Below are 144,179 nucleotides of genomic sequence, written 5' to 3' on the forward strand. Positions count from 1 at the left end.
TTACATTTCACTGAATTTTAAGATAGCTTCAAATGGCTTTTTTGGCTGAATTACACTAACTTGTGTGCACTGATACCATAGCTAGTGCTATTTTATGGAGGGATGACACCAGAATGCTATTTTGAAATCTCCTTCTAGAAAATAGACATTATAATGGAATTTTGGAAATGTATTATTTCATATCAATTGTAATGCTATATTATTAAACACATTTTACAATCAACTAAATGAATAAAATCAAATAATAATATGTTGTATGTTTGCATTGTATCACTTCCCTATATAAAAATGAAAATACATTTTCACAGAAGCTTTTAAACGATTCACCTTGGTGTGGCAGGAGTCCGGCTTGTTTCACTGTTGTTATCATTGGGGGAATCTCAAGAGAGAGAAGCGGCAGATTTAGTATTAATTACTTTGTGATATCACAAACATATGGTAATTTCATTATGGAATTATTCTCATGACCCACATCATGAAGTGTGGGCCAACATTCATTTCAACAGAGATTGGGGTTATGCTGAGCCTATGATCAAGATGAGGAGTTTCTTATCATAATACTTCCTTGTTTGATTTCAGGAGAACATAAATGTGCTGGGAAATAAATTACAAGCAAGTAAACTCTGAACCAAAATGCTAATATTTTGTTAGGTTTCAAAAAATAAACTCTTCCCTCTATTAAATTAAAATAATAAATTCTAAACTCATATTTGCATTATAGTTAGGGTTTCTGGGCAATGTGAAATGTTTCAGAATTATAATAAGAATATTTATATTTACTACTTAACAAATAATATTAATCATATTGTACTTTGGTTGTTAATTTTCTAATCTTCATCTAGAATTTTTTAGGTCCAGGAACTTTTTGTCTGACAGTGTTGGCCACAAAGTAAGTGAGAGATAAATGTTTATTTCTTCAATTTTTTCCCAGCAAATTCTTTGGAGGCTCATATTGATCAGCAAATATGCTTCTGATGAATTGCATTTAAATTTTAATAAAGAAACTATATGAATCACTATTTCAATCATTAGGCATTGGAATAAATTTTTCTCTGACTACTCCTGGGAAAGAGAGGCAAAGATAAAGGAATTGGAACCAAGACAGAAGGAAATAAAGAGGCTTTAATATATCATATTCAATTTGCACCCACATCATATGCTTCATCATTACCCAAGTAAAATCAACCATAGCACATGTAAAACCTTCACATTTTATATCGTCTCCCATTGATTTTCTCTAATGTGATCTAGATATTAATTGAAATGAATTTTATGGGATTGAAAATATGGGAAAGCCAAAGGGAAGGACTGTGTGATAGTTTCAACTCTTTGACCACAATTAGAGAGAAAAAAAAGGAGAATTCATATTTTAAGAAATATTCTGTAAATTGTCATAAATAATTATTTCCTCCTTTATAAAAGTTTTAATTTTATAATATGGTATGCAAAAATTCAAATTCTTACGTGTCAGAACTAAATTTATATCATCCTTCAGTAAATGATGCAATATTTTCAGATCTCTTTTATCATAGATTTCTCCTAACATGTTATGCACCTTGGCTTAAGTCCTGGTCCTTTTGTGCCTCTAGTAGATATGGAAATGGAGAGGGATCAATCAGAGGCTCCTTTGTAGCACATATTGTCTAGGAGCAGATCCAGTGCCTGAGAAAAAGTGCATATTACCTGGGACCCTGCTTCTCTAAATGTCAGCTGTTGAAAGCCCTGTAGTAACTGCCACCACAGGTTTTCCTACAGACCTTTTCTCCCCTTGCATATATCTAACATCTCCACAGTCTCTCCTTCTATCCTATTTTTGATTCATACATATGGACATTTCTAAATTTCCTTGAACGTCTTTCCCCTGGTAAATACAGGGTCATATATCCAGAGAAACATAGTAAACAAGGAAGAATATAAGAAATTATAAATTTTAATCATCTAAAACAAAAGTAATTAAAATATAATTAGAACATAAGTTGAATTTGATGCTATCTCTGTCATTTCTTAGGATCCATCAATTTTACCTGTTAGTCTCACTCATCTTAAAGATCATACCTCTTTGAAAGTCTCACATACCCATTTTATTCCTAGTGAGAGCTCCAGGGAAAGTCAAATTAATTCATGTTTCTGTGAACATTCCAGGCTGTCATTAGTTCAAGTGTCTTTTTTTTATGCACCGAGGGGAACCATAATATCGTGTTTGTTAACAGTGGAAAGAATACAATAGTTCCAAACAAGACATCTAGTTTTGCCAAAGTGGATAATTACTAATTCCAATGTTTCCTCATTGTCTAGCTGTTTGATTTTTTTGTTCCACAAGAACATTTCTTAACTTTTATATTCTTACCTTGTTTCTCTAGTAAAATGTCAAAAATAGATATAGATAAAGAAATGTCATAATTATACCTTATGAAATGAGCAAATTTTGACCTACATAAATCTCTTAGAATATAATGAGGAATTACTAAATTTGTGTCAGAATTTTGTTATATACCAGTTGCTCTGGGTATGTTGTTTGTTCAGTAGAAAGTGAGCACCTAAGGGACAAGAACCAGACTCCATTGTCCTACTTTTTAAGTATATAATTAATTAATCCTGGTGACAGGCCTCTCCTGGGGGAGTCTGTCTGCAGCACTTACTAATCATTCTCATACAAACTTCTGCTGCTTAATTTACTCAAGTCAATGTCAAGAGAGATGGGCAAAGAGGGTTTTAATCTCTTTTTAACTGTCATGTAACACAACAGAATAAGCTCTATTGTCTGTTTTATAAGAGTGTGATAAAATATACATCGTATGGAAGAATATTCTTCTTTTCTCTCAGGGTAAATTTTCTTGAATTACACACACACACACACACACACGTAACCAACCATTAACCAATATGTATGAACTAGCCTGCCCTCTGAAATTGTATTTATCAAATATACCAATGGTTGTCTTCATAATTTGGAAGATTCTCAGTAGTGTCAGTTAGATAAGGATTCATAACTCCACAAAGTCTTATCCATTATATTTGGAGATGAAACCAGCTGTCATGTATGACTGATATAACATAATTTTTTAAAGTTTTAACTATATGTGTACAGTGACTAATATAGAGAGGTCTTCACTTTTGTCAACCAAGTTGCTAAGGAGTTCAGCAGCTTTAAGTCTGTCAAAAGCACACTACTTCTTCCATAAAAGCTTGTCTTTATCTGTCTCAGTAAGTTGATGCATTTTAGGGAGTCCCCCAAATAAAATGGTAGGTAGTAAGAACTATGTTTATACACATTGGGCTGTGGAGGCAGATGACCCATTTTAAAATGATATTTCAACACATAATAGTGATGTGGTGGTGTGAAAGTTGCTTATTCAAAATCTGACTTAGTTTCTGTGTCTGTTAATGGAAAATTTCAAAAAGACTGTTTTAATTGCGTTATAAATAGAGTTAGCTTTTATTAAAGAACCACTGTCACAGTAACATCAGTGGAAAATACCTGAGTTAACGTAGAAAATTTAATTCTTAAAGGATAGTTTTATATATATATATACATATATATGCACACCCATATTTATATATATATACTCACCACATATTTATATATATATACATGCACACACATATTTCTTGAGGAAGAGTGTCCCTGAGCTAACATCTGTGCCAATCTTCCTCTATTTTGTATGTGAGATGCTGCCACAGCATGGCTTGATGAGCAGCGTGTAGATCTGCGCCCAGGATACAAACCCACGAACCCCAGGCCATCAAGGTGGAGTGTGTAAACTTAACCACCATGCCACCCAGCCAGCCCTGAGGATAGTTATATTTTTACCTTTAATTTGATATATATAATCATTATCCAACTATTATGAAAATCTCTTTGCTGATATATGATTCTGCTTTTCCTAAAATTTCTCCTCTTCTTTCTGTTTTTCATCATCATTATTTTCAAAGGTGGCATACATTAACAAAATACTTTCAGTTTAAAAATTACTTTTGAATGCAAGATTTATTAATATAACGCATATTCACTATGCACATTTTTTATAATAGTTTTCTTAGTAGATGCCATGAATAAAGTGAGGATGAAGTACATGAGGCTTGTGCTCTGACAATAACACTGCACATATTAAATAAAACTAAGGGTTCAATACTGAATTAGAAGCTATAGATTAAACATGGAAAATAATTTACTATCTACTATTTCAATAAATTGTAGTCTTAATTACATAATAGAATATAGATAGTGAAAAATTTTTAATTCTTATTAATTAACTACTATTTATTTATTTTTCATCTCTTCACTAAGGCTGCAAATAAGGTGAGAAGAGAAAAATATGGTACAGACATAAGAGGAACAGCTTTGTTTTTCACATTGCTACATAAGCTTGTTAGCTAATGTTACTTTTAATCTTTTCCAGATTTTTAACCATTTTTTAGAAGATATTCAATTCAGGCCTGTAATCATATTTCAAGAGTTACATCTTACTATGTTATCAGCAATGCACCTGAAATTTGCTTCAGTACAATTTGAAATTTCAAGAACAAGTGTATTATTACCAGTTATTATTCTTTAGTCTTAAGAAATAGCAGAGCTGGGTTTGAGTTTTCTGCCTTCTTTATTTTCTGTTTCTATGTGGAGACGCAATTAAAATGGATGCGTTGGTATATAGTGGATATTTTTCTGTCATAAACACAAAGGAGATATTTTAAACACAACTGTGTCTCAATTAAACTTGCTCTTATATTGTTCACTATGATAAATTAAACACTTGAAAAATGAACTTATGGGGCCTGCCCCGTGGCCGAGTGGTTAAGTTCGTCTGCTGTGCTCTGGCAGCCCAGGATTTTGCTGGTTCGTATCCTGGGTGAGGACTTGGCACTGTTGGTCAGGCCATGCTGAGGCGGTGTCCCACATAGCACAACCAGAGGCGCTCACAACTAGAATCCACAACTATGTATTGGGGGGCTTTGGGGAAAAGAAGAAGAAAAAAATCAAAAACAAGATTGGCAACAGATGTTAGCTCAGGTGCCAACCTTTGAAAACAAAAGGGACTTATAAATTTATACTTAAATTCATGTATCAAGAATTATTGCATGGAATGTCTTAAATTTAGGAATCATTCCAGAACTACCTAAAGTTTTCAAAACACATAGAAGAGGATCATTAAATGTCATTAAAAAGATGCTGTAGCCAGTGGCTAGGGGTTTAGTTTTGAATTCAGCCTTGCCACTTATGACTTACGCCACACTACTCCAATTCTTGATTTTCTAATTTGGAAAATGGGTCACAAATAACTCCTAACGTTTTTGAGTGTTGTTTGAGTGTAATAAATGTAGGTAAGGTATAAAGCACTTAGCACCTGGCACATAGTAAGCACTCAATAAATAAGAACACCAAATACTAATGGCTATTTTATTGCGATAATAATTATGTGTTTGTAATGTTTTCTATTCAACTAATTCAAACTACCTTGAATAAAGTTGATAAAAAGTTGTTCTTTGAAAAACTGATCCCAATTACCCAGGACCTTTGATCTGTATATTCTTGCCATAATCTCTAGCACATCATATATTTATCCAAAATTTACTATTTCCTATAAGTGAATACATACCCATCTCTTGATAAATTTTGAGGTGTCCTCATTTCAGTTTTGATAAGATGAATTGTTTTTGTGATCTAGGATTTAATTAAAATATAATACTAAATGTTAAATACTGAAATCAATATATATTGGAAAAATCAGAGTATTACATATTATGTTTTTAATTTTTAAATTATGGTAAATAGCTCAGTTATGTTTTCCAAGTATTGGTATTGTCAGCAATTTCCACCATGGTAAGTCAGATGTAAATTGTAAGTGATTTTGCTTAATTATACAAATTAAATTAAAAATAAACAATTTTTGCATTGTTGACTCTATAATTTCTTGCTTTGATGTGTCTCTTCTACTCGAAGTATATATTTGTGATAGATAAAATTCATGAATAAGAGATTTAAAAAAAATACATATATTGATTAAAAAATAATTAGCATGTTAGAAATCAAGCCAAAGCACAAAACAGTGAATGCAGGTGGTTTGGGAACAGAAATAGTCAACTGGATTCTTCCATAGTTAAAAGTGCCACAAAATGTCCTTTATCAAGCTGAAAACTAATGAGATGGAAAGATATGGACACAAGCACTAGACAGAGAAGAAACAGCACAAAGGGAGACAGCAAGAAAAAGAAAAAGAAAAAGGAAAAAAAAATCATCATAGTCAAATTGGGACAACAACCAAATTTCCAAAGCAGATGAATAAATCTAATTCTAAAAACAAAATCCCAAAAACCCTCTAACTATAAATATATGTTAACTTCTAGTGAAACTGATTTTATAAAAAACTCTGACAGAGACTTTATAACAGCATGTTTAGGAGGCTAAATGTAACTGGGAATGGGGGGTTAGCTCCCATTGCCCCTCCCTCCGTCCCAATCCCCTGGGGACAGGAAAACCAAAAAACAAAATATCTGACCACATCTCCTTAATAGACGAAGAAGTTTCTATTAAATGTTTTCAGCAGGATTCACTTTTTCAATCTAGGTTGTTTATAGTCTACAAATCTAGAATTGACAGTCTGAGGAAGCAGCTTAAAACACTGGTTCTACTTACGTGATTTTCAGAATATAAATTGGAGTTGCTTTATAACTGAAATAACTTCCTTTCTTTGTGTCAAGGATGTACCACATGCATCATATATCTTGACCAGATGTATTGTAATGTAACAGGAAAGACCTGAGATACCCCATAATTACCTGTATCCTTTAAATTATTAATAAAGTTGGATCCTATTTAAGATTTTTGACTTTTGTATGTGTGGTTTGGTAATCACACAGTTATCTCAGTGATTAATAAAAGAATATCTTCCTTTACAATTAGCAATATACTATAAAACAAAGATAAATAGACATGAAAAAAGAAGAGGTATATTTTTCAAATTAAAAAATTAGCAAGTTTGGAATGAAAAGTAGAGCCCCGGAAACTAAATCTCCATGATGAGATAAACTTTTCCCTGACTATAGTTGAAAAGAGAATATGTGAGTTGAAGGATGATTCTCAGGTATTCTCATAGACCACAAGACGAAGAGAAAAAGAATTTATAATAAATGCATAAATTTGATATAAGGCATGTAGGATCGATTTTGAAGCAGTAATATATATCTAAAAGAAAGTATAGAAGGAAGCAATTGAGAGACTGGACTAGATTCAACTTACAATTTGCAGAATTGGAAAACAGACTAAGGTTGTGCCAGTCATCATCAATAATACATGCAGAAGACAGTTTAACATCTTCACTGTGCTGAAGGAAAATGTGTCTGCCCAGTATTTTATTTCTAATTAATAAATACTTTATAAAGAGATTGAAGTAAGAGAAATATAGTCTAATGTCCTAATGACAACATTAAAGTTTTTAGCTCTAAAAGACCTTGGGAAGACATCTTGATCGTATTCCAAATGGGAATTCTTTAGGGACCATAAAAATTCTCAGGAGAAATTGATTTATTTTTTATTTTATTCAAGGAAAGTAACTGAAGAGCTAGACATATAATAACAATGATAACAATAATAACCATAACCAAATAATAAATTATGATTTACACTGTATAGTTCACATACTTAAAATATATTAATTACTCTAAACTGAATTCCATCAATATACACGCTCATTGAAATAGACAAGATGCAGAAGGAATTATTGTTTGATTTTTCATCCATTTTAAGGGATAAAGTATATTTTGACATAGATATATTACAGAAAATATCATTTACTTATTATCGTATAGTTAGTAGATATGCCCTAAGATCTGCATTTTGTCAGCATATCTACAAATAAATATTTTAACAGAAAAAAAAAATCTACAGCAATGAAAAATGACCACAGTATCAAAAAATTAAGAATGTGATCGTGTAAGAGTTCTATTATATTGCAGAGGAGTCTGAAAGATTAGGGAAGATTTCACAGATCATCTTTTCTAACTGCATCTGGAAGTTGAGTTTGGTGTTTGCAAACATGTCAAAATGAATCAACGCTGCCTAGATCAACACGTTCTTGGCATAGCAATCTACATGCAAAAAGATGTAGATAAGTGTGAAAGGGTAGGGCTCACTTATGAGTGGCTACACTAAAATAATTTAATTAATCTTAGACTAAGTCTCATATTTAAAATTACTGGCTGTAAAATTTTGGAGAAATTGACATTTTAGTTCTGAAAATAAGTAATTAAATCAAGTGAATTTGACAAGATGAAGTGATGATTTTACTGATTGTAGATAGGCTGAAAAATTGTCTATACTCATTGATTTCTACAAATTTTGTAATGGTTGTATATTTATGTCTATAAAAATAAGTGTAGCGTATAATTATTTAATCATTAAGAATGAATACAGACGTAAATACATAACATATATAAATTGCCTATTTGGCAAAGATTTTCAGATTTTAAGAAAAAAGTAAAGGGGGTATTTCTAGCCAAAAATAAGGTCACATTAAAAAGAACTGTAAAACTATAATCGTTTGGAAATACTAGATCAGTTTTGAAACTCACAAATGTAAAGCTTGGGCAAAGTTCATAATTGTGTAGGATAACATATACCTGAAATTATATAAATCCTAAAATTAACTTATCTTGAGTCATAAAAGATGTTCAGGGAGTCGAGTTTTTTCTCTATGCATAGAAGCAGATTGACACAGATGTTGATCATAATTCTGAGCCTGAATCTGCGGGTTGAATACAATTCATTCTTAAATGTTCGCCTTCATGATGTAAACACTACCGTAATGTACAAATGAGCAGGGAGTTTAATTCAAAGTCACACTCAATCTTTAACAAATTATCAGAGAGAATCCTGTATACGTACATTGGAGGAGAATATGAGGATATCAGTGGCGAATCATCACAGAGTGGATATTCATATTACGGGGAAAATGTTCAGGATGTTACGTTTTATAAAATCATTGGGAGTACAGGGATTTACATTGCAAAAGACTTGGTAAGAAGAGGATGATTTTGAACTCCACACGTAAATGGCAGACTAAACCACTATGACTTTATAAACACAAGTTACACATAAATAGTGGAGGAGAGAGCCCGAGACTCATAGTCTAGAAACTCAGTGAGGAAAGGGAAAACTGATGAAAATCTTTTGAGACTAAACAAACTTATTTATAGAGTGATGTGTTAATTATTTTTGGAATAGTAATTCATGAGTGTAAATTCATATTGACATTTAAGTGGACAAGTGACCACTTAAAATGACCTTGACTTTCAAAAATATTGAGTTTGGCTGTATTTTCCAAGGACAGATTTTTTAGCAAAATCACATCATACTCTTACATAAATAAATTCCTCACGTCTTATTTTAGTTCCACAACCAAAAAGAGTCACTGGTGCTTCAATTAGGTGCCCAGGAAAATTTTAAATATTTTGAAGTGTAAAAGCTGTGACATTTAGATTATATAATTCAGATTATAAATGCTGTGTATGTAGTATTTGTCTATATTGAAAAATAGAATAATCAAAGTTCTCCCTGTTATGTGGGGGGAAAATAAGACAAAACCAAAAAACAAAGAAACAAAATCTTTTGTCTCCAGTTCCTTCGTGTTTATAGTTTTCACCTACAGTTCAGAATATTGCTAACTATATGTGCTAGATACATAGACAGATATAAACTCCATGAATCATATCTCAACAGAAAAGATAGAATTTATTCTTTTTTTTTTCAATTTTTTTTTTCTGCTTCATCTCCCCAAACCACCCCCGTACACAGTTGTATATCTTAGTTGCAGGTCCTTCTAGTTGTGGGATGTGGGACGCTGCCTCAACGTGGCCTGATGAGCAGTGCCATGTCGGCGCTCAGGATCCAAACCCTGGGCCGCTGCAGCCGAGCGCGTGAACTTAACCACTCAGCCATGGAGCCGGCCTCGAATTTATTCTTTAATATTTCTTTTTAATGTTTACATATTAATATATATTAACATTTGTGTGTGTTCAAAATTTTCTTAATTTGAATGAAATGTTCTCAGAGTAAAAGTACTAAATAACAGGAGATTAGGAAAACATTTAAAAAAGTTTCATAATCATAGTTATTGCCCTGGAAAAAAGTAACACAATTTGGTAATGGAGAATTAGGACAGGGTTTCTTGTTAGCTAAGATGCTTAGAGAAGACGTCTTTGTAGGAATAAAATTCAAGCTGAGTCCTGAAAGATGAGAAGCAATCAACTGTGCAGGAGCAGCAGGTAGAGAAAGAGAAATTAGACACAAAGAAGAAAAGCAGTGGCCCCTAGACAGAAAATAGCCCCGAGGGTGAAAGGTACTAAAGGAATGTAAGCTACTAGATGCTGGTAAATGACAGAAAGTAGCATGAGGAGAGTTTTAGAAAGGCAGCCTGCAGGTTAAAATTAAATTAAAAGTGTGCCTTGTTTGGTGTGTTCACTGTTTCCAATAATTTCAATTTGAATATCTTTAGTATGACGGTATCAGTGTTTTTTTCCTACAGTTTTTCACTATCCTACCTTAGCTAATCTATTTAAACGTTACTCATTTCTCTATGAACATTATAGGCCTTGTCCCTCAGACTGTAAAGAGCTGGGTAGGTTGTGGTAAAACCAAGATGGGCTGGTGAGAGAGAGGGAAGGAAGAAAGAAAGAAAGAAGGATAGAAAGAAAAGAAGGAAAGAAAGGAAGAAGGAAAATTTTATTGAATGGGCAATGAGAAACCATTGAAAGAGCTTGATTTATTTACATGAACGCCAATATACAATATATATTAAGAGATTACTGTGGCTGCTATAAGGAAAAAGACTTCAGGGAAGCAAAAGTAGAAGCAGGAATGGTTATGACAGACATTCCTAGCTCTCATCTGTATCTTCATTCTTTTCCCTTTCTTGAATATAATTTTGAACAACTCCACATAAAACAGGTCACAGACAAGAGAAGAATGGGCAAGATAGCTTCATGTTTCTAGAGAGCAAAATTTGAGTCCTCGAATTAACTTTTCTCATTGCCGGAGCAAGTAGTTCTTAATGTCTGTTCAGAGGCATTTACTTGTTGCTCTAGAAGAGTAACTGCTGTGGGTCTCCGTATTTCCTTTCCCAACAATGGTTATTGCCATTATTCTTCCATCACTATATATGGAATGTAGTAAGCATTGGAATGGGGAGCATAACTTGAGTTTTCAGTTCTTGGTCACTGGACCACAGGGAACCACAGTCCAAGGAGTTCTACTATCAATGCCAACTGAGAAGAGACCCCTCACTATGTCTTAGCACTGGCCAAACTGGATTAGCTCTGAAACAGAAGTCGTATATCCAGAAGTTGGGGGGCAGTGCCATGTGGATGAACTTTATTCCCTGAGAAGTAGGAAGCAGAAAGAGGCCTACAGACAAATTGATTGACCTCTTCCCTTTACCCACCCACAAGGGACTTCTTGAGACTTGTTATTTCAAGTCTTCCTTGGTGACATTTTGCATGACTAAATAATCATCTGTGTCATTGTGATGCTGCAACATGTGCTCCTTTTTTGCTGTTTTTCTGCCCTCTTCCTCTAACTTCTCCTTTCCTGAGATGCCCTCTCTCCACTCCTATACACACAGGTGTTTGCTCAGTTTTCTTTTATAGGGAAGGTAGGCTAAGGCAATCCTGGGCAAAGCAGGATTCAGCATCAAACATTTACGTCAATAAAATACAACTATTATATTTGAGTACTTAAAATTTTAGTCCCTTATATTTGTTAAAACGTTTTTTTTTCTTTTGTGGAAATATGTAACCATGCCTTTTGAATCAATTTTATAGATATATGTAGACAAAAATATGATGTTATACACATATATACTTCTACAAGTTATAATCACTTGAATATGTCTACATTCAAAATTGTCTGATTTATGAAAGTCAATGATATGATAAAGAGATCTTATAAAGCATAGGCTATTACTTTTTAGTTATACTCTATAAATCAGTTTAAGCAGTGAAATTTTAAATTGCCCTTTGAGTACTGTAAAATTGCCTAATATAATTTGGCAACCATGTTAGTTCATTGCCCAATTAACTGGATAAAGCATTTTTTGCCCAGAAATCCCCAGTCAAAATTCAAGGTAACATGGAGTTTGAGGTTTGATAATTGTATAAATATGTGTGACTAACTCTGAATTTCTAATTTAGAGTTTATCTATTTATATAATTTGTTGACTCTAGAGTACCAATTTCTCTTCCTATATTCTATGTCAGTAAGAAGTTGAGAATTCTAATTTTTTTGTATATGAAGCCAAAATTCTGGAAACAGAAATACTAAAAAATGTCCAGGGTATTAATTACTTTCCCATGTTTAAAGCTTAAGAATTGGAGGATAAAGCTTATTTTTAAGATTCTATTTATGAGTATTTATATTTTGTCCATTACAATTAGAGCTTCTAAACAGGTTTGTCCCATCAATATTAATGTGCTATTTAAGAGTGTATAGATATATACTCGAAATTGTAATTTTTGAAATTTATTGTAACAATCTTCCATTGCCTGCTCTTTTTCCTGTTCCTTTTTAATTTTCATTTTATTCTTTTTTTTTTTAAATCTTCCTTGCTTTATGTAACTTTTTATTTTTTATTTATTTATTTATTTATTTTAAAGAGTGGCACCTAGGCTAACAACTGTGGCCAATCTTTTTTTGTGTGTGTTCTTTATCTCCCCAAATCCCCCCTGGTACGTAGTTGTATATCTTAGTTGCAGGTCCTTCTAGTTGTGGCATATGGGACGCCGCCTCAACGTGGCCTGACGAGCAGTGCCATGTCCGCGCCCAGGATCCGAACCCTGGGCCATGGCAGCAGAATGCGAACTTAACCACTCGGCCATGGGGCCGGCCCCTATTTTATTCTTATTAACTTAGGACCCTTTACCCAAGAACTTCAGCATACTTTTCAACTTAGCTTTCAGTTCCAAAACAGCCTTCGGTTTTCCTCAGCTTGGCTAAGCTTTACACACGTTTTCTCCTGACTCTAGGCCCCTGACCTCTCTTTCTGTAGGAGCATTCACTCTAGGAAACTTGTAATTGTTAATTCTTTCTCTGCCCCTTTGAGATGTAAATCTTTTCGCAGCCCCTGACAGGTTTTGCAACCCAGGAATGTTATTCTCAAGGACCTGGGAGAGACTCCTTTGAAATGTAGTCACTGAAGTAGATAAGGCCTCCATCTCCCAGTCTCAATTGGAGAGGTCGGAGCCTTACTTCAGTAAGTGACAATTAGCAAACACACATGGCCTAATTTAGTACTTGTCCATTAGTTCATCCCAGCTTTTAAAAACCTTCTTATACAATGGAATATTATTCAGCCATAAAAAAGAAGGAAAATCCTGTTCTTTGTGACACCATGGAGAAATCTGAAGAACATCATGCTAAGTGAAGACAAGTACTGCATGATCTCATTTATATGTGAAATCTGAAAAAAAAACAAACTCACAGAAGCAGAGAATAGAATAGTGGTTTACAGCAGCTGGGGCTCCAGGAAATGCAGAGGGTGTACAGTTTTAGTTATAAGATGAATAAATTCTGGAGATCTCATGTACGGTGTGATGACTATTGTTGATAATGCTGTACTGTATGCTTGAAATTTTCTGAGAGTAGATCTTAATTTTTCTCACCAAAAAAAAGTAACTATGTTAAGTGATAAATGCATTAACTAGCCTGAGTGTGGTAATCATTTCACAATGTTTACATATATCAAATCATCACATTGTGCACATTAAATATATACAATTTTTGTCAATTATACCTCAGTAAAGCTGAAAGAAAATCCTCCCAACTTTTGCTTCACCAGAGTTGATTTCAGTTTCTCTCCTTTATTGCAATAGTTTTAATAGTTTTGGATAAAGTCTCCTTTGTCTATTTAACTTGTTTGCCTATTAAATTCCAGTGTCATTTGTTTGGCAGTACTTTTATTAAGCTCATTTCAGATATTCATTCTTCACAGGCATATGTTATGAAGAGGCATTTCTGATTTCAGCATCATGCTATGGGACCAGGTGGTATGGCCCACCACTACAAAAAAGTAATTAAACATATAGGCTCTTATTCAGGATTAATTGCATGGTTCTCAGGAAAAAAATCTGTGATTGCTTTGTTAACAAAGAGAATAAAAACCCCTATCAAAATAACTCTTCAAACACACTCACGTATATACATGTGCATATATATGTGGTTTAAAAATAAATGTTACCTTATAATTAATATTTGAAGAGACACTCTTAAGTTTCTGTTATAATGTATTTCATGAAAATTCCTGATATAATTGTCTTCCAAAATCTTGATGATGTTAACATTTGTTATCTCATATTCTTAAGATTTTAGTAAACTATAAAGTAATCTCAAATATCTCAATCTCAAATTTACCTCCTCTTTTTAATGGTAATAAGCTCTCACTTCCACGCATGAAAGTTTTAGAATTTTTTGTATATTTTTCATCTGGCTGTTGAAAGTCAAATTTGAAATACAAATAATATTGATATAAAATGATCTCTATAAGGACCTACAACCTAAAGCTAGCTTGGGCACCTAAGTCACTTTGTGCGTTCTAATTCTGATATATGAACAAACATTTTATTCGTTTTTGATATAGAGTAAATTTTAATGTGATGAAAGAGACTCATAACTATAGCCACAAACTTGACCCCTGCTTTCAATCTTTGCCTTTTCAATCTGTTCACCCGTCAGAAGTTGGTGTTCCTCCTTCTCCCAATCTGTTCAATAATCTCGCACCAAATACCCAAAAGAATGGGCACAAAATTACTGTGAAACATATGGTGCCAGAGATCACAGTGTTAATGGGTTTGGGGATTATTTTTCTTTCTCATCACTCACTCTGCAGGCAGGGAAAAATCATACACATGAATATAAAATAATGAAAATTCAAAAATAGTAACAAACAAAACTCCTTCCACCACCACATTACATAACGTAAAGCTTCATGTGTAACCAAGCTAAGAAAAATGTGATGGTATCACAAAAAGGAATTTGGTTTTAGCTGCATGGACTTAGGAAATAAAATTATATTAAAGGCTTTATTTTCCTTATCTATGTTCAAGGCTAAAGAAGACATTGAGATTAAATCATTTGTTAAATATAAACATTAAATCTCCGGTTAGAAGACTTTTAGGAAATTGCACAGTGAGAGCGGGAAGACCAGGACATGTCTATAGGAAGACCCGAAAAGCCCTGAAAAATATGAAGCCCGTAATCTGAAACCATCTTATTTCAAAAAGGCCCTTTTGTGTACAGAAAAAATAAATGTCTCTTTTAATTACTCAAAGATTTTGCCAATGCTCAATCCCAGTTTTATTTCTTGGAGCCAGAATGATGCTTGAATTTCAGAGAGAAAACACATTGCAAACTTCATAAGTTAGAGAACATAATCTTATTTTTTTATGTATAGTTTTTAGTTTTTTTGGTTTTTGTGTAAGTAAATGATTATTTACTTAGGTAGATGAATTTAATTTGAATCAATGAAAGCTAGTAGATGGTATTTTACAAGGTTACAGAACCATAGGTATTGAAGGACATCATGCAGTCACAGTAGCTACCATTTTTTCCCCCAGAATGTTTAAGGATTTGGATGGCACCAATTTCATGAAATATAATTCAATATTCTTAATTACTAATAAAAAATAATGAACATTGGAATGTTATTTATTTGAAACAATATAAATATTAATTTTAATATTCACTATTTTACACATGTGTACCTAAAAATTCTAAAAATAGAAAGGTTGTTTTGAGAGCAATTACTTGGGACAAATCTGCTAAAATCTGTTAATCTACTCATCTGCCAAAATGCAATCGCTCCCCAGCTGGCAGCTCTGTCTCAAAATTTTTTGTGTCCTCCATGGCATTGTTTCTTCTACATTTGAATAAATGATCTCCTGCAGTATCTTGTAGAATGTTACATTGTGAAATATTGTATGTATATAAAACTTCCTCAGATGCTTAATGGACTTAACATTTTCAAAGCAGGGTTGGATCCTCTTGATTTTATATTTATAAGCCTCAGAAATGTTTTTGAAGCACCTTTCTTCCCAAATTGAAGATTTGATGCAATTCTTCAATGATTTCTCCAGTTCACTTATTTATAGATGAATGAAAAATAGGATTATAATAGATGATGTTTCCATCATATCATTTACTAAAGAACCTTCAGTTATTCAATACCCTAAAACTTCCACGTTAGAGAGTACAACAGAAATAGGCAGCTATTTATAATATAAAGGACAATGGATTGGAAGTTCTGGATTGAGAGTACGGCTTTGCCATTTACAATCTATATAAACATGGATACTGTTTAGTCTCTCTCTTACTGTTTCTTCATCTCATATTTCTTTCATTAAACTGGGCTATTAATTATCTTGCTCTTTTTTTGTAAATTAGATGATATAACCCACATGAAAGTTCTTCAAATGGTTCATACTAATTCAAAATAGATATATAGGTATACTACTGAAATCATATAAATTTTGGTGAAATAAGCTATTGGAAGACATTAGCGTGATAATAGGAGAAAAAAGCAATAAATTGCATGTGGATAAAATAAAGAATATATGATGAGTGCCAACTATGCTGACACCACTATAAACATGAATGTTCCACAAAAGATAGGAAGAAAAATAGCATTTATTTTCTCCATTTAGCAGACATTTATTTGTAAAAACATTTCACACCTTGAGGTATGCAGATATTTAAGTTAAAAATAGAATCTTTGCAGGACAGGCCACTGATGTAGTGGTTAAGTTCACACACTCTGCTTCAGCAGCCTGGGGTTCCTGGGTTTGGATCCCGGGTGTGGACCTACATGCTACTCATCGAGCCACGCTGTGGTGGCATCCCACGTACAAAATAGAAGAAGATTGCCATTGATATTAGCTCAGTGACAATCTTCCTCAAGGAAAAATAGGAAGATTGGCAATAGATGTTAACGCAGGGCTAATCTTCCTCACCAAATAAAGAAAACACCCCAGAGCTTGGCCCTAACAAAACTCATGGACAAAATAGGAGAGAAGCAACTAAAGCAGTAGTGATAACTATTATTGATAAACTTGTTGATAGAATCATAAGGAAAATGCTAAGGAAAAAATACAATGTATTATTAACATGTACTGGTAGAATTCAGTATCATGTAAAAATCTTTTCCAGTCACATAAATTTCTGTTAAAAATGTTTATAGTGAAAAAATTTTAACTCTCCCACAGGAAATGTTGACTTTTAGAGTATTTTCGTATGTGTATTAAGCATTCATATTTTCCGTGACATGAATTCTTCTCATATAGTCTTCCAAATTTTGTATTGGGTTATGTTTTTCCTAATTTGTTCTTTACTTTGAACATTAAATTTTTTTTTGGTTTTACCTATTAAAATACTTCTGCTAGTTTGTAACATTTAATTTTTTATTTTTCATTTCATTTTATGTTTTCATTTTTATCTTTGTTTTTAAGCTAAATGCTTTGATTCAAATCTTGGCTGTCACACCAAATTAGCCCTGTAACGTTGAGCAAATAACAGCCTTTATCCCTCAGTTTCTGTATATGTTGGGTGGGAATATATAATAATATCTATCTGTGAAGATTATTGTGAGGATTAAATTATTTAATTTCTCCTGTTATTAACCTCCTGTATTATAGTGGTACATTTATTATAATTAGTGAGTTAATATTGGTACACTTTTACTAAGGAAAATCTATACTTATTCAGCTTTCTTTAGTTTTTATCTAAGGTCCTTTTGGCTGTTACAGTCCTGTTCTCTTTCTCTCTTTTTAATTTTTAGTACACTTTACTTTTTAGAGCAGTTTTAGGTTCACAGCACATTTGAGCAGAAGGTACAGAGTCCCATAGACCCCCAGGATCCACAAACACACACAGCAACCCCCTCCTTCCATCAATAATCCTCACCAGTGGTACGTTTGCAATAGATGAACCTACATTGACACATCATCGTCACCCAAAGTCTGCAGTTTACATTACTGTCCACTCTTGATGTTGTACATGCTAGGGGTTTGGACAAATGTGTAATGACATGTATCCATCATGACTGTTTTATGTCTGTGTTATACTCTGTATTATACAGAGTATTTTCACTGCCCTCAAAATCCTCTAAGCTTCACCTATTTATCTCTGCCTCCCCTACTCCCAACCCCTGGCAACTGCTGATCTCTTTACTGTCTCCATAGTTTTATCTTTTCCAGAATGTCATATAGTCAGAATCACAAGGTATGTAGCCTTTTTAGATTGGCTTCTTTCACTCAGTAATATGCACTGAAGGTTCCTTCTTGTCTTTTCATGGCTTTATAAGCTCATTTCTTTTTTGCACTGAATAATATTCCATTATCTGGATGTACTACATTTTATTTATCCATTCACCTACTGAAGGACATGTTGGTTGCTTCCAAGTTTGGCAATTATGAATAAAACTGCTATAAACATCCCTGTGCAAGTTTTTCTGTGGATATAAATTTTCAATTCCTTTGGTTAAATACCAACAAGCACAATTAATGATCGTATTGTAAGAGTATATTTAGTTTTGTAAGAAACTGCCAAACCGTCTTGCAAAGTAGCTGTAGTATTTTGCATTCCCACCAACAATGAATGAGACTTTCTATTGCTCTGCATCCTCTTCAGAATTTAGTGTTGTTGCTGTCTGGCTTTGGGCCATTCTAACAGGTGTTTAGTGGTCTCTGTTTTAATTTGCAGTTCCTTCATGACATATAATGTTGAACGTCTTCTCATACACTACATGCCATCTGTACGTATTCTTTGTTGAGGTGTCTGTTCAGGTATTTTCCTCATTTTTTAATCAGGTTGTTCTTTTTCTTCTTGTTGAGTTTTAAGAGTTCTTTGTATGTTTTGGATAACAATCCTTTACTAGGTATGTCTTTTTTCAAATATACTCTCTCAGTCTTGTGTTTGTCTTCTGATTTTCTTGGTGATTCTCTTTTAATACATCGCTATATTATTTGTCCTAATGTCTTTATCAGAATTTTTGCACATTGAAGTATAATTTATCTTCTCTGTGTTATTCTTTTATACTTTGTTATATACATTACATTAAAATGAGTTGAGTTTTTTGTCTCTTTTTCTATTTCCTCAAAAATTTTGTCTATGACTGGGATTATTGCCCCATGGATTTTTGATAGAATATACAGATAAATCAGTTGAGAGTGATGAATTCTTCATAGGGAGATTTAAAACTAGAAATTCAATTTCTTTAATTATTATAATACTTTCATATTTTCCACTTATTCATGAGAGCATTTGGGAATCTATCTGTTTTTAGTAATTCACACATTTCACACTTTGTGTTAATTTCACAAAGTTTTGAACAATAAGCTTTTCATTATTGTCATTTTCATCTTGTCTTTGGTTAGGTCTGTGTTTAATAGTGTTTACTTTCTCACAGTTATTATTTCATCAGTTCTGCTAATATTTTAAGCTTTTCAATAAACCAATTTTTGGTATTCTTTATCCTTTTCATTGTGTTTTTGTTTTATATTTCTTTAATCTCTTCTCTTGCCTGCATTAATTTCTTCTTTATACTTTCTTAAGATTTAGTTGGCCTATTTTTGCAAATTCTTGAGTTAATATAACTTTCTGGTTTCTACCTTATTTCTCCAAACCCTTAAAACTACAAAATTTCCTCTAACTATGTTTTAGCTATTTCCTACAAATTTTGACTTGTAATAATATTGTTACCAACTGCTCTAATTATTTTCTAGTTTCCATTTTCATTTTTTTCTCTGACTCATTGGTTATATTGAAGTATGTGTTTTATTTTATAAAAGTTGTGGTTTTTCTCTTTCTGTTTTATAAAAATGAATTGTGTTATTTAATTGAGAGAAAATTATCTCTAAGATGCTAAACGCCATTTTGTATTTGTGCTTGAGTACTCTTTGCATTGTTGCTTGTTATTTAAGCTTAACATATATATTTTATATGTATAGAATTTAAGCTTATATATCAGCTCTACAAATATAAACAAATATAAGCTTACTTGCTGCATCTAAAAAAATCTTTTTTCCTTAAAAATTATTTTTTCTGTTTCGTCAATAAATTACTGAGAGAACTGTCTGAATATTTCCTAGTACAAGATGGATTTGTCAATTTCTCTTTATAGTTTTATAAATGTTGTTTTATAATATAATTAAATTTATGTTATAAATTACATAATTTTAGGATTATTGTATCTCTGTCTCTATTAATAGTTTTCTTTTCTCCAAAGTCTATTTGGTAATATTAAAGTTTCCTTTTGGTTGTTGTTATTTCCCTCCAACCTTTACTGTAAACTTTTTGCATGTTTTGTATCTCTTATAGTTTATACCTATATTTCATGTAATCCAAATTTACAGTTTCAGTTATTTCACTGGAAGGATAGTAAATCTGTCTGCGATTATTGATATATTTGGAATTATTTCTACTATCTTAATTTATACTATATTTTGCCTCTATGTTTGTGTGTATTTGTGATATACATTTCTTTTGCTTTTCTTGCATTTTTTTTTAATCATAAGGCTTATTTTCTTTTGCTTGTTTTTTTCTCTCATTAAATTTATGCTCTCTCTGCCACATTGGAATTTTTGCTTTTGCCTAAAGATTGGCACCTGAGCTAACATCTCTTGCCAATCTTCCTTTTGTTCTTTTTCTTCTTCTTCTTCTCCCCAAAGCTTCCCCCCAGTGCATAGTTGTATATTTTAGTTGTAGGTCCTTCTGGCTGTGCTATGTGGGACGCTGCCTCAGCATGGTCTGACCAACATTGCCACGCCCATGCCCAGGATCTGAACTGGCAAAACCCAGGCAGCCAAAGTGGAATGCACAAACTTAACCACTCGGCCGCAAGACTGGCCCCTGGAAGTTGTATATTTTGTTATTGCTTTAATATTTTTAAAATTTTTCTTTACTGCGTTTTGTAGACATGCTAATAATCAAGTTTCTCTCAATAAAAAGTTGATCATTATTGTTAGCTTATTTCTGAACAGTACAGGACTTTAGAATGTATTAACTTCCTCTCTCCACCCATATGCATGCTATTATTATCCTATATTTTAGTTTTAAATCCAAAATTGAAAGATCTATTGAACGCAACAGTGAGCAAATATGTACTTTATTATCAATCTTCCCTGGAAACTGAATTTCTCAAGTGAATATACTTTGTTTTGTTTCTCTCTGCATCCCAGCAACTAGCACATTGCTTCTAGTTATAATAGATGATTGACAAATATTTTTGAAGAAATGCGTAACATATATGGTGGATAATATAATTATGATTTGGTTGTTTTAATTCTCTTCCATTCTTGCTACATCAGGATGTAAACAGAGTTGACCTAGAATTATTTGTAAGCATATATATATATATATAATATTTATAAGCATAATGTTTCACAGTATTAAAATAGAAATGTACCAGCTAAATTTTTAATGTTCAAGAACCTTAGGCCAAAAAGGTGTCATGGTCAGAATTATTCTAGCCAATAAAACCTGCGTGAGCAAATATCTTCTCTTTCTTCATTTCTCACAGGTGACCAGGTCAAACATCTCATAACAGCTTTTCTTAATGCATCTGCCTCTTAACTCTAATGAAATTGCCTCTAATAAATGTTTAATCTTTATTTACAGTTTCTTTTTCAATTCTGGCACACTTTCTAGGCAGGCATTAGGATTAGTGATGGAGCAACGTTTTTATCATTTTCAAATCACAAATATAGTGGGCATGCTACATAATTATTTACAATTATTTACAATTATTACCACTGTAAACCATCATAGTAGATAAAATATGATATTTATTGTAGGAAAATATAAGTTTATAAAGGAGAAAAGTTTGGCAATTTTCATAATCAAGAAATAAATATAATATAGCTGAACGTATAACAAGTTGAAATTAGTTGTCAAAGAAAATGAGGTAGACTCTTGAAAGCAGATGGAGTAGGAAGAAAATGGGTCAGGTTAAGAGCGCCCATTGAGTTTTAGAGTTGAGGGAAACAGAAGTGGAGAAAAAGGTAGGACTTCACTTAGAAAAGTAACTAATTAAATCAAGAAGAAAATAAACACAGTAAAAAACTTTAATATTACAAATTTATTTATAACTTGAATATTTTCAGACAATGTTATGAAATGGGAGATACATTTGCTCACTTAAAGAAAAAACAATAATTACCTAAAGCTGTTGTTTTAAGCAATGATATTCATTTCAAAGGCAGTGGGTATATACATTTTTAACAGGTGTATTACCCTCCCATACTAGCCAAACTACTTACCTACCTACACAGACACACATACAGACTCTTTTATTCTGTTAGTCTCTATCCTTAAATGATCTACTTAAAGGAGGAAATCAAGAAGTGGCAGTTGAAAATATCAATAAAAGGTTATTAATTCTAATTTAAACACTAATTTTATTAACTGTTAACCATCTTTTCTCTCTCTCTCCTTGATTTAGCAATATCCTTCAATATTCAGTGGTCTTTCTCTGTTGAGAAGGATCTGACATGGGTATGAAAGTTGTTCTCAGATAACAGAAATAATTTTCTCACCAAGTCATATTCCCAGGCTCAGCACTACTTTCTGCTGAAGGAAGGAGTTCCCTTTCATCTAATTTGCACAAAGGTGCCCATATGTGCTAGCAGCAGCTTTGTTTGCTAATGAATGAATTTTGTAAAAAATGATTTTATTTATGGAATAAAAATATCAGTGTGAGCTTAGAGCTCTGGTTTACAATCTTCACATATCTTTATCGTTTAGTGGTTAATTTCACTAGTGACATTCAAATGCAACTAGTGGCAGACATTGTTCTAGGCACAGTAGATACAGTAATGAACAAACAGGTTAAAAGTTCCAGTCTTTCTGGTGTTTACGTTATCATCTGGAGGAAAAATAAAGCACAGTTTTATAGTGTACATCAGTGCCAAACACTCTTATTTCATGTATATTAAATAATTTAGTCTCACTGCAATCTTATGAGACTCGCACTCTACTGTCCCCATTTCGCAGACAGGTAGCGGAGGCTTAGTGAGATCAAGTAACTTAGCAAGAATTGTACAGATAGTAAGTGCCAATGCCAGGATCTAAATCCACGCATTCTGGTTTGAAAGTCTACATTCTAAGGGGCCTGGCCCCGTGGCCGAGTGGTTAAGTTCATGTGCTCCACTGCAGGCAGCCCAGTGTTTCGTTGGTTCGAGTCCTGGGGGCGGACATGGCACTGCTCATCAAACCACGCTGAGGTGGCATACCGCATGCCACAACTGGAAGGAACCACAACGAAGAAAATACAACTATGTACTGGGGGTGCTTTGGGGAGAAAAAAGGAAAAAAAAAATCTAAAAGTCTACATTCTAAATCCATATTCTATACTCCCTGTATAGTAGCATGTTATCTTTGAGATGTCCATTATTTTTAAATATAACAGGTCTGAAAAATGAAGCATTCAAATCACATAATCATATCAATTTATGCAGCGAAAGAATTCAAAAAAGCCCAACACCCATTTGTGATAAAATTTTTCAGTAAACCAGGAACAAAGGGGAAATTTCTCAACTTGATAAAGATTATCTACAAAATATCTGTAGGTAACATCATATGTAATAGTATGAAACTCATTAAGATCAGGCAAAAAGGCAAGGATGTCCCTTCTCACCCCTGTTTTTCAACATCTTACTGGAAGTCCTGGTTAACGCAAATAGACATGAGAAAGAAATAAAAATTATACAAGTCACAGAATGGGTGAAAATATTTGAAAAACATGTATCTGATGAAGGAATCATCCAAAATATACAAAAACAAAACAAAACAAAACAAACCAACCTGAAAACTCAGCAATAAGAAAACAAACAACCTAGTTAGAAAATGGGCTAAAGAGCTTAACAGACACTTCACCAAAAAAGATATTCAGATGACACATCTACATATCCACACATGAAAAGATGCTCCACACGACTTATTATCAGGGAAGTGCAAATGAAAACAGCAATGAGATACCTTTGTTCACTCGTTAGAATGGCCAAAATCAAGAACACTGACGACACCAAATGGGGGAGAGGATGTGGAGCAACAGGACTTCTCATTCACTGCTGGTGGGAGTGCAAAATGGTAGAGCCACTTGGAAAGAGTTTGGCAGTTTCTTAGCAAACTAAACATATTCTTACTATATAATTCAGGAACAGTGCTTATTAATATTTACCCAAAATAGTTGGAAATATATATGCACAGGAAAACCTGCACATGAATGTTTATAGCAGCTTTGTTCATAACTGCCCAAACTTGAAAGCAACCAAGATGTCCCTCAGTAGGTGAATAGATAAATGAACAGTGCTACATTCAGACAATGGAATATTATTCAGCGCTAAAAAGAAATGAGCTATCAAACCGTGAAAAGACATGGGGGAAACTTAAATGCATATTACTGGGTGAAAGAAGCCAATCTGAAAAGACTACATACCATGCGATTCCAACTACATAACATTCTGGAAAAGGCAAAACTGGAGACAGTAAAAAGATTCTTTCAGTGGTTGCCAGGAGTTAGGGGGAGGGAGAGATAAATAGGCAGAGCTCAGAGGGGTCAGTGAAAGTATTCCATATAATACAGTAAGAACGGATATGTGTCATTACACATTTGCCAAAACTCATAGAATGTACAACACCAAAAGTAAACACTAAGGTAAACTTTGGAATTTGGGTGATACGATGTGTCAACGTAGGTTCATCAATTGTAACAAATGTACCGCTCTGGTGGTGGATGTTGTTAATGGGAAGGCTATGCACATGTGGAGGCAGGGGTGGGAAATCTCTGTACTTTCTGCTCAGTTTTGCTGTGAAATTAAAATTGCTCTACAATTCAAAGTCTATTTAAAAAAGAGAGAGAGAGAAGTGTTCTTCTTTGCTTATCGTGAGGAGAAGAACTGGGGATCTGCTTGTTATTTTGTTGCTGCTATGGTTGTTGCTGTTGTTTTTAATTCTCCAAATTCCCTTTTTCTTTTGTATCTGAAAAGAGAAAGAAAAAAACAGTGAAAAGAAACCAGAAGCATGGGTTTCTCATTGAGTAGCCACATTAAAATTTTAGATTGTTAACGATTAAAGAAAGTTTGCATTTCTAAGAATTTGAAATAAATGACAAAAAGAGACTGTTACAAATGACGGAAGAAAATAATGGTAGCAAGGTAATTTGTGGGGAATAGCAACATGGCTGACTTTTTTATTCACAATGCAAGATGATTCTACAGGTATAGAAATTCTCTCTTTCATGTAGTGCTGAAAGTGTCAACCTTATTTTGAAAGGCTTAATTTTATTAAAACATTTTATATTAACTTGTCTTATGAAGCACATTTTATAGATCAATCCATTCCAGTGAACACTGAAAGTGAACATAAACACTACACTAATTCCCGTCTATTATAATTCTGTTGCTTAAATTTGCCATACAAAAATTATTATTTTTTAATTCAGGTTTTTACTTTGCTTATACTCATTGAAACATACAGCCACTCTCAAAAATAGTCATCTTCAGGAAATGTCATTGAGCATTTATAGAGTTTCTGTTACTGTGTCTACTGCTTTAGAGGTAAAACAATGGTTTCTACTTCAGGGACATTAAGTCTAAATGAGTTGTGTACAACAGAATCACCAGAAAGGGGTTTCTTGTTTGTTTTCAATTGTTTGTCATAAGAATACTGATAATGTTAAAAAGAGCCTAGAGCAGTCTGTGATAAATTATGTCTTACAAGAGATAATGGGAAATATTAATTCTCAAGGCAAGAAGGTAGAATTTTGTGGAGGAGGTGGGAACTGAAAATAGGCTGAAAGATGGGAGAAGAGAAAGAATCTGACATTTCTTGCTCACTGATTGTGGGGCAGACACTTTGTTCTCTTAGTCTCTTTGGCTACTCATAACAATACTATTCGGTTGATTATTATTATTTTCCATTTTAGAGATATTTACCTTCATGCTAAGTAAAATAAATTGACTTGCCAAGGGGACCCAGTTCATAAAGAAGAGAGTCAGAGTTCAAATGTAGGCTATTTGTAGCTAACATATTCATATTTTTTCCCCATAGATATAATAGTTTATGAATATATGGGAAATGAGAGAGACAAAAAAAGTTCAAGCAGAAGTGAAATAATTAGCAAACCAATCTACTCAGTAATTGCTCTGAGATCACTGAAGGCAGGTATTGAATCTCAATATTTGAGGGAATTGATTGCCTCTGGGGCACCACCTCTTGTCCTCTCAGTCTTAACCCTTACTATAGCCACTGCAGCAGAGACAAATTCAAACAGGCATTGGCCATTTTAATGCAAGTGTAACCTGAGAGCTTGGAATTCTGTCCAAGATTCAGAAGTTGAGATGGAGGGCCTGAGACCTGAGGGAACCCTAGGCTTAAGCATAGCAGAATTGCCTAGAAATTCATGCCCTTGAGTGCAACATTCAATCAGGACAGATTAGGACTCTTGGATAAATTCTTCACCTTTTCTTCACTCAGGCACACAGTCCATAGAAATTTTTTCGAAGGTTTTGAGGGATTGAGGAAACAGCCCAAAAGATATGGCCGACTCCATAATACATCTGACCTTTAGTCCCATATCCTGGGATTATAATCTCAAATAAACTATTCAGGGAGAAGGCTTTTTCTTGGGCTCTCCTTTCAAGGAGAACACAGTAGCATAGAATAAAAAATCAGCCCATGTCCTAGAGAGCTGTTCCAACTCTCTGTTCCAAGCTGTCAATGCTTATATCCCATCTATACTATACTCTCTGTGACCATCTAGAGAATGTCTCAACATCCACAAGGAACAAATTATTTTTCTCAATGTTTTTGATTTCATCATCAACATATTAAATTGAAGTCCATCTCCCCTTAGAGTCCATCAACCAGTTCCACTTACCTCTTTGTGGGCATGTGGTATAATTATAATATTTGTATTATGTGATAGAGATATCTGCAAATGCTTGCTCTATTATATTTCATCATCCATCATTTCAACGAACATATATTGAGAATATTCTATTTGGTAGACAAAATAAAAGATTCTAATGATACCCATGTGAACATATAGAATTTCTCTTCAGGGAACTAACAATATGAGGGATGGGTAATATAAAGTGAGGCAATATTGAAGAGTCACTATGATAGAACACAGTGGAAGTCCTGAGAGAATATTCTAAAAAATGCGAACATCTTCATGAAGTCAAGAAAAACAGGGCAAGATGAATGCCAGGAAGAAAGGAGAGAAGGAAGAAAGGAAGGAAGGAAGAGAGCAGGAAAGGAAGGAAAACAAAGAGAAATAAAGGTTGGGAGGATAAAACAAAAGTGTAGAAATAAAAGGCCAAGAGCATTAGAGAGAAAAAATAAGAGGAAGAGAAAGGAGAAAAGAAGTAGAATTATAATGGAGAATTAAAAAATGTGTAGATTAGGGCCAGCCCAGTGGTGTAGTGGTTAAGTTCCCTCACTCTGCTTCAGTGGCCAGGAATTTGCAGGTTCAGATCCTGGGTGCAGACACACCCACCACTCATGAAGCCATGCTATGGTGGTGTCTCCCACATACGAAATAGAGGAGGATTGGCACAGATGTTAGCTGTGACAATCTTCCTCAGCAAAAAAAAAAACAAAAAAAACCCCCCAAAAAAACGCTTACTTGCTTCTGTAGAATATCATTTAAGTCTTAAACGTGATAGCCTCATTAGTGACAGTTGTAGTTCAAATTACTATTAGTTTTAGAGAAGAGGAGAGTTCTATAATACAAATCTTGAGGAAGAGAACCGACAAAAGCTTTCTACTTTCAAAAACATTTGACATAAAATCCATGGAAGACATAGTGTACAAATAAAGATTCGCTTTGGTTATTTTTGATGATTTTTGCTAAAGTGTCTTAATTTTTTACTTATTATCACTTTTTAATAGCATATGCATGCCTATGGAGAGAATCTCTCTCAAAGGATAAACAAGAAAGGGGATGCACAAGAAATAACTGTCTATGAGGAAGACAACCCGAAGACTAAGGACAAGAATAGGAGGAAAAAAACCCTTTCACAATGTTAATTTTAAAAACTCTTTGATATTTACTAATGAAAATAATGACAAGATAATTTTGTTGAATAGAATTTATTTTTCACTGTTTTGATATAGATAGCAGCTCTTTCTTTTTAGACACTTGTTTTTTGAATGAGCTTATTTACTTTGAAACCGTTTTCCCATCACTGTGTCAAGTCCTTGACATGTCAGTGACAACAAATAACTTGAGCTACTCTCCAGTGTCAGAACAGCAAGGAGCGTCTTAGCACTCAAGGGTAAATTAAAGCAGAACGCGTGTTTCAGTGCCATGTTGTCTTTCTCATGCCCTTTCTGCAAGCAGTTCTTTAAATCACTAAGAAGAACACAAAACTTTATAAACTGTAAGGAGTGGTTCTACAGCCGTCTCCGTCTCACAATCTTGATTGGAACTACTGCTAAGTATTGCTAACATACATTTATAAATCATGAAATTCTTAGATACGCTTTGCTCCTTCTCCATAGAAGCTAATGAATCTCTCTACAAAAATAATCCATTAATTTGTGATATTATTTATTTTTAAAAACCTCTGGTTTTATCAAGACCTCTTGAAAATTACCCTGCCTGATAAATTTTCATTCATTCAGTTGAAGCCTAAAGCCAACTGTCCTGTAGTCCAGACTCCACATTTTGCAAACCCTTTGGATGTGCAGAAAAGCAAGGAACACAGAGCCCTTCACAAGTCTCTCAGCCCCACGGGGGAGGGTGGGAAGGGTCTTCCCCAGAGCTGTTTCCTGTGCTGAGGTACCTTCCCAAGAGAGCCTGAACTCAACTTGTGTTTTCGTGTCAGAGTAAACACTTCTTTTTCAATCTCCAGTATCTCAGTCACTTTCATAATAAATGAATAGGTAGCCTATATCTATACAATAAGGGCATATACAAATCTGTTGCTCAGCTAATAGTTCTTAAAATAAATTTGAAAAGCAATCCACATTGAATGGCACTAAAACAGTACAGGCAAATTTATAAAGCCTAATCATAACCATAGACTAATAATTAACTTATTAATAGAGTAAGCCTATGTAATATATAAATAGTCATTTTAGTGGAAGACAGTCAAATTATTTAGTGATGTGTGGATAAAAGCAATGATTATATAAATGTTCTTTTAAACGTTATGTTTGCATATTCAATTATAATAATATTATTTTTAAGTGCAAATAATTAACTGCATTTTTTATTCATGGTATACACATAGGTATTACTTATTTTTACAAACACCAGGATTTAATATTTTGGTTTAATACTCTTTATTCCTATAAATTGGATTTTTAGTAGTAAATTGCAAATCCATAACGCTACATGATGAAGGAGGGTGGGGTATTACCGTAACTGCTTCTGTGTAACAAATACTGGAAAACTTAGCAACTTAACCATTTTTTCTTGCTCACAATGTTGTAGGTCAGCAATTTGGAAAGAGCTCAGCTGTTAGTTCTTGCTTGAGATCTTCCATGAAGTTATGATCAAATCTTAGTGGAAGCTGCAGTGATGTGAAGGCTCAGCTGGGTAAAATCCACACAATGGCTCACTCACTTGGCTGACAGTTGGCGCTGACCATCAGCCATGAGCTGATCTGGGGCCCTTAGCAGGTGTGCCTACATGATGTCTCACCATGTGGTTTGGGCCTGCCTTACAGTATGATGGCTTCTCCTATAGGTCAGCTTAGGGCTCCAGCAAGTTTTCCAGTGAAGAAAGCGAAAACTCCTTTGCCTTTTGTTACCAAGCCTTTGAACTTTCATACCGTAATTTCTACAGTTCTCTAAGGGTCTCAGAATCACAAGTCCGCCCAGACTCAAGAAAAGGAGGTCTAGACCCCACCTCTCAAAGAGAAGAATCAAAGGCTTTGTGCCTATTTCTTTTTAACCGTCACATGAAGGAATGAAAAACATTACATCAGGGGTATCTGAAAACTCAATAATTTGCAGAATTTGAGCTTATGTACTCACTTTTAAATATAGAGTGAAGTCTATACATCAGTCTTTAGAAAGGAACAGCATTTAGCAGTGGCAGTGATCTCACTGTGACTTTGTCATATATGCCCTAAATATAGGTGGACAAAAAAATCAGGCAGTTTAAATTGAAGTGTATGTGATATATGGAAACATCAACATATTTGGGTATGAAATGATCTAACTTACCATCATTATAATAAAATAGCCAAAGTGGTGTGGTGGCTAAGCAGGTTTACTAAAATCGGAGAGCAAACTTTTCCTTGAAACTTCAACTTGCAAAGAAAGAATGTGGAAGATAATCACAACTTAGAAAAGATGAACTGATGTAGGATAAAACAGCCATCTAAGAATAAGAAAGAAGAAAATCCCAAATTGAGCCAGCCCACTTCTTTGGAGAGAGAAGATAAGAGAAACATCATTGTTACCTTTGGGGAAATCTCAAGAAAAACTTTGTAGAAAGGCATAAGTAATTCTCCATTTGTTGTTTCACACTGAGGAAAGACTATAAAATATAAATATCTATTTGTTTAAGCTTTTTAGTGGTTTCCCTCAAAGTTCAAATCCTTATAGGAGACATAGTGAAATACAAGATTTATAGAAATTAGGAAGCCCTTAGATGTAATACTAATATGCTTCCTACTGGTCTATGATCACAACTATATGCTATCAATCTGAGGGTTTTAGGACCATAACTATTATAGTCAGTATACAAAACTCAATATCAATAAACTAGGACAATATTTTATTCACGATATTGCTAAATATGCCTCTGTATAATGATATTCCTTGAGCTATATTATAGTATTAGGCAAATGCAGATGTTTCTTTCTGAAGAATAATCTCATCATTTATTTTCTCCCACTTAAAATATCCCCTCCTTGAGAAAATGTTTATTCATACTCCTTAAAAAGCCTTAGAAGGATCTTTATGCTTTTACCTCATCCAGCATAACATTGTAATTTAAAGGAAATTTTACGATTTTGTTTGTTTCTGATTTCTGACTAAGTTCCATCTGCTGCTTTCCTTTGTCGTTCCCTGAATAACTCCTATTTGATGCTGAGGTCAGAAATTACCCTCTATATCATTCTTAAACTTTTTGTTTTTACTCTTTAAAGTAGGGGGAAGCATCAACTTCAACAACTTCAAATTGTTCCCATGACAACTTGTACAAGTGCCCATGGTAACAGCACGATTGTCTAAACTATACACCAGTTTAGTTAAAATTGGAAAATAGGAAAACTCCAAACTAATATCAGAGCTCTGACACAATGCAACTAGTCGTTTCCAATTTTTCACTTGTTTACTTTTTACTATCTTCATAATGTCATAGGTTAGAAAAGTTCTTCTGGTAATGTCATGGTCAATATTCTAATTCCTTGATGCTGCTCTCATCCAGGTAAATAGTATGTCTATAAAGTCTTTCCCTTTATATTGATGTATACCCGGCATGCATATTTCCACATTCTCCAAACTCTGTTTCCTTTTCAGCATAAATTGCATTGCATATTGTCATATAAATAAGTGTATGTCACCTCCTCTAGTGGAGGAAATAATATCTCCTATTCATCAGGGTATATCTTATTCACCAGAGTACATCTCAAAATGACTAGTCTCATGCCTTGCACTTAGCATTCAGTGAATATTTGTTGAACTGAATCAAATCAAATTAAATAAGGGTCAGTCATCAGGATTCATAATATCACTCTTTCATCCAGAGAAAGTTAAGTTATAGAGTCATAAATTCATCCAGCTTGTCCTCAAAATAGAATAAAGACAAGAAAATGATGTAATTTTCGAGATAATATTTTTAAGGAAATGCAGATTTTTTTGTCTTGGTCTGGTTGTTTTATGGTCAGGTAGTTTTCTTTACCCAGAAGTGTGTATAGAGTTTTTAATTTCACTCTATTTTTGATTGCCTCTCTCTTCTACTGCTTGGCAACTTTTACATTATACAGTCATTTGTCACGCAATCAGATCTCCAGTTGCCATTACTGGTTAGCACACAGCTCAGAGCAGCAGAATGATAGACTTACAGAAGGGTCAACTACGTGCAAGGCTTTCAAGAAGACTTTGTGAAACCAGGTACTCTGTCTGGAAGAATGATCATCCAAGAAAGGCAATGGTCTAGAGCAGTTGTGAATATTATTCTCCATATACAGTTTATTCCTCAGAATATAAATTCTACTCATTACTGGGACTCTTCATTGTCTGTGACTTTAAATTCTATCTTTAAATATGCTGAAGCTATCACAAATTAATATTTTATAATAATTTGCTACTGCTTCAATTTCAATAAATGTATGAGGCAGTATAGTAAAAGAAGTTCATTTTGTTCACATAACTTGTGATGACTCATCCACTGGCTAGTCTGATATCATCAGAGGTTTTCTTCAATATTTTTTGGTAAATAAGCTATATTATTCATTTCTTTATTATCCTGTTTTTATAGGCTAAGATAGAAAAATAATAGTTTGAATTGTTAAAATTCCTTCAAATAAGTGTTTGCATATTGAAATCCAGTTTGGTAGTTTAATCAATTATATCATTTATTCTTTGTCACTTCATTTGCACTATATGAATATTGTTTACATATTATATGAGTCAATATCACATATTTAAATTGCCATATGGTATGCATATAGATCACTAGAAGAACATCATTAATTTTATAAAAAACTCAATTTTGACATTTTGCTTAAGCTTTTTAAACTACTTTACCAAATATACTGCAAATTTCCTTTTAAAAAATTTTTAGCAATTATGAATTCTGGTGAATAACTATTTGTATACAGTTATGAATGCCACTTAGCTATTTGGTTATGATAGTTGGTGTAAAATACACAAAATTTAGCAAATGGTAAGGGAAATTAAAATTCATATTGGACATATATTTTTGAGATTTTATTCTGTTTCTTTAAATTTATTTTTAAACTTATGGATAATAAAAAATTTAAGGATAAAATGAAATGCGAAGCTGATTATACTAGTTTAGAAAACTGTGGAATTGAATAGACAGGAGGAACTAAAGAACTGCAGCACCAAGTTTCAAATTTGACTCTTAACAAGAGACTGGAAATTGATGACATGGTAGGAGTTGAGAAAGGTGGTACCAATATGATAAGGAGAATGCCAAATTTGATGCCCTTCTTGAATAACTATTTCTCAAAAGTAATACTTCCCAGTGGGACTTTGTGGCAATATTTGGACAACCAGAAGAAATCTAACAGATTCACTTAGGTGACCTGGAATTAATCTATTTACCAGTTGCCAACAGCAGGATAGTATCTAGTGTTGTGGGGTTTTAATGGAGGTCAAGAATATAGTTGCAGTGTAGGGGAGAGGCTATGTAGAAGTCTATGAAATTGGCTTCTAGGAGTCAAGTGATTGATTCATAGTGTTCATAGTGTATATTGTATAGGAATTTCTCTTCAAAGATCTGATTATCCATCCTTGCATGATAGTCTGGCAGTCATGAGCAATAAAAAACTGAATTATCTGGAAAGTGATATTGGCCTTCCAAATCTAAGATATGTTCTTCATGATACAGTTTTATAAGTTGTACTTACAGAAATATTCCTTAAGGCGCTGAGTACTAGTGTCTAAATTTATCTTTGTGTGTGTGTGTGTGTGTGTGTGAGGAAAATAGGCCCTGAGCTAACATCTGTACCAATCTTCCTCTATTTTATGTGGGATGCTGCCACAGTGTGGCTTGATGAGTGGTGCTAGATCTGCACCTGGGATCCAAACCTGTGAACCCTAGGCCACCAAAGAGGAGTGCACAAACTTAACCACTAGGCCACTGGGCTGGCCCAAGTGTCTAAATTTATATGAAGCAAGGCAGGAGGTTAAATGGGGACATGTTATATGCACAGAAAAGAGATGAATCAGTTCAATAGAAGCAGAAAAAGCATTTGGTAAAATTCAACACTTTTTCATAATAAAAATTTTCAATAAAGTAAGTACAGAAGGAATTTACCTCGACATAATAAAGGCAATATGTGAAAAGCTCTCAGCAAACTTTGTACTTAATGGTGAAAAACTGAAAGCTTTTCCTCCATGATCAGGAACAAGCCAAGACTGCTCACTCTCGCCACTTCTAACCAACGTATTACTGGAAGTCCTAGCCAGAGCACTTTGGCAAAAGAAAGAAATAAAAGGCATCCAAATCAGAAAAGAAGAAGTAAAAGTTGTCCCTTTTTGCAAATGACATAATCTTATATGGAAAAACCTAAAGAATCGACATGCACACAAAATGTTAGAACTGATAAACATTTAGTAAATTTTCAGGATACAAAATCAACATACAAACATCGGTTGTTATTCTATACACTAAAAATGAGCTATCTGAAAAGGAAATTAGGAAAACTTTCCCATTTATAATAGCACCAAAAAGATTAAAATACTTAGGAATGAAATTAACCAAGGAGGTGAAAAATATACACTGAAAACTACAAAACATTGATGAAAAAAATTAGAGAAGATAGAAGTAAATAGATGGATTGGAAGACAACATTGTTAAAATGTCCATAGTCTGCAAAGTAATCTACAGATTCAATGCATATCTACAAAAATACCAAACACAGTTTTTGCAGAAATAGAAAAATAATTCTAAAATTCATATTGAACCAAAAAACACCCTGAATAGCCAAAGCAAACCAGACAAAGAATAAAGATGGAGGCATCACATTTCCTGATTTCAAAATATGTTACAAATCTACAGTAATTAAAACAGTATTGTACTGGTCTAAAAACAGACAAAGACCAATGGAACAAAGTAGAGAACCTAGAAATAAACCCATGCACATATGGCCAACTGATGGTCAACAAAGGTGACAAGAATACACGATGGGGAAAGGATGGCCTCTTCAACAAATGGTGTTGGGACAACTGAATATCTACATACAAACAAATGAAATTGGGATCCTTGTCTTACTCTGAACACAAAAATAAACTCACAATGGGTTAAAGATCTAAACATAAGACCTGAAACTATGAAACGCCTAGAAGAAGAAATAGGAAAAAATCTCCATGACATTGATCTTAGCAATGATGTCTTGGATGTGACACCAAAAGCAAAAGCTACAAAAGCAAAAGTAGACAAATAAGACTATATCAAACTACAAATCTTCCACACAACAAAGAAAAGAATCAGCAGAGTTAAAAGTCTATGAAATGGGAAAAAATATTTATAAACCACATACCTGATAAGGGCTAATTTCCAAAATATATAAGGAACTCCAATAACTCAATAGCAAACAAACAAACAAAAAACAAATGAAAATATGGGCAAAGGAATTAAATAGACACTTTCTCCAAATAAGACATACAATTAAGCAAAAGTACATGAAAGTATGCTCAATGTCATAATCATGAAGGAAATATGAATCAGAACCACGAGGAGCTGGCCTGGTGGCATAGCAGTTAAGTTCTTGTGCTCTGCTTTGGTGGCTTGGGGTTCACCGGTTGGGATCCCAGGTGTGGACCTCTGCACTGCTTATCAAGCCATGCTGTGGCAGGCGTCCTACATATAAAATAGAAGAAGATAGGCACAGATGTTAGCTCAGGACAAATCTTCCTCAAAAAAACCCAGAAAACAAAAAACGCGAGATCTTGCCTCATACCTGTTAGGATAGCTATTATCGAAATAAAATAAAATAAGTGTCGGCAAGGATGTGGAGAAGTTGGAACACTTGTACAATTTTGGTTAAATGTAAATTGGTGTAGCTGCTACGGAAAACAGTATGGGAGGTTCCTAAATAAACTAAAAATAGAACTACAATGTGATCCAGCAATCTGACTTCTGGGTACATATCCAAAAGAATCAAAATCAGGATCTTGAAGTTACAACTGCAATCCCGTGTTCACTACGGCATCATTCACAATAGCGAAGGTATGGAAACAAACGATATGTCCATAGAGGGGTGAATGGATAAAGAAAATGTGGTGTATAAGTACTATAGAACACTATGCAGCCTTAAAAAAGAAGGAAATATTTCATATGCAACATAATGGATGAACCTGGGGGATATTATGATAAGTGAGATAATCCCATCACAGAAGGACAAATACTGTGTGATTCCATTTTCCTGATTTACCAAAAAAAGTCAAGCTCATAGAAACAGAGAGTAGAATGATGGTTGCCAAGTGCTGGGAAGAGGGGAAAATGGTGGGGTTGGTGCTCAACAGGTATAAATTTGTTATTTACGATGAATAAGTTCTAGAGATCTGCTATACAACATTGTGTCTGTACTTCACAATACTGTATTGTGCTTTTAAAATTTTGTTAACAGGGTAGATCTCAAGTAAGTGTTCTTACCACAATAAAAAATTTAAATGCAAAGAAAAAATAAAATAAAATTGGAGAGGAAAAAGTAACAAAAATGAAAAGAAATGAACATGAGAGAATAAATATTTATTAAATTACAAACATAATAGCTAGTTAAGCAAAGGTTCCTTTGAGTGGAGAAAATTAGTGATTAAATCCACAGTTGTGGTTATTTAGGGGCAGGTATCTGGTGAGTAGTCCCTTGGCTCCTCCTGATTTGGCTTGTGTCCTTGTGAAACATTAGATTTTAGGGTTGAAAAGGAATCTGACTTCCAATTAATGATGGCAATTTAGCTATATATATTCTTTTCCCTCTTGAAACTTCACTGAAGTGAAAATAAAGTTGAAGACATTAGTTCACAAGTAAAAATAGAAATATAAAACAGAGTAAACAGGTAATTACAAAAAAATTCAGATGAGAGAAGATCGATGCAATAATGTAACTAACTTATAGGCAGCAATCCACGTGACTGAAGTGAGCCAACGAGCCTTCACGTAACCGCAAACAGGCTCACAACTTGACACAAAAAGTCCTGCTGGCCGTTCCACTGACATGTAAAATTCTATGTAATGAACAGTAAGACTAATCAGTCACGATGGCTTTTTTATACTGAATGACAGCAACCCAGAGTCTGGCCTCCAGACGGAAGATGGCTGGAATCACAAAGGACAGGATTCAAATACATTTGGTGGCTGCTTGACAAAAAAACCTCCCTCGCTCAGTCACCTGACCTTACCCTGAAAGTACCTGGGCTTTGTCCTCTGAAGGCAAACTTTCAATCAAGCTTTAATTCTGACTTTTAAATATGAAGTAAATTAAATTGCCCCAAATATTGCCAGTATTTCAGAAAATTCTCCAACCAGAAAGAAACAAGAAAGCAACTACCACAACGAAATAAATGTGAAGAGAACAGAGACACTGCTGGGAGTAAGAAATATAGCATTTTGCTGAGTAGTGTACAATATTTATATAGTAATAATGCAAACACATACTAATAATCTAGTTAAAATTGGAGAGTAATTACCTATGGAATCGAGGGACAAGGAAATGAGGGGTTGAAACAATGATGATCCTCATTTACCATAATATCATGGCAATAAATAAGGTCTAAAATTTCTAAATTAAAAAAAAAGAAATAGAAGTATGTTATTTAGAAACATGAAGGCAGGGTCCATCAGCAACTAGTAAAAATTAGAGACTTTTTGTTCTGGGAGTAAGACTCCCAGGACACTTGTTGGTATTATAATGTTCATTAACTTTTTAGTAATATTTATTCATTAAGTTATATTCATTCATTCTATTGATGAAAATATAGACATTTTTCTAACAGAAAATTCAATAAATTGTTACCTAAACTATGACTAGCACTATAGTTAGAAAAATATGAAATAAATATTTTTATTCATATTTACCAAGAAAAACGACATTATCAAAACCACAAAGGGTATGACTGTTCTCATATATTTCTCGATTCTGGCAGATTGCACTGATCACGCTCTAGACTTTGCCTTTCGGAGGCGTTACGGGGCAGGGAGGGGGAGGAGGGAAAAGGGGCTAATTTAATGGCCATGCACCCTTTGTGCAAACAGAGTAGCTCATCTTGTTATGGAAAGGATTATTAATATCATTATTAATATAGCTTCAAGGGACCTTTCCAGAAGTATTCCTTACAATGAATGAGCTGTCATGATGGTATAATAAAGATTAAAAAGTCACAAACTGAAGATGAAAACCTTTTTCTGCTTGAATAAAATGTCAAGGATCAGAGAGGTGTTTAAGCTCCTTAAGTGTCCCTGGTTCAGTTCAGGCTTTATCTTGAACATTTTCTCAGTTTTCTCTATCTCGGCATTCTTTTGGGTAGAAAAAAGTTCTTAAAGAAAATAATTGTATTTCTTTGTTCAAAGCATAAGAAATAGATGGGCAAGGTAGTGATTCTGCTGAGCAAAAATATGACCTATTAATTCCCTGAAATACCTGATACTTACGCAATACCACTCCCTCATTCATTGTGTTGGAATGAATGTCTGTATAGAAAGGTATAATAAATTTAGGCAAAATAATATTTATCTATAGGAACTAACCGGAGACAAAAGAATAGCCTTTTAGTGACGAAAGGAATCTGTTTTCCTCAAGTTCAATTTAAGAGCAGATGATCATTTTCTCGTGTAATGTCATTGCCATGAAAAAGCATCCAGCCCCTGTGTGGACCATTTCAGGATGGAGCTGACTACTTTCGGCTGTCTCCCATTCATTTGTAAAGTAGCTTTAACAGTTAGAAATTCTTTAAGAAAAAAAAAAAGTAAGGAGATGAATCTCCTTATTGATTATGCCCTCTCTTCTTACTTTTGTCTCTGATGAAATATAGATTAAGCGGATTCCATCATTCAAATGACAGTTTCCCAAAATTTTGAAGAGAGTTATTTGGCCTCTCTTAAATATTCAATGCTAACTCTACCCAGTTCTTTCAATCATTTTTCTGCGAAATAATTTTTTTAAGATCTCTTAATATATTGCCTGCATTCTACAGCAAGAATCCCAGTTTATCAATATTCACTTCAAAAGTAGTGTCCCAAACTGAATAATCTTATTTCAACTGACTTCAGAACCACCATAGAATGTACTAAGAATGTTCTAACTTTTATCTCTTAGCAACACTCCATATTTCAATTATTAGATGCTATGGTTGTGTTGGATATTTAGCAAAATTATTCTCTAGAATTTTTAATAAAGAATTTAATAAAGAATTTCAAATTTTAAACTATTTTTTCCACATTGTCATATTGTGTTGGATTATTTTAGTTTCTGTTTTATACGATTTCATACAAAAGTCTTAAAATTTTTGAAAAGGACTGACATTTATCTCCACTGATAAGTATTTTCAGTCCCTGCCCCTGAACACATGTGAGAATATGAACACTAGGCAGTAATGGTGGAGTTGATTTGTTGTGGTGGTAGTGGTGATGGATGTTGCTTTTTGATGTTCTTTCTTATGCTAGATGTTGAGCTCTGAGTTAGTGACGCCATATTCATCCATGTATCCCAGACGTTTATCCTCTAATAAAAAAGCATTCATTGTTTACCAGATAAATGAATAGATACATGAACGAGTGAATGAAATTGTCTGGCAAACTACACACCGAACTGTATTAATCATTTATAAATAAGCTTTTATTTAATTCATTTTCCATTTGAGTTAAAAATTACTTCTCTTAACGTACATATAAATTGAATATGATGTTTATTAAGCACTTGGCTCACACTTTAGTTGTCCAATAGCACATTCATTTAAGCATAAATATATCCTTAATCATATTGACTCAGACAATATGTTAAAACTGATGTTTTGGTTAGGACTATGAGTAAATCCATGCTGGGGAAGTGGGAAAGATAAAAACATGGAAACGGAAGCAGGTGTAATAATGCCATATGTCTTATATTGTATATCTTTTCTTTTTCTTCTCTTTGGGAAAAAAAATCAGTACAGTAAAATTTGAATTAGCACTCAGAATCTTGTCCCTTATGAACTATGCAAAACTCCTAGACAATAGTGAAGTCAGAACAGCAAATATCAATCTGCCAGAAGACAATTTCATATTCTTTACGTTATAAAGAGAAATGAAATTTTCTGTTAATGCAGGTGTTACCTTGCAAAAGGTTTTTCAAAGTTGGAGAACCAAAACTTTTTTATGATTTATGGTGGTAAGCTATATTTTGGCCTTAATGCAATTTCAAATGGAAAAGAGAATAAGCCTGAATTAAAAATTAATTTAATCTGTATTCAATTATACATTTTAAATTATCTTTTAAATATAATATACTTATATTTTCTTATAGTTTAAGTTACTTTTAGTGATGTTATTTTAATCAAATTAAGTCTTTTAAAGCCCTTTCTATCAAACAGTCTGATAAATGTGACACTACAGCCAAGGAAACCTGGTATAAATGGACCAATCCCAGTTACATATTAACTTAAGAATTTATATAAATTATCTCAATAGTTATTTATTAAATACAATAAATCAATGGCCTCCATTCAATATTAGAGTTCTAATCATTAATCTATAAACCTAAAATATTTCACATTGAAATTGTAATTTTGCTGAGACTCAAATTTCATTTGCACGTATGGAGAGAATCAGTTAACTGGAAATTGAGTCTCATATACTATATTAGTTTTCTATTGTTGCCATAAAACATTTTCGTATGCTTAGTGGTTTCAAACAGGACAAATTTATTACCTATAATTCTGCAGGTCAGAATCCCACATCAGTGCCACGGGGCTAAAATCAAGGTCTTTGTGGAGTTACATTCCTTTCAGGAGGCTCTGTGGGGAGTTTTCTTGCCTTTTCCAGCTTCTAAAGGCTTCCCTCATTCCTTGGCTTGTGACCCCTCCCTTCATGGAGGCAGCATCTCTCTATCCCTGCTTCCATCGTTGCATCTCTTTTTTCTGACCACACCTGGGAAACATTCTCCCCTTTCAATGGTTTATGTGATTAGATTGGGTCCACCTGGATAATCCAGGATTCTCTCCCACCTCAAAGTGCTTAACCTTAAGCCCATCTGCAAAGTCTTTTTTTTTCCTGTGTATGGTAACATATCCACAGGTTTCTGGGACTAGGGTATAGATATTTGTGGGGAGTTCATTATCCTTCCTACTACACATAATATCCAGTACAGTTTCTTTGTTTTTGCATTTATTTTTCACTATTTTTAGGGCAATACACATGCATAGTTTCTTAAAATTGCCATTAGCTGAGTGCTACAACCTTAAAATTTAGCAAAATCCAGTAAGAAAATGCCCAGGTAGCAGATATAGAAAAAAATGGCTTTTATTTCCAAAGAAACAATTTTGAATACTTGGGGACTTTTAATGACTTCAGGTTAAATCTCTTCAGCCTGTAACAGAAGAGTGATAATTGAAAAAAAACAATAAAAGAAGTAAAAAGGAACATTTTTGAGAACCTGCTATACAATAAACATTATGTTGAAAACTATATAATTCAGAGGACACAGGAATTGATTTATTCCTTCTTATAGGGAATATTCCTTCTCTGATTCATTGATGTTGGTGCCATGTGACCACCAATGCAAGTTTCTAGGAATATGTGTATAATAAGTCAAACTTTGTACTTGGAGAATATCAACCATAATGAGATCTAAGGAAAGTTAATACATGTTTGTCAAATAATATAACAAATGTTAACCTAAGTATGCATAGTTTGCTAGCTGAAAAATGAACATAGGTGGTTATTATCCTTGGATGGCAGAAAGGATAGAAATTAGAAACACTTCTCAAAACTAGGTGCTTCTGTTATAAGATTGTGAGCTTCTTTTGGGAAAGGAGTAGGCCTTATTAAGATTTGTGTCCCCATGGCTTAGGATTGTTCTGAACATACAGTAGGTGTTCGACATAGGTTTGTTGTGACAAGAGATTATGAGTCAGGTTGGAGGGAAGAAACTAACATTTATGGATTATTTTCCAAGTGCTGACACATCTCCCACATTGCTGAACCCAATGACTATATATGGAAAAGAAGAGGATGCCTATTATTTTGATGAAGATTTGGAAACTCAGAAATTAAGTGACTTGCCCCTCAAAAGACACCTAGCAATTAAAGGGCAGAATCAGGATTTTGTAATTGTGTGGAAATCAACATAGATCTGATTCCAAAAATCATATTATTTCTGATCTATTGGAGTGTAATAATTTTTAAAACTAATATGTCTTTATGGTAACTTAAAATGTTTAACTTCCTCAGAAGAACCTCATATATTTCTTCTCCTTTTTATGAGGAGAACACATCCCTGGTGGAAAATCAATTCCAAGGTTAAAATTAATATTTTACCTTCAGCATGTTATCACCAACTAAGAGAAATTTGTCAACCATTACTTCGTTCAGTTTTCATGAAGCAAATTTTTTTCTTTGAGGAAGATTAGCCTTGAGCTCACATCTGTGCCCATTTTCCTCTATTTTATATGTGGGATGTCTGCCACAGCATGGCTTGGTAAGCTGTGAGTATGTCCAGACCTGGGATATGAACTTGTGAGCCCTAGGCCACCAAAGCAGAGTGTGCAAACTTAACCGCTACGCCACAGGGCTGGCCCTGGCAAACATTTTTATTTTAAAAATACAAAATTAAATTCCTATCCGAAGGTACAGACGCCCTGAAGATTTTGATTTGCCTTTTCTTGGAGTACACTCTCTTACAATTGATAAATACTGAGGAATACCTACATACCTACCTCAACGCATCTCTGAAATTAATTTGTATGGCATTTAGTCATGAAATAAATTATGAATTATTTAGAATGAAGAAAAACGATAAGAAAAAAGTGTGAAAAATCCTAAACTTGTGAGAAATAACATATTTTGAGGAGCTGGATATTAATGATCTTTGGAGTGAACAAAGGAGATTAGCGAATAATACCAATTGTCATGATGACAAACTGGACAAAGAATTGGAAGATCATTTAATCAACACTAGGAGTAAGGCATAAGGTGTAAAAGTAAGGTAAAAGTTATATAACGAAAGCAATGAGACAACTGGCCTAGTTGGTTGTATTATGAGGTATGAAATGAATTTAGAAATACATGTATGTGAAACAAAGGCATTCCTTTCCCATTACTCACTTGTCTATGTACTATTTTAAAGCAAAAAATATTCTAGTATTTTTAGTAAAAACAACTAAATAATTGATTCTAGTAATGAAGCTATCTGATGGTAAATGTGAGACCATATCTAGTAATTGTGTTTCTATTCACAAAGACCTTTATGTTACATAATTTAACCTTCACAGTAGGGCCTGTAAGCCTGAGTAACAACTTGGTGATATAAATTTTCTAAAATATAAATTCAGATTACGCTATCCAAACATACATATGTACATATATAATGTATTTCAACATAGATATTTTAAGGGATCATTGTTGTATTATAAAGATCAAAAAATCTATCTGGAAGATCATGAACAAGAACATTACATTTTCCCTTATTATGATTCTCTATACATCTGCTTCTCTATTTCAATTCTCACCGATTTTAATGCATAAGATAACGCCTTAGGTGATTTCTGTTTTAGTTTTTATGACTTTAGCCATGCTTCAATCAGTTTGATGTTACCAAATTAACATTCAGAAACACTTAGTTTTCTGAAAGCATTCTTTGTGATATGAGTAATTTCTGTTTTTCTGTGATTCAAAATTATTGTCTTTGTTATAAAAGTTCATAATCTAATTCTCTATAATTGTGTGATTAATGCTTTCCTTTGGAGGAAAATCATTGATTTCTAAAGAAAAATTACTTTAATAGTTAGGTATATTTTATCTAGCTGCATTATAATAACTTTGGATTTATAAAATTTAAAAAACAAAGACTTTTTATTTCTAACTGATTTCAAATGGTTCAGAGGTATCTTGTAAATCTTTAGGTGAAAATAACGTTTAGTACATTTCTGTGTTTAGGTAAAGAGTTAATTATTTGTTCCTTGGTGTTAAAATTACTTCTAGGTTTACTTAATAATCTTAAAGTTAAGTGTTAGTCCTCAGTGATGCTAACATTGAACAAATTCTGTTGTAAAAAGCATACTCATTCTTTTTAGGATTCTGCTAGAAATATATAATTATTTTTGAATCTTGGTGGAGGAATGATGTAGACTTCAAGAACTTTGAAAGAACTTTCCTCCCTTTTTTTACTCACCTCATTTCTTTTGTTGAATGAATAATCACACACCAAGCCTCTACTGTAACAAGCTTTAACTGATTCTCTCACTTTAGTTAAAGGAACGGTGGAAAATTACTGTGCCCGATCCTCTGTGTTACAGCTAGGAGAGAGACCACATTATTGTACCTTCTCTTACGGAAGCATAATGACTCTTCAGGCTAGGTAACATAATAGGAAAACCACACTTAGGTTTCAAGATCACCGTGCTGCAGACTAGCTGTGTGACTTTATGTGCCTGTGTTCCACAAAGGAAATGGTAAATGAGGTGAACACGGAACTTAATAAGTAATACATGAATACTGTTTTCATCTTTCCATAAAAATAGAAATGTTGGAGTGCCTGTTTCCTTACTGGTTAATACTGCAGGAGGGAGAATAAAATTCTACAAGTTTCATCCAATGCCTCCTGTGCACCAGGCAACGTGCTGAGATTTTCACATTTGTTAAAAGTTAGAGGAGTCCAAGTCCATCTTAAATTCACTAAAAAATCCTGAATGGGATGACTTTGTTCAAGAAAACTCTGTTCCTAAATTACAATGAACATATTCATGTAGTTCTTGTAGTTTTTATCTTAATCTATCATTGGCAAACTAAAGCAAAAACAAAAATAAACTATATATACACACATATACTTAAATGCATGCAATTTTAAGAACTGTGATCTATTCTAGGATTAATTATTCTTCCTATAAGACAATAATATATATTGGTATAATAACAAACTTATGGTGATAATGGGTGCTATGGTTTTATTGTTATTTTTAATATTCTTACATAATAAAATTAAAAATTGATAATAAATAAATATATTTATTCCTCTTCTTCCTTTATTCCTTTCTTCCTTCCTTTCACCCTTTCTTCATTCATTATTACATATATTCATTTAGAACCAGTGACTGTAGCACATGCTGCAGATAAAGCGATGGACAACAACAAAACCATTTTCATGAAGCTAACATTCTAATAGATGTGTGGTTCAGGTAATGCCAGCTGCTATAACAGATAAATCCAAAATACTCAGTGGGTTAAACAAATAAAGGTATTCTTCTTGTTTATGTCACCAGACAGTGAGCTTACTCCTATATGGGGCCTTCCACGTGGTTACATCTGGCACAGTTTTCTTTCATCCTAAGGCAGTTTTCTTTCATCCTAAGGCATCATCTCCCTCAGAGTTAGGGTTTACTTTCCATTCATCTGGCCAATGGGGAAACAGAGTAAGATGAAAGGACAGCAGCCTCTTAACTACCTCAGCTAAAAGGGAACAAATCACTTTTGTTCACATTCCTTCAGCAAGAACAAGGCTCAGGGCATCCCCTAGGATGTGGGGAACAATGCAGGGAAATGTAATTCCTGACTTCACTGCTGATCTCAAGCAAAATTAGACCCTATGGAGAGAGCAAACTGCATATAGTCAGCTAAGCTCATTGCAACTGTCCATGATGGTGATAAAGAAATCTCTCTTCCACTTTTCTTCTCCAACACAACAGAGCTGGTCTTTTCCCCAAAGAAGACAACCCAAATTACCTCTTATAATTGCATCCAATTTAAAGTCTAGGTCATGAAGAGTTGTCTCCGTAAGATCTGGATGTGGTTCTTTTGGGGGCAGCAAACTGTGAGCTAAAATAGATAAGTGCCTGCTGCACCAAACCTCCGAATACGTAGGAGTGGAGCTAGAGCAAGGTAAAACCATTATCAAAACAGAAACAAACAGCAACAATAAACTTGAGTCAAGCAAGGCATTGGGGTCACTCAGCACTTTTTACTTCGTAGGGATGATGAAGTCCTAGCTGTATGGCCTTGCAAGGATAAGAGCTCTCCGTTTCAGTTTACGCACGGTTTCTTATTTCTGGCAGAAATTCTTTTATCCACTGTCTCTGTGAGTCCCTGTTGTGCTATGGTAAGAGGGAAGTTCTCCTTTGTGCAGTATCCTCCTTGGCAACATCTGAAACTATAGTAGGAAAGTGTGCTTTCAAGAGGTGCTGTCAACTTTTCCAGTCATTTCTAGCCTTAGCAAGTTTAATGTGTAAGAACTGTTTTAAAGCTCAAAAGTCAAAGACATAACCAGCATTACAGTTCCCAAGTTCTTTGCTTAATCTATAGTTTCAGTGAGTGCATGCTGAGCCTTGAATATTATGTCAGAAACTTTTCTTCCTTTTATCTTTCATGCCACCTATCAAGCCAAAGATATAGCTAATCTTTACTTTAAGGAATACATTTCATTATTATTCACTAGAATTTAAGGTAATTCCAGATGTAGTAAAATATAAATTCTGAATTCTCAGCAACTTAACATAATCAACTTTTATTTTGTTATTATGTCATAGTCCACCAAGAATGCTCCTGCTCAAGTGGCTTCCACTTGGCTATTTTTGAAAAATGATTCTTCCATACTGTGACTCAGTCCTGTTCTTGGTCCTTAGAGTTCTCTCAATTAAGGGACAGGTAGGACAAAAGCCTCTTGGGAGAACATACATGTTAGTTAATTCAGAAGAGGCACACATATTTGTGCTAAAATTTCACTTACTACAAATAATCATGTGGCTCCACCTAGATACAACAGGGGTTTAGGAATATAATCCCAGGTTGTCATCCTCTTTCAAGCAACAATTATTTCAGCAGAGTGGAATCTGCATCTTTGATCAATTAGTTGCTTTTGATACATGAATGAAGGCACTAAAATAAAAAAAAAATAAGGATGATACAATATGTCAAGTATGATATGTACTATGAAGCAAACCAAAGTTGGTTAAATGTATAGTAAATGACAACGAGGGGTGTTGGTTTATCTCAGAGGGTATAGAGACTTGAAGAAAGGGAGGGAAGGAGTGATCCATCTGAGGTCTTGGAGAAATGACTTCCAGACAGAGACAATAGCAGATTCAAAGGCTGTTAGGCAAGACATGCTTAAAATTTTGAAGGCGAAAGAAGGATACTATAGATAAAAGTCATTGAGGTGAGTATGGAAAGGGGTTGATCAGAGAGGTAACTAGGTCTCGATCATGTAGCATTTTGTAAGTCACGTTAAGAATTTTGGAATTTGCTCTGAGGGAAGTGGGAAGTTATTCTGATCATTTTAAGCAGAAAAGTAATATGAGCTTATAAAAAAAGTTACAAAAATGATATTCCAAGAACCCATATACATCTTTCACTCAGTTTCTCCTGATGTTTGCATTTTAAGTAATCATAGAGCATTTATCAAATGAGGAAATTAACATTTATACAGTATTATTAACTAATTCACATATCTTATTCAAATTTTACCAATCTCCCCAATATTGTCCTTTTTTCTGATCTGAGGTCCAATCCAGGATTGTACATTGCTCTTAGTTGTGGAAGCTCCTTAATCTCCTTCAATTTTACTTGTTTCTCACAGCCTTGATGCATTTGAAAAGCAATGACTGTTTTAAAGAATGTCCATTGATATAGACCTACATGATATTTCCTCACATTAGATTTGCAGTTTTGGCAAGAATATAAGAGAAGTAGGGCCAGCCTGGTGGCACAGTGGTTAAGCTCACACATTCCGCTTCGGCAGCCGAGGTCCGCCAGTTCAGATCTCTGGTGCAGACCTATGCAATGCTTGTCAAGTCATGCTGTGGCAAGCTTCCTGCATATACAGTAGAGGAAGATGGGCACGGATGTTAGCTCAGGGCCAGTCTTTCTCAGCAAAAAAGAGGAAGATAGGCAGCAGTTAGCCCAGGGCTAAACTTCCTCAAAAGAAAAAAAAGAAGAATATAAGAGAAGTGATGCTTTGTTCTTCTCAGGGTATTATATTAGCAAGTATCTAATGTTGATATGTCTTCTTACTGGTAATATTAACTTAGAGCATTTTGTCGAGGTAGTACCTGCCAGGTTTCTCCACTATAAATTTCTATTTTTCCGTTTGTAATTAGTCATTGTTTTGTGAGTACATATTTTGAGACTATGAAAATATTATGTTTATCATTATACTTTTGCCCACCCAATTTAACATCCCTCAATTATTCCTATCTGCAATAATTATTACTGTGATATTTGCCAAATAGTGATTTTCTGTGTTCATCATTCTTTCTACATTCATTAACTTAAATTCTACTATAAGGAAGAATTTCGTTTCTCCTCCATTAATTCATTTGCTTGATTATTTATATCAGTATGTAGTCATGGATATTTATTTTATTCTATGCATTATAATCCTGCAGCAACACTGTTTATTTTAATGTTCAAAATAACTCTTCTTTGGCCATTGGGAGATTCTTCCCACTGACTCCTGTAATCTTTTGATATGCTCTTATCATCTATTTTAAGCAATTCCTTACTTTCTGGCCACACAAGATGTTCCAGGCTCCTCTTGTACTTTCCTGGCCACAGGCCTAGAATCAACAATTTATCAAAGAAGCTTGTTTTTTTTAAATTGGAAAATGTTATTTAGAAACCAATACCTAGGTGCTATGTGTTCTTATTAATGCCAAGCTGTAATTTTTTGTAAGGTCCCTTAGTGGACAGAGGTAGAAAATATACACACACCCAAACACACACACATGTATAAAACTGCTTCCATTTCTATATCTAAGGAAAGAAAGACTAACGTAACTGATGTGTTTTCTGTGGACACAAGAGAGAAATGAAATGAGGTTAAACATATCCAGGGTCTAAGTAATCCACAGTCTTGTTCACCATAACAAGTCTAAGTTTGATTGTAAGAGTAACGAGAAGCCATTGAAGGGGCTCAAGCAAGCACAGCATGTGTGACTCATGATAACAAAAGATGACTCTAGTTGTGAAAACAGGATTAGGGCTAGGATCTACTTGGACAAGTAAAGTCAAAAAAGAAAATAAATGAGAAAAAAATACTAAGGAAAGGCGTGAGGGGGCTGAGACACATAGCTCTCTCTCTCTAAAAATTTACATTAATATTATGGGCAAAATGCATAAGCCTTTCTTCCCATAGCAAGGGGAAAAATAAAAACTAGCGTTAGGGTAGAGATGAGTTAATCTGTAGAAATAAATGCCTGGAGAGTTTTTTGTCATTTTGAGTAAATTTTCATGCCTGACCTTGTATTGAAAACATAGTTCAAATGTCTCACCCTGTATAAATTAGAAATGACTATGTGGAGTAAAGCCTAGCTCAGGATGATAGAGGGCTTTTAATCAAATTACACACACAAAAAAACGCTGAGACAAATCCTGTGACTCATGACTTTCACTGTTCCGGGTGAGCCCTCTACTTGAACTCTAGGAGACGAAAAAGACAGAAGACAAGGGAACAACGCTCAGACCTCAAAATACTGCTTCAGGACTAATGGATAGTCTCAGATAATTAGAGATAGAAAAAGTAAAATGTATCTAGATTCCACTTGAGCAAATGGAACGAGTTTGCAAAAAATACATGAGACACGAATAACCCACATAGTTATTTTGCAAAAATGCAAAAACAAGAAAAAGAAATATATTTCAAAGAAAAGTTCATATGAAAAAGAAAGAATTCATTCATGGAAAAAAGTCATCCAAAGAATATTTTTTTACAACAAATGTGTCGTTTCCCAGATGAAAATGGAAAAAATGTGAGATTGTTATAGTAAAAAAGAAAGAAAATCAGATGCCCAATTATAAATGACATGAGATGTAGAGTGATATTGATAAGCTTGATGCATAAAGAGAAAAAAATATCCTTAAAGAAATAATGGCAAAGAAGAAAACACATATAGTTCATACCTAGTTTTGCATTTATTGTTTTATATTTTATATTTCTAAATCCAAACTTAGAAAATAAAATTATTCAAAGTATAGGTAAGGTTGTGGATTCATAGGATCACTCATGTGCTATTTTCCTGGGGAAACACCTAAGAGAAATTCCTATAGAAGCCATGTATAAGAATGGTTAGCTTTGTACTGGCCATAGTAACAGGACATTAGAGTCAGGCTAGAGGGTATCAGTGTAGGATCAGACAACTATAACGTGGTAGTGTTGACAAACTGGAATACTAAGCCACAAAAATAATCAATAAAATTTGTTTAAATACTACTTGAATAGGACTTTAAAAATTACTAGGGGAAAACTAAAAAATACATATATAGTACAAAAGCATTAAAACAAATAGTAAACATACAGAAAAAAATAAATGCAAATATCTATATTTTTTAGAAAACATAAGGATCTATGTTCACCTTTTAAATATTTCAGAGTGAATGCTGGGTGTGGAAGAACAGATAATGGAAAGTAGGACAGAGCCAAAAATAGAGCAGTATTAAAATAATTAAGTTAGGCTTTAGATGAGTTAAGAAGGCAATTATGCTATGACCTCATGAGTTGATTAACTTAATACTGTGCCCCTGACACTCTAAAGGAAGAAGAGAAAACAAAAGAGGTAAATATCTATAAGATAGATGTTATCCTTTTAACATTGGTGAAAGAACTTCTGTAGTTATTGCTGTTTAAGTGCATATTTACCCTTTAGATTTTCAACAACCATTGAAGAATCCACTAGCACTGTTCTGCCCCTCATCACACACACACACACGCACACACATGCACACACACATACTTGCACAATACCTATATACAAATTGTTTTTGTCATTTTTTTACTCATAACACAATATACATTCATAATCAATGGTTAGTTATTGGTGTAGCTATAAACTTTGAATCTTAACTGATTTTTTTTTTAGGAAGATTAACCCTCAGCTAATGTCTGCTAGCTATCCTTCTCTTTTTTGCTGAGGAAAACTGGCCCTGAGCTAACATCTGTGCCCATCTTCCTCTACTTTATATGTGGGACACCTGCCACAGCATGGCTTGATGAGCAGTGTGTAGGTCCACACCCGGGATCCAAACTGGTGAACCCTGGGACGCCGAAGTGGAGCATGCAGACTTAACCACTATGCCACCAGGCCAGCACCTTAATTGATTTTATTTTTGCAATTGCTTTGCCATTTGTGAGACTGGTTGAAATGGAGTCATAGAACATTCTGTTAAATATATTGACAATTAATTTTGTGACTTACACCAGATTATTTTGAAAAAACATGATATTAAAATTTCTGGAAATAATTTGTCTATCTGGGTTATTTTTAGCTTCAATATTCTCTAGTTCCTTTTCTCCTTTTCTTTTGGTAAATATTTAATCGTGAAATTAAATATGTGCTTCTAAGAGAACAATCATTTAAAAAAAAGCCCCAAGAGATGAAAACCGGGCACATTTCCATCTCAGGGACTTGGCACTGGCCATTTCATTTTCTTAGCGCTGTTTTCACAGTTCCCCACATGGCTCTCTCCCACCTGTTTTTCAAAACCTTGCTTAAGTGGCCTGTTCTCAGCAAGACCTTCCCGGGTCACCTCACCAAAAATTAACTTGCTTGCGAACTCTATCCTGCCTTACCTATTTTTAAAATCAACTTATCTATTTATCTATGTTTGCTTATTTGTTTATGCATTTTTCCTGCCATATTATAGTGCAATTAAGCTCCATGAAGGTAATTTCTTTTTCCTAATCTCCAAAACATAGAAGAATATTTGGTCTATACAAGGTACATAAGAAACACTCGCTGAATGAATGAATAAAAACTGTTCTTGAAAGTCAGAAAAAATATTCATGGACATCTTGTTTAGCAATACATTCATATGTGATAAAAGCTTTGGGCTTCCTTGTTCCATTGTGAGAGTTTGCTCATTTATTTCTCTGCCCTTTGGGAATGTGTTTGGTTGTTATGACACAAAACAATAGGAATATAATTTTACAACCACTTTTGCTGAAATGCATCAATAACAGATGAAATAACTATTCTATAGGGAATTCTCTTTGGAGAGAAGTATTTTCCTTGAGACATTTGACAGACTTGACCTTTGACAATCAGCAGCATACTGCTTCAAATAAGTGATGATTATGTTTGACTTATTAACATATTTTAGAATCTCTGCTATGTTATTTCACTACAAGTTTTCTATGTCTTAAGGAAAACAAAGAGGTTTAAGCTCCAAAAATTATGATTAGCGTAATACCCTTCAAATCCTGGGTCACTTACACCAGGTTCTTCAAAGTCTAGCTCCACTAATTAACTCCAACTTATCTGACATACCAATCCACAACACTTTCACATGGAGGAAATAAAAATATGAATCTGTTAAAGGCCAAGAAATGACATTATAGAAAGCTTGGGGAGTAATAAAAGTAACTTGCAACATAACTCTGAGGAAGTTATAGCCTCTGAAAGTGTGTCATGCAACGTCCTTACCCACTCACGTGGTCTGATAAGCGTGGAAAGTTGAAGATTTATATGCACCCTATCGTCCATAATGTGCCTAAGGAGTCTCTCAATTATTGAAGTAAATGGGGAGTTTAAGTAGTCTGAGTGACTATTTAAAATATTTATTACTTACTCTGGATTCTTTTATTCTAATATATAGGACATTTTTACAATAATTTGTATAAAGTCAAAATATATGTCACCTGGATTTTTAAAATGTGGCTAATTGATGAAATAATCTATTATAATTTCAGAGGCTTCAAACATAAAGAAAATAATGCTAATTTACCACCATTACATACTCATAAAGTCATGAAAGTGGCCTTTCAAATGGCAACTATGGCATTTCTGCAAGTATTCAGCACCAATAAAGGTTTTGGTAAAAGTTAGTAGTAGAGAATGTTATTCTGTCAATTGTATTGGAAAAACCAGTTGTTGAAAATTTTAAAGTCAATAACAGACTGGAATCCATGATATAATATGAAAGTTTTTGTAATTTGTATGGCATATCAATTCTATTTTATTGATTTAAAAAAATTATGATGGCTGTGTTTCAATAATTGAACATTAAGCGTTGGTTCTTTCTGCTATACATGTTTCATCCTTCAAATATTCCTATTGCAGTAACCTCACACAGTTTAAAAAATAATCACAAATTTCCTGAAGATGTTCTTTGTCTTTAAACAAAGATTAAGTTAATATTTCAAAAATTACCTTTTGAAGAGAAATAAACATGGTCTTTCAAAATGCTTCTTTTCTTCTCATGATTGAACCATTTCTACTCAAAAATTTTCTTGATTTTCCATGTCCATTAAACATGAGTTGATTTAATTATTTTATGTTGAGATATATTCATATGTAAATCAGATTTATAGAATATCTATTCTAAAACTGACACACACAAAAATAACCACCGAAGTTGTAAGAAGTCAAGCTTCTCATACTTTTCTTCTTCTTAGTAAGTACATTCCAACCTCTTCACCCCAAGAATCAGCTTTGAGAGTGGTGTAATTCAAATTTACACTTAGGATTTTAAAAGGCCATTTAGTCTAGGAGCAACTATTAATCAAGTACATGATTTTGACGGTGTGCCAGTGGTGTGAAAGCAGACTCCCTAATATTACAGAAGCCGTGTTCACACAGCAGCTGGGAGACAAGTAGTAATTGAACGTATTTAAAAATCCACCGCATATACTGAACAGATTTCACTGTCTGCTGTGTTTAAGGTCCGCTGGGTTGTGAAATGGCTGCTTCATTCACACAGATGTTAATATCTACAGGCTTTTTTCTCGCTTTGTAGCTTCTCATTTACATATCTGCAGCAAGTTTGGTGTTCATGAAGTTAGACACAGCTCCTTGTCACTTCTCTTTGTTATAATAAAGCATGTTTGAGACAAAATATGAGCGACTGTAATTACAGCTTGTTAAGGTTTAAGAAGAAAAATAATAAGGAATGTAGCCATAGGTGTTCCATCACCAGTGCCTCATTAGTTCTTTTACTGTTTAAATACCCGAAGCTGATGAATATAAACTACTCATGAAGACGTAGTTTAAAAAGTTTTACACTCTATATTTTTTTGCTCTGTGTGAACAGTATCATATGATGATTCTTCGAAAGAGTGCATGTTTATTTTTTATGTGCTTAGCATATTTTTTCATATAGGTATGTAGCTTGAGCAATTCCCAAACTATTTAAAAATCATTTCTTCAAATAAAAAGGAAAATACACGTATTCCAGATCAGGCATTCAAAAGCCATAGCGTAGCTAATTTTGTTTCACATTCAGGGACAATGGTGCCTGTTCTGATGAAGTTGAACATGCTAATGCCTAACCTGCATTATCTGCCACACAGCTGGCATCCTTCCATTCAATCTATTGTCCTTATGTACTCAGTGAGTGATTTGCTGCGATGTCTGGACCCCTGTAAACTAAACGCACCTGGACAGTGAGCTGCTCAGTCCTGGAATTCATCAGGATACACTCGAACATTTTCTGAATACCACAATAATGCTACTTCTGACTTTAGCTTTGCAGAAATATGCTCTTGAACTGTACCCTACAGTCCACCTTCTACTCTGATTGGGCTTCAATTTCCTCGAAAGTATTTTGCCAAGTTGTTTTTATTTTCCTATTTAAGGATCTATTCTTGTAAACGTGATTTAGGTGTTCCTGATTTTGCTATTAATTTAAGCATCATTCAAATTACCCTTCCACATTTGTATATATTTCTCAATAGGAATGATCTTTTATTGTATTTTGAAGAGAATAAAGAGAAAACACTTCTCCTTACATTAAGAAGTTCATAAGAAAATAGAAAATGATATTATTATAAACCTTTTCTTAAAGATATATCTAATTTAATAGACATCTGTGACTCTGATTCTATACGTATGTATGTATTGAATGCATATATATATATTTGAGGATAGAACAATTATATTTTATTTTCTTCATAAAATTACCAACTTGGAAAATAATTCTATCATATTTAATATTTTAATTATTATGCCAATATTTAATCTTTTAATTTCTTTAAGTGTGTATTTCAAATGCATATAATTAAAATATGTGCATATACTTAAAATACATATACTTAATGTATCTAAGTTAATTTATTATATATCATTGTATGTTGTATATTATGATTGTATATCATTAATACAAGTGTACACAAGTGTATATATTTAAAATATATGCATATACTTTTAAAACAGCATATACTTAAAAGATAGACTTCAAATGTACATGCTTATAAAGATCTGATTTCATACAAAATTTTCCATTTACCATGATAATACCAACTTAATTTATATTTAGCATTGATGAAATGTTTGTGATAGTAGCTTTCCAGCATTGTCTTATATAAAGGAGAGCATAGGAATAAAAGTTATTTTTTCTGACTTTTCAGTAGACTATTCTATAAGCTTTCTAGTTTTTAAGAAATTAAAATTGTTATATTACTATTGAACAACAAATATAAATATTATACCATGATTGCCCTGAGAATCCTCTCTATAAGATCTATTAGATAGCACGCTTTATTATATATAACAGAATCTAAATCTGAAATAGCTTGGGCCAGAAAAAGAGATTAAAAAAGTAAGCCAAGGTAAGGACAGTGATGAAGATGGACCTCAGAGTATAAAATTACTAGCCGGCTTCTACCTATGCGACCCAAATCTAGTCATTGGATCTGCATTTCTTGGAACCAGTTTTGGTAAGTAGGCTTCTAATTTCTCTGAGCTTAAGTCCTATACCATAAATCCAATATCATAACTCAGGATTAATCTTGATAATTGCAAGCAAGTTAGTCAAACTGCAAAGTCTGAGAGAAATATTCCCCAAGGCTGCCCTCATTTCAGATGCTACTTGCAATTTTGGGGGTCCCCAGAGCCACTCTCATTTCAGACTATCTTGCCTCAAATGTGAAGGTCTCCACAACTACCTTTAGGTTCAATAATTCACTAGAAAGACTCACAGAACTCAGAAAAGCACTATACCTAATGACTATAGTTTTTTTGTAGTGGAAGACTACAAAGTAAAACCAGTCAAAGGAAGAGACCCATAAGGTGAAGAGAGGTATCCAAATGTGAAGCCCCCTTTGTCATCAGGGATGCTTCACTCTTCCAAAATTCAATATGTGGCAATATCTATCAAGAATTGCTAACCGAAGAAGCTCACTGGACCTTCAACTTGAGAGTTTTTATTGAGGTTTCATCATGTACATATGATTTATTTTTTAACCATGCAGTTAAACTAAATCTCTAGCCTCCCTCCCTTCCCAAGAGGTCTCAATGTGTCCTTAGACCCAATCTTCTAGTCAGGAGATTTGTCTGTCTGGTGTGGCCAGCCCCTACCCTGTGTCCTCTCACTAGCATGAACTACTGACATCATGAGTTACCTTGTTAGCTTGAACCATCAGGTGTGGTTAGAGGGGCCCACCGTGAATGACAGGTATTCCCATCACTCCAGAAATTCAAAGGGTTTAGAGCTTACCTCCCAGGAGCTGGGACAATGGCCAGACCTTTCCTGGGAGGTCAAATTCCTTAGTTAGTACAAAATGATCCACCAGGAAGCAAAATCAGAGCCTGACCTCCATCTTCACTAGACTCCTGCTATCCACTGTGTGGTCAACCACAGTGCCAGCCCCATGTTAGTCTGTCTCCTCAGATGGCAGACTCTTATCCATGTCAAGCCTTTTGTGAGTGTGCTTCATTTACACTCAACATTCCATGGAAAGTCAAGGTCTTCTTTTGACAATTTAAATGATAAGATAGATGATAGATGGGTGATAGGTAGATAGATGGATAGATAGACAGATAATCCCTCCTATTTCATCTCAGAAAAGCAAGTACAAAAACAAAAAGTCACTTAAAAGTCCATGTAAATGACATTTATAATTGTAAATTTTTTATATTTTTATAATTATTTGAAGTGCTGGAGATTCCGTCTTTGTTATTATCTCATAATTGGGATGTTCTACAAATAATTTAGAATTTTAAAATTTATTTTTAATTGAATGACCACAATTTGACAAAGTAATTTATTCTTGGCTGATAGGCATCCTTTTGTTATGGCAAAAGCATCATACATCCCTCCCCTCTTCAATAATTGAAGTGCTCATTGTCTTTGCTTCTAAAGTCTTTCCTTATGAATAAAGTCTAAATTCACCAATGTACCAAGACATGAGCATGTGCAACCATATTCATTGCTTACATTGACAATGTGGTTGAGTCTGAAATAAAATAAATGACTCATTAAATGAACCCTGTCAAAAACAGAACTGGTATCTCGACCAGAGCAGTCAGTTACTATGAGATTTTTGCTGTTAATGACAAATATTTGTTGTCATTGCGTGCACACATTCTAGTTACATGGAGTCTTAGACCCAGTAATTATATTTACAATAGTTCCTTATGGATATTAAAATAAAAGTTTGAAGAGTTGCTTAGGTGCTGAGTCCTGGGGATAGTTTATTTTGGGAATGCTGATCATTGTAAAGTAATGGATAAAATATGCATGAGTTTACAAATTATGAAGCTCTACACTCAAGGACCTTGAGCAATGCCTCTCCCTGAAATATCCTATCGTTAAGGATTCTTTACTATAAAATAGATGTCTTCATGTAAATATATGAAAATTCAAGGATTTTTGAAATATGAAAGGAAAAAACAGTCTTAAGAGAGTTTTAATTCAAGGCTGAAGAATTTGAAATCTGAAGCATCTACTGCCCACCTAGAGCTTGAAAGTGACAGAGTAAGAGATGCAGCCTTGTGAACAAACAATTCAGTAGGAAATATATATATATATATATATATATATATTATGTACTGATTATGTCTCTTAAGATACGTAGTCCAGAAATCAGAATAACAAGTTTATTGCAGTTGGTTAAGTGAGTAATAGATACTGACATCTGTATAGTCCTTGTTTAGTTGCTGAGATCTTTACATATATGCATCACCTTTAAATGCATTTCTGTTTACGATTGTTCCCTGGCTTTCCATGGCCCCATGATAAAGCCTAGGCTCCTTCCGATGTGGTCGACTGTGTCACTGTTAGTTTATTCCAATTCCCTTTTCTGTAGCTCCTCTTCCTGAGAATGCTTCCCCATTCCATTAATGTCAGAGGTGACTTTGTGACCTGCTCAATAAAATATGACAGGAAATAATATGCGTCACTTTGGAAGAGAAGCTTTAAGAGCCAACATGCCCTCTGCCAATTTCTTCCTGCCAGGAGTACCAGCTGCGCTCCAGATAAAGGCTGCTCCATCAATTGGGACCCAAAGTTAAGATGACAAGGGACAGAGCTGCAGCTTACCTGCAATAGATATGTAACATAAATGAAAATTTAACCTCTGTTGTGGTAAGCTACAAAAATTCCAGTACTGTTTGTTCCTACAGCAAAATCTAGTTGATTCTGAGAGACAAACTTTGACTTCTGGTTCCAGTCATGATCTGGTTCTTTGCCTCTCTAACGACTACAATATATTGTCACTAATTTTTTCTGCAATATCAATCAGTATTGTTACTCAGACCATTCTAAATGCTATAGCCAGAGAACTCATTTTGAAAGACAAGTTAGATCATTTTGTAACACTAATAAAATAATTCAGAAACTTCCCATTGTTCTTAGGTTAGTGAATCTCTCATAGGCTACCCCTCACTTATCTGCATCTGACAGCTGATCACTCACCAGCATCCCCCAGATTCATCTGCTCCAACAACAACGACCCTCTTACTTCCTTGATCACTCTGAACATGCTACTTTCTGCAGCAGGAACATTCTCCAACAACTGCCTAGCATGAAGTCCCCAATTCTATTTGGCAATCTCCTGCTCTCAGATCTCAACTGACTCATCACTTCTCAGGGAAGCATGCAAACTTCTTGAAGAGAATAAGAGCTCACTTCTGAAGTCACAAAACTGGATAATAGAATTGATGGGATGATATGAGCTGCAGCTAGGTACTCCAGTTGGAAGTGGTTATCACTTTTTAATTGGATCACAATTATGTATCCCATAGGATGTAGAACAGTTTGCATATTCTGACTCCAGTCCTTAAAACAAACATATATGGTTTGTTGAACCCTATATGGGTTCATGAAAACATGGGTTTCAGGGATGCTATTTGCCAAAGGTCAATTAACATTCAGAACTGGAATTACTAGCTTTCTCTATGTCAAAATTTTCTTTCCAGTATAACACATGTTTGAAGAAACCAAACAGAGCTCATTTTATGGATAAGATTATTGTTTTGTTTTCTTCAATGAAAGTCAGAGGAAAATAGTGAAATTTATAATTATTCTGTCACTTGCTGAATTACTTAGATCATAAAAATTGAAGATTTTTTAAAATTTTTCACTCTGAGACTTTAGTCTCTGCTTTGAATCTTTGTGATATTTTATGCCAATTCTGGTAGTAATTCTAATGGGATGCATGCCTTAGTGTAGACGTGTTGTTAGATCGGATAGCCTCCATTTCCTAAGTGAGCTGACTCCTTCCTAGATCCCCTACACTGCCTTGACTTGTGTTCTACTAAAGACTTATCTCCAACACAAACTTTCACAGCCTGCAGATGTATCATAGCGTTTCAAATTGCATATCAGCACAATTAAAATGAACTTGGAGCCTGAAAGAGACATATCTGTGTCATCTTTGCTTAAAATTCAATTTTGACATTTTAACGCTTATTTTACATAATTTAAAAATAAAAACAAGTCATTTATTTAAATAATTCAACTGAAAATCCAGTTATCCTTTAGTTACCAGGCCGACTAATATAAAGCACACTGGCTTGGCTAGCTAAATGTCTCTTTATAGATCTGATTAATAATTCAAATGATAACTTTTTTGTGTTAGTACCAAGAATGTACTTCTCCTTTATCGGTCAGACAGGAGTATAAGGTTACTGTAGATATGTGGAAAAAAACAAACAGGCTCCAAAGGAACTTACTGGACACTAAAGAAGAAAAGATCAAGAAAATGTTTGTTCTCTTATACCCAAAAATCCATTCTATTTTATATTGTATCTAGTTTATATATGAATGAAAATACCACAAATATGGAAATGTAATACACATATATGAAATATACTTCAATTATATACGGAGGCTTTTTATAGTTTAAAATGTTTATTTATAAATAATTCTAATTTTCCATAATCTGTATTTAAATGTTCTCTGTCTCTTAGAATGATTTTGTCCCATATATTGTAAGCTCTTTTTATTACTAAGTAAAATATTAAAAATATGGTTTTTTGGCTACTATTTTCCCGTGTAGTCTGTCTTCCTTTCAATTCCTGAAACATTGGCATGATGAATTAAGGATCAAAATGAAGGCAAAGAGACTAATGAAATATACTTTTTTTATGATTTCCAAGGTACTGGACATTTTTATGCATTTTGAAAAATAATGACATTTTAAAATTTCCTAACCTCAAATATGTTGGGTAGTTCTTTATATCATTCTTCCCACACAGAAATTTCAGGAGAAAAATACCTCATGCATACTCTGTAATTGTAACAGTCTCCTTCATATATCCACGATGAAACACATATATGAGTGTCATAGCTTGCCTTTTTCCTCCTCCTTTATCTCCAAGCACTTTCTCAATTAAAATATGAAGCAATTATCAAACATAGACTTAAAAAGATAGGAAGCATGCTAAATTATTTCATTCTAGATAATAAAGGCAAATATTAGCTTTGAATTACTAAGAGGAAATGATTATTTCACCTTAGAGTTTTAAAGCAAACTGAGGAGAGCATTTACTACTGCCTTGAATAGGAATGCACACACTCCCACTTACACACACATGCACAAACTTCCTTTCAGTAATATTCCCTCATTTTCTCTCTACTTTCACCGGAAATCTTTATTGCTTGAGTTATTCCCAAGGTTTTCTATTACACAGATCTGATTATAGCCATTATATACAGACAGCATGGATTTCCATTGTGGGGGGTGAAGATTAAACAAAGCCAAATATATCTGAGGCATGATTGTATGGAATTTATTATGTGATAAAAATGCACAAAATGTATATGCATAATAATTAAGACTATTGAACATTATAGAGATGTGTATTATCTGGTATTTATAAAATCTATTTTCTACACAAACATTTCCTGTATTTTTATAAGATCATTGTGAAGTAGACAGGTTCTCTTACTTCTAAATGGTGACATGAATATCTGATCACTTACTGAGGTGATGGTCCAAAACTTACAAAAAAAAGCAACATGAAAAAATCTAGCTCATGTTAATATTTAAGTAAAATACTACCTACTTCTGGAAATAGAGCAACATTTTTAGTTATTGTTTTATTTTTCTTTATTCATCATAATAGCTCTACTTTTGAATTGTATACGAGATTTTTCATGTTATTGCTTTGGTAGCACAGAATGAACCTCTATGACAAGCTTAATTTGTCCATCATCATGTATTCAAATGCATGACTTCTCTTTAATCACTTCATTATATCTGGGCCTATTCCTCTATCTCTGTGTGTAAACAAATGGAAACCACTACAGGAAACCCATTCTCACTTTCAACCAAAGCTGTTTATTTACATTAAAAATTTGCAATATATTCTGTTTGCAGTTGGACACCCATAGTATTGTAGAAAATTTTTAATAAAAGAAAAATATTTCAAATTCATTTCAAACATTTTTAGTGATATACCAAAGAAAGCATCAGTAAATAACCAAAATTCACACTGCATTACCTTCTTTTGTCTTTGGCTAGATATTTAGTTAGATGAATAAAATCTGGCAAGTCTCCTTAAAGGAAATAGCTCCCTAATTTTGTATGTCATCATTATAATTTATTCCTTCAATAACATGCATGTTTAGCACACTACTACATTCTAGTTGATGAAAAATTAATTTAAGAAAACAGTCATAGAGTAACGTGATTGGGTTTCCCCCTAAATAGACCCTGAGACAAGAATGTAAGTGCATATAATTTATTTTGGAGTTGCATGAAACACAGTTTAGGTAGATAAGAAAGTGGGAAGAGAAACTGGTAAAGGAAGAGATCCAAAAAAAGAATATGTTGTTAATATTGTAGGAAAATTCTGGGAAATGCTGTAAAATACCTTTGAAATGTGAGAGATCCGAGGTATTTCGGTTGAAGCTACTTGGGTGGGCTGGGAAGTAGAGGAGTGGGAGGGTAGGGGATGTATCGAGAACTAGACTGGAGTGTGGGGACTGTTTATTTTACCTTTCTGGCCACTGGGAAGAGCAGCCTTCTAGTGTTCTAGAAAGGATATAGAGAGATAGATGCATAAACTGGCTTCTTGAAGTAGGCTAGAGCACTGACATCCTCTCCTACAGACTGACTGGCATCTTTAATATGCGTGCTTATATTAGAAGTGCTCCTCTGGGTAATGAAAAAGAAACTAAAAGATGGAAACATTAATCTGGGAGTTGAGACGTCCAAATTCAGGTTCCACACTGACGACTATAATGGACTTTGATGTTCTTATTTGTAATCTGTGTTTCGGAGATACTATTAATCTTGATCTACAGACATATCCACAAATAGAAAATAAATAGGATTTACATGATGTCTCCTGCGTTGTGAGAACTCGAGCTCCCTTCAGATCTCTGCCAAATCATTCTTTGATCATGCAAGTGGTGTTTCACAACTTGGCATACTCTCTTCTCCTCCTTTTCAGTTCCATTTCACTAGGATGAGGTTTTCTATTATAATCTGAACGGAAAGTGGCAAATCTAACACCAACAGTCACTGAAAAAATGATGATACCGTTGACATCCTTGCTAACGCCTGTGAAGGGCCTTTGTAAAGCTGTTGAAGGTCTATGTTAAAGCTGCAATCATATGCTCTAATGGCGCCTTCTATTGCTTCCTTGCTGTTGGCTTAAATAAGAAGAATCTGAGATTTTCAATGTTGCAAATACACTTTTTAAAACTCCTCTTGCAGGCCTTTTGCCTTACTACATGAGTGTATGGGGACTGGGTCAGGGGGTAATCTATGTGAGATACAATGTTTTATTAAACATCTCCTAGCCATTCTTCCTTTTCTTGAAAGATATGTGTGTCTCTCTTAGAGGATAAAGATTGGCTTATCATAGAGCCTCTTAGTCAGGTTTCTTGATCTGCTCAACCAGTCATTCAGCAATACTCAAACATGCTACAATCCCCGGATAAACAAAGTTCCATCAGCTTGCCCCAGTTGTGCTGTGACACTGAAATTCTATGAGTCTGTAGGTGTTTCTGTCCCTGCTTGCACTGTGCCATGAAGTGTGTCCTGGCCTTTGAGCATTAGACACTTGTCTTACTGTGCCTTAGCTGGAAAGGGTGAAAATATATATATATCCTGAATACACCTGAACTGTAATATAATGAATTAAATTTCATTAGTCTCTAGTGTAAAGGTATTTATGTTTTTCAAATGTGAAAACCAAAATTATGTGTGTGTCAGTTTAATGACTATTCAGAAGGAACACACTGGAAAATATCCTTCTATGAGTTTGCTGCTGACAGTTTATCGTGATTGAAACAGAATGTCTTCTGTTCGTGAATTTAGAAGATGGATAAATAGTGTGTCCTCATGTTCTCCTTCAACTAAGGTGGTGTTGCTGACCTCCCACATTTCATGTCCATCTTAAGACGAAACCCCATTAGCAAAGTTCACATCTGAATTTGTCCTCATCAATGCGCGTCCGTCACGAGTGATTCCCTGTTCTCCCTTGTGAGATTGTGAGGGAGGCATTGCGGAGAGATGTACTGGATACACTTAAAGAAATAGTGCGTTGTTGTGATAAACTCATTAGCATTGCCACTATTTCACAAAATTTTTGTCATTTATAATACAGGACATACAGATATAAAATGTCATTAAAATCTTGATGTTTATCCAATCCTCAACAATTTATTCCCCTGTGTGCAGATGAGGACACCACACACGCATTTTTGTTTCTGACAGAGAAGATGAATTATTCTGTATATTTATTTTCCCCATACTTTCCCTTATTCCTTGACCATGTTTATTTGAATGGATCACAGGTTCAGTTGTATGGAACCAGCAAGAGGTGCTTCCAAAACAGACAATTTATACTCTCTGTTGAGTATTGAAGGTGTTCTTTTTAAACATCAGAACAGGCCAAAGTGTAACTGACAGATGGAAGTTGGAGTCTTGGAGGGTAAGGCACTAGTTTCATTTAATTTGATCCTATACAGAACCAAGCACAATGCCAAGTGTAATGCTTTCTGATGGATTCCGATTAGCTGTGCTTGGCTAGCTCCTCTTTACATTACTTCAGTTCACACTCATTTTAAAGATGAGATGGAATTTCTTTCTAGCAGTGGCATGTCCACTTGGGGCAGAGGATAATCAGGCCCAGCCACTATTTCCTTTGCTTACTCACATACTCCATAACCTGCTTTCCTTGCTGCTTCACAAGAATTATTGAAACATTTTCTCCCTATTGCCAGCTGGGTCGGTCTCTGTGACATCCTTATATTTTGATTCTACACATTATTTCAAAAATAAATGCATTATTCCTTAGAATACAAAAATAGGGCTAGAAGTCACCTTGAGTTTCACTGAGTATTTCTCTTGTCTTCAGTGTAAAACACATCTGAGTCCTCCCTGAGAATGAGAATCTTATTCCTAATGACCTCAAGGAAAGAAGATTCCATAACCATTCAAAATTCTATCCTCTATTTATCAAGCTGCAATATTGACTTTTTTTTAACCTGTTTCTGAGATTAGGCTTATCTCACCCTATTTTTTTCCCACTCAGTGAAGATGGAAAAATATGTCTGTGTCTGGGGTTTTCTTTATCAAGCTGATGGGTTTTATTAATGTTTACATGACTTTTAGATGGATGATATTTAGCCTGTTTTTTTTTTTTCTTTTCTTTTCTCATTTAATTATTCTTCTACTCTTCTGGAAACTAAAATAGCCACTTTTGAATATCAAGAAAATGCAGTCATTATATTTAAATTAATAAAGCTAAGTCTAAATTATATTTCTGAGGTTAAGTCCACATAAAAATTTAAATAATCTAAACTATTAATGCAAAGGTTGATATTTAAAGTTCTTTATGTTTGATGTGCAGCTTTTCTCATAATTTCCTTAAAGTAAGAGATATGGAGAGAAGTCATTTGTCTCAGGAAAGTAATTCATTGTTATTTTAATACATAAATCTATTATTTTATTCCAATTTCTAATTTTAACTTAGCAAACACAAAAAGTACACAAGGTGGTGGGTGAAGGAGGTCAAATGGTACAATCTTCCTGTTATGAAATAAGTAAGTGCTTGGGATATAATGTTTGGCATGGTGACTATAGTTAATAATAATGTATTGCATATTTGAAAGTTGCTAAGAAAGTGGACATTAAGAGTTCTCACTAAAAGAAAAAAACATTGTTACTATATATGGTGGCAGATGTTAACTAGACTTATTGTGGTGATCATTTGGCAGTATATGCAAATATCAAGTCATTATGCCATACACCTAAAACTAACAATGTTATATGTCAATTATACCTCAAAAAATTTTTAAAAATAAAATATCCTCTAAAAAAAAGTCCACAAGAAGAATTGACATTAATAGCTATTTGGAAATAGAAGTGTGGAGCTGAAGAGGGAGGCCTGGTGTAGACATGGAGATTTGATACCCTTGGCATTGACATGAAGTAGGAACTGTGCACGGGAATGAGATTGAGCTTTCTCAATGAAGGTCAGTGTCTAAGGATGTATTAATACCAGCTGATAATGAAACACCCTAGATTTTTTGACTAATCCCTTTCTTTCTCTCTCTCTCTCTCTCTCTCTCTCACACACACACACACACACACACACACACACACACATGATTAACCCTCAGGCCATCAAGAACTTTTAAGGACCTTGGCTCAGCAGATCTAGTTTTTCTTCCTGGTGATTTAGTCTGCATGCACAGATGATTCTTTTTTGTAGATAGTGTGACTCCCTTTTCTCTATACCCATTTCTTCAAGAATAGAAAAAGTATGATTTTTTCCCCTTTGCTTCAGAAACTCTTTATTGATAAAGACCAAACCGTCTGGCTTTTATTACCATGAATTATTCAATAAAATGTTTGCTATTTGCTCACTTAAATTCAGGTTTAATATTCTGCTTTTCAAGTTATTCTTGCCTACATAGCTAAAATTGCTTATGCTTTTGCTGAACTCTGATAAGAAAGATGGTGTTTGCTTACTAATGCTGTATATTTGCTTTTACATGTGTATTTTCTCCAAATGGAATTTCAGAGTGTAAAACCTATTATATTTTGCAGGTTGTGAGGTAAAACTAAAATAATTCGATCCAGGTCATATTAGAAGGTACAAGAAGGGCCCTAGAAGCTGTATAGTTTACATTAATGGTACAGGTTTAGGAGTCATAATAATCTGAGCTCAAATACTAAGCTAATGCCATCATGACTTTGTATCCATCTTCTAAGGTCTAAGCTTCATTTTACTCATCTATTTAAAAGATAAAAATATCGTGCCTCATTGATTAGCTGGGACGTTTACAAGAAATATGCAATCCCTAAAATATAGTGAGTGTTTGATAAACGTGTTTTACCTTCTATCTATGTTGTTTATGTATACAAACTCTAGCCCTGCTTCCTTTCTTTTAACCTTTCTCATTAAAGGGAACTCTCATCAAAGATGACAATGTGAATATAAGCATCTTTTCATATGTGTATGTGTGTGTGTTTGTGTATTTGGAGAAATTCTAAAATTGAATTTCATGCATGAAGTTATGCTATCTAAAGATAAAAAGAATTTGATGAGCTCAAGAAAATATGGAAGGTAATCTGGCTTTATGATGCGATAATTTTAAAGAGGTATTTTTATCACCTGCCCAAAATTGATTTCTTCTTGAATCAGTTACATTATGTCAATCAGAAATTATTATTAATGACTAGTTATAACCTACTCTTTACATATAAATATCTCTCAGATACTAAACAACATCTACAAAAACTATTCCTTTTTCTAAAGTTATGTTCAATGGCTAAATTTCACTATAATCTCAAGTTTGTAAGTAAACAAAATCTCCCCTCAAAGGATAAAATAACATGGCAACATGTGTCTCTTATATTATTATAGTAAAAAAGTTACCAAATGCATCCATCTCCATAATGAACACCATTTTATTTTTGGTATGATAAATAAGATATAAGCGTGATCTTATTATATCAAAGTTAAATTGTTTTCCCAGAATCGGAAACAACAGGTGCCCACTAACACGCCAACAAGCAACAAAGACATTGTAATGTTGACCTTCTCTCTATGGTTATTCTGACACTGACACACATACATCAGTCTCCTTTTCAATTGCCCTCTATGAGGAATGATTAAAATTAGTATTACTATTTTCTGACAAAATAAGACTCTACCCTGGCATTTGCCTCTCACACATTGCATAATTCTTTGGTTGTTATTGCTCTTGTTGTTTTTAAACACTTTGTATTTTCAGATGTACCTTACCCCTATCTTTATTAATATTACTTCATTCTTAATCTTTTTGTCTATTTGCTTAACTTCCGGCATGTCCATTGCTCCCTTGCTACTGTAAGGCATGTTTTACTTTTCCCAGTTGGTTTCTCTACCTGGCAAAGTAACTAAGAGCTTCACTCCACTATTCATCCTGATTAATCTCATTATGCACAAATGAAATAATGACATCAGTGGCTAAAATGGCAAGAGAGCTTGCCTCTTATTTGTCAGGCATGATTCTGATTAATCAGAGTCACAAGAAGAAATAATGAATATGGGCACCGTTGCTTGAGAGCATACGAGTACCTGAGGTAACACCACAAGAAAGTGGCCTGACTTGAAATGTTGAACTCAGGTATGTGTTTGACCACAGTTATGGCAGCTTAAGGGAAAAGTAGAAATGATTTTGTGCCTGTGTTTGTAAATAAACTTCTTAAAACAATCCTGAAATGGATCCTTCAAAGAAAATGGCAAGATATTCTGCCCTATTAACATATTAAGAAAAATAGAAGCACATTCATCTCCATGTGACTTTCCATGCACTAAATGAGTTAGGAACTTACGTACATTGTGAAACGTGAGGTACGCCAAGTCTCCTCTATCTTATCAACATTTCTTTTTTGGACTTCTATAATATATACTACATAAATTCACCTTTTAAATTTAAGGTATTGTAGATCCCCATGCAAATTCATTACCTGAGAGAATATATAATTAACTAACATTGACTTTTTGGACTGAGTATAACAAATAAAGTAATCTATTAGCTCTAGCTCTGTGTTCTGATGTCAAGAAAACTGGATTTGTACAATTTTACATTTTGAGAAGCAGAAAGAGCAGAAGAAAAAGGAAAATGCTAAATACTAGGATACTCTTGAGACATGTATCATGTCAAAGACCAAATAGATATCCAGACCAAAAACGTAAGATAACACAAATAAGAGTAATGGTTTAATCATTGAATATTCTTTCTTACTATGTGCTTTATACTTAACAAATCCTAATTCTTGCGACCTCCTTAGGTAATAAGCATTTCATTGACACTAATTTTACAGATAATAAAATATAACAAAACTCAGTCCCTGAAAGATAAAAATAATGTGCTAAAAGACATTAGCTTTACTCTTAGTGATATGAGAAGCATTGGGGATGTCAAAATGAAGGAGTGGCATCATCTGACTTGTTTTATGTCAGGGTATCCCCAGCTACTGGGTTAAGAATAGTTCGAAAAGGGCAAGGGAAGGAGCTGGAGTAATTAGGAGGCTATTGTAATAATCCAGGCAAGAGAAAAGCATGGCTTGAATTCAGATAATAGCAGTTGCAGTGGTGAAAAGTGATCAGATTCGAAATGTGCTTTGAAGATAAAGCCTATGAGATATGTTGATAGAAAAAATGTGAGCTCTAAGGGATATACACTTAGAAAAGGATATCAAGATATCACTGAGATTTTTATTTAAAGCAACTGGAAGACTGGCCTTGCCAATAACTGAGATAGGGAAACTGTAGGAAGAGCAATTTTGACAGAGTAGGGAGAATGAGAGCTGAATTCTGGACATGTTAAGTTTGAGATGTCTATTAGATGACAAAATGAGTATGTTATAGGCAATTGTATACGTAAGATGAGAGTAGTCAGGAGCGAATTTAATGCTGGCGATATCTAATTGTTATAAACATATAAATGCCATACAAAATCACGAGAATAGGAGAAACTATCAAAAAGAGTTTTTAGGAAGGGAGCCCTTGAGGCAAGAAGGAAATCTAAAAAGATCACAAAGAATAAATGGTCATTGAGAAAGAAGGAGTAGTAGGAAAGCATATGACTCTGAAGCCATGTAAAGGCATAATTTCAGCAGGAGAGAGGGATCAAATATTCCTGATAAGTCAAGTTGCAGACAGAGAATTGACTACTGGATTTGGCAAGATGAAGATCACCGGAAACCCTGACAAGTGCATTTTTGGCAAAGTAATGAGGATGAGAGCTTGATTTGATTGTATGCGAAAGAGACTGGAGGAAAAGTATTTAGAAAGAGCAAGTATATAAAGCAAAGCAATTCTGAGTTTTTTTTGTCATGATAAAAGAAATAGTTCAGTAGTTAAATAGAGAAACAAGGTCAAAGAGACATTTTTAAAAAATAGTGGAGATATAACCCAATGTTTTTATGTTGCTGGGAAAGATAGAAAAGAAGTTGCTGAGAACTCCTTGAGTCAAGCCCTTCATTTGGAAGAGCAGATGGGTTCTCTTGAGAACGATAAGAGGTTGTCTTTTGCTTTTGAGAAGTTAAACATCAGTGACAGAAAAGGCAGAGGAGCGGATATGGTGACGGCAGGTTGTAGAAATTCTCTTCAGATTTTGATTTTCTCAGTAAAATTGGAATAAAGGTGGTCATCTAAGAATGAGACTGGAGAGGGAATTTTGAAGTTTTGAAAATTGAAGAGAAACTTCATTATGTCCTCGTAAATGTTAGAGATCATGAGTATAAAATGAGACTAGTCAACATGATTGTATGTGTTTTTTTCCAGCCATGTTTAGTAGTGAAGATTGAGGACTGGAATAGGCAGTGCTGAAACACGATTGGTGTCTCTGGCCTAGAAAATGTGATAAACGGGGAGGGTCAGGAGAGTTGAAGGTGTTTTACTGAAATAGGGATTTAATCTGTTTACAGAGGGAACTAGGGACATGCTAAGGTTAAAGGAAAATGAAAAGTTAACAGGAGCAGTAGATTAAAACTCCTGGTGTGGTTAAAATATCACTACAGTTATATTTGTCTCTTCTTTAAATGAAATCACCTTGAGACAAGGAAATGTGACGTATGTTTGGCAACCAAACATTTATTAGATATGTACATAGATGAATAAGTCCATCACATAACTAAATAAAAAAGTAATTTTGCATTATTTTCTCCAATTTAGAAATTCTTTATCAGTTATTTCCTTAGAAGAAAAAGTATTTCTCTATTTAATGTAAGCTTTTAAATATTAGATAAATAACTACTTGTATATAAATACTAATATAAAAAATACAATAAAATAAATAAATAATAGCCACTCATATCTTGACATATAGGCAACTAGATCGGAGAATAAAGATATGATAGAATTTATTGTACCTAGTAGAAACATCTAGGCTCGTTCTGACTTCTGCGGACATTGCATATGGCAGGTAAGAAACTCCCTCTCAAGGTTCCACACCTATGGTCATTTGTAGAGTGATATCAATGCCAACAACTTATATTTGTGCTATCTTTTAAAATTTATGAAGTACTTCCATATTTGCTTCTAATAAGAATAACATATATTAAGCAACACAGCTGTACTGCTCCATCTTATAAATTTGTCTTTTCAGATTCAGAGAGATTGACGTACCGCCCAAGATCACATAGGTAAAATTACAGAAATTAAATCTACTGTTCTGAACTCTAGCTTGTTGTAAGAATAATGCTTCTTCAGAAATATTTGTGAGTAGATCAGAGTGTTGCTTTTCCACCACAACAGGACTAAATATTTCAAATTTTCCAATACTGTACACACACACATGCAGACACACACATCTTGGATGAATATTTGTTAGAATAAATCATGGAGTTTGAAAGCCTTGCTGGAGATTAATCAGCGCATTATTGGTAAACTTTTTGCCAAGTAGGGAAAATATGTGTGAAATTATATACTCTTCTCCATCATAAGGACCTAAATAATGACAGAGATAAAAATTGTGGCAAAAAGAAAAGGGAATTGACCTGCGCACCCATATGCACATGAAAATCCAGACACTATTTGTGCATATAGACAAGCAGCGCAAGTGACTGTAATCAATAAGCATCATTGTATTAGTTGCATTTTGGTTGCTACTAAAAGAAAAACATCCAATCTTAACTCAAGCAGTGCAGATGTATTTCAAAAATATGTGTGGTCATAATGGAATTAAACTCTTGTGAGAAGAACAGTAATAGCAAGAAAGCTTGGCATGTAGAGACAGGATGTACGTTTAGGAACAGAAATGTTTAATATCAATTTACATTATATCATTTCTTTGTCATCAGTAATTTACAAATCTCTATCATTGTTGGCATTTTTCTTCTCTCTTCTTTTCTTCTTTTATTCCCTCTGTCACTGATACTCTCTGTAGGTTCTTGATCTATGGCTTTTGCTTATTTGTAGTTTCTTCTTACTAACAACTTAGGCCCACTTACTGTCAATCACTGCCTCTCCGGCTTCATATCTTACATCTATACTCAGTTTAACCACGTGTTCTGACTGGCAGTTGCTTGATTCTTTCATATTTTCTAGTTATAATTGCCAAATGAGAGGATATCCTTGCATCGAACATTGTCTCTCATTGAGGGTGTAATTATTTTCATGCCACATCAGCTCAGATGTCATTGGTCAGCTTTTGGATTGGGGTTCCTGGGTTAACTAACCTTTCCTGGTCCACTCAGTTGTGGCCAAAGGATACATGTTGAAATGTAATTTGGTCCCTTACAGTCTCTCTCAAGGAGGAAAGTTGGTGGGGGGCAGCATCATTGCTAAGAGAATATGAGTATGGTAGCTTCCATCATTGACTTATATACAATTTTCAAGGTCTGAGGAAGACTTGTAAACAGGGAGGTCAGATGTCATAATTCATTTATTACCGATCATATTTTAACCCAGTCTCTACCCTATATGCAGCAGATGTTTTCCAATCTTATCTGCTTATCATTGACTTTTGCTGGAACACACATCAAGGTCCTTCTTGAATTCCTTTAAAGGACTCAGATAAGGTAATAAAACTTAGATCTTATGCAGTGGATAGCAAGACAATTTAATTAAATAAGTTGTTGCATTCCATTAAGCTATATTAATTTAAAGTAGTAAGTGATCCTGTTCTTTCAGTCTACATGCTTTCTCTCTACAAACTACTTGCATCAAGAAAGTGGGGATTTGTGTACAGCAGTTAATAACCATATATCATAGTTTGGGGAAAAATATCCAACAACTTAAGAAAAATGAATCACATTACAAATACTAAAATCTGCTTTGAACTAATAGATCTTTAAATCATTTTTCCACGTTTTATTTGCATATAAAATGGCAGTGCAAATGGGAAGTCACAGACACTGCGGTACAGAATCCAGGATAATTTGATCTTATGTTTTATGCTTCATATGGACATGAAAAAGAAAATTATGAGATATCATTAGTAATGATGCCATATTATTTAGAATGAAATGTGAAGGTGAAAAATAAAAATCATGATTACGTAGGATATGTTATGTATCCCTAGCAGCCCCAAACACAGCCCCTAAAACAAACTTTTGCTATTTCTTGTTTTTCTTTGTTCAGGACTTCATAAGTACCTTAGATGAAGTGACTCCTTATCTGTCTCTTCCACTGTGTCAGGGTCTGTCATGAGGTGATAGTCAAGCTCTCAGAAGGGGCTGCTGCCATCTGTGAGATTGCATGGGCCGAAGGCTCCACTCCCAAGATGGTTCACTCACAAGGGTGATCGGGCTCAACTGGATAATCCAGGATAAACTCCCTATTGTAAGGCCTATAACCTTAATTATTTCCACAAAGTGCCTTTTGAGATGTAACATAACATATTCACAAGTTTCACACCAGGAAGGATCAATTTTTAGCACCAGAAAATATTTTCATGCTTCCAATTTTTATGTATATCTTTACAACAGTTTTTGATCCTGGGCTTAACCTGAGAATTTTTCTGTTCCAAGAGTCCAAAAACAGCATCATAAAAATTTCAGGAAATAAATGCACAAGCACGTGTGTGTTTTGTGTATCTGAGTGGTGAGGAGTATATTTCTGTTTATACACACGTGTGTGGTTATGAGAGGAAAAGGTGATATTTGTCCACCTTAAATATTTTCCTTTTAATTTATACCCCTCCTTCCTCTTTAAGTAAAAAGTACATCAGTTTTACAAGGCTTTTTCAAAAATTAATTACCTGAAAACCATGGTAGAAATAACATGAAAAGGACCAAAGGTACAAGAATTCTTAAAGGCCCATTAATAACTGTCACCTTGATCTTCATTGGAATGTAAATAGAATTAGATGTGCCCTTTCTTGGTTGCCCTCTTAGTCTTTCACTGATTTGCCTCCTCCTATTCTTGTCTTGAAATTTCATCCTGCCCAACCCTTTCCTCTCAACATACTACTCTGTGCATATATCAATGACAGCATTTATCATTCTCTCTAATGATCTTGACTTCTTATCTCTCTCTCCCTCTGTTTTGTACTTCACAGTTTTAAAGGACAAGAACTGTGTATAATTCATTTCTAAATTTCCAGAGCCTAACATTGTGCCAGAAATAAACTAAGAAGTGCACAGGTGAGTGAATAAATGAATGAATGAACGAATGTACATTGAATTTTCTCTTCTCTCTTCCTAAGTCAGTCTTTGTCTCAATAAGCTACCACAGCCTAAGGAGGTACAGGAGGTAATATGTGTCAAATGTTCACACGATAGATCCAGAGAGATAAAGGAAAGTAATTTACATCTTACAACAAACTTCCTCTTATCTCAAAACTATTCTATAGTACAGAAAAGTTATCTTATGCGTTTCCTCACATACTGTCTGAAATTTTATTTTTAACATATCGGTAGTTTTTTGCTGAAAATGCATTGCTACACAAAACCCTCGGCTTAAGCATAAATCAAAAATTTTATTTCGCTTTCCTTTTTATTAGCAAAATGGCCACTTTTTTAATTCAAACTCCTGGTAGGGTCATTCAGCTTTGACCTGTCAAGCTTTTATTTCCTGCTGTCTGCAATGAAACATCTCTCCCACCTATAACTGACAAGAGTCACATTTCTTATGGGATTGATTTCTTTCATCTCGTTCTTTCTTGTGCCCTTATCTTTTCTTTATTTTCTTCCTTTCCTTCTAGTGATAAGGTCTCTATATTTTCTTGTTGTGTTCATCTTCAGCCTTCATTTATCAGCTTCGTGCTTCTTCATTTACATATTTTGCCTCCATTTCTTCTCCATTTATCTATGATTTTATCTTGTCCTTTTCTCCTAACATTTTGGATGTTTCTCCATTTAGCATACTTACTTTTTTTCCTTTATATTACTATCATTGAATCTTAAGTTCTTGTTTCTATGTATTAGTATCTTTTGTTATGTATCTCTTTGTCAATTTTCCTTCCATTTTGCCTATTTTCATCTTATTCTATTTCTATCTTCATTATTTGCCCTCACTATTCATTTAAGTTTAACCTGAGCTCATCAGATTATTTATATCTAGCCATGTATTTTTCTTCTCTTTGTTAGGCTAACTGCACAGACTCATTTCTCTCCTCCATCACAGCTGTGAACGCTTTCCACTGCTCTGTAGTCTAGGACACCTTGAGTCTGATATTGGCATAGAAAGGTGTAATTATTTGCCTTCTAGAAAAAGCTTCTGTGGCATAGTATTATCAATTCCAGAAATTAACTCTTCTCATAATAAATAGGAAGAGATGTAGAAACCTTCTAATAAAATTCTGAAAGCCATGAAATCACTGTATATCTGTCTGTGGCCAAATATGTCTGAATTGAATAGGGAAAGATATAAGTTGTACCCACTTGCTCTAACCTAATTTTTTCTGATAGTTATCTTAAAAAGCCTCCCTACTTTTTAAAATTATATAATGTAATGAAAAATATTGCATGCAGTGCCATAATGTATTTCCAAATATATTTATTTTATTTCAAAAATGCAACTAAATAACTTTGAGTAACACAGGAAACTGCGTATTTCCACTTTAAAACTTTTTCCCCAAAGGGAAGCTGTCTTTTGACTAATCCTACATAATGTCATTCCACAAGGTCCTCCTGCTTGATGTCCATTTCTACTTTACCAGTGAAAAATGTCATAGTATCCTTCATTCTGACTGATTTGCCTGTGAATTATATCCTACGCAGTTGAGCTAGCTTAAAAAGCTAGCATATTCTTCTTATTCTGAAAACCAATGAAATGTTTTCTGTGAAAAAAGATCATCTTGACTTGTGGCAACTCATACAATGTGGCAGGCAAGGATTCAGCAACCATAACGGGTCCTAGACACAATTTGTAGAAGCAATTGGCTCTCTGAAGTGTGCCTTTTAATGACTGATATAAAATTTTGGAATATAGCACAAGCTAAAGAAACTTATAATGTTTAATTTCTATTTTATCTAATCTAAGTCGCTTCAACTGGAGGATAAACTGATATTTTAAGTACCTTTAAGAAAGAAACTATTAAGAAAAAAATACTGGACATTAAAGTAGGGAAGGCATCAATTGTTAGACACATTACAATTTTACAAATATTTAAATTTGAAAAAATATGATCTTAGAACTGTTAAAATTCAACATAAATCTACCAGACATGTAGATTCTAAAAAACAAGTTATTTCATATTAAAATTTTAGCTATGTTTTTAATTTATTTTCATTCTCAGATGGAATGGAAAATATTTTCTTTTGATGATCCTACACTGACTATGATGACCTAGGAAAATGCTTGGCACACACAAAGCATCAGTAACAACAACCTTGTAAGACTGCTGGGAATCTAAATGGATTAATCCAAGTAAAGCATTAAGCATAGTGATTCTCAATCCATAAACTCAGATTTAATTCTTTAAATTAATATAATCTTGATTAAGAGCACCCATACATAATAGTATGGAAAAAAGTCCGTATTTGGGTGTTCTGGATCTCTATTTCTATGAGTTTCACAAAAGCATTTTTTCTTTCTCCATTACCCCCAAATCATCAAGCATAATCTCTTCAGTGAGTTTGGGATGTTTATAAAATACAAAAGATAAATAGAGTCAAATACTTAAGACGGCTATTTCTTACTACTCTTCCAGAATCCTCCAAGCAAGACTAAAACACTACTTGAAATGAGGAATCAGGGGATAATGCATGCTAGCTATTGTTGTAACTATTACTCTTTGGGTTCCGTCCAAAATGTTTCTTGAGACAAAGTTTTGGTTTCATGAATTTGCTTTGTGAGGTAAAATAAAATGAAGGAGAATGAAAATGGAACAGATAGGGTGAGATGGCTGTGGAGAAAATGTTGATAAATGGTGTGTTAAGAAGGTCGCTGTTATTGGGTCTCTGAGATATGTGTGAAGTTCCTCACTGATCTTTTCTTCCAAAGGACAAAAGGCTAGAGCATATATGTCTTTGCTCCCCTCTCCCATTTTTTGAAGATCATCCCTAAGTTAACTTTCCTAAGTTTCTGAGTTGGGCCTGTTCAAACTGAGCAGCATCTTGGGCTTCAGTGTAGAGCTCTGAAGCAGAAAACCTAGCTCCTTTCTACCAGTGCATGAGGTCTCACTTGTCAGTGGGCACTGAGCTCTCCTTCACATCTGTGGATGAAATCAGAGGTGGTCCAAGAAGATGGAAAGGGTGGATCAAAGCATCTGCTAGAGTTTATCTCTTGCTTTATGCAGAGGGTCTCATGACCCATATTAAATCCACTCTGTCACTAATTTTTCCAGTTTTTGGCCTGCTGCAATTTCTAAATATAGACAATAGCAAAATGCCAGAGGAATAAGTTAGTCCTCATTTAGGCAATTGCCCTGAAACTATAATTGATATTCATCATTTTTTTTCTTAATTATAAGAATCTTGTTTCTGATACAAGAGACAGTGAGAGCAAAAGTTGACTAATCAGTTTATCTATTTATGCATATACCGAGAGTTTGGGCATTTCATATTGGGGCAATATACCACAATACTAATTAAAAATGTGACATGTGATGCAATCCCCAGGTCAGGTTTACTACAAGACTCTAGCTCTCTTTCTGATGTGACATTCATTCATTCATTTATTTATCCACTAAGAGTTGTTTATGAAGCATACCCTATATGCCAAGCATTAAGTTACATACAAAAAATATTTGGAAACGTCCTCTGCCTTCAAATTGTGTATATCTTTTTTTCTGTAGCCACCCAATCTAGATTTCCAACATTATCAGTCATCCAAATCAAAAATGGGTAGTAAAAGAGGAAATAACAACTATTAATTAATACCTGAAGATCAGCTGCAGAAATAGAAACTGTAACTTGTTCTAACCTAGTTTTCTTGGCTAGCCTACTGTAGCCATGAGGCCAAAGGAATGAGTCAAGGGATAGATGTAAGCTTAACAAAGGCACGTTACAAAGGGGTCTGGACTAGTCATCAAGACAATTTACGTGTTTTGTCCTTCAGTGTTGGCTTCAGTCCCAAATGTATCATTTCCAAGGCACAATGTGTTGCTGCAATGCCTGTCTGACAATTATGATTCGGTAGATCAGAAAATACTCACGTAGCTAATTTTTGACAGCTCCAATCCTCTAATCACTTGATGTCCCACAGGAAGATATTGTGTCTACTATTGATTCAGGAGATTTTTTACAAGTATTAGGTTTCTCTCTGTTGTAAAAGGCATGACTTTGCTTAGATCCTTAGTGGTTGGTGTTGCAACTATTCTACTGAGATTTTCCAGAAACTCCATCCATTGTACTTATCTATGTGAAGCAGAGATATTTATCCACTATCTCTCATCTCTCATTTATTAAAGGTCCCTACAGGGGCATTTAACTCTGCTCCCATCCAGGTTGTACCTAAGTATGCTGAACAAGCTCCTGTATAACTTTGGAGAAAAACCTTGAGGCAGAAAAACAGATTCACTTCACTCTACAAGTGAGTGTGCACTGAGCAGTCAACTACAGTTGTGTAGCCCAAATCAGAGAGAAGCCAAAGGAATATGATGCAGGGACCAAATCTTTCCAAAACTTATAGCAGAAAGCTATATATTTCTCTCATGTTTAAGGTTTTCAATGAATTGGATATAATTGTTCTCAACATTTCACGATGTTTAACCTCTTAGCAATTGAAATTGGCTTATCAGATATTTTGGATATATTTTGTTGATCTCTTATCCTTTTTTCTTGGAATACATGGAAGATATATTTTGCTCCTTGGAATCTTAATATCAATATTGAAGAACTATAATCTACCACTTAAAATTGGGACTTTATACTTTTTGTTGGATTTCTATATAAAGGTGTGTCAGTGGAATTAAACATTTCTCACCAAATTACATATACGCAGATCTTCTTAAGGATGAGGGACAAAAATGGCAGCCCCTTTATTCCTGTCTCAAACTGTGGGTCAGGGGTATTTTAACTAACCCTTTAATGCCCTTTTACCTACCGAGCTTATAAAATCTGTATCAAGTAAATATTTATTCCTTAACTTAATGCTTAATATAGAATTCTTAACTAGAGCATTGTGATTCAAATGGTAGGAAGGAAAGGAAGAATTTGAAGTACAAAACTTATGTTCATCAAACTAAATTCAGTCAGTGAGGGAGCTCAACTTGATAAAGAAGGGTCAAAAGTGGATTTTTATCCATGATCATATAGACAATTTCTTTTGCTTTTTTTATGTATGGATAAGCTTAGAATGTGAATAGCATATTGGATTCTGAGGTCAGCTTCTGACTTTTTCAACCCTGAATCCATTTTCTAGTAGACAACTTGCACTTCCTTCACTTTCAGTCTACATGGTTTGAGTGTGATAATCCTCATTCCTCCCTTCAGGAGAGTGGCTATAGATGGATTACCAAAAATACGACACCTAGTTGCCATAGGGACTTGTTCTGTTAAACGTGAAGGTATCTCTGCTGATGCTATCAAGGAAAACATGATCCCTATCAATTACTTGGCTAAGCAGTAGGACGTACCACAGGAGGTAACAATTATCTTTGCAACTATACATAGATCTCAGGCATGAAAAGACTTTTGGAGAATAAAGTCAACACATTGCAAACAGAACAACAAAAAAATGGGGTAGATAATAGTGCAATGGTTGGAATCCTGGATTCATCCATGCCTAATCTGCTTCGGTCCTTTTTAGTTAGGTGAAGTCACTAAGCCGTCTCCTACATCCTAGTTTATTTTTTTTTGCTTTAAGCCAATTTGAGGTGAAATTCTCTTCTTTAACCTGATAAATCCCCTCTGTCCCTTATTATAAATTAAAGCTTTGTGATAAATGATAATTGTCTCCCTGCTCCCTGGAACTTGACCCAGTTTCGTTTATGGTGAGTAAAAGGATAAGAGGCACTTGTCCTTTCAAATGAAAAACCAAAACCTAAAAACAGATTTTAATAGTACAGACACTAAGCAAGAACATGACAGGTAATAAGTGTAGCAAGCAAATGGATGTTGATTTCATCAAATTCACTTTGATGTAAGTATATCAAATTTAGTGCACTTAAGCATTAATTTACTAAATGGTACCTGAGTCACCTGAATTAATGGAGTATGAAAATGTACATTACTTATTCTATTTTATGAAGTAGAGAGAATCTGGGTCATTAAGTGCCTAAACATTCATGATGGGATGATATCCATCGTATGTGCATATAAAATTTTTATAGTACATACATTTTTTTCAGCTGTTCAAATATGCATCTGTTCAGCAATTAAAATGTCTGCAGATATTCTTCTTTTTATATCTTCTAATGTTTTCCAAGGCAAAGGCAAAGGATGGTAATAGCATATTAACAACTCTTTCTTAAAAGCTCTTGAAAATTTGGCAAAAGTGGCGAATTGTGTGTATACTTTAGTGAAGAGCTGAAGGGTTTTGTTTATATTTCAAAAGTGGAGCATCAAACCACTTATTTGGCAGCACAAGAGTCATCTCCATGCAGAAAACGAACTTAGGACTCACGGAGTTACTGACTCAGATCACGACATCAAATCAAGAATCCAAATCAATAGATATTTTATAAGTACATACTATACAGAAATCCTAGTCCCCACTTGAGCATCATGTAGCTGCTATATATTTTCTGATACAAGCCTATATCATAGAGGTTCACACTAGAAAATTTTCTTCATCCATGAAGTCTCAGCTCAAGTATCTCATTCCTTTGTAAAGGTAATTGGATAAATTATTTATAGTGTGATATATGATGTGATGAAAAAAATACAGAATGCCATGAACTCATCCAAAGAGAATCATAGTTTAGGCTAATCATAGCCTAAATTTAGTGAGGGTAGTAGTCGTGGAGGTGGTGGTTGTGGCGGTGTTGGAGTATGTGTATGTGTGCGTGGTCATATTTTGCTTTCTAGAGAAACCACGATCTGAGGATTTTCTAGGATTACTAGAACTTAAATTCTGTGAAGAAAGAATCTGTTTCTCTTTTTTGTTAGCTGCTGTATCATCAGAGTTTAAATTAGTGTCTGGTACCAGACAGGTACTCAAAAAAATGTTAACTAAATAATTAATTAATTATTAAAAGAAAAAAGTTACATTTGACATATAAGTAGAGATATTTGAGGGGAAAGGGAGGAGATGTATTTTAGAAGGAGGTGAAAGGAAACCTGCAAACACACTGTGATTTCTGCATGGAATACTCAATAGTGATTATGTCAGAATATGCATGGGTTTGTAGGAAGATATGAGCAAGGCAGGGGCTGGGGAGTGACATTGGCTAGAGCTGGAGAGGGGGTCAGCACTGATGACATACTTTAACGTCACAAGAAATGAAGATTTTAATTTATTTTGAGAAGCAATGATAACCCACCCAAGTGTCAATTAAACCTAATAAATAAATAAAGAATGTAAACCTAATAAATAAATAAAAGAATGGCTTTGGGTATAGATAATAAAATAATGCAAAGGGTATATTTATTTTACTAGTTTTATGATAAAATAATGTGTATTTGTTTTAGAAAATGGCCATTTTTAATGACAAAATTATCACAACATTTTTAAAAATCTTATAAAAGTCACATTTAAAAATTTGTCAGTAATTTTACTCTTAGAAAGCAGTTTGAGTTGTTTCTATTTGGGGGCTATTATTAATAATGCTCCCTAGGAGCACTCTCGTGCAAGTTTTGGTGGACATACATACCAGTTCTCTGGGGCATCTATCTAGGAGTAGAATTTCTGGGTCATGGTAACTCTACGTTGAACATTTGAGGAACTGCGAAACTGTTTTCCAAAGTGGCTGCACTATTTTACAATCCCACCAGCAATGTGGAAGAACATAACTTCTCCACATCCTCATCAACACTATCTATTTTTTTGTTGTTGCCTTTTTAGTGAGGGTGAAGTGATAGCTCATTGTCATTTTGATTTGCATTTCCCTATTGACTGATGATGTTGAGAAATTGCCATGGACTTATTAATCATTAATCTATCTTCTTGGGAGATATGTCTATTCAAATCAGGTGTCTATCTTTTTAATCGTTTATTATCCCCAAAGCCACAGTTCATGGTTGCATATCTTAGTTATAAGTTCTTCTGGTTCTATGTGAGCTGACGCCACAACATGGCAACTGACAGATGGGGGGTGTGGTTCTGCAACCTGAAAATGAACCCAGGCTGCTAAAGTGGTGAGAGCGCCAAACTTGAGCCACTAAACCATTAGGGCTGGCTCACCTTTTCATCTTTTTGATGGCGTCCTATGAAGTCCAAAACATTTTAGTTTTAATTAAGTCCAACTAATCAATTTTCTCTTTTATCACTTGTGCTTTTGGAGTTGTAGCTAAGATGTTATTTAACACATGATCACCAGCATTGATTCTTATATTTTTTTCTAAGATGTTTTCGATTAACAGAATATTATATATTTATACAGTGGAATACTATTAGACAATAAAAAAGAAATAAAATATTGATATATTCTACAGCAGATCGGTTGTGAAAACAATGTGCTATATAAAAGAAGTCAGACACAAGAGACAACATATTGTGTGATTCCATTTATAGGAGATGATCAGCATAAGACAATCTATAGTGAGAAAAAGTATATGAGTGGTTGCTGATTAGTGTAGGAGGTGAGAAAAGGGGAATGACTGACAGAGTTCAGGGTTCATTTTAGTGATGATGAAACAGTTGTAAAATTAGATTATGGTCATGGTTGACAGTTCTGTAAATATGTTTAAAACCACTGAAATGTACACTTTAAATGGATGGACATTATGTTATGTAAAAGATATCTCAAGCTACTAAAAACTATTTTGATTGGTAAACCTTCAAACATTTCTATTCAAAAAAATTAAATTCTTGTGAAACATAATTCAGGAAAACAGAACTTTCAAAATCAAAACAGACTTCATCATTTGTTATCTTTTATCACCTTAGTTTATAAAAATAATGACAAAGATAATGAATTTAAACATGATTGTTCTTAACTTGAAAAAATGTTCCAAAGCGTATGTACTCATGTGAGCAGAATGAAATATTAAATTGAGCATCTAAAAATGTCTGTTTTCCCCAACAAAGAGAATGTTATAACCGCAAGTCCTGTTCACACCTCCAGTCTTGGTAGAAGAAACTTAATTCAGAATGAGTAAGCATTTCTAAACTGGATAAAAGGGATGGAAAACTACCTTTTTTGCAAAGATAAAATTTCTATACAATTTGAAGAATATGCTTGGGAATAGAGAGATTTGCTGAGAGCAGTTGGCAAACGAGAAGCTCTTTAGGGTGTGATTTATGAGAAAATTGGGAAAAAAGAAACGCAGCTATTCAGGAGTATTGCTATGGTTATGAATTAGATGTTTTTAATGTTCTTTGACAGATGTGAGTTAAGAACGGAATTCCTTTTTAATTTTCCTTGCATGGTGAACTGTGTGTAATGCTCGGATTCTGAGCTCTGATGTTTGTCAATGCATTTTCTTTAAATGGTTAGGTATCGAGCAGATCACCAAGGAGGTGAAGAATAAACATTAATTTCCTGTACTTCATAAAACTCTAGATATTCAAGCATCATCTCATATGTTATCAAAGCTGGTTTTTTAGCAAACCTGAAACCTTGGTTTCAGTTTTCAAATTTACCTGGAAGAAACAAAAGGGTTTTCATTCAGCAGCATTTTAATTTGTTCCTATGAACTTTCCACCAAGTTTTTGGGAGAATTAATCAACTCCAGTGGCTCCTGAATAAAATGTTCACAATATAATATTTTAAGCCACAGCTAGCCATTAACGCACTGAAAGACGAACTGCACGTATGTTTCACGAAGATTTATATGAAGGGCTGATCTGAAAAGTAAAAGATGCTGATAGAGAACTCACTGGGCTTCTAAATGAGGCAATATTTTCTCTGAATTTATTTATGACCAATGTATTTCAATTGTGAGAGATGGTTTAAGAACTTGGAACCCTCAAGCATCTGGATAGAAATATGAAGATGGCTTGACCTTGAAGATGATGAGTTATTCACCACTGCTCTTGAGTATCATTCCATCTGCTGTAGGCAAACAGCATGATATTGCCAACAGGGGGAGCTACAGACAGAAGACAAATGAAGCTGATTTTGTTTAGGGCTGTAATTTAGCTGAACTGACAATGTATTATACCTTAATGGCCCCTCAGAGTAAATTTAATTGATGACCCAACTTAGACATTCTCTTAGAGTATCGTTGTACTGCACTGGATGCAAGCTGGGTGCTTAAGTTTGCTTCCCTGCTGATAATAGAGTCACAGCCATCTGGAAAAGATATCTGCTAATATGTTACTGGAATTTTTTCCATTGTTGCTGCTTCTGTGAAGAACTCAAAAAGCTTCTGATAAGCCAGGAGGAAAAGACAAAACTAATGTTTTTCTCAGTGAGAGCTAAGAAGGGTTAGTAGATAAACAAAGATCACTAACACTTTAAATGTGTTTTTAGATTCATTTTCAGTCAAGTGAAGTGAAAATAAAGTTTGTATTGGATAGCAAAATTCATGTTCTTAGTGTTGGGACTGTCTTTTATACACTCACATACACAAACACCAAACAATAACTCAGAAAAAACGTATTTGTAATAAGGAAAATACAACTGAGTAATCTTGCTTAATAACATAACTTTAAAAGCTGATGGCAGATAAAAAGAATTAGGCTCTTGTAATTAAGCATGGTCATAAAATCAATGGTCATTCTTAATGACAAGAATCTCAAGTATGAGAATCTTGTTTCCAATACAATAGAGAGTGGGAACAAAAGTTAAGGTGAATCAGTTTTATCTATTTATGCAGGAACAAGAGAGTTGGGGCATTCCATTTTATGAAAATGTACAACAATACTAATTAAAAATTCGGTGCAATCCTCCAGGTCAAGTTTACTGTAAGACCTCAGGTCTTTTTCTGATGTGACATTCATTTGTTCATTTATTTATTCACCAAGAGTTGTTTATTAAGCATATTCTATTTGTAAAACACTAAGTTATGTGCCAGAAAAATAATGACTCAGAGGTGTCCTCTGCCTTCATATTGTGTATAGCTTAGTAGGAAGAGACAGTTATTTAAATATATGACTGTAATAAGATTACAGATGCTAAGTTAGAAACATGCATAATAGATACAGGACATAAAGGAAGCTGTTGCAGTGCTGATGTGTCAGTTGTGATCCGTCTAGAATCTATTCTATAAAAGACACATTAGGCACATATCACTTTGAGGCTCTGTGCTTGTTGTTGAGAATACAAAAGGGCCATGCCCTTTGGGAACTCACACATTAATGGAATCACAATATCTTAGCACATTTCCAGGTCTTTGCTGACGATCTCTTTTTTGGATGGCGCATTAACATCTTAAAGTCATATATGCCAAACTAAACTCGTCTTTTTTCCTAAATGTTTTTCTAGACTTGTGCCTCCATCATTTTTCTACTCTCCAAAGCATGATGACTCACAGTTATTTTCTTCTCCTCATTTATTAGTCTCATGCACCTATTCTACGCTCTGTTATCACCACACAGTTCAGGTACTTTTGTCATGCTGCTTAAACTAATCAACAGCTGCAGTTTTTTTCCTTTCCCATTCCAATTTATATTAAAACCACTTCCTAAATATAGGATTATAAGAAACTCTGCTCTGAACTTACTATTCTACTCCAGTCTCAAATAATGTTAATGATTTCCCTATACATTTAGAAATAAAATCCTTAACCCGCAGTTAAGGTACTCCATATTTAGGCTCCATATCCAAACTGCTTTTCCAATATGTGCCTCATTATTTCCTGGTATTTTTCAATATTCCATTTAAAGAGAATTACATAGTATTCCCTCTACTTATCCTGCAATTTCTTGATTCTCTTTTTTTTCTCTTGTCATTCATGCTGCAATGTGTGTGTCCATGCAGAAATCCCATTTGTCCTTATTAGATCAAAAATGCTATTGCATCTATGAGAATTTCTCTAGTACAGTTCCATTGATAGGCATCCTCATAAGTTTGCAAGATTTTGTGTGCATTCGTAATATAGAAGTGATCTTTTGAGGCTTCTGTGGTGTAATACAGAAAGCATTAGATGTAGAGTCAGACCTTGAGTTTCAACTGATGTGAACATGTCACTGTTACTGTTGCTTCTGTGAATGATGCCAAAACTTATGCTGTCAGTCTTAGTCATCGCAGAGGTAATAATACTTATCAGTAATAATATCATTAATAATCTATAATAAAATAAAATAACACATTTTGGAAAATGTTAAACATAAATGGGAAATAGAGTTAGGTTTTAAACTTTGGTTCTTATCTGCTACATGAAAAGATGATTCTTTTAGGGTTTATTTTCTATTACCATTGGGCCTACATAATAGTCACTTTAGGTTTAAAGCCAGAATAAAGATACATGTGAAGAACTGGTCTTTATATTTAATAAGGACTTGAGAGAGATTTGTTGATTGAATAAATAAATGACTAAATAAATGACTGAATAAATAAATGAACTTCAATAACAGACACTGCATCTCTCTTAGGTAGCATTAATTTGTATATAAAAAGTACTAACTACATATGTTCTAAATTCCTTTAAGAAGAATATATGATTTGGCAGTTAATTGTTTGTTTAAAATCACCATGGATGAGAAAAGAAAAAAAGCACTTTGGCTAGGTTGAGAAGAGCAAACTTAGTTTTATTATCTCAACATCCCTCATAATGAAGATCAAATATGCTAATGGAGAAAAACAACCTTGAGAAAAAGGGATACTATCAAAACCATAAAGAAATATGAGCCCATTTTAAAAAAGGCCATAGGTAACTGCTTCTAAAAATATTTCTTGAGTTTCCACTATGACCTAGACAATATTGTAAAAGTTAGCTTTCTACTGCTTTTCTTCTTAAGCTGATGGGTGCTTAATTATTTTACTTCTCTGTTGATCTATTAGCACAAATGTCCACTTCAAAAACAAAACAAACTAAAACGAAACCAAACTCAAACAGCTGTTCCATCCTCACTGTCATTTCTTCAACCACCAGCTCCCACTGCTGAAAGGATTGTAAAATACAAAATATCATGGCATACCAAAATATTCTAACACTTAGATGGGAACCAGGCGAATACATTTTCACAGAGGGGGACTTTTTAGTGACAATAAAATGAGAGCGATAGCTCCTTTCTTTAAAAATAAAATAATCAAGCTCAGAACAATGCTTCGATTTCTCAAATAATTTGCAGATGTACCTATAGATTGTTATTTTTATTTATTTGAGTGGAGGTGCCTTTTTAGAAAGTTATTCACAGCTGAAACTGAAGGACTTTTACTCTGAATTCTTACCTCAGGCCTGTTTGATGTGAGAACAACTCTGGGAGCTGAAGTGTCCTCTGCATGCATGCCAAAATATGCTTTGATTGACTATGTTTCCCGGCAATCATGTAAGACATACGCTCACTCGACTAACTTCAGACCAGTGGGATTTCATTGAGTTCTTTCTTACTCTATTAATCTTCAATACCTATTTCATAGAATTATAGAATTTAGAGGTAAAGGGACCTGCCTCTGGTTCAACCCTGTTGGTTTACAGATATATAAACTGAGGTCCACACAGACCGAGAGACTTTCCCAAGGTTAAATAGCTTCCTATTAAGAACAGAGGGGGAACTAGGACGATCTCGCTCTCTTCCCTTCTCTCTCTTTAATTTTGGAATAAATATATAGTCATTTTTTAGTTCTTTCTGCCGACAAAATTGATCTACATAATTGATCTTCCCAAACTTTTGTTCATAAAAGTCATAAGATATAAAGTGTCCTCTATAAAACTATGAAATAATTCCATAATTCTAAATGTACCCATAAATCTTATTTCGAGTTCAATGATATACTATAGTAATGGATACAAATAGGGATTTTTCTAGAATACATATTCCAATTTTTCCTTTTGTTTTGTTTTGGCAAACTGGTGCATAATGGTGACATTTGTTTGGGGAGAAAACACAGAATCATGCTCAAAAGAGAAATATAAAGTAAGCTGTAAGCATGTTAGCAAGGTTTCAGTGAAAACAACTTTAGTTTGGCATTAAAAAAAAACTTTCAATGAGTCGGTATCTATGAGATCTGATTTTTGAGATACAGTTTTAAAACGTTAATATTTTACTTTCTTCTATTCTAAATTTAAATACTGTGTATGATATTATGAAATTAGATACCTTAATGAAAATAGGAGACTTCAAAAAGTCCAATATTCATTAAAAGGGAGCTGAGCAATAAGAAACTTTAACTTTCTTTTAAAAGTCAGTTCAGTTTCTTTCTAATAATCAAGATACAGTCTTAAAATTTTTTAGAGAAACACTAAGAAGCAAAAAAGTAACTTTATGATTGTTTTTATTTTAACATGATTAATCAAAGCTAGGGATAAGTAAGACGAATAAATGCTATGAAAATGAATGAGTAATTTTATCAACGAACAAATAAGCAAAAAGATTTACAATTCATCTGAAGGAGAATTGATAGATATCTGAAAAGAATAATTATAAAATGTAACAATGCATTATATATGTATATGCTTTTAATTTAATAAGTATATTTTAATGTTTCTCTTGATATTTACAAAAAAAGAATCAAGCAGTATTATTACCTGAAATATATAGAAAAAGGAATAAATGAGAGTGAATACTGATTTTTATTCATGGACTGTAACCTCACTGCTTTGGGCTTACCCTGCAGGCTCTGTGGGCTGGGCACAAGTCACGGCAGCCTCCTGTTCATCAGCTAAGGGAACGATACCAGGCCTCTCCGTCTATACTTCTATAGAAGTTGTTCCCAATGTTTTAAGAGCCTTTTAGTTTTATTTACTTACTTTATTTAACTTGTTCCATTTTTAATTAAGAAATTAAGCTCTGGACAAGTCTTAAAATCTCATAGAAAATAGCTACTTTTAATGGAAATTTCTTGTAAAGGTGGAAGTGAGCTCAAATGGTGAGAGAGCATCATATTCAGGGGATTGCAAATTGTATTTCACAGTCCTTGGACTCCTTTATTCAATGAGTAAAACTGATAAAAATCATTTTTGAAGTTACTTGGGGCACTTGACACTACATGGTTTGAAAACCATTGATTTCGTTTAATCCGGTGGAACAGTGCTTCTCGAACCATCTGTGGTGAAGTACTAAGCTTTTGTTTCAGTTTTATTTTGATTGCTCTTCCAGTCTAATGTTTTTGTAAAATAAAATAAAAATGAATAACTGGAAAAATTCTATGAAAAAGGTATAAAATTTAAGTCCTTAATTTTCTTATATTACATTTAATAAACCTTACATAATTAAATGAATCAGAAAAATATCACAGAGTGAAAAAAGAAAATAATTTAAAAAATTGTATGTATAGATTATTGAAAGTATGCCAATAGATGGATAGTTTAGAAAGTCATTATTACATACATAACATTTCTTATTAGGATTAAAATAAGAATTCTACGTGTTGAATATCTATATGCTCACATCAAACAAACACTATGTGCATCAATATTAAAGTTTTGATACAACAAATGAGTTTGGTTTTTGCTTATTAATTATTTTAGGATGGAGTATGATAATGCTATTCCCTAGGGATAATGTATATTGAAACTGTTTCTGTACTTTTTTCTAGTAAATCTCATAGTAGAAAAACTCATCTGTTGGGACTGGAAGAAGAAATATTAAAGCAATGCAAGTAAAGTAAGGATATTGATTTTTAATTTTATCCAAAATGAAGCAATTGATATAATTTAAAACATTTCTTTAATCCTTAATCGGTAGTCAATGCTATCAATTTACTCTGCTATTATATTTAAACTTCTTTATTTTGGAAAATACAAGGAGCCTACAACCAGCATAACTTGTAGGATACTGTTTCTATGTACTTTAGTTCATTTTATAATCCAAGGTAAAAAGTTTTGTTTCTACAGTCAATATTCACCACCCATTTATAATTTATTTGTTCTTCATTCTTTCTTTTCTCCAAAATTTTCCATCCTTGATTATTTTCCTTTGTCCAGAAATACAACTTTCAAAATGTTCTTTAAAGAGGGCTGTTGATGATGGGGCCAGCCTCATGGCATAGTGGTTAAGTTTGGTGCAATCTGCCTCAGCAGTCTGGGTTCTCAGGTTTGAATCTGGAGCGCAGACCTACACCACTCGTCAGCCGTGCTATAGTTGTGCGCCACATACAAAATAGAGGACAACTGGCACAGATATTAGCTCAGGATGAATCTTCCTCAACAACAATAACAAAAGAGGGCTGTTGATGGCGAAATCTCTCCATTTTTCTGAAAATAAATTTATTGTTCTGAGAGACAATTAAATTCTAGGTTGAAATTGTATTCTCTCAGCAAATTAAACAAAGATATTATCCAACTATCTTCAGCTTACCATTGTCTAATATATATTTTACTGAAATGTGTATGCATAGAATCAGGAGATCATGGCAGCATGTTCATTTCTTCATCCATTGATTTAAAAAGAACAATCAATTACTGCTCAAACATGGAAATAAATCTGACTTCATCATCTGGGTGTTAATGATCCAACCTTCAAGTTCATGATTCCTTAATTGAATTTTTCACCACAAAGTTTTTTAATCATTCTCTACAACTTCTTGACATGTTAGGAGATAGAATTCACATAATTGCTTTTGGTTACTTTATATTATTAACATTAAAACCTTCTCTATTTTGTTATCTTTGTTGAAGAAACTGATTGATAGGAAGTAAGAATGTCTTCATCAATGTAAAGTAGCAGAGAAATTCTTAGAAAATATCAGTTAGCTCATGGCCTGTTAACTATTTCAATTTAGATATTACACTGAATTTAAAGGAACTTTGTAAATCATAATTCATTAAAATTAAGAACCTTGACAAAACAGACATTCTCCTCAAATTTTGTGGTCTACAATGAGCTATTGAAAAAACCTGGGGAGATGATTATTTCCATTTTCTTTACTTGAATGTGATTAAAATACTCTGTAATTACATACTGCTTTGGAAAGAAAATGCATTTTAAAATATAAAATGTGGTTTGGCAGGTAAAATATGGGTTATAAAGGCAGGAGATATAGATCAGTGATGGCTTTTGAGCCCATTTTTTAGGCATATACCATCCTCCACATAACATAGGGCATCTGATCTTAGACATACTACTATCCTCCTTGGAAAGACACTGCCATGGGGAAAAAATACAAGGAAAACTGATCTTTCAGCTCTGATTAAGGAGACTACAGAATTTAGGCTGGTGAGCAAGGCTCAGTGAGAAAAAAATCAATCAATCACCCATGGACTTTCCACCTTGTCAAGATTATTTGAGCACAGTTAGAAAAGGAAAGAAGGAAGTCCATCAGAAAGATTTAGCAATATTGGAGAAATTAGGAGAAGAAAGAAAATAGCCTCCTTGATGTATGGGAGAGGCTGTATTTAAGACAATAACTCAATTTTATACTTTCCCTACTATGGGAACTATTTGTACATCCTCTGGGCTTGGTAGAAAATCTAAACAGTAACAGCTTGGGAGTCAGGGACACAAACTTTATCTTCACCCCAATTATTTTAGTAACAAAAGCTACACACAGTTTTATATAGCAGCAATAGCAAGCCATAACTCATTGGATCAATATAAAATAATGTGGCTGTAAAGGGGTTTTTTTGGGGAAACTTTGAGAAGTGTGTTTACTACAGCATTAACAGAAACAGTTAAATACATACATACATACTATCCTACTTAATTTTCGATTTATTAGGTATGGCTTATAATTACAAAGAATGTCCAGGCTAGGACTGATCAAATGTCCTCTTCCCCCTAGTAAAGGTGAAATGCCACATTATGCAAATTTATTTCAGTGCATCTTCTTTGAGATTCATTTTTTTTTCTTGGTCCTTTCTCACCACTATCTTCTTTGACGTGTGACCCTTCATGCAGAAATATCCTTCTTTTCTAAGTTTTTGGAATATCGTGGACATTGGCATTGTTTTGATTAATGAGCTCATTGTTATTCATTCTAGTTAAATCTTGCTGAACAAAAACGTCCTTTCTTAACTTCAGCAATGACTCGTTATTCTTAAGGTTACCACTGAGGCACTCAGACGTGACCCTGTTCAAGTTCGTGGACACCATTATCAAGCAGAGCTTCAGAACTCCGGGCTCCTAAATCAGCAATTCTTTTCTTTTCGTTCAATAAGAACATTAATTATGCAGCCAAAATTTATAAAGAATTTTACTATTTTTACTGAAATCAATCTACACAATAAAGTTAGTCTTCTAAATTTAACATTATGATCATCATTACAGTGAATACGCTGTTACCTCACAGCATAGTCTCACGTGTATTTGTTCTGTTCATTGTTCCTCTAATGCCTTTCTATCTTTAATCACTAAATGTATGAAGAGGAATTTAGTGTGATTCCTTACTGTGTCACATAGTGTTTTCAATGTGTTAAATATTTTATGCGACTTATAGTTAGACATGTTTGATATTCTTGTTTGGGTGAAACCAAGGTAAATTGGAGAAAGTTAGTTTAACCTCTCCATGACAGGAATTTACCTAACTTATTCAAAAAGAAGAGAACATGAAAATGTAAACACATCAAGATGTGCGTATCTACTTCTGAGTAACCTGATGGAAACGGTCAGATTTGAATTTCGTTTTATGTTTGCAAGTCGAACAAAAGGTGGTTTTTATATTATTTATTTTCCAGGTCTTTTATGTATTCACATCATTAATTATTCACTGATGAAACAGAATGTACTTAGTAATTGTCAAGGCTTTATTCTGAGTTTGCACTAAACAAGGGCATGTCAATTCATTTATTTTGTCAGTCTACATCATCTATATATACTGTTGCAGTCAAATTGATCAAGGAACCATGGCATCGATTGTTAAGGTGGCCAAATGAACTGCAGTATTTTCATGTGGACATAGCAAATGCATTTTTCACAGAAATGTTAGGCTATAGTGACTTTGACCTAAAGGCAATTTAAATATAAACAAAACTCTTGGTATTAATACAGCTACAATCTGTCAATTATCTTCATATTTGTTTATGTGAATATATTTTCTAATATAATACAGTTTCTATCAAACGATCTATGCTATTTATTTTCATACTTCATTTTAAATGTAAAATATTAACTTTCTTGTAAGCGATCACTGGTACAGAGAGAACATTGAGAAACATATTGGAAATTAGCATAATTACATCAAGAGCTCCCTAGTGGTCAAAAGCATTAGTACTCAAATTGTATTATGAATATGCAAATCCAGCATTTTTGATTTAGGTCATTTGTCACTGTATCAGAAATTGCAAGTCACTGCTGCTGTCTAAACTTTTGAAAGAGTTTCAGATGACTGGTGATTTAATTCAAAAAAGAACCTTCTGGTTCACAAACAATTTATTGAAACTATATAAGATCTATTGATAAACAAATGTCTTCCATGTTCTAATCTTGTTTAAGCACTAACACAGACTCCCCCTTTCCATTCACATTATATTTTGGAATGATGGAAATGCACTGAATGAAAAACAGTTCTTCTCAAACTGGTCTGATCCAAAGCAATGATATTTGGGTAAAATATGAATTCAGAATCAAACTTACATTCTGATTACTCCCCTAGCTAGTGCTCATTCCTCTACAGTGGAAGGATCATTACTCTTTATCTGCGAATTCAGATCATTAATTTATTAATTTTTAACTGTGAGTTCAGATATTCAACTTGCAGCTGAATTTATACAGCATGCAAGCACTTGTACAGGACATAAAATTTGAACAGGTCATAAGTGCAAAAATGATGTTGCTAGATACATATCACATACCATTACAAATAGGTGCAGCTCAATGAATCGGATATTAGAATGTTATTTCCCAGTGTGCTTTAGCCACTCCAGTAAAGACAAGGCAGCTGTTAGTTGCATACTAAATATTGTTCTGACTTCGTTCATTCCATCCAAATATAAATATGCAAAAGAAAGGAAATAAAATTAATGAATGATCAATAATTTTAAAGTTAATAAAAAGAAAAAAAACAACACCGGGCTATAAAAATGGCTCCACTTCAGGAACTTACCTGTGTCATAACTTTGTCAAACTATATGACTTCTCTCAGGTTTATTTACAAAATGATTAGGAGAATTAAATGATATTATTTATATTAAGCACTTAGCATCATGCTTGGTATATAAAAGGTACCACAAATCAACTTAGAAAATGAATTTATTATTATAAAACTATATGTTCTTTGGAACAAGAAGAATTGCCTACTGTTCAGAAATTACCCCTCCAATTTCATTTTCCGTTAATGTCCCACTCACACATTCTCACTCTAGCCATACTGGACCTTTTTCTTCTTGGACATTTCAAGCATTCACTTCCCATGGCACTTTTGCACTCACAATTCTGTCCTCATATAACCACATGGCTCACTTCCTCACTCAAGGTTTTTGCTCAAATCATGCTTTAGTAATGAGACCTCCCCTGATTACCCTATACCCTAGTGAAAATACTTTTAATACCCTATATAAAATAGCAATATCCCCACACTTGGCACTTATAATCTCCCTTACTTTACTTATTTTATCTTTTTAGCAATTTTCACTATTTAGCTTATCATACGTTTTCTTATTCATTTATTTATTATCCTGTTCTCCCACTCCCCATTCCAAGTATTATATAAACTCCACGAGGCTAGGAAAATTGCCTCTTTTCTTCAAAGTGTTGTCCCCAGTACCTACAACAGTGTTTGCCAAAATCAATAAATTATTTTTAAGTGAATGAATGAAGACTAAATGCATTTTCATTTTTAAAATATTAAATGTAGTTTAATATGCTATTTAACGATATGATCTGGTCTATATGTTTTAATCCAGAAGAGTGTAAGTCTTGATTCTTCTGCCTCAGGGGCAGATTTTCATGTTTACATCAACCAATTATTTTAAGTGAGGTCATTTTTTTTTATTGCAGTAACATTGGTTTTAAATTGCTATTTTCTTTTTATTTAATGAATACAAAATATGTCAGTGGGCTTTGGCTGACAATAAACAGCTACCGTTTTGCTCCATTTCTAGTGAGGAATAGTTATTGATCTGTAGTCTCCATCTGGAATCAAAAACTAAGGGTAGCTGTTCAGAAAAAAAGATCTTTCAAATATGACATATTCAATTTACACAGTATTTATCAAGTATCTACCACATTTTGCTATAATTCTACTAAGAGCTACAGAGAAAAATCAAGTAACAGAAGCCATTTCCTTGAATGTGTTTATTATTTTACGGAATATAATTTGTTCATGATAGCCAAATAAAAGATAAACTATGATGAGTAAAATAGGAGGTGAAAATAAGACCTGAAGAGGTAGATCTTATATATCAGAAAATATCACCATGAAGACTAGAAATTAGGCCTTTGGCATAAGTAATCTTACTCTATATAATTAACTGCAAAAAAAATCTCTACATTTTAAGAGCACAAATATGACATATAAATCATAAACTTTGCAATAAAGTCATTTCAACTTTTAAAAAATCAAAATCTGACCTATGACTTTTTAAAAGTGATTACATGAGTATAGATGAAAATATTCATCTATATTCATCTATCCTCATGATTTACCACATATGGGAGAATTTCATTGCCTGAGATTGTTCACGGAGAATATTATAAAAGCATCTTATAAATGAGTTAAATATTTCTCCTCTCTTTTCCTAGTGCCTTGTTCATCCTACTAAATGTATCCAAGATAGTAAACACATTGGGAATCTCAGTAAGTTAAATACAAACCTCAGAATCACTTCTCTGGGGCTGTTGGTAGTTTTCAGGGTTAAAGAGTCAGTCACTATATTAAAACTAGATGATCTAAACTTGAGGTCTGTATGAATGAAAACACATAGCATCTAAGGAAGATGTTTATCATTTAGGTACCCAATTATCACAGAGACTTACATTGCTTAAAAGTAAATTTAAGATTGTTTAAAAGATTTTTCAATTATTAAAAAGATCAAAATATTGTTATTTGAATACTTGTGGTCTCAGTACATATTACTAACATAAGAAATGATTTTATATTTTTTAATTAATTAATTAATTCCTTTTAGGGTGTATTCTTTAGGAGAAGGTGTATTCAGAAGATTATGGTGTTTTAACTGAAAATGTCAAATTGTTTCTAAAATTCTTGCTGGTCCTGAAAATGATCTATATTTGTTTATTTAGTCTTCATAGGTAAAGTGTCATCTAAATTAATATTCATTAGTACATTAGTACAACCCTTATCCTTAGATCTAGTACATCAGCATTAACCAATAATTGCCATTATTTTATTTTTCTCAATATAAGGGAAATATACAAACATACCCATTCTCAACCATCATTTCTAAAAATATATAATGTACCTAAAATGTATTAATGAAGGCTTAAATTTGCAGATTCTTGTTCAAAATTAAAGATTTATCCATTATGATAAACTCACGTTCGTTTTCTTATTCAAAAATAAATCCTTCCTTGACTATTAAAAATCCCATTAATTTCCCTTGTCATATAATTCTTCAGCTGCCTCTACCATACCCACTTAGCAAAATTATACATCACCCTATGTTACTATTAGTTATTTTATGATATTAATGTCATTTCACAAGATGATAACTTTTTTAAAACTAGTTACAGCATTATAAACCTACGTCTTAATTGCTTATTCTTTTATAAACCAAACAATTATGTCGTATTTCCTTTAAGATATTTGCTAAAAGATAGGAATCAGAAGATACATAAAATGTAGCGTCTTCTCTCTCAAGGATCCTCAAGATCCTCAGACAGGTGTCTTCTCTGGTCCTTGAACAGACTAAGGTCTCTCCTACTCAAGATACTGCACCTGCTGTTCTCATTTCCAGGAATGCTCTTTGATTGGATCCCGTCACATCTTCCACATTCCTATCTTTTGGTTTTAGGACATATCCTCAGCAGAGTCTTTCCTGATCATTTTATTTAAATTAACTCTTCCAATATGCCTCAGCTAGTCACATATTTTGTCATACATGACCCTATTTATCCCATGGCATATCTTACAGTCTGCAATTATCTTGTTTATTCACTTAAACATTCACTCCCCGCTACTGCTCTAATGCATATGAGCCCCATTAGAGAGAGACCATCTCTCTCTTAAACTTGTCATTTTATTTCCTCTGTCAAAACCTGCATTTACACTCCCTAAATGTATTTAAATGAATAAATACATATATTTGTTGAACAGGCTGAGGAAAAATAGGCTCAAGTTACTCTGAAGGGGAAAGCCAGCTAAAGCTTTATAGATTTAATGACATTTAAGCTGATTGCTATAGAGTGAATGGAATATTTCCAGGTAAATGAGAATCATTTAAAAATTCGTATAAGTAAAGAAAAACCTATGATCTAGTGACAGTTTATTCATTTTCTATTATTAATATATGAGCCTTTAAAGGATTGTTACCTTAAAAAATATAAATAAATCATTTGTACAAGAGATATCAATTCTTATTCTTTGGGGAAAAAAATTGACTGCAAGTAGAAAAGTCTGTCATTTGTCACAAATTATTTTAAGATTTTTTGTTGTACTATACCTTTCACAGTCAGACAGCGAATTATGATGATTATTATTATTTCCAAAGTGACATAAGTCTAGTGTAAGCAACTTCCCTCCAAAGATTTCTGCTGTGACATTACTCTACACAGGGCAGGAAAAACTCCTTGTACAACAATTTCTTCTGCGTTGCTATCATCAAATATATTGGGTGGGAAGTGTCATTAGATTTTCTTCCCAAACCTAATTACCGGCAAGGAGTATATGTCAGGCTAAATAGCAAACATACTAGTTACCAGTCCAGGCTGATAGCAACCCACTGTAGAGGCAGGCAGCTTTGGAAAGCAGTCCTGGGTGACGGATTTTGCCTGGTGAAATAAGATGTCTTATTCCATCCCACTATCATTGACATTATACCTGCTAATGGGAACAACAATAGAATTTTTAACTTGCTGCCAATAATTATTTTGCCAATAATGAAATGATTATAGGGCTCGAGATTTTTCTCATTTAAAAATGACAACTGTGGCTGGCCCATGGCATAGTGGTTAAGTTCATATGCTCCACTTTGGCAGCCTGGAGTTCACGGGTTCGGATCCTTGGTGCAGATCTACACACCATTCATTAAGCCACTCTGTGGCAGCGTCCCACATACAAAATAGAGGAAGATTGGCACAGACGTTAGCTCAGCAACAATCTTCCTCAAGCAAAAAAAAAGAGGAAGATTGGAATAGATGTTAGCTCAGGCCAATCTTCCTCACCAGAAAAACAAAAGAAAACACAAAAAACAACAGTATAATTGAAAAGCCAATGTTTCAGCTTTTAGATTTCTAATTTAAGAGTGAATCTAAATCTCTATTCATATTAATCTATATTTAGTAAGCCAATATAATTTAAGAAAACCAATTTTTATTGCACCTGCAAAAGCAGCATTTAGTATCATAAAGTGATGTTTTTTGTACCTTAAAGAATAACTCCTTTACAGACATGTTTTCCTTCAGAGCTAGGTTTAAATTAGAGAAAGTTTTAACATGTTAGGCAAAGTTATTGGGAGGCCAAGTGCCAAGAATTTACATGAGGTGAAAGCAAAAGTGTTATTACTCGAGAGAAAATGACCCCATCGACATGAAATAGAGGGTCGGCCAGTGTTTCCATGGATAGCAGTATTTCTACTGAACCATGGAGCTATTGTGGTCGGCTTCCTTCAGAAGCATCTCTCAGCTTGGCAATTAGATCTACAAATTCAGGAGCAACTTCTAATGGTAACAGACACACCTCCGGATCCAGAGATTGCATATTGTCCTGCTCGTATTTCTCTGAGGGAGAAAAGAATGGGGAAACCTATACAAGCTGCTATACAAGCTGGTTATCTGCTTTGGAGAAAAAGTGTTTTTGGTAGAGAAGATTTGCATTTGTGCTTGATTGTCAAAGATAATCTAATAATACAAAATGTTAAATAGAAATAGATCCAGACACTAGTTAAAGGTAGTAAAGACAGATTTTAGTCAATATTCTTTCAATAGTGGAGAGATTTTAGTATAGAGCTGAGCTCAATTCCAAATTCAACAAGGACAACCGGGAATTTATAGACAAAGAGCAGAGTAAGGGGATCAATACATGATAAAATTCCTAAGACCAGACGTCATGGGCAGGGAGATTTTTGCAAAACTCACTTAACAGGATTCTTGCTAAAAGCAGGCCAAGGTGATCAGATATCAAGGATTGGAATGAGGAGCTTGAAAAGATGGCAGGGGACATCATCTATCAAGGGGGCAGGGTGGACACAGATTCTTTTTTTTTTTTTCGCATTGGCACCTGAGCTAACAACTGTTGCCAACCTATCTTTTTTTTCCCCCTGCTTTTTCTCCCCAAATCCCCCCAGTACATAGTTTTATATTTTACTGGTGTTTCCTTCTAGTTGTGGCACATGGGACGCCACATCAACATGGCGTGAGGAGCGGTGCCGTGTCCGGGCCCAGGATCTGAACCAGTGAACCCTGGGCAGCCGCAGCTGAGCTCGCAAACTTAACCACTCGGCCACAGGGCCGGCCCCTGGGCACAGATTCTTGCTACACTCCCTTAGCAGAATTCTTCCTAAGCTGGACCAGGCAGGCTAAGGACAAGGTCTGAGGATGTAGCCTAGTTGAAAAGAGAGTTCAGAGAAATCTGTCTAAAGTTTGATCAACAAGACAGTCTTTGTCAAAACTCGCATCTAAAAGTCAACATGTCCAAATTGAAGCTCTCTTTTTCCCCTCCCAAATCTATTTCTCCTAGAGCCTGTCATCTTACTAAAGGACACTAACAACCACCTGGTCACTCCTATAAAAAAATTCTGAAGTCAGATCCATCAGGAAATCCTGTTAGTTCTACTCAACAAATACCCTTGAACTCTCTGTCTTCAATGCCACAACCCTCATCCATGCCACTAATCCACTTCTCACATTGTTTTCTGCAATAATTTCCTTACTGATCTTTCTTATTCCATTCCTGCAACCACACAAGCTTCCATCCAGAATGTGTTTTAAGAGTAAACCAAACTCAGCTGAAAACGCTTCAGTGGCTTCCTATTGCACTTAGAATAACAGCGAAAGTCTTAAGTCTGGAAAGAACGTGCACAGCTTGACTCCAACCCACCCTCCAACATCAACTTCTACCACTCTCTTCCTCACTCATTGTGCTCTGAACATGAAGCCTCCTTAACATTTTCATTAATAATCAATGAGCTTTGCACTTGCTGTTCCTTCCTCCCTAAGAGTCTTCCCTTGGCTTTTTGCAAAGCTCTCTGACTTCTCATCATTTAAGTTGAAATGCCAAGCAAACTCTTTGAATATATTTTATTCTCCAGTTAAAATTTCTAGATTCTTCCTCAGCCCAACACCTATTACAGTCCCCACACCTATCTTACTCAGCTTGGGCTGTCATAAAAAAGTACCACAGACTAAGTGGCTTACCAATAGAAATTTATTTTTTCAGAGTTCCAGAAGCTGGAAGTCTAAGATCCAGATGCCAGCATAGCTGAGTTCTGGTGAGATCTCTCTTCCTGGCTTGCAGATGGCCACCTACTCACTGTGTCCTCACATGGCAGAAAGGAGAAGAGCACTTCTTATAAGGGCTCATCCCATCATGGTGGCCCCACCTTCATGACCTCACCTAAACCTAATTACCTTTCAAAGGCACCACATCCTAATATCATCACATTGAGCATTAGAGCTTCAATATATGGTTTTTGGAGGGCCATAAACATTTGGTCCATAACAGCCAAACTTAATAAGACTAAAGGAATATGAAGTCCCATTTCATTTATGCTTCTTCACATTGTTCTTCCCTCAAAACCCTAATACATAACCCTTAAACTGATTATTATATATTGCATAACCCTGTTTCTTATATTTGAATACTTACTATTTATCTCTATGGTTAGACTGTCAGTTCCCTGGGAGATGAGGCCGTGTCTACCTTGTATACCTTTATATCTCTAGCATTAACACCATCTCTAGCACAAGGTACGTAGCAACTATTGGTTGAATGAATGAATTGGTGAATGTCTTTCATCTTATTCTGGTTACATATTATCTAACAGTGTTTTCAATTCCGGTATACGAAGATCACTGTCATGGACCGTCTATCCCATTAACCAGCAATTCTTCTTAGAACGCCTTTTATGTAAAGCTGAAATTTGCCTCTCTTTACCATCTATCTTTAAATCCTAATTCTTTCTGATTCATTAAACAGAGCAGATACTGGGTCTCCATCACTTATTTTCTGAGACAGCCTTGAAAAGGGACACTCTCTTGTAGGATAGATTTGAGTCCTTTAAGGATTCAAGAGGACATTTGTCACAAGTATAAATCATAAATCACTTCTGCCTTTAAGAAATCTGAATTTTACCATTCTGTTTTCTTCAGGACCACTATGTTTAATATAATGCCACATTTAATGTTATTTTACCTAGCGTAGCCACCCCTGATGCAGGAAGGGTTAATAATCACTGGAAAAGGCTTGCCAACAAACTGTGACTCAGAGGTGAGAAGGCTGGTTAGCCAATGACAGGTAAGACCTCCAGGGGGAGGCAACCTAAGCCAGGCATGGTTGCCTAGGGGCACAGATGGAGACACGATATCGGGAGCAGGAGGGGCTGTTGTTGCCTAGGAGGTCTTGCATGCTCTGAGATAAAATATACGAGCACAGCAGTAACATGATAATATCAAAACAGAGGCCAAGGGAGGGCTCCTTGAGAAATCACTAAGAATTCTTGGCATTCGCTAATTACATTGTCCAGAACACCTGTGTATGTTTAACAGATGTAAGCTATGTATATATTGAAATGCTGGTTATAATAAACTCAGAGTGGCCATCAGCCATCTCCTCATCTATCCTGATGTGTACATTGGATTGTGACACCAACACCTAGTCAAGATATATGTACTTTCATAACCTCTATTCAGACCAAACTCTTTCATGCTATTGCTAAATGGTCACAGACATTAATTATGGCATAAATCAGTCTAATGTAAACATTTCCAATTTTAAATATTCTGTCTCATTGTCCACTTCTCAGAGCAAATTTCTGGTTCAACATAAGTGATTACTGGATTTATGACTCCTTACCTTCCCCAGAAACACCACATTTGGCCAGAATGTTTGTTGCTTATTTTGATTACAAATATTGACCCATGGGGTCTTTGCTGTTTAAACTATTAGAGAAAGTAAGGTTTTATTTTACTGAAAAAAACTAGGACTTTCCCAAGATTTCCTCTCCTATTAATAAGCACACAAGCATTCTTCTGAAGGTTTTCTAGGAAGACTCTGTGTGTGTGTTTGTGTGTGTGTGCATCTGATAATTGTATTAAATATAATTACAATTATATCAAAACAAAGGAAAATTAAAATGAAGATTGTAAAATTGCAAGAATGACTTAAAGCCCATGATTAATTACTAGTCTTCATTGAAATGTAAATGGATCTGGGTCTAACTCATCTTTTTGACTTGGGCCTGAAAAAAAACCAAGCAAACCCTTTGTATCTGCTTCACTTTTCAGGTTGATTTCTAGATTGTTTTTCCTTTCCACACCTGTCACAAGCCAAATTTAATAAGATTAAAAGGATATGAAGTCTCATCTCATTTAGACAAAACTACAAATAAATGGTTGCATGTTAAATGTCAGTAATGTATACCCTTAAACCTTCAAGTTACATTCAGTCATATCTCGGCATAAATACACCACTACCTTTAGCAGGACACACACACACACACACGCAAGGGCACCCACCTCCTCTGACCTTGGTCTACATTCCCTGTAAAATCACTCAAGTTGTTTGTAATAGCTCTCAGCTACTGCAGGACTAGTAAACTGGTAGTTTCTATGTGTGTGTGTGAGAGAGAAAGAGAGACAGACAGAGAGAGAAAGATTTGGTTGTCTTAATATAACCAATTTACTATAAAATATAACTTAGACTACTTACATATGTTTTTAGTTAGACACTCATGTGAACAATCATCTTACCTGAACAAGAACTATTAGATATACTGATATGGAGAGGATAAACAATAGGTTAATAATTTTAACCATCATGATAATAATGACTAACCCTGATTGCACTTCCTCTTTTGCAAGCATCATCCTAAATACTTTCACATGCATTTTTTTTTTTTAAATTTTCTCAATACACACACAGAATCACACAATGAAGTAGGGACTGCTAGGAAATATTGCTTTTAATCGATGAGTAATTTAGAACACACAGTGTGTTTCTATTCCCTTTCTGTTATTGATTTCCAGTTGTCTTCCATTATCATCAGAGAATACACTCTGCAGCATGCCAATTCTTTTAAGCTTATTGTGGTTTGTTTTATGATTCAGAATATGACCTATCTTGGTGAATGTCCCATCAGTGCCTAAAATAAAATTGTATATTCTCATATTGTTGGATGGAGTGATCTATGTGTGTGTGTGTCTATCATTTGCATGCTGTGCATTGATGGTGGTGTTTAGATCCTCTGTGTCATTTCTGATTTTCTTTCGTATAGTTTTATCAGTTTCTGAGTGGAGGGTGTTGAAGTTATCAACTATAATTATGGATTTGTTTATTTCTCTTTTCAGTTCTATTGGCTTTTGTTTCCTATTTTTTTAAGATTTCGTTTTTAGTATGTACACTTTTATGTCTTCCTGCTGAATTGAACTTTTATCATTATGTAATGTCCCTCTTTGTCTCTAGTAATTTTCTTTGGTCTAAAGTCAAATTTATCAGATATTAATATAGCCACTTATGTTTGTTTTAAGTTAGTGTTGCATGGTATGTCTTTTTTTTCCCCATCATTTTACTTTCATTCTATCGATGTCATTAAATTTGAAGAGAGATCCTTGTATTCTGCATATATATGGGTCAATTTTTTAAATCCATTATCTGTTTTTTGATTTGTGTATTTAGATCCAAAGTGATCATTGATATGTTACTGTTTTGCACTATGATTTTATTGTTGATTTTCTTTGCTTCCTCTGTTACTATGTCCTGGCCTTCCTGTGTGTTACTTGAATATTTTTTAAGAGTCCATCTTGTTTTATCGATAGAGTTTTTGAGTGTTTTATTTGTATAGGTTTTGTTGTGGTTGCTGTGGGTATTAAAATACACATGTGCAACATTACAGTCTCCAAGTTCTGTGCCTTACCACTTCAGATGAAGTGAAAATTTCATTTCCATTTATGTTCCTTTACATTCACCAATAAAATATTATCTTGATTACCAGATAGTGTTATAATTTTAGTTTCAATCATCAAATATAATTTATAAAATTCATGAGAAAAGGGTGGTCTGCTGTATGTACTCATATTTCTGCATTTTACACTGTTCTTCTTCCTTTCTTTTACTCCAGGATTCTTTCTTTTGTCATGTCTTTTCTGTTCAAAGAAGTTCCTTTAGCCAGTCTTAAGCATAGGTCTTCTAACAACATATGCTTTTAGTTTTCCTTCATCTGAGAATATCCTTATATCCTCTTCATTCCTGAGAGTATAGTTTCACCAGATATGGAATTCACAGGTTATATTTCTTTTCTTTCAGCACTTGGAAAATTTTGTGACAGTTTCTTCTGGCTTCCATGGTTTCAGATGAATTCTCTGGCATTCAAATTGCTGTTTCCCTCTAGGTAGTGCATCATTTCTCTCTGGTTGTTTTCAAGGTTTTTTTCTCTCTTCAGTTTTCAGAAATGTAATTATGATGTGTCTTTGAGGTGGACTTTCTTTGGGATTATCCTGTGTGGGGTTTGTTCTAAATCCAGAATCTGTAAATTCGTGTTTGTTGTCAAATTTGGAAAGTTTTCAGCTATTATTTCTTCAAATAGTCTTTCAACAGGATTATGATGATAGGAATATGGAAAATTTTTTTGTTGTCCCACAGGTCCCCAAAACTCCATTCCTTTTTTGCTTATTTTCTCTTCATTGTTCATATTGGGTAAGTTCTATTGATCTGTCCTTAAGTTCACTGATTCAGTAAGCTGTCATCTCTACCACTGAGCCCTTCTGTTCAGTTTGTTATTTCTGTTTTTATATTTCTGCTTTTCTGTGATGCATTCTTTTTTTAATTAATAAACTTTATTTTTAAAGGAGTTATAAGTTTTCAGAAAAATGGAGGAGAAAGTATAGAGAGTTCCCATATACCACCTCATCTGTCCCCCTAAACATACACAAATTTCCCTCTATTATTAACACCTTGCATTAGTGTCTTACATTGGCTACAATTAATGAGCCAATATTAATATCCTATTATGAACTAAAGTCCATAATTTACATTAGGGTTCATTCTTTGTGTTACACATTCTATGGGTGTTGACGAATGTATAGTGACATGTATCCACCATGACAGTTTTATATGGAAAGCTACACTGCCCTAAAAATTTCCTGTGCTTCATCTGTTCATCCTTCCTTCCCTCTCCAAGAACCTCTGGCAACTATTCATCTTTTTACTGTATCCTTAGGTTTCCTCTGTCCAGAATATCATATATTTGGAATCATTCATTTGATTGCCTTTACAGACAAGTTATTTCATTTCGTGAATATTAAGTTAAGATTCACATTCTTTTCATGGCTTGATAGAGCATTTCTTTTTAGCAACTAACAATACTCTTTGGATTATGTTTAGTTTTGCAAGAAACTGCCAAAGTGTTTTCCATAGTACCATTTTACATTTCCACCAGCAATGAGTAAGAGTTTCTATTGCTCCACACCCTCTCTACCATTTGGTGTTATCAGTGTTCTAGATTTTGGTCATTCTCATAGATGTGCAGTGATATTTCATTGTCTTAATTTTCAATTCCCTGATGACAGGTATTGTCGAATATCCTCTCATATGCTTTTTTGTTATTTGTATATCTTCTTTGGTGAAGTGTCTCTTTAGATCCTTTACCCATTTTGAAGTTGGGTTGTTTGTTTTCTTATTGTTGAGTTTAAGAGGTTGTTTTTGCATATTTTGGATACCAGTCCTTTATTAGATAGGAGTTTTGCAAAGATCTTCTCCAGTGTGTAGTTTGTCTTTTCATTCTCTTAGGGATCTCAAAACAACAACAATAACAAAGAGCTTTATTGTGATATAATTCACATAGTGTACAACTCACCCAGTTAAAGTATACAGTTCTTTCCATATTTGGTTCGTGTTACTATGACTTATATGCACACAGTACAAAGTGCATGAACATTCTCTGTATGTGTATGATTTTTATTTTGCTTTCAGAATTTGTACTCCTTTTAAGAAGTTAAACTCATAAGGAAATAAATTATATACATTCATATATATATAAATTAATAATTTGAAATGTCCTAATATATCTGTGTGTGTGTGTGTGTGTGTGTGTGTGTGTGAGATAGAGAAAGAGAGGGAGAGAGAAATGTTTATGTATTACAATATACTTTCATTTATTTTTGTGTATTGAAAGCAGCATATATTTTTACAGCTCCTCGGTGTTTATACACTAAAGTAGACAGTCGATTGCACTGCTGGATTCTGACATTCAAATAAGGTGAAATTCTGAGATTCCAACATAAAAAGTACACAATTTTAACTTTTCTTCAGGTAACTATAGAGCAAGGGTTTCTATCAGTAATACTATTTCTTTTACTACTTTTCAAATGCATGCAATACTGTTTGATAGTCTTTATGGGGAATGCCTCAATACAAAAATCTTTGTTCTGAAAGTACAGGAGTGAAATCATTTTGGTACATTCTAAAACTTCAAATCCTAACTCGTCAAGAGTTCAGGTGAAACAAGTACAGAGGTACCATGTCCCTATTAATAAATCTGTCAAGTATATAAACTATCCTCAGATATCTAGCATGGATTTTAGGTCAATTCTCTAACTGAGTCCCCACCTCTAAGCAGGCAGATATTCATGTGTTACTTTGTTTTTTAAAGAAGATTAAAATATCTTCATGTATAAAGTAACCTTTTATTTAAACTCTGGTAAACAAGTTAGGGCCACTTTAAAGTGCATAGGTGGTTTTAAAAAATGAAGACATCATTCTCTCAGTTCAAATGAAGTAAATAATAGGAGTGGGAATAATAATGCCTCAGCCTAAGTAAGCACTGAGATACAAACGCTGTTTGAATGAACCTCTTGTCCCTGGGGAGCTCAACATCTCAGCTCTTAGTCCAGTAGGGAAAGTAAATGTAGAAACTGATAATTACAACACAATGTGATAAATATCAAGGTAGGAAAAAAAAGAATAGAGTTCTTCAAGTTCACAGACACAGGGAAAAGGAAAGAAAAAATACGACAGGCATGTTTATTCTTATCCACTAATACCGATACATACACCTTAAATAACAATGGAATAAACACAAGAAGAAGGAGAGAGAGACTTCTTAATGCTGAATTTGGAAAGATATCTCTGTTCAGAAATGTTTTCATTGTGAACTTCTATGATGTGGTTTGTGATTTAAAAAATCTTGAACTCGAGAAGCTGTTAAGATTTTTGAAAATTTTTGATAAAGAGCAGTTTACATTGGGTGAGAGTTTTTCTTCTTGAGAAGTACATATTCTCTCTGGAAAGCTAGGTTCAGCTATGGTTTAGACTTGAAGAGGTTACTGAATATATTTTGTGGTAGGATTACTCTGAGATCTATGTTTAAGGGGTTCTATAAAGTGTTAAAAGGGGTTCAATGAAGAGCCATCTATCTATCTACCAATATAGAAAAAGATGGAGAAATCAAACAGAATCTCTTTGCAATAATTAGTTTGTATACTGGGTGTGCTAGACAGAATTCTAATATGGGCCCATGTTCTCCAAACTGTGGTGTTTTTCCCTGTAAATACTCTCCCCTTGAGTGCAGGTGGGACCTGAGCCTCACCTCTAATGGATAAAATATGCCAAAGGTGATAGGGATGGGATATCATCCCCACTATTTGGTTATATGATTATCTCTCTATACATGCGTTAGGTAGACTCTTCTGCTTGTTTTAAAGAGCAAGCTGCTAAGATGTGAATTGCCTATGAAGAGGACGACATGGCAAGAAATTATCTCTAGGACTTGAGGCATTTTATTTCAGTTCTACAATGTCAAGAACTGAAATCTGCTAATAACCATCTGAGCTTGGAAGAGGAGTACTCTTGAGCTGTACCAAAACTCCTGACCCACAGAAACTGTAAGATAATAAATGGGTGTGGCTTTAAGCCACTCATTTTGTGATAATTTCCTATGCAACATAAAACCAATATACTTCCTAAGACATTGTCTATGTATCTCAATTTCTCACCAATATAAACCTGTTAAATTTGGTACAGAATTCCTGTGTATTAAGAATGGATTTCACTGACATGTTGAAGAAAATAAAATAAAAACATCATAATCTTATACTCATGTTACTTTCATGTAATGGGAAAGTCTCAAGGGAAATATCCAAGTCTGCTTTGATGGCTCCACCAAGTCATCAAGGACCTTCTCTCCTTCCAGCTCTCTTCAGCCTGCATCCTCACGTTTGCAAGATGACGGTTAAAGCTTCAGACATATTCATGGTCCAGGAAGCAAAAAAAAGTAATGATATAAGGGCAAAAGAAAGTATAAGGGGACAGTCCCCTTTTTAAGGAGCTCTTCTGGAAGCACCACTCAACACTTCTATTTATATTCATTTGACTACAATTTAACTAATTAGCTACCCCTGTTTGCAATAGACACTGGAAAAGATAACTTTTTAGTAAGGGAAATTGCTTCTCCAACAAAACTGAATTTCTGTTAGTAAAGGAGAAGGGAAACACCAGATTCTGCCACTTTAGATATATTTTTGTATCAATATATATTTATTATTGTTTGGTAAGACTTGTGAATAATGAGCATTATTTTATGTAAGAGAAGTAAAATGACAGTTTTAATTATTTTTTTCTTGTGTGAAAAATTTAGGTTCATGTCATATGAACAAGTAATTTACTAAATAATCATTTCTGCAAATTAATTGATTTTCAATTATAAATAATGATTTAGAAGGCTATAATTCATTCTTTCCTTGCAAATAGACATGCGTGTTTCTTCACACATATTGAACTCATTCATTCTGACTTATTGGGACATGTATTTTGTGATCATTGCAAATCACTTGTGATGATTCAATGAGTATCACATTGGTTCTGATCATTTTTTCACTTATCCTTAGTATCCTATGTCTCATTTTCAGTAAGAAGAAATGATGGCGACTAGAATATATCTCTTATAATGCCCTTCAACATTAATTACTTCTTAATGTCATAAGAAATTAAAACATGTATTTTTTAAAATAGCTATAGATTGACTAAAATAAAACATTGACTGCCAATCAAAGTATGTAGAACATCTACTTAATCCTTATTAAAATCTACTTAATCTTTATTCTATTTCTTACCACAGCCAATATCCTGATACTGTGAGGATTATTCAAAATTTAAAATTTGGTAGAAATTTTACATTTTTCTCAACAATAATTTGGTAAAAGTTGTCAAAAAGTTTTCTTTGAGAATAATATACTCTATAGTTATAGAAATAGACATTTGAAAAATATTTATTGGAGCTTCTCTGAGGATGATAAATAGCTCCACCTCTACCTCACCCCTTCCAAAGTGAGAACCAATTGAGAAACAAGAACCAAGACCAAAGAAATGAAGATTAAATAAACTTTTATTACTGATAAACTTGGTTAACAACATAGCTTAGGTTTAAGGTAAAGTTGCTTCCTCATACTTCCACCACTAAACTGAAATTACTCATATAGATGCAGGTAGAGAGGGACAGCTGTAGATGTGACCCCAGTGGTGAATCACTTACCTCCTGACAGAGGCGATGCATGCATCCAGGAGAAGCTTCTCCAAAGATAGAGGCTCAGAAGTCCCTAAGCTGCTCACTCACATGTGTTTCCTTCTGTTCAGTTGTGTGCCTCATGCCTCGTTTTATATGGGGAAGCTAGAGAGATTTGATATTGGGTAGAAATTAGAACTGATCTTCTCATACTTTTTCTTCTAGAGAATGGAAGTTTACTCCCTTCTATGGAACACAGAGAGTGGAGGATATATGTTTCTCCCTAGGAATTTTACGGTATTAATGGTGCTGCTGGTAAGTTCTTTAAATGTTTGAGCACGAAATTCTCATAATAAGCTACATTTTAAACCTTAGTAATAATACCTTCTATTCATGCATCTTGCTAACATTTTGCATTCATTAGATCACTATTTTTTTCCTCTCTATTGTCCTAGGCCATAATATCATCATCACCATTTTTTCAAATTATGAAACAGAGACTCTTTCAGATCAGATGAGAAAATTGTCCGAAATTACATAAGAACTAAATTGTTAATCCAAACTCCTGTTATTCTGATTCCAAATTCAATTTTCTTAAACACTGTAGCATCTACCCAACCTCACACTGGTCTAACATCACCAATAAAGCTTTAAAATGTCATATTGGTAGTTGCTCTAAATGAGGAAAGAAAGAAAAAGATATGTGAACTAATATTATTCACAATCTTCCAGAATTCCCACTTCTTAAAATATCGTGATAGTAGCTTATTGATAAAATGTGAGATGACTGGGTAAATTTTTAAACAGTCTTTAAAGCCCTCTGCATTCATTTAAAAAGTAAGCATTAAAACACATAATTGGTGGACAAAAAATACGTACACATATTACATATATATATATGTCTTTTTCTTTTTTCAGATAATTGCAAAACTATTGTAGATTTTTTTATGTTACAATATAAATTTTATTTTTTAAATATTCTTGGGAATTTGAAGACATGAGATTTTCCTGGAGGATAGACTCAGCATTAAAAGAATGATGTTCTTTTGAGGAGTCAATGAAAGTTACTAATATTTCTAGTCCAAAGGCAAGGCTTATGTAAGAAAAGAATTTGTTAGTTAAAATGAAGAGATGACTAAAGTCTTCATTTCTAACACTATTATTACAATTGTGTTAAGAGTTCAGGGAGGGGCCAGCCTTGTGGCCGAGTGGTTAAGTTCATGTGCTTGGCTTCTGCCACCCAGGGTTTTGCCGGTTAGGATCCTGGGCATGGACGTGGCACGGCTCATCAGGCCATGTTAAGGCGGCATCCCACATGCCACAACTAGAAGGACCCACAACTAAAATATACAACTATGTATTGAGAGGATTTGGGGAGAAAAAACAAAAAAAAGATTGGCATCAGTTGTTAGCTCAGGTGCCAACCTTTAAGGAAAAAAAAAACAGTTCCAGGAGTATAGACACAATACACAATATTCCTTTTTCCCAAGAAATGTGTCTGCATCTTGTGGCAAGTCTTGGAGAGTGGTGTAAGACTCTCACTTATTTTTCTCGTTATTTCCTCTCTATCAATATTTAATGGTTCATTCTTAACTGACATATACTTTGAATTTAGAAACAACCATAAGGGTGAGATATTAGATGACCACATAATTTTCCTAACACACTCATGGTTAGAACTCTCCTTAACTCTCTTGACATCCGCATTTAGGTCCCCTGTACATCCATCTCTTAGACTATCATACCATAGAGCAATGCCACAAATTCCTAGTTATAACAACAGGATATTGTTGTATTAGACAAAATCAGAATTTAGTTTCATGTTCTTTATTTGTAACCATGCTACTGGTGAAATTTACAAGTGTGATGAATAAAATTTGGGTGATTCATGCACTTGCATGAAACTTAAAATGTATGATTCAGAAGTAAATGTTTAAGAATTAAAATTTTCAGGGGAAAAATTCTAGACTATATAAATATTATTTTGATTAATCTAGAATCATTAAATCCATGTTTTCTGCATTTATTGATTTTGTTTCTGGTGCCACATAATAAACATTGAGTACTTAGAAGACTGCCGATTAGGATGCATTTTTAATTCCTTAACAGGCCTACTAAAATGTGAACAGATGGTAAACTCAAATCTTAATTGGAAAACTGACATTGTGAGAAATAAATAAGTAGGAAAATATTTGTGTTAAACACACTTAGAAATTGAACCATTTCCATCACTTTTCTAAATACCAGTTTATAAAGACACCTTTAATACTAAGTATGTTCTGATTTTACATAAGTCTTTTTAAAAGAGTTAATGTTTATTTATAGAGACAGAGATTGGTAACTAGTAAATGGTATGGGTACAATGATATTTGGGATGATCATTTAATAATACTTGATATGCCCCATAGATTGGAGCTACCACTCCAATTCTTTTATTCTCTGTTGCCTAAAGGTAATAGCAAAGTATTTCTTCCCAGTATCTTTTGTGGGGCAGAAGATGATTAAGTTTTATGGTACGTATTCTACAGTCTCATTTCCATTAGCTCTGGAATTGTTTCACTGTTAGAACTAACAGAAGGGATATAAGAGTGAAATTTATAACCTTTTCTAAATCTCCATGATTACTGTGAGCGGCAGCAGATAGCTCTTGCCTTGGTTGACACGTACTACCACCATGATATAAAGGCTACAATAATGCTGTTTTAATAAGAAAGATAGCAGTCAAAAAGGTGCAATTACCAGAGGTGAGGAAATAAAAGAAAACGGGGGAAATAGAATGAAAGAAGATAGGATAAAGTAACATGTAGGGCATTAACAGAGAAGGATGATAGACCATATGTAAAGTCTAGCTAGGAATCTGAACTGGATTTTTGTAAATATCAGTTCCTCACTGTAATATCCCAGTAACTAGTAAATGGGAACCTTGGTATTAAACAAACAGAGTACTTGGGAAAACAGAATGTGTCCACCACAACTTTACCTTAACAAAGACATGTCAGGTAAGATGGGGATGTAATAAAGAGAGTGGCTACATAGAAAACTGTCATTGTGTATGATTTTGCTGTTTAAGTGTGTTCAGCTATTGTGTTGTACCCATTGTCAGAAGTCTACTGGGATAGAAGAAGTCTACAGATCTATTTTTTATCGTGGAGGAGTAAAAGCATCACATAATAATGACAAATAAAAATGACAAGTAATAGGATATATTGGAGTATATGAGGAAGCCATTTTGTGTAAACCTATTTCGACCTGACCTTGTCTTTCCAAAAGGGCCTGATGGAGGCCGTTGAGCATGCATTGTATATCTGCTTTAGATATTCCCAATGGCAAGAGCAAAGGCCCTTGAGATAAAGGTGCAACTTCTCTCCCCCTTCCAATGTTAGCATCTCCTTAAAGATTAAGCATCTTTCTTTAGGCTGAGAACTGATTGCAGCACTCATCTGTGACCGCCCAGCTCGAGGCTACACACCTGCCACCCTGCGGCGTTCACTGAGACAGCAGACCTATCTGCTGTTTCCATCAATCGCTGTGCTGACAGAGCAGCCTCATGACTATTGTAAAAGGGACATTTCAATCATATGTGAAACATACTCTTTGAGGGTATGTAACCACCCTGTATACCCCCACTTCTTTGGAGTGCTCTGTTCCTTGTGGAAAGACTCTCCCGGGTTATAATCCTCAGATTTAAGCTCAGAATAAACTCACCCAAATTTTCATTTATAGATTGGTTATGGATTATTTTCATCAACAATAACATGGAATATTTATTAGTTCACTGTTCAAAGTATATACTACTGTCAACTCCAGAATTCAACTCGAGGGTTTTGAGCTAAAATTATACAATGGGATCGTGTTTCTTTAAAAGGTCATTGAGTATTACAAGGCAAACTTTGAAACAGCCATATTTGATTATGATGGATACAGCCATGACACCTTTAGTCACCCACGTTACTTTCTGAAGCATTTAACACAATCAAAATCCATCATTAAGTACACTATCCCTCCCCTCCAGGCAGTACTCAGTTTCATTTCACATTCATTTAAATACTCTGATGAATCTTAGCATTCTTGGAGATTATAGCAGACTTATTTTACAGATAAGAAAACTGAGAACCACATAATTTGAATAATTGTTCACCATCAAATTAGTTGATTATAGGATGGGAACTAGAAAACAGAGCACATTGTCAGTCCACTACTGTCTCAAAATTGTTTATATGGTTGAGCCCCAGGGCTTGTTAAAATGTTAGCTCCCCAAAGCAAGGAGTGTGTGTGTTTCCACTCTGTAATCCATATGCTTACTGCCTGAAATATAGAGATGCTTAATAAATATTGGTTCAAAGATTGTGTGGAGGTTGATATTCAAGATAAGAACATTTTTGTGTCAAAATTGAGATTTGTTTACTAAAAAGAAAAAACAGTGAGATTAACTTTCTTTTGTTTTTATATGTTGGCAATTTCTACAATGCTGTTCTGAAAAAGCATTAAAAATATAAGATTATTGAGTTAAATTATGGTATTACAGATATTCTTAAGACTAAAACAGGTGAATATTGCTATGTCTGTTAAAACATTACTTATTACTGAAAAGTGAAGATCCTTGTGGAGCAATTTTGAGCAAGGACTAAAAATGTTCTCACCATGAGCGAGGTGACATGCTTATCTAAAAGAAAGTGAATGCTGCAATTACAGACCTCCAGCATGCATTTATATGCACTAAAAGAACATTTATCACTAATATGTTATTAGCAGGTCTTTTTCTTAAGCAACTTCATTGATAATACTGTGGAGAAATTCAGTTGTTTTACTTCATAGAATGTGTAAATGAGCAATTACAAGGCAGTTCTGGAAGTGAAACATTGTTTTCCACCAAACCAATTACTCAAATCCAATCTTAGGCTTATTAGGTCCTTTACTTCATCTGACTTGCCATTTATTCTCTCCTTAAACACACATCTCTTATTTCTGTTATGTTAAAAAAAAAAAATGAGTTATGTGAAAAAACATCAACTGATTGTCTGGCAGGACAGAGAGAAAATAAGGTAATTAAGTGACAAATATATAACTTTTATAATGTTAGCAGTGGTGTTACTGCGCAAGTGGGCTCATCTGCCCACCGCAGGACATTCCAATAGTCAGGAGGCAAGGTGGTAGGAGAGAAGGGACTTTATTATAGCTTGCTAGTAAGAAGGAAGATGGCTGACTCATGTCCAAAAGAACCATCTCACAGAAAAAAAGACTACAGGCCAGTTCTATATGGGACCAGTCTCCAGGTGGGGGAGGTGGTTGGTCTCTGGGTGGGGCAGACATCTGGTCCCAGTTCTTCATAGTCCTTTGTTTTACTGGATATGCATCAGAGAATGGAGCACCTGTCCTATACCCTGATCTTTCAGTCATCATTGATTATGGCTATCAGCATAGGCTCTCTGCCTGGGGGTCATGACATTCCTAAGGAGCTCAAAAGAACAAAGTTATCATCTTATTGCAGCTGAGAGGGGCCACAAAATCTACAGAGCATGTCTGGGCTAGTTAGTCAGGGGTTATTTAAAGTTACAATATAGTTTCTTTTCTACAATATGGCTTCCCTTATGTCAACCTTGTGTTGAGCTGGTATCAGTGTGATATATAGGTTATTTTGAGCTAACACCCAACATTATTTATTTGGTTACCTGGATAATTATTAGGGATACATTTTTTCATATCTAATTTAAAAACCTCAAATAGAAGTTCAATGCAATATATCATCTAAACTTGGAGATTTTCAAATTTTAGTTAAGATTTTAAAACAATGCATGTAACATTAAGAAAATTGTCAGGTATATAAAAACAAAGCACAATACATGTTACAAAATAAACTCTGCCAAATTTACTTCAAAGTACTTAGAATATTTTTTAACTGTATAATACATTCCTTATATTAGTAGAATATATGTAAGTCCATATATTTTTCTTGGAAACAAATATTAAGTAATTCAAATCATCAACCTGCTTTACATGATTTTCTGTGATTTACTAGGGAGATCAACAACCACTTCAATAGTCTTCTGGCCATAAAATAGGAAATGTGTGTCCAGGGAACATAAATCTACTGTGACTTTTCTATTCAATTTCCATTCTTCTACTGTCATTGATTCCAATGTGTCACACTGTGTAAGAACAATTGAAATTAGCACTATGTCGGGGCTGCCAAATTCATTTCACATGACACTAGTCACAATAATAATCAAAATAATATATAATCACCCATGAGAATAAGCACAATTCTGTGAATCAGAGTCCCAAATAAATCAATCTCAGTCTAAAGAAAATCAGACAAATGTTTTTAGAGATACTAATTATTCTATTCCATTCCTTGTTTTGTTTGTTTTCATGAGCATCTGTTATGTGGGAACACATTTTGTTTTGCTATTTTTTTTAACGGGCAGATGTTTGTATTTTTTAGCCTAGTAATTGGAGGAGCTATTAGAGGCAATGAGAATGGCAACAAGGAGGAACTTTGCCAAAACCTCTTGGTTAAGCTGAATTTCCAAGAAACTCTCTGTGAAACGGATTTTACTCTATCCAAGCAGAATACCTAAGAACACCTCATTTTTACTCTTTGTCATACAATCAGTCTGCCTGTGAATTAGGTAACAAGTGTTGCCATTTTTTGAGAGAAAAAAAAAGAAAAAGAAAGGTTAACAGGGATAAATCTAATTTATGGAAACTTATGAAATTTCTTTTCAGAATCTTTCTTTTATATTTCTATTTTCTCTTCCTTCACTTATACCCATCTATAAGCCCTCTTTTCATTCTGACACAAAAACTTCAGGAGTCTCAGATTCAGTGTGTCCTATGATACCATATTGTAGTTCACACTCAGGATATCGAAGGCCCCAGAATCTTCTCATTGCTCCTCAACTCACATGAAAATATGCATTCAGAGGGCCTGTTTTATGGGATACTATGGAAGGTTCATGCATTAAATCTAAAACAATTCAGTATAAAGTATAAATACTAGGCAAATTTATAAATAATATTAACATATATTCTAATATTGACTAGAAGGAGCAACTGACAAATTTATGAAAAGTCAATATAAAACACTTGATATTAGGAATTATACACAGTCTGAAGAATATTTTCTTAAACAACAAAAAAAAGTTTAACATGCAGAAAAGGGATTAATATGATGAACTACAATAAAATATCACTCTTTTTTATGGTATATAAGATCATATACAGAGTTTAAAATTCAATGGTAGATTATGAGATATTTGCAATGTACACAACGTATAAAATAGATAAAAATTTTATTGAGACATAGAAGTAATATGAATATTAATAAGTTAATGTATATAACGTATATAAATTTTCAGAAATTTAAAAGCGAAATTATGTAATATAGGGAACAATAGATAAAAGTAAGAAAGAGAACATTCACAGAACAAGTAAATGAATGGTCAACGAACATAAAGAGATGCTTAATCTCACTATTGATCAGAGAAACTAACAGTAAATTACCTGTTTTTACCCAAATAAACTTGAAAACAAAAGTTAAATAAAATGTAGAGGCGGGAAGGCTGTGATGAAAAAGTTCCCAAACACTGTGGATGCTAATGAGAGTAATTCAATCATAATGAAGAGTGATGAGGCAATTTTAGTTAAAGAAGAAATACATTCCCCAATAATCCACCCATGCCAACCCCACAATTTTTTTGCACTGGTGTACAGGAAAATATATACAAGAATATACATTGTGTCATTGGTTATAAAATTAAAACATGGAAATAAAAATGTTGTTTGATAATGGATGGATAAATGTAATGTAGTTATAAGCATGTGCACTATATGGGAGTTAAGAGAAAGTACTTCCATAATTAACCATACGGATAACACTTAAAATAAAATGTTTAGTAAAGACAAGTTGCAAAATACACTGAAATTTGGATAGCCTTCATGTAATTTTAGAAAAGCACATTTGAAACATCATGTTATATTTAAGTGTGTGTGCGTTTAACCAAAGGTAAGGAGGAGTATATTATAAACACATAAAAGGGCCCCCAAAGGGCTGGATAGTAAGGCTGGGAGTAGGAGAAAAAGGAGATTGGAAAAAAAGAATAGTTATAATGTGCCATTACATGAGGTGTTTCAGTAATCATATCAGATAGATATTTGTATCCACTTATATAATATTAGCATTAGTATTAGTTAGGAAAATGTTGCCTTTGTTTAATAAATGAGCCTTCAGATTTACTCAAAGAAAAAAATAACAGAGATACAAAGGTGAGTTGGTACCCACCCCAAGGAATCTGCTGTCTTTTGGGAGGAAAAGAAAAGTACACACTGAGAAGTTCAGAATACACAACAGAGGGGAAAAAGTGGACTTTGGTGATTCAAATGAAGAAACCATCACATTTACTTGGAAAGAGGGACTTGGAAGGATTTACAAGTCAGTTGCTCATGATGAAAATTTCAAAATGAGTTAATGCTCCCCACATTAAGAAAAAAATATTTAAAGGGGAGGTACAGCATTAAAATACAGGAAAAGTGTGCTGTGGATTAAATTTAACAAAGTTTTCAGCCACTGCACAAGCAACATAACAGATTTTTACCATTGTTGCCAGACTATGGGACATTTCAGTTGTCATCAGCTAACTGGTTTGCTTGGCATTAGGGCTGAGAGAGGGAAAGTTTTCTAGATAAGACTTTCATACAAAATATTTCTCCTTTTTTGATATTCAAGTTTGCTTACTCTAGAAATAAACCAGAAGAAAAGCCCAAATTTAGTGTCTATATTGGCTTTTCCAGATTCTAAATGTCAATAATGATTGCAAAAGAAGCACACAGTAACTTCAGAGAAGGATGTGAAATGTGCCCCTCAAATTCGCTTACCCTCAGTTACTGAACTAGTTAGACGTCTTAGTATTTTTAGAGATTCCTAGTGAAGTATAAAGTCTGATTTACTTACTTTATATAGTAACTATGAAAATATCATATTCAAGAAACACTAATTGAATACTCCTGTAAATTCTGAGTTCATAAGTTTATGTCTGACATGTACATGGCAGAGAAAACTACAAAGTGTAACAAGCATCTATTATATCAAGCATAGCACTTTTCAATCACTATTTTCTTCCCCTGCTTAATTCTTCTTCCCCATTACTTTCTATTCCCCTACCTTGCTTTGATTTTCTTCTGCACTCATCACTACTCACAGTAATTAGTTTGTGTCTGTCTTCCCTGCCCACTGTCTTCCCCCTCAATAGAATATAATCTTCATGAAAGCAAGGACTTCACTTTACTCAACATTGTTGCCATCACTCATCCTAAAGACTCAATACTGGACACCTTGAATGTGTCAGGTGTTATCCTCAGCATTGGAGATATGGTGCTGAATAAGACAAACACAATCCTTTCTTTCATGGAACTTGTTTTTTTTTTTGAGCATGGAAATAAGTTATCAAACAAACATGAACATTTCTAAAAGTGATAAATGCTAAAAAAAACATAAAACAAAGTGATGTAACACAATAAGGAGTGACATTGTGACATTAGGGGATGATTTACATTTACAATTTACTTACACTTGTAAAAAGCCAACAAAAATGGAGTCAAAATGGCATTAATAGCTTAGTCAAGGACATATATAAAAAGAGCAAAATAGATCATTCTGACATTGAATATCTCTCACCACTACTGCTCTGTGTGAACACATTTACATGAAAGACTGATGAGTTGCATCAAGAGGGACAAAAACGAAGAGAAACACAGAAAGTCAAGAAATCTTAAAAAAAAGAAAAATTTCTGGTAGTATAGTTCCATAAGTCACTTTTGAGTGAAATTTGGTTAACACGAAAATGTTGTTTCAGGAAGAAAAATGCTCTTTCCATAATGTTTTAACTGTTCTATTCCTAAATGTAGAAGTACCTTGTAGAGGGAGGGACATTTTTACTGTAGGACTTGATCATTCTTTTAGGTTCCCCATGTCCCAGTGTAGACACTTGGTCATAGTAAAAACAATCCCAGGTTCTCATGTCTTTGTGCTTGTTTGAATAATGTTTACAAAATCAAATTCCCCTCTGTTGTGTGTTGGTTTCTTATGATTTCAAACCCACTTTTTAATGACAAGTTATTTTGACCTAAGGGTGAATTTGTTTACATTGAGGAAGCTGCGCCAGGATGTTATCATCAACATCTGTTGTTGTTGATATGCCATTGATGGACACTGCTGGGGAATTATCAGTAAGAATATATGGAAGAGCAGCTATAACATAATGGACATTTAAACTTCAAGTACCAAGAGTTTGTGAGGACTTACCAAGAGTTTTCCATCTGGGCAAGGCTCCCCTTTCCTGACCTGTAGAGCTCTCAGAAGACTTTGGGGCACTGGTTCCTGCCATGGCAAGGCTACTCTTCGCCAACAGTGGTGAAAACCATGCATTGGCCCCATGAAGGCATCTTGTCAGCCAACACTGGTTCCTTTGTTTCCTAGCAACATGCTCTAGCAACAAAGGACTGTTACTTTGCACTGGCATCTGGATGTTAGCCCCTGATTGGCTAAGCTGATTCTTCTGAGAACCAACTCATAGAAAAGAACATCTCAACTAAATTTGGATTTTATTTCTTTCATCTCCCCTTTGCCTGGAAGAATAGTGTGATTAGTCTATCACTGATTTGGAATATGTTATTTCTTTATTGGCTTATTAAGAGACAGTGTCCTGTATACCATTGCTTGGGAAATACTATTGCTATAAATCATAATTCCCATGATGAACCTGCATTAAATAAATTATTGCCAAAGACAACATCAGTCTGAGCATAATTTGCCCCACAGACAAAATGCCCTCCAAATAATTAATATTATTACTATATATATATATAGATATAGATATGTACACGTATATATGTGCATACATATATACACCTATACATCAATTTTATTTAAAATTAATGGTGACTGTTTTCCTTTTTTTAACATCTGTATTTTTTCTATTTTTGCTTCATATTTACTCTTACAACTTTCATTGGGGTTCAGAATTTGCCAGCCCAAAATGTGTTTCTTTGGCTTGGGTATGTTTAGGAACAAAAGACTCAGAAAGAAACTTTGGTCTTCCCCCTAACTGCCTAAAAGAATTTGAGATAGATCGTCTGTGTCAAGGAGGAGCTAACACCATGAATAACTAGAATATAATAAAGTAGGTGTTGTAGACAGGGTGGAACCTAGCAAGGTACATTGGGTCAAAGTCTTCTTTATGTCCCATTGTCTTTGCAAGGCATGGCAAACGTGTTTACCAACCATTTGCTTTTCCATCTCCATGCGAATTTCCTTCCTCCCCTTTGAAGTCCCAAACCACTACTTCCAACATCCTGCTTTGTCTTTAGTTGAAGACAGTATTTAAGGTGGTGGCTTCAGCCATTTGGTGTGTTTTCTGGGTTTCTCCCATGTATACATGTTAGTAAACTTGTTTTATTTTATCCTGTTAATCTGTCTCCTGTCAATTTAATTCTTAGACCAGCCAGAAGAATTTAGAAGAGTAGAGGAATATTTCTTCCTTCCCTACACATTAATGCAAATGAGGCATTTCAGATGACCCCATAACACCACAAAATGTTTTCAGTAACTAGAACTTGTGGGTAATAATGTACCTATATCTTTAGGGACAGGTGTGAGGTGGTTGGAAAGGCCTCTAGATGTTTTAATTCTCAGACATTATATACTATTTTGGCAATGAACACAGGAATCAGAGATATTATAAATTTCAGTGGAAGCCTATCTCTGATTCTCAGTGATGTATACATTAAATTATGCTTGTTATTGCCAACAGTGTTGTATCTGAAGTTGAATTTTCCCAATTTCTCAGAAGTGACAGTTAAGTTATAATCTCAGCATGTTCAGCATGCTTAATGAACTCCTTGGGGAGACCAGAATATCTGTAACACAATTAACTTCCCATTCTTATGTAAATGAGGAGCTTCAGAGTCCCTGATGGAAGCCTGCTTTTTGGCTACAGTTAGCAAATGTATGCTATTAAATGACACATGGAGCCTTAAGGTGAAATTTAGACTTCACTAATTTGTGCTGTGACATGTGCAAAGTGCTTCAGAGGAAATGTGAAACCCAGTTGTTTAAATGTAGCTGATGAAATAGGGATTATCACCCCTGGCTAAACTGTCATCAGCAGCCTGATTGCTTTTACCATTTTCTGCACTTGGAGAAAGAACATTCGACACGTCTTTCACTGGCAATATTTGCTTTAATATTACCAATCTCTCATTATATATTTGAAGTTACTTATCTCAGATAAAATGAACACAACAGAAAAAAGTTTGCTTTTTTCTCAATTCTCCTCAAGGGTGAATATTCATTCAGCCAATATTTACTGAGTGTCTAAAATATGTCATTTTCTGCAAAGACCTTAAAGTTGTACCTAAAATTTTAAAAGGTAAATAATTTAATATAAAGAATTTGAATTAGGGGCCAGCCCAGTGGTGCAGTGGTCAAGTGTGCATGTTCTGCATCAGCAGCCCAGACTTTGCCAATTTGGATCCCAGGTGCAGACAGGGCACTGCTTGGCATGCCATGCTGTGGTAGGAGTCCCACATATAAAGTAAAGGAAGATGGGCACGGATGTTAGCTCAGGTCCAATCTTCCTCAGCAAAAAGAGGAGGATTGGCAACAGATGTTAGCTCAGGTCTAATCTTCCTCAAAAAAAAAACAAAAAAAAAGAATATTAATTAGAAAAACATAATATGCAAAACCAAAAATAATTTTCTTGTGTATTTTTTAACATGTATAGTATCTGGACAAGTTTTTTGAAATCTACATGTTAAATCAAAAAACAACTCTGAGATTTAAAATTTATTTCTTTTATACACCATGCAGGAATAATGTTTAAAATGAAATCAACTAGCAGACACAGTAACCTAAAAAATAAATAAACATTCCAAGAGAAACCTAAAAATACCTTTGATGCAGGGTCGGTGAGCCGCGGAGTTGAAAGAAAGATTTCTTGTACTCTCAAGGTCTGGCGGTAGTGCTCTTTTATTTAGAGAATAGTGTAGAATAGCATGGGGACAGGACCCATGGTCAGTCAGGCTGCTGTGTGGGGACAGGGCCCACAAGCAGGAGGAGCTGCTGCTGCTGCCCCTGCTACTGCTGCCATGGGGACAGGACCCATGGGCAGTCAGAGCTGCTGCTGGCATGGGGAGCTGCTGCTGCCGCGGGCATGGGGACAGAACCCATAGGCAGTCAGAGCTGCTGTGTGGGGACAGGACCCACGGGCGGGAGGAGCCACTGCTGCCACCGCTTCTGCTGCTGCTGGCATGGGGAGGTGCTGTCGCTTCTGCTGCCAACATGGGTGGAGAGTAAGGCTAAATTTAAGGCATAGGTATGTGAGTTATCTCTTTACAAGACAAAGGACAGAATATGAAAAAAAGTTAAAATGGTATCAGTGCAGGTGGGGTCTGGCTATTGGGTGATCCCATGACTTTTAGATAAGAATCAAATTGGATTAAGTATAGGCCAGAAGCCACCACCCTAAATCAGTTACATGAGATTGCCAGACAGTAACCAACTTAAGTTCTTGCCTTCCCCATTAAGAGTTTCTAGAGACAAGGTCATCTCCCTTCTTTCACAAATGCAAATGTCTCTCAAAGGGCAAGCAGATTCCAGTCCTCCGAGCCTGCTTCTCATCTGCAGTTTTAAAAGTAACCAGCCTAAAATAATCTTTATCACCTTTAGACATCAAGAAGTAGGGTGACTGCTTAAAGAATAGAGGGTTTTCTTTTGGAGTAATGAAAACATTTTGTAACTCCATTAGAGGTAGTGGTTGACCACATTGTGAATGTACTAAAAGCTAAAGAATTTTTCATTTCATAATGGTTAATTTTGTTATGTGAATTTCACCTAAATTTTAGAAAAGGTAAATTAGTCCAAACTATATATCAAAAAATATATTGTATTCATCTTAAAATAAATATGGAGTTTAAAATTAGGATAAAATATGATTAAATGTTCTCAAAATGAAAATAATTTAAAAAATTACTTCCTCAAAATTAAAGATACTGTTTGATTCTGTTAAGTGCAATTCACAAGAACAATTTGTATAATTTGAGTCTTGCCTTTGACCTTGGTCCAGAAAGGCTTCACTAAGCTTCATATTCAGCACTTTTCACTGAAGTCTTGAGCAGCTAAGCAAAAGCCAAAAGTCTCTTCTTCCCATACAAAATGACTGGCTTCAGTTGAAATTGGAAAAAAAAAAGCAAGATAGTGTTTGAGATCTACCCATCTTTTTCCAGGTATTTTGCCAAAGCTCTTTGAACTCATTTTCTTCTTCAGGTGTAGATTCTAGTGTTCAAGTAATTCTTAAAGATTTGTAAGGTATTTATCAATGGTACTAGGACTAAAAATAAAGTACTTCCTAAGAATGTGGAAATAACACTGTCTTTGATTGTGAAAATATAATTGTACCCATAACGGATGAGAACTGAATGAAATATTATTTTGAAAAGGAAGAATGGTTCTGTTAAAAAATATTCAACAGAGTAAATTTGAAGATCTAATTGGCTTTGTTCAACAAATCATGAAGCTGACAGCATCTCATCTAGCAAGCAGAGAGATGCTCCGAGGAGTTGTAAAAATGGAAGGTTTTTATAGGCAGAAGGAGGGTGAGATAAGGAAGTTACCAGCAAAAGAAAAGAAAAGATTGTTTTGGGTCAGGACGTCTTCTCTTTGAGAGGAGGGGAATGGCAAGGGTTTTCTCATGAGGATTATCTTTTCTTCCTCTGGGGGATGGAGATGGCCCACCGTGACAGATTGACCAGAGAACTGATTAAGATTACATTTCTGGGGAAGGTCAAAATGCAGCTAGGTTAGATATTAATTGTAGGTTTGGTATCATAGGCTTTAACAAAAGTAAGGCCATTTTAAGCCTCTGATTTTTTCTCTTGACCAGTAAGATTCTGATTCTGATCCCACTTCTGATCACCAAGTCTAGCCATCAATTCTATTTATGAGTTCTTCCCCACACATCCAGGCAATTCGACACTAGGTGGGTGTCCAATGATTCAACACAATTTTGACACTATCTACTCGGAGATAGCATCAAATACTACAAGATAAGGACTCAGGCCCACAAGACTGCCTTCCACTTCAGACACCAATTTCAAGTCCAGGTTGTTACCTGTGCTTCTGACCTACTGAGGATAAATTAGAGGTTCCCATGTCTTCCTCCTTGGGTTTGATTGATTTGCTGGAGCTGCTCACTGAACTCAGAGAAATATGTTACTTACTTGATTACTGATTTATTATAAAAGAATATAACTCAGGAGCAGTCAGATGGAAGATATGACTAAGCCAAAGTATGAGGAAAGTGCGTGGAGCTTCCATGCCCTGTCTTAGGGCACCACTCTTCCAACACAACCATGTGTGCACCAAACCAGAAGCTCTCTGAAAGTCATTCTTTTGGGTTTTTATCAAAGGCTTCATTATATAGTCATGATTGGTTAAATAATTGGTCACAGGGGATTGATTTAGCCTCTGGTCCCTTTCTCCCGCCCAGAGATGAGGGAGGAGGGGAAGACGAGAGTTAAATCCCTCTAATTACATGGTTGAGTCCCCTGGCACCAGCCGCATCTTTAGGTTATTTAAGTGCTTTCCAAAAGTCACCTCATTAACATGACAAAAGACACTTTTATTATTCTCATCACTTAGGAAATTCCAATGGTTTGGGGAGCTCTGTGCCAGACAAGGGGCAAAGACTAAATATATATTAATTATTATAAACCACAATATCCCACTCAGATTCCTAATAACTTCTGTGGCCTGATGAATAAGTTATTTATGTTGTGCATAATCAGAATTGGTCTTTAATAGAAGCACATATACACACAAAAAGGAGAGTTAAGGAGGTGACTATTAGCAGTATTCATTCGTGCCTTATTCAAGGGAGAAGAATTCTTGTCCTCAGGATTCTGTGTGTCCAGGTCAAGCAGTATATATTTATTCACATGGTGAATGACATCTTACCTTGATCTGATTCCATCCTCTTAACTAAGCATAGTATTCTGCTTCAATTGGCTTCTCATTGATGTATTTTGTGATCTTTGCTATTGTGCCACTGTCTAGTGAAAGAATTCATTATTTTTGTCTTGCTGATTTAGATTTTGAGAATTAAAGTCTGAAGGCCTCAACCCTGGAAAGCAACAAACCATTCGCTGTAGGAATCTATTACTGAAGCTAATTGGACATGGTCAATCATCTTTGTTTTGCTTATTGTTACCTTATAATTTATATATGAAATTTAGAATTGCTTGCAAAGTACTTTGTATTTTAAAATGGGCAGCTTAAACGTGGAGCATTAAAAAGACAAAACTATTGATAGAGTCCATGCAGGAAAAAGCAGGATAAATGCATATTCTCTTCCTTACTGACTTACTTTCAAAAAATGAGTTGGTTTACAAAAAGCTTCCAGAGTGGGTCAGTGAAGTTTTCAGTTGTATATTTTTGAGGTTTCTTTAATTTCACATATTTGAACATTTATTCTCTTTTCTATAGAATATCTTTCTCAGGGTGATTAAATAGTTGATGAGGGTAAATTTCTCCTTACAGAATTATTCCAGTTGATATGCAGATAAGAAATGATAGAATTTTTGAAATCACAATTTTGATATTTCGTAATAAAATAGCAGATCTAGGTGATGATTACCAATAGTTGTAATATCAAACAGAAAAAGACAACTCCTCCTATGAAGTATTTTTATTTAAAAAAATAACCTGTAATGATCAAGATCCTAGTTGCAATTATAACTTTAAGGAAAATAAAGACAAAAAAGCATCAGCATGTCACACAAGCACAAGAAAGCTTCAACAAAACTCAGGACTCTTACCAGAGATACCAGAAATAAAAGCTATTTACAGAATATTATTGAGATGTTACCTTCCCTTTTTGCTGTATTGACATTTGCAGTGATGTTGACAAAACAATTTTGGGTAAAACTGCTGACACCTTAGCACAAATTAAGGAAGTGGCACCAAGTTGTACCAGGGTTATTGTATTTGTTGTTGCCACAACACTCACATTGAAATAAAATCCAGTTTCAATTATGAAAGTCTTCAATGGGACAAAAACAATTGTTAATTTTATTGACACTGATTCTGAGTTTTAAAATTCTGGGTGGCAAAATAGGAAGTATACACAAAGTACTTTTGTTACACACTGAATTGGAATCTTAATGTAGGGGACCAGAATTTGCTACCCTAAAATGTATCTCTTTGATTTGATTATTTTTAAGAAAAAAGACTCAGGAAGAAATTTTACCCACTAGCTGCCTAAAAAAATTTAAGATAGAAGGCCTGTTCCAGGAAGAAGCTAATACCATAAGATAACCATAGTATAATATAAACTAGGTTTGGTAGACAGGGAGGAACCTATCAAGATCCGTTTGATCAAAGTCTTCTCCATGTTCCATTGTCTTTGCAAGGCATGGAAAATATGTATTTACCAACCATTTGCTTTTCTATCTCCACGTGAATTTCCTTGCTCCCCTTTGAAGTCCCAAAGCACTGTTCACAACAACCTCCTTTGTCTTCAGCAGAATATGGTATTTAAGGCAGTAGTTGCAGCCATTTTGGTGAGATACTCATTTTTCTTGGTTTCTCCCAGGTATACATGTTATCAAACTTGTTTGATTTTCTCCTGTTATTCTGTCTGATGTCAATTTAAATCTTAGACAAGCCAGAAGAACCTATAAGAGTAGAGGAATATTTCTTCTTCCCCTACAGTATTCTCAAGGCAAAACACATGTGTTTGTATGAATTGTGAGCTGAAATAGCTGCTTTTTCCATAGACTATATTTTTTATTTGAAAGAACAACTAAAAGTCAAACGCTATGTTACTTGGACTTGGACATTTGGCAGACATTTCTCAAAAATGAACAAAATGAGTCTATCACTTCACAGAAAGTAGCTGACAGTATTTGTTACTAATGGTAAAATTTGAGCTTATAAACAACAAAAGAATTTTGGAGTGATGTCACTGGGTATATGTCCAAAGGAAATGAAAATAGGATCCTGAAGAGATATTTGTGCTTCCATGTTCACTGTAGCATTATTCATGATAGGCAAGATTTGGAAACAACCCGTGTGTCTGCCAATGGAGAAAAGGATAGAGAAGATGTGAGATATATATGATGGACTACTATTTAGCCATGACAAAGAAATCCTGTCATTTGCAACAGGACATTGAGGGGGTTACGCTAAGTGAAGTTAGTCAGGCAGAAAAAGACACATACCTTATGACATTACTTACATGTGGAATGTCAAACTAAAAAAGTCAAACTCACAGAAAGTAGAATGTTAGTTTTCAGGGATTGTAGGGATGGAGGAAATGAGGGACATGTTGGTAAAAGGTACTAATTTTCAGTTATTAGGTGAATAAGGCGTGAGGATCTAATGTATATCATGGTGAATATAGTTATCAATATGGTATTATATACTTGAAAATTGGTAAGACAGTAGGTCTTAAATGTTCTCACCTCAAAACGAAATAGCAATTGTGTGACATTATGGCAGTGTTAGCTAACACTATGGTGGTAATCATTTTGGAAAATGTGCATCTACCACTGTGACAGCTTCACAATCTTTAAAGACTTTCTTAAGAGATCAACAATGATATTAGTAAATGTAATTTTTGATATTATGTGAACGTGTCAAAATTTAGAAGATCTGCTCTAATTAATGAATCAATATTTTTCACGTTGCAATGCAAGATGTCTCAAAATTCATTCAAAATGCAAGATAGATCAATGCATTTTCTTTAACTGATTACATAAAGATCACTGATATATTTAAGATTTCAACTGCAACTGACATATAAGAAAGTATCACTTGTTGAGTTTTGCGTAGTATTAAGGAAGACTATCCACAATTATCTGAAAAGGCAAACCAAATACTCCTCTGTTCCAAATACTTATTGGTATTAAGCCCAGTTTTTTTCTTATACTTTAATCAAAAATATATAACAATAGATATGATACAGAAGCAAATATGAGAAACCAGCTGTTGTCTATTGTCAAATATTAAACTGTGCAAAATTGTGAAACAATGCCATTCTTTTCACTATTTTTTTTATTTTAGTAGAGTAAACTTTTTAAAAATATATATTATTTTTATTGACATATATAATATCTGGACAAATTTTATGAAATCTCTATAAATTTATAAATAAATACTTAATATATTTTCCATTTTTATTTCTAATATGCTAAATATTTTGTAGATATAACCCACATAAACAAAAGCTCCTTTTGGATTTCGAAACTATTAAGGGTATTAAGGAGTTCTGAGATTCTAAAGGTTGAAAACAACTGCTATAAATTAAAGAGACTTATATAGCAACCGTGAGAGATTGTGCTGATGGCCCCAGTTCTTCCCTCCTCCTTTAACTTGCCATTTGCCTTCTAACCTTACAGTGCCCTCGTCACTGTAAGTGGAGCTAAATTCTCCCTTCCTTGTTTCTGAATTTGACCAGGTAACTTCACTTGGAGAATGCAAAGCTAGCAGATTTGATGAAATCAGAGGCTTTAAAAAATCATTGATGCAAGTGAACCTACATTCCTGCAAGTCTGTTATGGAAGTAAGAACCTCCTAGCATAGACCATAGGTTACTGGAGGAGGGTGAGAGAGTACATTCTAGAGCAGGGTCAAACTAATTGAAACTGGCCTTGATGAGCTAAACTTTCATCAAATTTAAGAAGAGTGTGTGAAGCTGGCTGAAGTTAGAAATAGTCACTGCGGGGGCTGGCCCCGTGGCCGAGTGGTTAAGTTCGCACGCTCCGCTGCAGGAGGCCCAGTGTTTCATTGGTTCGAATCCTGGGCGCGGACATGGCACTGCTCATCAAACCACGCTGAGGCAACATCCCACATGCCACAACTAGAAGGACCCACAACGAAGAATATACAACTATGTGCCTGGGGGCTTTGGGGAGAAAAAGGAAAAAAATAAAATCTTTAAAAAAAAAATAGTCACTGAGTTTTGTGGTGCATTGTTATACGGCACTAACAACTAATGCAGTGAGATGGATTAAACAAAACACAGTGCCACTGTTTAGATCTCGAGTTGGAAGAATAGAAAGAAGAGGAAGGAGAAGAAGAAGGAGAAGAATACAATAATAATAATTTGAAAATCACAAGGTAATTAGGGAAATTTGAACATTGCTTATTCAATGAAGTTAACAATTATTGTTACTTTCCCAGGTGTGAGAAAATATGTGTGGTTGTGTTTATTAAATAGGATTTCTTCTCTTTTACTTATGAAATCACAATTATTATGGATAAAATGGTTGGGGAGGAAAGAAACCAATAGAAGCAAGTATACACAGGAGTTGATAACTATTGAAGTGGACAGTGAGTACAGGGAGATCCAGTACCTTATTTTTTTTCTGCTTTTGAATGTCATTAGAAATTGCTATAATAAACATGTAAAATCAAATTTGTAATAGAATGACAAGAAAGGTCAAAATTTATTTTTGCTGCAATCGTAGAGCACTACACATGGATTTTCTACAGAAATAGTGACACAAATAGTGCACAAGGGTAGAAGGGTCCAAACTCTATTATCACATCATTCCGAGGAAGGTCACATTATAGAGGAATATAGAGAATCTAAAATCAACAAAATATGCATTTTTTTACTACATTAGTCCCTTATTCTGTGACCAAGTATTTAACTTTCTGAGTCACAGTGAAACATTGGTAAAATAAGGCATGCTTTTCAAATAATATGTGGATTAAATAAAATAACAGAAATAATGTAATCAGTAAATTATATGGCAGGTAGCATTTGTGCAAAAGTTAGAGGTGCTGCTACTATTATTGGGTCTGACGTTGTGTCTGTGATACATACAGGGAAGTTGAGCTTCTGGTAAATTCGCTGTATGATTATACAGTCATGTGTCTCTTAACAACAAGGATACATTCTGAGAAATGTATCATTAAGTGATTTGTCATTGTGTGAACATCATACAGTGTACTTACATAAACTTCGATGTTATAGCCTACAACACACCTAGGCTATATGGTACTATTCTTATGGGATCACCATCATACATGTGGTCTGTCACTGACCGAAATGTTGTTATGCAGTGTATGACTGTACATAGTATCTGATAACAGTTCTCACTACGATTAAAATTTAACTCAGGATAAAAGATGTACAAGCATGTCTTTAATTTTTCAGCTTATACTAATAGCTAGAATACTAATTTACATGTGTTCAGTGTATGCTGATGAACATTCTTGGGGAGTGGCAACATCTTTTTTTAAATGTTCTGACTACTTATACCACTTATTTGTAAACATTTGTTTTTGGAATTATGAATTTTTTTTCCTAAGACAAAAATGTCAATTATCTTTTACAACTTTTGAAAGTCAAAGAACCAAACATCCACAAATAACTGCCAGTAGAAAAACCATCCAAAATATTTGTTTTGTGTCACTGAAGTGTTTTTAAAGCACTTCAAGATCCTTTATAGACATTTTCAATATATAAGTGTTTACTTTAGACTAAACTAGAGATGTTCAAATAATAAATACTTGACTTTAAATATTTTATACTTGTACTTATAGTGGAGATTCTCTAAGAAGGTTACAAAGTTGTTTTTACCACCTTCCGTGATTAAAGCAAGAGGTTGAGAGACAGAAAGAGGAAAAGAATATCTTTAAAATGCCATTCTATATCTCCTTGTCAATTGCTGTGTAATATATATTAATGTGTGTTTGCTAAAATATGGAAGAATATTCAATTCTTCCATAGGAAATGAGAGAAATGAACAAGAGAAACAAAGAGTAAAGATAAAACTAAGTACAGATAGAAAGTAAGCAAATAGCTTGTAAGACACAGGTGAACCTTATAAGAATCTTATAAGTACAGATATAGAAAGTGATCTCCAAGTTATTATAGAGATGGAAAAAATAGAATATAATGTGAGTTGAACTGAGATGTAATGTAAACAAAATAATTAATTAATGTTAATTATATGTTGAAAGGGATGGCCGTAGCAAATAAATCTTAAAAATTCATAAGGGACATTTCACGTCACTTCCATATTGACAGGAATGACATCCCTAAATTAGTCACTCAGTGGTGACATCCACTCTGGCCCATATGCTTTCTGCCCAAAGCACAGGAGTAACATCATAGCTGCTCATCAGGCTCTCTGCAAATCACAGTTGTAGCCAGAGGTACTTGCCTCTGCATCTCTTCTGCTGAATAAGCCTGATTTGGCTGTATGTGTCTTCTGCCACTAAGGCTTCTCATTTACCATGAACTTGGATCCTTAAAGTTACGGTCTTAGTGTGGAAAGTTAATGCAGCAGAGAGAGGAACAACACCCGTGGACACTGTACAATATAGAATTCAGGAAATGTGGTTCTTCCATTCTGCTTGCACCCAATCCTGAACGTGTTAACCTACTCATCTTTTCCCCTTTGCTCCTTGTTCTTCTTTAAACAGATTCAATAAAGCATCCAATTCAAATTCAAATTATTGGTCTACAATTCTTTCTGTTCCATGACCTCTAGAATAGCATGCCTGATATTGTACAGATCAGTGTATGTGTGGGTATACACCCAAACACACACACATACATATATATATTCATATACATGCATGTATGCATATATATACTGACCTGCAAATATATATGTATTTTGTATATGTTTATATGTTATATATGAAAACATCAGTGAATATATAGATATGTAAAACAGTATTATAGTATTTTTAAAAAACATATATGATTAAAAACGTAATGTGCTGTTTTTATCACACTATTTCTATTGAGAATTAGAGATGAAATTTTTATTTTCAAATCAATAAAATTTGAAGCACAGCTTAATATTGCATTCCTGTGTATTTTTTTATCCCAATTTCTTTTCTTGAGTAACACAAGACAGAACTGTGTTAATATAATATATAGATATAATTCTATAATGTGTTATATAATTTAATATAATGCTATAATGCATTATTTATAATATTATTAATAATGCAACCTCTTCACTTTTTTCAGAAGTCAAAGGTAAACATAGCTACTTAGATGATGGTGCCATTGAGTAGTTGATTTTTGACCCCATTTGTAGGCCACAACCTATCTGAAGCAACCACATAATGTGCTGCATTGTATTCCTCTCAGATTATCTGGGAGCTTTGTGAACAGCCGTGAATGCATTTCCTTTCACCTCTGTGGGTGGCAGATCATAAAACTTCATTTTAGCAAATGAAAATCTTCTTTGACTTGTTAAAAAGAAGGGAGTGGAAGTCAACATTAAAAAGGTCAGAGTAGCCAAATACAAATGACAGAGGAGCTTCAAAGTATAATTTTGTGCAGTTACTAAGCACCGAACAACCTGTACAATAAATTAACAAATATATTTAAGCAAATATAAAAAATACGATGAAACATTTTTAATAATTAGGAACAGATTCAAAATGATATAAAATTAAAATCACGGTTTGATCACTATGTAATTCATCAAATATGGCGATACACCCATGTTATAAAATGGTTCTTTTTATTTTGAAGTACTTATGAGCTCTTTTGCAAAATAGTCTATTCTCCTACATACTCTGCATTAAGCCCAATAGGCCTATAAACAGTCTTTATCCAGTGGTGATAGAGACCATAAAACCAGCTGAATAATTGAACATTTCATTTCACTTCAGCACTAGCTAGTCTTATAAAGATCACTTAGGGAATGCCATTTTTATACTTTTTCCCAGCACCAAAATTCTTTCTGAAATTTTAATGCCTCTTTTGTGAAAGATTATTTTAAATCCCATTTAAAGCTATTAGTTTTCTCTGATGAATATTTTAGACATATGTCTCATGGCATGCTTAAAATTAAAAAAATAATAATAATAGGGAAAAATCTCTTTCATGTCAAGAAACTGAATTGTTACTCATTTCATTCAAAGTCATTTTAATCAAGGTCTATCTCATGTACAATTTTAGATATCAATCCACAAAAATTTATAAAGCATTTTAAATGCCAATGACCAACCTGTGTAAAGTGGAATAAAGATTGTAGATAAATTTAAAAACTACATTAAAAAATTTATATATAACATCAAATCATTGTTGTATATTATATATATTCATTTTATTGAAAATAAATATTTTAATCACTTTTTGACAAAGATAAGCATTTACCTTTATGCCATGAAGGGCAAAGATAACAGTCAGAAAACCATGTGTGATGGCTAAATTTTAGTTATGACTAACTGAGTTGCTATATTAGTTTGCTAGGGCTGCCGTACAAAGTACCAGAGACTGGATGGCTTACAGAATAGAAGTTTATTTCCTCATCGCTGTGAAGGCTGAAAATAGGAGGTCAAGGTGTTGTCAGGGTTGGTTTCTTTTGAGGCCTCTCTCCTTGGCTTGTAGATTGCCATCTTCAGGCTGTGTCTTCACGCGGTCTTCCTTCTGTCACTGTCTGTACAAATTCCTTTTCTTATAAGGACAGCAGTCATACTGGATTAGGGGCCATATTAAACAACCTCATTTTAACTTAATTATCTTTTTAGAGACCTGTCTTCAAATACAGTCACATTCTGAGGTACTGCGAGTTAAAGCTTCAGCATATGAATTCTAGGGGAACATATAATAGTTGCCCATAAAGAAGATACATTTTCATTAAAAAACTATTATTGTAAATGCAAGCTACTCTTTGAGCTGGAGAAGTATGCTTCTCTGAGTGTCTATCTGTCGCATATGCTCTTTATGAATAAAAAGGTCAAGGCAGTTTTTTATTCAAACACGAAGAAGCATAGATTTACCTTTTTTAGTCTGGATTCTCCAGAGAAACAGAACAAAGAGGATATATACATATACACAAACATACACTCTTAGTATAAGTAATTGGCTCACACAATTACTGAGAATGAGACATCACAAGATTTGTAGTCGGCAGGCGATCCAGGAGAATGGATGGTATAGTTCCAGTCCAGGTCTGAATCCAAAGGCAAGATCAATATCCCAGATCAAAGACAGTCAGGCATAGAGAGCAAGTTCTCCCTTTCTCTGCCTTTTGCTCTATTCAGGCTTTCACAGATTGGATGACACCCATCTACATTGGGAAGGACAAACTGCTTTACTTGGTCTACCAATTCAGATGTTAAACTCATCCAGAAACACTCTCACAGATATATTCACAATGATGTTTAACCAAATATCTGGGCCTAGTCAAATTAACACACAAAATTAGCCATCACAACCCTTAACTCCTACATTCATCTCTTAACGTAATGGCACATAGATTTTGTGAGTTCCAAAGGTTTTACAATTTTGAAAGCCACCTGGAAGGAAAATAAAAAAGTCAGAATTAAACGTAAAAATAAGCACCAAAATAAATAGCAATTTAGAATGAGAAAACAAATCACATCAAATAGAATCTTTAAAAATAGCAAATGATAGTGATTGCCATGAAAGGACCAATTCTACTCCTTGCTAGCTAGGACCTTCAGGAAAAAACAAACAATGTCAATCCAGATTCAAAAAACATCACATTCATAGATATACAATGATATAACAAGAAAATTATAAATAAACCTAATTACATTTATTATCAGAAGCAGAGATATCGGATATGAGATATATATATACACACACACATATATATTAAATATAATATCATATAGAATATTTCATATATTAGACATGAGGTATTTATTTATATCTATCATTTATAAAAGAAATTGTCCTGTCCTGTCCTTCTAGGAAAGTCCTTTCAGTGCTGTCACTGATCTTAACAGGAATCCAGATGGACTTCATATCTTGACAATGCATGATCTAAAGATTGGATTTTATTAGAGAAGTGAAAAACTCACAAGGCCAATCATCAGGACAAAATGGCCATGAATAGGAGTGCCAGTACCAAACGATGTATAGCTCTTGGCATGGGTTTTATTTCACGGAATATCCACATCCCACTCTGAGTCTCCCGTAGGAGATTCACATTTTGCATTTAGAATCTCAAGGAAGTCTCTATTGTTCCCACAAAACCAATTGGTCAGAGCAGCAGTTGGTTTGCAGTAGGTGAATCTGTGTTATCCACACCCTACAGCCAGGGGTACTTCTCCTCCAGAGTGTTTTTGTACTTGAGTTCACTGCTAGCTCACAATCACTGGCCCTCTTCATTTGTCTAATGGTTTCCCATCTTTCTTATCATGACAGACCTTCGATTCCTGAGTAATCTTGCAGTCTTAAAAAGATGCTAGCTTCCAAAGAGATAATGCAGCCACCAGATTATCACTCCTCTTTGGGCAGAATAAAATGCCCCTTTGAGGACTGTGATGACCATCGAGCAAAATAGTCATTCCATCATTAGCTTTTCCAATATCTTGTCCTCACTCTAAATGAACTGACTCCTATATCCAGGGATGCCCAGTTGACTCTAACTGTGGAACTCCTGTTGATTGTTACCCCCAGAAGTCTATCCCAACCCTAAAAATACCCCAAAGATTCTTTTTGCTTATTCCAAAAGGCCTTAGCCTAGAAAGGGTAGAATTCATCCTTTCGTGGTCATCACCAGCAGACCAGGAACATCTTTTAAAGGCTACCATCAGCAATATATTGAATCAGAATGAATTCCTCAATGCATGAAAAGTGAAATAGTTGAAATGCAGAATAAAATGGAATAAAATGGAGTTAATTCAACTGACAAAAGCTAAAACAAAATTGAGAACATGCCTTAATGAAATATTTAATCAACAGGTTCATATCATTTCTTTAAAGCTTGAATTATATTCCTCATGCTATTTCTTATAGCCTGAATTTAATGTTAAATTCCATAATTCTTAAAGTTTCTGAATTTTGTATAGCATATCATTAATATGGCAGCAGTACTCATGGCATGTAGAGTTTCACAAAAGTCCTTAGATAATTTATTGCTAAATATAATTCTCCTGACATGGTTGAGAAAAAGATTCTCTTCATTACGTTAGATGACTCACAAATATTTAAAATATTTGCTAGCTAATATTTAAAACACTAGGCTTAACACGAATAATTGAAAAGTGTAAACCAACTTCATTTTAACCAAGAGCTCATGCTAATTCTTGCACAGGAATGGTCATGATTTCTTTTGACGACATTCCATCCAGTGGAAAGATTGTTAATAAGTGTTTAAAAAGATCCAATGTCAGGAAACTAGACACAGAAGAAAAAAATGTGAATCACATATGTCTGAAATTTAATAAACAGTCTTTGTAAAAGCAATAGTTAACCATGTCAAACCAGCAAAGCAATTTCATACATGAAATCATATGTTTGCACAGCAATATTATTTTTCTTTACCACAGAAAATATTACTTCTGTAATAAAGATGAAGATTGATGTATTATTTTTATCTGAGATAGATTTGTTTAGAAAATCAAACCACATGCATATTTGATGATCTGAAGTGTCTATTAAATGCCTTTTAAATTGCCAAAGAATAATTATTTTTTTAGAAAAAATTACTTACCATACTTTTTTTGATCATTTTTAACAGAATGGCCTACTTCTTGTTTTTAAGTAGATGTGCAGAATAATAAAATTTGTAAAATCAGCTTTCATTGTATATATTTGACCCAGTTCAATTATAAATATCTCATGAAAGGATTCATCTTCATTAATTAAAATCCAAGTCTTTCACACATTAATTGAAATGTAGTTTTATATCCTTTTTATGTAAAGACCATCAACTCTGTATGTGATCATAATTTATTACATCAGAAACAATGAAGAAGTAACTTTATATAAGTTTATGTTAAATCAGAGTGATTGGTACGTGGAAGGGATCAAACACAGACACTTGGAAATATACTTGTAACTGCCCCTGATGCAGGAAGGGTTAATAATCACTGGAAAAGGCTTGCCAACAAACTGTGACCCAGAGGTGAGGAGGCTGGTTAGCCAATGACGGGTAAGACCTCCAGGGGAAGGCAACCTAAGCCAGGCATGGTCGCCCAGGGGCACAGATGGAGACATGATATCAGGAGCAGGAGGGGCTATTGCCTAGGAGGCCTTGCATGCTCCAAGATAAAAATATACGAGCACAGCAGTAACATGATAATATCAAAACAGAGGCCAAGGGAGGGCTCCTTGAGAAATCACTAAGAATTCTTGGCATTCGCTAATTTCTTTGTCCAGAACACCTGTGTATGTTTAACAGATGTAAGCTATGTATATATTGAAATGCTGGTTATAATAAACTCAGAGTGGCCATCAGCCCTCTCCGCATCTATCCTGGTGTGTACATTGGATCACGACACCGACAATGCTCCATGAAGGAATCTTCACTGTGAAGTGAAGGTGAAATTGAAGTAATCATAAAGAGATTGTACTACTTTCAGATCGAAGAAATCTTGCACTATTGAATAAGTGCTAAGAAATAGACTTCAATCTACACTCATTGAGGACCAGTTGTGTTCCATACCTATGTTGAGTGAATTTGTACCACTTATCCCATTTAACATTCACAACAACACTGTGAAATTTCCTAATCATATTAAGTGAACAAGTGGGGTGGTATGAACTTGGCTAATTTTTTGAGGGGGAGGTGAACATGCATGGCCTCACTTTATTCATACTTTTGTCTGTACCTATTTCTCTAGCCTTCTTAGTGATTTATTCCATGAGTCACTCATTTTCACTTCCACAATTCCTTCCTTGTTTAAATATCAAAGTTTGAATCATTTGCTTGTTAAATAAAATTCTTACTGGTAAATGGTTAGTCACCAAGTGAAGCTGATTCTACATACATAATTTTTCTTGCATCAGCTCTTCATTTTTATGTGAATATCAACATTTTTATACCTCAATTGCTAACCATTTGCAGTGGCCTCCTGACTGCTTTGTGTACTGATCAGTATCATATTTATATCCTCTAATCACACTCGTAGCAGAGCAAACTAATGGATCCCCTTGATTCTCATGCTCAGAACACTACAATATTTATCCATTGCTTGCCAGAAACAAAAAGAAAACATGAGATATATATTAATATTTAATACCCATTACTACCTCTATTTCTTTCTTGGATTACTTTATTCTACACAGATTCCTTCTCTAAATGCCCTTCATCCATGGTGTAAAAGTCCACACCATTTCTCATTGCCCAGATTAAGTAATATATATTTAATAACTTTTTTCTGATTGTCTCATTCACAAAAAAATTTGCATTAATTTGTTTTATGTCATTTCTACTCAAACTTTGAGCCATGAATCAGAATCAGTCTATGATCTACTGTTTACCAGTTTATAGTGACTAAGTATTGACATTGACAATAGTTAGAAATTTTCATAGAAAATTGATGTTGTCATTACTTTCAAGCACAGAATCAGTGGATTTTCTCATTGACAAGATGATGTCACGTGGTGAGGCTGAGTTCCAGGGGTCTGCCCAGGACCACCGTATAGTGCGTGATGTTTTAATGTTAGACTGTCTATATTTACTTAAAATTTAATGAGAAGATGTAAGCAATTTGTTTTTTTAGCTTTAATTTTTCTAGTCATCTCACTTTAATCGTTTTTGTTTTTAAATCTATATTTTAACGTTAGCTAAATTAGAGAAGCAAAAATTGTATTATTTCTTTTTAGCCCAAATTTACTGATGGTAAAAACCTTCTCTGGACTTTTTGGTCAAGAAAAGACAGTTTTTTGGATGTAACAGAAGTAAAACAACTACTGACAATGGAAATGATTCCAAGAAATGAAGACCAAAGTAGTTCATACTAGTTTTAACAAGAAGTTTTAATCCTCATATGTCTAAGTTTTTGTAGCCATAATTGATAGTGAAATGCTAAAACCATGTTATTTGCAAGATGTACTGGCTAATTGTGCAATAGAATCATAATATCTGAAGTAGCGCTTGTATACAAAATATTCAAATAGACTTAAAGCCAAAGGAATTGTTTGAAATAAGCGCTGATTTAAAAGCTGTCAGAAGCAGGTCTTCACTATTTAACATGCAAATATTAATGCTTTGCGATTTTCTTATAAAGCAACACTTTGGTTTGCTAAGACTAAATATATATTCAATTGCTGAGACATTAGTAAAAGACTACACTAAAGAAACGTTCCTGGAAATGTTGGGTGATGACTCTGAGGCAAAGAGAATAATTCAAGTCCTACTTTCCAAAGATACCCTAGCTCAATCTGTTCAAGAGCTATCTAATCGTATAAAAGACTAACACATAGGACAAGAAAATTTAACGAAGTACTTTCATTTGCTATTTGATAATGACATAGCTATTACTAATTTAGGATTTGTGTAATTAAAGCATGATGGTGCTTAAGAAAAAAATTATTTTTTCCCCAAATGTAACGCCAAAAACACAATTATCTCTGACTTAGATAATGAAAGCTTACATTATTGACAAATGTTTGGAGTGTAAGTTTTGTGTATGAAAATGTTCTGATAATGCAGCTGCAATGATAGGAAAATATTTGGGATAGTTACCAGTTCAAGAAACTTGCAGAAAATGCAAATCAATCAATACATTACCTCCTTCATCAAGAAAGTCATGATAAAATAAAACATCAGATGAATTCAACAGGGTATTTCGTGAACTGCAAAACAAATGTCATATTAAATTTGAGATTTTTCTTTTTATGACATGATTAACTAGCATCTAATCATTAATAATTATTATTACATACTTAGGTACAATGGTTATCAAGGAGAAAATTTCTGGAATGAACTTTCTGCATAAAAAGCAGCCAGTTTGGTCGCAACTTTCAGAGACGTCAATTGGACAGTTGACTTGCTTTTTAGTTTGATATGTTCACTAATCTTAATGAGTTTATAACCTCCATTCATGGGAGAAATACAACATGATTTTCAAAGGTAAATAAAGTCAAAAGGCAGAAACAAAAATTAGACATTTATAAGAACAGAGTTTCTTCATATTTTTAAGATATTATTGAGATTCTTTAATTTGACCATAATAATCAAAGAAATAGCTGATGATCCCAAAACACTTTATATTTAGTGCAATATTTTGAATTTATTTTCAAGTTCCAATAAGAACACCCACATATTGGAAATTTGCAATCTGGAATTATTTATTTCATGGAAAGAAGATTTAAAAGTAACTCATTTTTCTGGATAAAGTATAGAACTAACAACTAATAAAAGATTGAAAATACATCATACATTTCATTTTAGATAAAAGTCAAAATTAAGTATACTAAACTTGCCGCAATTGCTTCAAAATCTTACCTTTCATTCACGCTATTTTATTGTAAGACTGGTTTCTATGTTATGATTTTGATTAAAACAAAACAAGTCAGTTCAGACGTGATATAGGTTTTATTTTGCTTCTTTTCCTTTTATCTAGTTAGATTTGTTCAAATTGTATTTATTGAAATGTAATTTTATATGTGTTGAATCCAATAATAAAAGAATAGTGCTTCTCTTTTGTATGTCTAATGTTTAATCCCATTTCATCTTTCTTATAACTTATTTTTATTTTATAAAAGCATCAGTCTACAAAGGACCGGGGAAAAAATGGTCTTTCACTACAGAAGCACTGTCGTTACCTCTCTTCATAGTGTGGTGATATGTATGTTTGTCTTATTTATTTGCTACATTATAACCATTTTCACATACTCTGAACTTGTAGCATGTTCCATGATTTTGGAAAAGAATAAATGAGTGAATAAACTTCCAAGGCTCTAGCAATAAGCAATCAATACACAAAATTGGTTACCAGTGGTAGTCTTGCATTGTACTTACTCAGGTAGCAGGAAAGAATCATAAATTTGTGAAGTAGCCAGGATGAAGGATAGTTCATGGGCAACTGGATAAATGGAGTGTGTGAGACATTTAAAGTTAGTCGAATTTTGGCTTTTTAAAAACTGCACTAGCCAAACAGCATATGACTTCAAACTCAGTTTATCTTGCTGATTGCCTTTTCAGAACCTCTGGTTAGCACAGTGGGTTTATAAGTAAAGAGCTGGAGACAAAATGATCTAGTGACCCTACTTTCCTTCTTTTCCCACAATCTCCTTTAACTGTTGCATCTAATCTATGTTTTTAGTTTCTATCAGCTATCTATGTATCTACCTACGTATCTATGTGTGCATCTACCTGTCTCTAAATATATCTATATATCGTAAACCTATATCTGAAACTACAACCAGTCTCTTCACTTGTAGTGCTGCATTTCCAATTCCCCACAAGATTGTCCACCTGGTACCCAGTCTGCATCTCAAATACCACGAACTCATCATCTTTTTCCACAAGTCGCTTCCTGAACACGAATTTCATAATTTTATTAGTACCATAATCTTTTACTCATTCAGATCTCCAAACTTGTAGTCATCTCTGATTTTTATTACTATATTTCCATACACCCTATTAGCAATATTGCAACATGCTTAGTAGTCTTTCTTATTTTATGATGTGTTTGCATAATTTCTGACTCCAATGTCCTTCAGCCATATTCATATGTGCAGATCATAACAAGATTTTTTTTTAATTTTTTTTTTTTTTGAGGAAGATTAGCCCTGAGCTAACTACTGCCAGTCCTCTTTTTGCTGAGGAGGCCTGGCCCTGAGCTAACATCATGCCCATCTTCCTCTACCTTATATGTGGGATGCCTACCACAGCATGGTGTGCCAAGCGGTGCCATGTCCGCACCCGGGATCCGAACCAGCAAACCCCGGGTCGCCGAGAAGCGGAACGTGCGAACTTAACCGCTGAGCCACTGGGCCGGCCCCGCTCATAACAAGATTGTAAAGCCCACCTAAAATATCATGAACTGCCCAGTCTGCCCTGGTTCTCTCAGTATGAAGTAGGCTCTCCCTCCACTTTACTATTTTAACACTCCATTCTAAACGTCTTTTGATGCTTATTGCTTTGGGAACAATTTTACTGTGTGCTATCATTTTCTTTGTGGAGGCAGAGGCTGTCATTTCTGTTTCTCTGTATACACCATAACATCATGAAAAATGTCTCACTGGCATGTGGTAAAATCAAAGATTGTTGAATGAAGTTTTATCAAAGATTTCGTAAATTGTGGTTCTCTTTCATTTTGATCTCATACAAAGATAAATACTATAGGAGAGGGGGGAAGTCTACATTTGAGCATTTTCTTGGCTTACGCCACTAAAGTAAGCAAATATAAAGGATCATATTATCATTGAAAATGCTGATGATTATACTGTAAACAACAGATGTTTTTATCTGCTACAAAAAAAAAATACCTACTCTTAAATCATGGGGGAAGTGCATTAGGTAGGGAGGTATGATGAAAAAGAAGCAATCATTGCAGACTGATAAATAAAGGGTTGAAACTTGTGAACTAAATGTAAATGTATTAACTATCAGAAAGGAGGACTTACCTACAATGGCTTGAATCTACAAAATCTTGAGGAAAGTTTTCTACTTTATTTCATGTAAAACTCTCACGTCGTAGGAGTTCCAGATGCATAGGGAGAAGGATAAAATGCAAACCCTCATATAAACATAAGTTTTCTTTCTTATTTGTTTCTTTGTTTTTAAACAAAGCAACTAGATAAGAAGAAAGGCAATGATAATGATGTTATCCATGTCATTTCAAGAACTACTGTGCCAATTAGGAATAGTTTCAATTCCCTGAAGAACAATTATAATCGTCAATATAAACTTTATAGCATAAATGGCAAATGTATCACACATTTTTTAAAATTTATAGACTTGTTAATGGAAGAAAGATTGGAATCATATTATCATGCATACACAAAGAAATGTCTAATATAAAGAAGAGAAGATCAGTCCAAGTGTTTATATGAATTCTGAGTTAAATGTTGATCGATTGATCAATTGGTTGGTTGATCCATTCAATGAACTTTTATAAAGAAATTATTTTGCACATTACCCTCTCCACAGTAAACAAATGCCTATACCTTAACCCATTCCCTCAGGTACTGACGTCTAATGGAGGAGGCAGATATATGAACAATAGTTTTAAGTCAGGATAAAATTTTTAAATTTCTTTAGAAAGCTCTAGGAGTGTAAAAGAAGTAAAATAACTGAGAATGAGAGCACAAGAATATAAAGAAATAGCTTTTTACAGAAGAAGTGCTAGCTGAACTGGCTTTTGAAAGATGTGTTAGTATCAGTGTATTCTGGTTGTCTTTTGCTTGTAATGAATCTCTCAATACTTGATATATTAAAATGATAATTATTATTTTATTATATTTCACACTTCTGGAGGTTGCTGGTTTCAGCTAGGCAATATTCTTTTTTCTTTTTTTTTGCTAGGAAGATTTGGCCTGAGCTAACATCTGTGCCAATCTTCCTCTATTTTGTATGTGGGTTACCACCACAGCATGACAGTCAATTAGTGGCATAGGTCCGCGATCGGGAACTGAACCTGGGCAGCCAAAGCAAAGTGTGTGGAACTTAACCACTAGGCCATGGGGGCTGGCCACTAGGCAATATTCTTTAGGGGCCTCTCATGAGTTCACATTCATATGGTGGCTGGGGCTGGAGTTACACTGAATTCTCCCTTACTCACCTGAATCTTGGTTGATATCATAGATTGACTGAGACCAGAGCTGAGGATTTCAGACAAAATAAAATAAAATAAAGCAAAACCAACTATATGAGCCCTTTTCATGTTGCATGGCTTTCCTCATGTTATAATGGCTTGGTTCCAGGAGTTGTCTTCCCAAGAGAACAACGTAGATATCTATGGCATTTGTAAGACCTAGCCTCATGTGTCACTTGCCTTCACTTTCACTATATTCATGGGATAGGTCAAATTCCAAAGAGCTGCCCAGTTTCAAGGGGAGGGCCTTGTAAGAAGAACATGTGGGATGGAATACATTGTGTCAGACACTTTGGAAAACTCCATCTGCCACTCCATGTTACATTTCGAATGTCTG

The 144,179-nt window shown here is 34.2% G+C and overlaps 1 long non-coding RNA gene across 2 annotated transcripts; it reads right to left on the reverse strand.

Moving 5' to 3' along the window:
• Positions 1–4,579: 4,579 nt before the first annotated feature.
• LOC139076390 (uncharacterized) lies at positions 4,580–119,752 on the reverse strand. Of its 2 annotated transcripts, XR_011527956.1 has the most exons (7): positions 119,582–119,752; positions 109,312–109,446; positions 30,215–30,371; positions 30,023–30,116; positions 24,011–25,012; positions 5,595–5,659; positions 4,580–4,948 (listed from the first exon to the last, which is right to left on the reverse strand). It is a non-coding gene; the product is annotated as an uncharacterized lncRNA (long non-coding RNA). The 2 variants fall into 2 exon arrangements; XR_011527957.1 differs by lacking the exons at positions 4,580–4,948; positions 5,595–5,659; positions 24,011–25,012; positions 30,023–30,116; positions 30,215–30,371 and adding an exon at positions 46,600–46,748 and having other exon boundaries at positions 119,582–119,746.
• Positions 119,753–144,179: the final 24,427 nt, after the last annotated feature.

This window comes from Equus przewalskii, chromosome 16 (genome assembly GCF_037783145.1).
Source record: "Equus przewalskii isolate Varuska chromosome 16, EquPr2, whole genome shotgun sequence".
In the NCBI taxonomy this organism is placed as follows: domain Eukaryota; kingdom Metazoa; phylum Chordata; class Mammalia; order Perissodactyla; family Equidae; genus Equus; species Equus przewalskii.